This window comes from Cupressus sempervirens, chromosome 3 (genome assembly GCF_028749045.1).
Source record: "Cupressus sempervirens isolate cs-2001-9-10 chromosome 3, ASM2874904v1, whole genome shotgun sequence".
In the NCBI taxonomy this organism is placed as follows: domain Eukaryota; kingdom Viridiplantae; phylum Streptophyta; class Pinopsida; order Cupressales; family Cupressaceae; genus Cupressus; species Cupressus sempervirens.
In genome coordinates, this window is record NC_143120.1 from 924,987,638 (window position 1) to 925,131,816 (window position 144,179).

The 144,179-nt window shown below is 37.2% G+C and overlaps 2 protein-coding genes across 4 annotated transcripts; one reads left to right on the forward strand and one right to left on the reverse strand.

Annotated features, from left to right (window-relative positions):
• Positions 1-25,163: 25,163 nt before the first annotated feature.
• On the forward strand, positions 25,164-96,177 carry LOC149569773 (uncharacterized). 3 transcript variants are annotated; one of them, XM_089822496.1, is made up of 8 exons: positions 25,164-25,388; positions 25,576-25,616; positions 25,918-25,996; positions 53,810-53,853; positions 54,262-54,311; positions 95,143-95,193; positions 95,313-95,425; positions 95,783-96,177. In XM_089822496.1, exons 1-7 carry the CDS (start codon positions 25,292-25,294, stop codon positions 95,407-95,409), a joined length of 459 nt encoding a protein of 152 aa, XP_089678622.1. In that variant the 5' UTR covers positions 25,164-25,291; the 3' UTR covers positions 95,410-95,425; positions 95,783-96,177. The 3 variants fall into 3 exon arrangements, with proteins under 3 accessions (XP_089678622.1, XP_089678623.1, XP_089678621.1); XM_089822497.1 differs by lacking the exon at positions 95,143-95,193 and having other exon boundaries at positions 54,262-54,296; positions 95,410-95,425; XM_089822495.1 differs by lacking the exon at positions 54,262-54,311.
• On the reverse strand, positions 59,248-60,607 carry LOC149569774 (uncharacterized). The gene is made up of 4 exons (XM_089822493.1): positions 60,531-60,607; positions 60,270-60,422; positions 59,784-60,184; positions 59,248-59,679 (listed from the first exon to the last, which is right to left on the reverse strand). The coding sequence occupies exons 1-4, from the start codon at positions 60,592-60,594 to the stop codon at positions 59,263-59,265; spliced, it is 1,035 nt and encodes a 344-aa protein (XP_089678619.1). The 5' UTR covers positions 60,595-60,607; the 3' UTR covers positions 59,248-59,262.
• Positions 96,178-144,179: the final 48,002 nt, after the last annotated feature.

Below are 144,179 nucleotides of genomic sequence, written 5' to 3' on the forward strand. Positions count from 1 at the left end.
TCTTCCCTCCTTCCATCTACCATTCATCATCCTTCTCCATCTTTGATCTTGACTTTCACTTTCCTTTCATTCATCCATATACACTTTCCATGTCCCTTTCCCCTTATCCATACATTATCCTACATATTTCCATCCACTTTCACATCGTTGATCTTGACATGTTCTCCATATCTTGCATCCCATAGTCCCTATCATGTTCGTTTCATCCATTTTCCATCCAGACTCCTACATACTTTCCATCCTTTTTTTCATATGTCCTTGATCTTGGTTATCCCTTCCATTTCATCCCCTTCATATTCCACATTTCATCCATATCCTTCATGTCATTACTTGTTCCTTTTTCATACCCTCCCTCCCATATCCCTTATTCCATCGCTTTCATCCCCATGCTCATGATCCATACTAGAGGCACAATATCAAAAGGTTCATACATGCTTTGGAAGAGCACATGCCTTCTCTTCCTCCATACGCTCGCCTTCATTCCATCTTTCCATTTTCACACATCCTTTCCCACCATATTCCTATCCTTGGTATGGGGCATTTGGACTCCTTCGAAACATGGTCCTTGGCTCCACATTTTCCACTACCATATCATTTGGGCCACTCATATCCTTTCACCATTCCTTGCATCCACCAACATCCCATTGCTTTTCCTCCATTTACCATGCCTTGGTTCTCCCTTGTCATTGGTCCCAATCCATTCTATTCCACATTCATGTAATCAATTCATTTCTATCCATTCTATTCATTCTATATCACATTCAATCTAGTTCTTCCACTCAATTCAATCACATTCATACTTCAATCAAATTTCCATGCTTCTAATCCTTTCACATAAAATCAATTTCAATTCTACTCTCATCATTCTTCATCAAATCAATTTCAATTCTACTCTCATCATTCTTCATCAAATCAATATCTATTCTACTCTCATCATTCTTCATCAAATCAATATCGATTCTACTCTCATCATTCTTCATCCTATCAACATCATTTTTCCACTCTCATCCACGTTCATTCTTCTATCCACCATAAAATCAAAAAATCAAAAAAAAAAATATCACTTGTGCAATCAATACTAATCCAATCAATCTAATCTTGTAATCTTGTACATCAATCCTTAATCAGTTCATCAATTTGACCCAATTAGCTGATAATCCATTTATTATATTCAAACATCATTATCATGGGATGAATCCTTCCCAATCATTGGATGTGCATTACGCTTAGCATTAGCTTTGTCATCCTTAATCAATCATCATCAATAGGTCCATTCATGGGTTTTCAGCTTGACTAGGGGCAAAATGGTGGTTTGCTTTTAGTCTTTTGTGCATGGTTGCTTGATTACTTGTATGCATTAGCATTTTTTGCATGTATCATGGTCTTTGCATCCTATTGTCCCAGGAATCATGGTCTTCCATATCATGGTTTCATAAGACATATGGTTGTATTAGACCCATTTTTTATCACGTACTTGACACATTGTCATCTTGGTTCCTCATACCTTGGTTCTCCATTGCAGCATAACTCCCTTCCATTTCGAGAGAACATCCGTGTTCTCCTAACCTGCATGTCCTCTCGAGGGGGCATACCCTTCCACCCTCCTCATCCTTCCTCATCCTTCCATGACTGGGGCATCATGCTACTAGCCTTATCCTCCTAACCACTATATTTTATTCTTCTTTGATATAACATTACTAATGCTATATCAAAGAGGGGCAAAATGTAGACACCAAAATTTGTCTAAAACCCATTTTCTGACCAATTAGATAAATATTTATTATTTATTTAATTACCTTTTCATTTAATTAAATAAATTTACATTTATTTTATTATATTCACCTTTCCTTTATTTAAATAAACTAAGGTTTATTTAAATTCTAACCAATTCCCCTTGCATCTAACCCCTTTCACTTTAATTAAGTATGTCATTTACTTAATTAATTCCCTCCTAATCCCACTAGGAATTAAATATTGCATTTAATCCTATTTGAGCACATGGCTCCTACATTTAACCCTCACCTAACCTCACTAGCCTACCTAACCCATCTTACTAAACCTACCCACTTCCTAATCATGCTTTCTTTTCCTAATCATCCTAGCTAATCACCTCTTGATCCTAAGTGTGTTCTCACACATGTGTGAGCAATCCTCACACATGTGTGAGAGATGTTCACACTTTCCTCACCCCTCATATCTTGCATGCCTCTTGCACACTTGTCCTCTTGCATGAGAGTCAAGTTGTCTCACACATGTGTGAGAAGCCATGCTTCTCACACCTCATTGATCATGTCACTTTCAAAGGTGTCTCACACATGTGTGAGGAAACATGATCTTACACACCTCTTACACCTGTCATTGACATGTCACCATCAAAGGTTGCTCACACATGTGTGAGCATATTTCCCCCTTTGAATGGTCAAAACCCTAATCCATGTGGAGTCTACTTGTCCTCCACCTCATTGACACCTCATTGATCCTGAGAGATCCTAGCCCTCTATCTTGCATTTGATCTTAGCCGTTCATTCTCCTATAAAAGGAGAGCCCTCTCCTCATTTTCAAAAGAAGCACTATCTACCTTATTGTTATGTTGTTGGACTTGTGAGCAACCACATCCCATGAGTAAAGAAATCATCTACACTTGATGGTTTTATGAGTTTTGCATAGTGCTATTTTGTTGTTCATTTACATGTCTTTCTTTCATATTTTGAGGTTTTGCATGATAATGTAGGAATGTGCATTAGTTGCTTAGTGTTATTCCTTAGTTACATTTTTATGCAACACACAGGGCAACATGTCTACCTGTAGTAGTAGATAGTGGCACAACTTCAACCCATTTGGTGAAATACTCAGTTGTTGTAATGATGAACTTGTGACCACTAGATGAACTTGGGTGAGTTTTACCTACCAAGTCAAAGGAACATTATTGAAATGGCCAATATGTCATAGAAGGAATCAGCTCACATCTAGGAGCATGAATTAAATTACCATGAAGTTGACATTTTTGATAGGACTTGGCATAATGAACAACATCAACTTGCATAGTTGGCTAGTAATAACCCAGCCTAAGTAGCTTTTGAGCAAGTGCAAGGCCATTAGAATGTGCCCCAAAAATGTCATCATGGACTTCAGCGAGTACCTTTTCAAACTCTTCTAGTTCTAAACACCTAAGCAACGTTCCATCTAGACTCTTCCTATGTAGGTCACCAGAGACCAAAGTGTAATGTGAGGCATTGCAGAGGAATTGGCTTTTTTGGTTGTGCGTGAGGTTCTTAGGAACAATTTGATCACACAGGTAAGAGAATATGGCCACATAGCAAGAGGAATTGTGACCTAAAATAGTGTAGATCACTTGGTTATCTAAGGAATTATAAGCAGGATGATGCAGTTCTTCACTAGGAACTCAAATCATGATTCATGTTCTTGTAGTTAGAGAATAGATGCTAGAGTGGCCATAGCATCAGTAGCCATATTTTCTGCTCTAGGAATTTGTTGGAATGTCACAAAAGTGAAGTAGTTCCTTAGAGCATCTATCAACCTTTTGTAAGGTATCAACCAATCACCCTTCATTTGATAGTCATTGTTCACTTGTTTGATAACAAGTTGGGAATCTCCATAGATATGCAATTTAGTTATTCTCCATTCAAGAGCCATTTTGATCCCATTTATTAATGCCTCATATTTTGCAATGTTGTTTGTATAGGGGAATAAGATTTTGAGGGAAATAAACAAGATACCTGCTCCAAATCTATTTTGTGTGTGAGAACCATCAAAGAACATTTTCCAAGTTCTCTAAGTGATGTACATAATTGAGACATCTGGTAATTCAGCTTGTATGGGTGTTGTATCCTCTAGTGGAAAATCAACCAATTGGTCAACTATAGCTTGTCCTTTGATGGCTTTATGTTCAACATACTGAATGTCAAATTTTGAAAGAATCATCATCAATTTAGCTAGATGACTAGTGGGTGTAGCTTTACTCAACAGATATTTTAAATGATCAATTTTAGCAACTAGGTGAACTATATGTCCCAACATGTAAAGTCAGAGTTTTTGAGAAGTGAAGACCACTAAAAGACAAGCTTTCTTGATGTTGGTGTAGTTCATTTCCTAAGAAACCAAAGTTCAACTAATATAATATATGGCCCATTCTTTACCAGTCCCATCACTTTGGGCTAATAGCGCTCCTAGAGAAGAAGTTGTAGCTGAGATATATAAGATCAAAGGTTTGCCTAGAATAGGTGGCATCAAAACTAGAAGTTTTGCCAAGTATCCTTTGATTTGGTCTAGACTTTTTTGACACTCATCATTCTAGATATGAGTAGAGCCTTTATGCAAATTCTTGTTAAAAGGTTGAGCTTTATCAACCAATTGAGAAATAAATCTTCTTATGGATTGTAGACGTCCTTGTAGACTTCAAATTTGGTTGATATTTCTTGGAGTAGGCATCTCCATGATAGCCTAGACCTTTTTAGGATCAACCTCAATACCTTTTGCTAAGATAATGTAGCCTAGAAATTTTCCAAAAGTGACACCAAAGGCACACTTTTTTGGGTTTAGCCTAAGTTGAAATTGTTCCACATGGTCCAATATCAGACTAAGGTCTTCAAGATGTGTATATCATTTTCTAGATTTTGCCAGGGTGTCATCAACATAGTCTTCCATATTTTTATGCATCATATCATAGAATATGGTGGTCATTTCTCTTTGATAGGTAGCACCAGCATTCTTGAGCCCAAAAGGCAAGACATTCCACTAGAAAGTACCCTATGCACATGTAAAGGTTGTCTTCTCTTGATCAGTTGGAGCTATCTTAATTTGATTATACCCAGAAAAACCATCCATAAGGGAGTACATTTCATAACCCGTAGTCATGTCCACTATCATATCAATGTTTGGTATCAAAAAGCATCCTTGTGGCATGCTTTGTTAAGCTCTCTAAAATCAGTACAAACTCATATAGTTTTATCATGTTTGGATACAAGTACAATGCTGGAAATCCATTCTGCATAGTCAATAGCTCTAATAAAATTTGCACTCAACAATTTTTCCAATTCTTATTTTACCAACAAGGCTACATGTGGATGCATCTTTCTCAACTTTTGTTTAATAGGCTTGATATCAGGAGAAATAAAAAAATGATGCATGATAAGATCTATGTCTAGCCCCAACATATTTGAGTATGTCCATAAGGATACAAGTGCAATGTTGGAAATCCATTCTGCATAGTCAATAGCTCTAATAAAATTTGCTCTCAACAGTTTTTCCAATTCTTATTTCACCAACAAGGCTACATGTGGATGCATCTTTCTCAACTTTTGTTTAATAGGCTTGATATCAGGAGAAATAAAAAAATGATGCATGATAAGATCTGTGTCAAGCCCCAACATATCTAAGTATGTCAATGTGAAATTGAGCTTTTTGTCTTGAAAGAATTGGATAAATTGTTCCTTTTCTTCAGCTGACAATGATTGAGCTACATGAATGATTTTAGGAGATTGCTCTATCCCCAAGTTGATAGGTTGTGTAGGCTCAATGAAAATTGATGATCTGTCCTGAAAATAGCTTAGCAAACTACCAAGTACCTCATCTGTAGGTGCCTCAAAGAGGTTTTGACCATTAGATACATCTTTATTTTTACCATTTTTAGGCTCCGATATCGCCACAATGTGGTTTTTGCTATCTGACTATTTATTTTTTCTTTTGATTTTATGACGAAAGTACTTGATATCTAATTCTATCATATGAATCACTAGTTTAGTGGTGGAAGAAGTGACAGGTTCAATGACATTTAGGTAACAGGCGATCTCATAGTCATTTTGGAAAGACTGTATTTCCAATCTTTGATATTGAATGGACCAATCTACGAGATTGGGATGAATCAATGAGAGTGAGGAAGAAGTTTCAAGGTTATTGATGCAAAAAGAGTCATCTCTAGTGAAATGTTAAGTTGAGCCTATAGTGAATGTCACAAAGGAGTCCAAATCAAGAATAGACATAGAGGGACCAATGTGGTCCACTAAATCATTTTGCAAGCCAAACTCTTTTGACCCTATACTAGACTTGTCTACCACATTTGGTTGGGTTTCTTAAGCATCAATGACATCTATCCCAAGTTTACAAGAGGCATCTGATAAATTTTTCCATTCATACTCTTGAGAGTCTATACTCTAATCTCTAACAATTAGATGGGCAATATTTTGTCTAATCTCTCCTCTATTCAAGTCTTCCTAGTCAGATTCATCTTGTCCTACCTATCTATAGGTGGAAGCCTCAACATCATCATTGATGGTAAATGTTTCTTCTCCCCAAAAGAGGGAAGTTATGGGCATAAAGTCCTCATCTTGTGAAGTGGCAGCAACAAAGGGAGGATCATCATCCTTCGATTCACTAGATATAGGCACACTTTGATCAAATGTTGGTATATTATCCTCTAACCCAAATCCTAGGCTAGTAGTATCTTGAGCATCATGACCTTGAATATGACTTAAAGGTTCAACTAGAGCTTTTTTATTACCAGTTAAGGACCCATGGCCCTGATAGCTCATGTTTGCAAGCATGTTATATCCTTTTCCATATTGTTTGGGAGAAATGGGAGTGGTGACTGTGACGTCCTCCTTATCTTCCTCTCCCCTATATATCCAATCTTTAATTTCTTGTTCTTCTTTCTTTGCATCTAGGGGAACTGAGGACTACACAAAAGTACCAAAAAGGGTCATGGCAAAAGTAGTGGGATTCTTTTTAGCAGATGGTTTCCCATAAGACCGAGGAGAAATAGGTAGAGCAATAATGGAGTCTAGAGTGTATTCGCCCATACCAAGTCTCATCATTTTCAAATTTTGTCCACACTCTATAAAGGATGATGTCGGCTCATGAGAGGACTGATTATGTGGAACCAATGTTTCAGCAGTAGATATTGTGTTGATAGAGATGGAGTTGTTGTCAAGGACAACTATCTCAGTGCTATTAAAAGGGAACTTGATGCACTGATGATACGTAGAAGGTATTGCTTTCATGTCCTGAATCCATGGTCATCACAAAAACAAATTGTATGCAAGTGGTATGTCTAAGTCTTGGAAAATGACATCCTTCTCAACTAGACCCACTCTGACTGGAAGTACAATTAGACCTTTGGAAGGTCATTTGACCTCATCATAGGCTTTTATAGTGATCTTGCGCCTAAGGTCAGTGGCAAATTTAGACATGCCTAATTGTTGAAGGGTAAAAGTAAAAAGTTGTGTCACCTTTCAGGCTGACTTATTAGAATGACTGAATTTGAGTATTTCTATCTACAAATCATGTTTGTCCAAATATATGATCTAGATAAATTAATCTAGCTATGTTATATATGGTCTCACACTTTTCCAATTGGAAAAGTCTATTAAATGCATGTTCTATACTAGTTTGTATCCAATTACCAAAGAAATAAAATTATTTCAAAAAAGTGGTGTTTCAATAACTCTTACTATTTTTTATTATTATTTTTAATAAGATATAAACACCATTTTATAGAGCTTAGAGTCAAGAATATTATCATATAGAGTTTATAGTGTTTTAATTAGATATAGTATATTGTAATTAAAAAATTCTATAGTTACATATTTTAACATTCAAAAAGATGTGAATATTGAGAAAGAAAAAAATATTAAATCATATCAAAAAAATTTAAGAATTATATGACATTTTAGAGGAGAGAGTTCTCTTTTAGAATGTATAATTTTTTACATGGCTAGAATGTATTTGTTTTCAAAAATGTGGTGGGAAATGAAAATTATTGATTTTAGGTGAGGTGAAATTTGAATCATTATAAAAGGCAAAATATAGGTCTAAAGTTTATTTTTATTTTTTATTGTTCTATCTATATATGTTATCTATAACATAGTCTGAGATCAAAGGGAAATAATTTTATTTCCATCTATTTTTGTGGTGGGAACTATACCCCTACTTTTTAGCATTTTTCAATAGATAAAAAAAAATCTATAAAAATTAGGAAAATATATCAATTCTTATTCCAAAAAATTATTAAAAATTATAATTCTAAACTTCATCCATTTCTATACATTTCATTAGTTTACTTCATTTTCAAATTCAAAATAATAATATTAATTTCATGTCATTGAAGGTGAACAATTATAATTTTTTTATCCTTTTTCTTTACAAAAGGGTGACACAGGTTTGTGCTTTTACCCTGAATCACATTGAATTAAATTATGTTTAATCCTGCAGCATTTTCTATCAAGACTTGATGAATGCGAGTTTGAAAGATTTGGACTTCGACATGGAGAGCAAGGTTGTGGGGATGACTGAGATCTCAATCATCTTCTTCAGAAAAAGTGAGATAATGGGGTGAAGAGATATGGTTTACCATAGCTTGGAATAATTCCTAATCAATATCTGTGGGAGCGTTGGTAGAATGTAAAGCTTTTTTGAGGATATCCTTATGCAAAGGGGATAGTCCTAACAACTCAAAAATCAAAATTTGAGCCAGGGTACATTGTAGTTGACTGACAAGGTCATAGTTGGAGATCCTAGAAGTAGTTGGTTGTTTAGAAGATGAAGCATTCTTAGGATCATGAGAAACTTTTAGGACAACCTTAGATTGGCCCCTAGTGATGGCATTAAGTGGTTCACTTTGTGATGAGAAAGAGTTGGTCACTCAGAGCACCACCTTAGGTCTAGAGTCCTCATGATGTCGAAGAATATTGCACGTTTTTAAGACAACTTTGGGTTGCCCATCTACATGTTGGTTGTCATCACTAGAACTTTCCATGCATAAATATTCAACGGGCTCAGCCATGCCTATAACATTGTCTATGTTAGCATAAGCATAGCTAATCTTGGCATCATGATTCTTTTTAGCAGCTTTTGAAGTTTCACCTTTCTCATATTCTAGTAAGGGTTATTTAAAATCTTTATGATTAATATTTTTGATGAGGCCATCTATGACAACTTTTCCTTCCTCAATAAGATCTTGAATTATATCTTTGAGCTTGAAATAGTTTTCAGTGTTGTGACCCTTACTTTGATAATAAATGTAGATATGATCCTCTCTCCACCATAAGGGGTTTAACAGGTGGTTCATAGGGTTGAGAATTATTTTGTAATGGTAATCATCTTATTTGCAATTAAATTTTTTAAGACCACTTCATAAGGTTCAACCATTGGTGTATAAACATGTAATTTCTTAGTAAACTTGGAGCTCTTGACAAATGTTTGTGGTTTTACACTTTCTTGTTGCTTTGTAGCATAGATGCCAGTAGAAAGGTTAAACGCAGGTTCCTTGGTCTTAGGAGTGTCCAAAACTCCATCATTGACAACATACTTATTTTTGTTCCAAGGTTTACCTTTGTCCTTACCATTTCCATTGTTTTTTATGTCTTTGTTTATAACAATGTCACCCTTCTTGATAGTAACATCTTCAATGTGATATGCACTCTCAACCATGGCATTGAAGGATGTGAATAAATATTTTCTTAAATCAAAGTATGGCTCTAGTACAAGGGTATTGACAAAAATGCCAATTTTTTCAGCCTTGGGAACTTGCCAAGGATATCGAGAATATAAGGATCTCCATCATTGAAGATATGTCGCAAAGGGTTCTCTCGATTTTTGTTTGATGTTGCATAAATCCAACACTATTGCAGGATGTTGAATGTTGTAGGAGTATTTCTGGATAAAGCATTGTGCGAGTTCGTCAAATGTTTTAAGATGAGGGCTCAATTTTGTGAACCATTCCATAGCTTGCCCTCTTAGACTCCTAGGAAATAAACACATAAGAAAGGTGTCTTCATGCATAAAATCCATGCTAAGAGCGTAAAAATGCCTCACATGATTGTAAGGATCACCATTTCCATCATATTTGTCATACTTAGGAACCTCTATATCCCTAGGAAATGGTAGAATTTAGGGACTCTTATCAAATGGAAGAGCGCATATTGATTCAAAAAAGGAAGTTTTGGGTGCTTCTTTTGAAGTTTGCAGTTGTGCAAATTGTTTCCTCAGTTCTTGTATTTTTTCCCTTAAGATTTCAGCCTCAATGGGTTCTCATTTTTGAATTATGCATTTTACATCAAAATCCTGAGGGAGTTTCCATCCTCTTGCTACCATGTATTGAAAGTATTGGTCTCCATTTTCCTCTAAAGCTCTAAGCATTAGTTTTTGAGAAAAGTTGTCTTGTTGGAATTTTATAACGTCCTTGCTAGTTACTTCTTCATCACTTTCATGATGGGAAGGGCATGTGCCCATGGTGACTCTACGGGTTCTTAGAGGTGTGTTGTTGCCATCATTTCCATCAAAAGGATTTCGAGAGCAAGTCCCCCTATTCCCTTCATGGCGGATATGGTTACCATTTTTAGCTTGTTGATGTTCTTTCTCCCTAGCATACATGGCTTCTAGGATTCATTGATTTTCACGTGCTTGCTCTTCTAAGTGGTGTTGGACTTCATTGGGGTGCACCATGGTGACCACACTATTCTCACCCTTAGGTGTCTCACAAGGTGTGTTGAACGGGTTTTCAAAACTGTAGAGTGCATTATGCCTAATGTTAGTTGTCTATGAGGATGCCTAGGTGGGGTTTCCAATTGTTTGAAGACAAAAGGGTCTTGACTACCACTTCCAACTTGAAATCTAGGTGTAACCAACATGTAAGGACTTGTCTTTTTTTAATAGGACAAGAAAGTAAGTTAGATTTGAAGCTCTTACAATCAAGATTAGTCACTTGTCAAAGTATAATAGATGGCTTGTCAAACAGTGCTCAAGAATTTACAGCACTAGTGACTCAAGCTGAGCGAGCAAACAAGAAGCTCAATAGCAAGCAGCTAATATAGAAGAGTAACTAGATTTTGACAAGTGATTCCTCAATGATGTTTTAGGATTTACATCTAATGAACTAAACCCATCTTTTCAACTTTAGAAAAAACTTAACAGACAGGTGTGCAACCAGAACTAGGAAGGACTGAGATGACAAGACCTTAAATCAGAAAAATCAAAACACAGACCCTATTTTGATAGTAAATAATCCAAGTGATACTTTCTCAGAGACAAGGTGATAGTGAGACAACATAAGATGTCGTACGACATAGTTTAGGACACGTGTGCAACACTTTTCTTTCGGGTGATAGTTCACACAAAGGCGAGATGATAAAACTTAGTATAGCAGGGCAATAGACCTTACAACAAGATGGTGACATAATTTTGCAAAAGTAATGTCATGCAATATTTCTCCAAAGAACAGGCAATAAAGTGTTAGTTTTCTACAAAAAGGACTAGTTTTGACTCCAAAAGTTTGTGTTTCAGTTTGATAATCAAGTAATTTTTGGATCAGATAGTGTAAGATTTTAGTTTGTGTCAATTATCAACAAGGTTTGCAAATAATAGGGGTGTTAACATGTCTCAAACAGTTGAACAAGGGTAAAAACAACCTTGCCAACATGCACTTCTGATATCAGAACAACCTTTCTACCAATATTATTGAGATGTTTGATGTGTTAGAACTTTAACACTAGTTAGTGCATTCGAAAATAGTAGCCAAGCAATCTACCTTAGAGTCATGGTTCATTACTCAACAACTTGGCCCATTCTTGATGCTCTTTCACCTCACACCAAGTGGTTGCCCACAAGAGATATTGGCTTTTTCATGGAAGTGCCATAAGCACAACTAAGGGAGCACATATGGTGAGTGTAAATCTTGGGGTGATCTAAGTAGTCCACTAGAATCGATCCTTGCACCAAGAAGTTGAGTAGAAAAATAAGGTAGATACTAACCTAGGGTGTTTAGAAGGGGATTCCATTTGTAATGTTCCTCTTGCACCCAATTAAGGGACACCCCACCTTGTGGTGGGTAATAGACCTCACGGCCACAAGAGCACCTTAAGCATTCTTGCCTAGTGATTTCTCTATGGTTGAAATCCCATAAGCAATCACACTAAACAAAGACAAACACTACATCTAGCAAGGTTTTGTGACCTTGGTAGCCTTGAGTTTATAGTGGGTTGGAAGAGTTGGATAATTTTCTTGTCCCCACTTGGGTCATTCCTCTCAGGTTGTCCAAGAGTAGGCCCTCTAAAGGATCCTAACTACCACAAAATGGATCACCTCTCAAGGGTCAAGATTTCTAATTCACCTCAAGGGTGAAGAGCATACTCTCCTACCTTGATCGTTTTCCCAAACATGCTAAGAAGATTCAATTATCCGCTTGCATTTGAAATCCAAAGGTGGGTCAAGATTTTTAATTCACTGCAAGGATGAAGAGCATACTCTACTATCACCAAAGAACCTTAATCATAAGTTTAATGTGTCTAAAAAAAAAACAAGTCGTGTTTTTATGCATCAGGTAGCCCTACAAACAGTCGTTAGTAGCCCTTATGCATTTGAAGCTTTCACATGCGCTCTTTTAGGCAATTTAGGCAATGTTTACTGCTTCAAAACAACACCTTGCAACCAAACTGTTAGCACCACAAGTTACCCTTAAAATGAAAACAAATATGTAAATGGACTTCTATAAAAATAGCTAAAAACCTACAAAACTAGTAAACAACAAGCAACAACTGAGAAAACTAACCAAAACACCCCAAACAATCCAACAAATTCAAACCAAGTGATAGTTTATGCTAGAAACCTATCATACGATACTTCTAAGTATACGTGGGTGACATAATATTCTAGTGCAATATTTTGCACTATGCTAGGTGACATAATTAACAATGTTGAGGCAATAGTTTTATATATATTCGTGTGACACAATTTCCAAAATGTATCACATAGTAGTTATAGGAACTGTCCTATGAAATTGGAAAAATGTCACTCGAAAACTATCACTAAAACAAAAAAGGAAACATAGAAAGTAAGCAGAAAAATGCAATGAAAATGGTAAAGCATGGGACAAAACTTGATGTTCGGCCCCATGGTGGGTGCCAAAAATGTACACTCAAAAGTGTCCCTCTCCAAACCCTTCTATCCAAGGGATTCCATTGAATTTGGAATGCTTGGATGCCGACTTGGAGCTTCCTATCCACTGAGTGCAAGAGAGTGTGTTTCAAGTAAAATAGCTCTTAGCTAAGCCTTAGGAATACACTTCTTGCTAGTAAACCATGCAATGGGAGGTTCCAAAGACAAGATGAAAGAATGCAAATGTCCACAAGGAGTTCCTCAATGATGCAATGCAAGATGAAGTTAAGCTCAAACGAGAATGCAAGGTGAAACTATTCTAAACAATATGCAAGGGTTACAAATCCAACTATTTACAATGAGAGCTAAGCTATTGTAAAGAAACTACATTAGCATACAATTATGCTAGAATGCTATATGCTAAAAATGCCATGGATGAGAGAATATAGACAAGAATAGAAGTTCTGCACAAAAAGCTCTCAAGAATTTGTATAGTAAACCTATAGAATAACAATACTCAAGAGTGTGGATCCTTTGAGGGGGAAAGCTTTCACTCTTTTAAAGTCATATGACAATAAAGATCAAGATGAAGATGGTGGATGATCAACAGTGAAATTCGAAAAAGAGGAGTGATCCATGTGCACACACAAGTCAACCAACAGAATATAAGTTGACTTGTCATATAAGAAAAAATTCACAAAGCCTTTTTCTTTTAATTTGAAAATTAGAAAAGGATTTTATGTGGGCACTTTAAGTGGGTTAGAAGAATGGGGTCTTTTATTTAATTAAAAGGGGACACATTCTTTTAATAAAATAATGAACTTAGGATAGCATTGTCAAACTATAGGTTAATCAAATTAATTGATTATTAGCAATTTGGTTTAGGCAAATGATTAATTGAATTTAGCCAAAATGTTGAGAAGGGGGATAATGATCTAAATGACCATTTTTAGGTGATTACAACACCAGAGTAACAAAAAATAATTTCACACAAGTTGGCACGCATGGAGGATTGGAATCTCTACATATCATAAAATGATAAATGCCATCTGGGGAAGGAGTCATGGTGCCTTCCCCCAAAAAATGGCCTTGTCATGTCCCCCTTTCAAATAATTAAAAATAATAATCTTTGCTAAGGCAGGCAAGCCCAAAAAGGTGAAGTTTCAAAAAAATGGGATAATCTTTGGAAGCTAATGGACTAATAAATGAAAATTATTATTAAAATATGTTTTATTAACCCCTCTTGGACATGAGTTAGGGTTATTCCCTCTTTTAAGGGGTTTGGAGGCATTTTGGGCTCATTCCAGAACTTGATTTTTGCTCATTTCTTTGTTATTCTTCAGAGGCTGCCAAACCTGTGGAGAAGGAGACCCAAGAACGGGAATTTGCAGGTTTCCAGGGAGACCCAAGAACGAGAGTTTGTAGGTTTTCAGGAAGGCTAAGGACAGGATTTTGAAGCCATTCCATGTGCATACTCATGTAGAGTTTGCCTTTGTGCTTAACGGTGCAGATTTGTGAGTTTTTGGGTGTGTTTTTTGGAAGAGTTTGGTGTTTTCAGTTGAGTATTTCATATTAGTTTGGGTTGCTGTTGTATATCAGACTTTTAAATGTTAAAATAGAGCTAAATATATTTATTTGGATATGATTAAACTTTTGTGATAGATTATTAAGTTTTTGTGGTGATTTCGAGCTATTTTGTGCTATTTTCGGGAGCCCGATGAGCATTGTTTTTGTCCTCCGTTTGGGAGCTATTGTGTGCATGTTATACAGATCTGGAAATATCATTTTATAGGCTATTATTCTGCTCAAATTTTTGTAAAAATGTCCACTTTCAGATTTATTAATAATAGGTGAAGCTGTGAAGCTTTTGGCACTATTTCTGACATACCCGATTTGGGGTTTATTGAGAAATTGGTGGAACTTTGAAATATTGGTTGCTTGATTTTAAAGATCTGATTTTGGGGCTTGAAATATCATATAAAATTAGAGAAAGGGACATTTCAGTGGTATTAGAGCCATGATCTTGCCAGCCTGAGGGTTTGTAGAAGTTTGCATGTCAGTTTTGACAACTACCCAAATCTTGCATGTCAGTTTTGACAACTACCCAGATCTTGCACGTCAGTTTTGACAACTACCCAGATCTTGCATGTCAGTTTTGACAACTACCCAGATCTTGCATGTCAGTTTTGACAACTACCCAAATCTTGCATGTCAATTTTGACAACTACCCAAATCTTGCATGTCAGTTTTGATAACTACCCAAATCTTGCATGTCATAATTTATGGTTGCATGTTGCTTCTAATCAGTTGCATGTCAAAATCTATGGTTGCATGCTACTTCTAATCATTTGCATGTTAGTTCTTGGTGAATTTGGTGGTTGCATGTTGCTTCTAATCAGCTGCATGTCAAAATCTATGGTTGCATGCTACTTCTAATCAATTGCATGTTAGTTCTTGGTGTTTGAAGAAGTTATAACCTATTGAGGTTACACTCTACTTTATCCAGAATGGACAGGTATAGTACAGAGTCTCAGAGGACACGATCTTGGACAATTGATATCCAGAGTTAGAACGGTAGAAAGGATGCTTATTTAGACATTCGAGATAAACTTAGGAAAATAAGCCATGACATGTCTGAATAGTTGGTTGAGCACCACCGTATAATGAATGACATGTTGTCTGACCCAACTAAGGTGGATAAGTTGACTGGATTTCTATTTGGCAGATTTTCTCATAGGGCAGATGACACAATTACCAAGAACTTGCATGAGGAGTTTGAGAAACTAGCTTATAGCCAGGCTGAGGTCTCAGATTCTACTCCGCCACAGGAGGTAGTGAGAAAGGATATTATGCAGATTGATAGTAATGGTCAACCTGATACTCAAATTGAGACAATTGTATACAGGTTGTCAAAGGGTGATGTCACAGGTATTTAGGATGGTATAGTTACAACAGGTAGTGACTACAACGTAGTGGGTTCAGATGATGATTATGAGGATGTTGTTGTGCATGATGGTGAGATACTTGGTAGAGATGAGCAGACATTGAGCATTCATGACTTTGCTGAGAAAGAGTACCAGGCACAGTTAGATGCTTCGACACATGAGGTTGAGGCTAGTAGTACTTCACATGATTTGTCCAGCCGGCTAAAAGTGGACAAAGATAGTATTGTGACTTCATTATCTCATCATGACAGGTATATGGAGTTAGTTGGTATTGGTCATGTTACTCAGGTGAGGAGTTTTCTTGAGTTACCAGCTGATTCTAGTTTACATATATGGACTCAAGATTGTTATATTGGCATTTGGGATTCAGCTGATTGGAGATCTTTAACACTTTTTGGTAGTAGTGTTTGTTTGGGTGCTATCATGGATTTGATTAGTAGATTGCAGGGTGTTGTCTTTTCTTGTGCCAACAGCTTGTCCGATGCTGGTATTAGTTTTTATACACCGGTGTTGGGTTTTGTTCATATATCCAGTCGACCATACTTGCTAGAATGTGTTGATGATCTATCATATTTGGCAGTGTGTACAAATGAGTCCCAGGATCATATTGGCATTGATGACATCCAGGAGGATGCAGTGGGTAGTTTTGAAGACTTAGTTTCCTTGGCAATTTCTTTTGGTACAGAGGAGTTAGACATCAGTGCTACAGTTTTTGATACTCCATATGTTGATATGAGCTTTGGAGTTGATTCACAGGATATGGATGGTAATACTCTAGAGACTAGTAACTTTGAGGATACTCCTTTAGACAGTGCATCAGAGGAGGTTTGTAGGAGACAGTCTAGCCAGTGCCATCATGTGTCTAATCAATTAAGAGTTAGTGAACAAGACATTGCTATTGCTTGCCAGCATTTTGATGCTCCTCGTCAGTTGTTAGTAGTTTATGGATGGGGTTCTCCTACTAGTGATGAGCAGGGAGGCAATTATCTTTCCTTGACAGAGTTCCACTCTTTATGGGAGGTTATCCAGATTTTGAGACAGGATTATATGCAGTTGGTAGCCGATAGAGATTATCTTATGGAGTGGGGTAGTACAACATACGATGCATTGTTGGCCAAGGAAGATGAGGTGAGTGAGCTTACTCAGCAGCTTGAGGTGACTTCTGAGATTCTTGAGAGTACACAGTTGGCTTTCAAGGAGTCACAGTTTCATTTGGCTAAGGTGACCATGGAGTTAGAGAAACTATAGTCTTTACCAGATTCTATACAGTCACAAGCTATGGTGTCTGGTGATCCGAGGATGTCCATGGTCGAGATTGTCAAAGACAGTGGAAATGGGGATGCATCGATCCTTGATACTAACATTGGCATATCAGGTTTGTCCCCACTAGAGTCAGGTTCAATTGAGTTGGGTGCTGCAACAAATTGTTGTGGTATGCCTGACATGGTGGTGACCTCTAGTACTAATGGCACGAAGACTAGAGATGATGTATCAAAGACCATGTGTGATGTTTGTGAGCTAACAGTTGGCATGGTTCCTGCTAGTAATACTACTCCCTTGGCGATGTCTTCAGAGGTAGTAGTCAGTTCTAACTTGGTTAGTGATCAATTGCAGTTAGTTACATCTGGATTGCATTCTAAGCCACTGACTGAGATTGGCACATTCTATCAACATTACATTGTGAGGTATGCTCATCAATTCACCTTTGATGACCATGTTGATGAGATAATGATACAGAGATGTACTTTGGTTCCTAGTGCTTATCATCAGTTATGGGATAGTTTGATGCCTCGGGATGAGAGTTGTGATGGGCATGAAATGGCGATAGGTCCTGCAGTTGACAGCTTGATAATACATGACTTAGAGCAGGAGTTTTGGAGTGATGCTTCAACGGGTGTTGTTATTGATTCTACTCCTTTAGCTATGACATATCCTGACTTAGCTGGTGATCAGTCATAGTGGGTTGTATCACTTGTTCATCGTGAGCTGTTGACTGAGGTTGGTTTTTTTTATCAACATTATATTGCAGGGTATGTACATCAGTTAGCATTTGATCCTTGTGTTGAGGAGTTGATGGCAGAAAAACTTGGTTTGGGTTCCATTTCTTGCTGTTTATCTTGTGATGGCTTTTCACCATCAGGGGTGCATGGGAGTTATGGTTATGAGACAGTGGCCAGTGATCTGTAGAGTTGCGTTGACTGCAGGAGTTGTATAGTGTGTGGATTCTCCATACTTGGTACAGTTTCATTCAGGAGCATTCACCATTGTTGTAGAGTTGGATTGTACATTTCATATAGGTCCGTGGGATGCGTTGATGGTATTTACTATGTTGGCAATTTGATTTGTCCACTTTACTTGAGTTTTGATGTTCTAAGAGTTTGTGTCTCGTGGGTTTCTGACTGTGGAAGTTGTGACTTTAGAGTTTGGTTGAGCAGTAATTGTCAGTTTGATTATGCATTCCTCTTGGTTATATTGCAGAGGATATTGCAGGAGCCTGTGTTAATTGACAATAGTATAGTTCATGACTACATTTGGGATCTAGGTGGATTGATTGGTCTGTTGTTCAGCCATTTCTTGAGGACAAGAAATATTTGGAAGGGGGGGACTTGTCATGTCCCCTTTTCAAATAATTAAAAATAATTATTTTTGCTAAGGCAGGCAGGCCCAAAAAGGTGAAGTTTTGGAAAAAGGGGATAATCTTTGGAAGCTAATGGACTAATAAATGAAAATTATTATTAAAATATGTTTTATTAACCCCTCTTGGACATGGTTTAGGGTTATGCCCTCTTTTAAGGGGTTTGGAGGCATTTTGGGCTCATTCCAGAACTTGATTTTTGCTCATTTCTTTGTTATTCTTCAGAGGCTGCCAAACCTGTGGAGAAGGAGACCCAAGAACGGGAATTTGCAAGTTTCCAGGGAGACCCAAGAACGGGAGTTTGCAGATTTATAGGAAGGCTAAGGACTGGAGTTTGAAGCCATTCCATGTGCATACTCATGCAGAGTTTGCCTTTGTGCTGAACAGTGCAAATTTGTGAGTTTTTGGGTGTGTTTTTTATAAGAGTTTGGTGTTTTCGGTTGAGTATTTCATATCAGTTTGGGTTGCTGCTGTATATCAGACTTTTAAATGTTAAAATAGAGCTGAATATATGTATTTGTATATGATTATACTTTTGTGATAGATTATTAAGTTTTTGTGGTGATTCCGGGCTATTTTGTGCTATTTTTGGGGGCCCGATGAGCATTGTTTTTGTCCTCCGTTTGGGAGCTATTGTGTGCATGTTATACAGATCTAGAAATATCATTTTATAGGCTATTATGTTGTTCAAATTTTTGTAAAAATGTCCACTTTCAGATTTATTAATAATAGGTGAAGCTATGAAACTTTTCGCACTATTTTTGGCATACCCGATTTGGGGTTTATTGAGAAATTAGTGAAACTTTAAAATATTGGTTGCTTGATTTTAAAGATCTGATTTTGGGGCTTGAAATATCATATAAAATCAGAGAAAGGGACATTTCAGGCATGTTGTAATTACAATAGGAAAGGTAAACTTTTGAGGGGGGTAGGGGAGTGGTGAAGTAGTAGTTTACACTTGGACCCATAAAATTTTCACCACACATCCATCTTATACATTTACTAAGTAAACTGAAATACCATGTAAAGCATGTAAATTTAAAACATATAAGCAAGTAAAAATTCACACATATAACACCGAATATGATAACCATAAACCCTCCAATAAGAAGGTAAAATTGGGGTGGGGATGACAGCCACAAATCTTCACTATTGCAGCAATAAAGTGTATCAAATGAAGGTTACAATGTTTTGACCATGAAACATGATCTACCTTGTGAAAGGTCTACCCTATTAAAGGCTTACAAAGACTATTAGATCTCATCTTGTTAAAGGATTTGAACACCTTGTTAGAAGTGTGCCTTGCTAAAGGACTTCAACTCACAATTAAGTAAGCACCTTGTTATAGGATTTTAACACAACCTGTTAGGACTACTGAAGTTAAGAGATTTGATTGATTCACCTACTAGAATGATTCAACAATGATCCTATAATTAACATTTCCTTGCTTGATAATAGATAATCTCTAAACTATTGTCTTCTTGATCCTTCTTGATTATATGTCTCTTTTTTGTATACTCTTCTCTTTCATATGTTTTGCTAATTTTGCTCTAACTAATTCTGTCATGCAATCTCACTTCTTAACTCCTTAGCCACCACGAATGCTTTATTTTTCTCATGCAAGCTACTTTCTTTGCTCCTTAATACTCTTTATATATGCTAGAGATTTTTGGGTTTGTCCTTCTTAAGAATACTTTGGTGATGTAGGGTTAGATATGAATCAAAGACTGTGATTCATTCATTTTTCTACTTAAACCTTCCCTTTTTCTGACTGGTTGCATGTAATTGCATTGGGAATCCAACATAAGATTTGTCCTTATCTCCAAAATATCATAATTCATACTTAAGTCAGCTTAAAAAATGGTTTACATAGTTGTTTGTGCCATTACAAGCAATTATGTCAATACTGTGTCACTCAACATCTAAAGTCTTTGATGCTCGACACACACTGTTTGCTTGGCTCCTATGTCACTCAGCACACACTGTCTACTCAAAACTTGAGTGACTCAGCAAATGAGTGGCTTTGCACTCACTGTTGACTCAACATGCTCTATAATATATATGTTGTGCTCGACATATACTACTTGTTTATCATGAACTAATCAAACAACTTAAGTGTGTTAACACTCACTTTTCAAAACCAATTTGAGATCAACAAGGCCAAGATGTAAATGTTTTAATTTTTAACTTTGGCCAAGGCAAAAAAAATCTCTCTTTAATCTAATACAAGGTGTCACAGGTCCTCAAAAATTTCATTCTGAGAACTCATTGTTGCATTTGTGCCCATATTAGCCAACATGTCTGCCACCCTATTCGCTTCTCGAAATGTATGGGAAACCTTGAAGTTTTCAAATTCCATTAGTAAACCTTTGATCTACTGAATGATGTACCTATGCGTAACAAGCTTAAACAATGTAAATGGTTAATGAAAGTACATGTCTATCAAAGTATAAGCATATTCAAAACCATCTCATGTCTCCCTAACTATGATGGCTAAATTGCTCTCAAATCAAGCATCTCAGTGACATCTTAGGATGAGATATGTAAATACTAGATGAAGTAATGCAAGCCTATCTAAAATGATGAATGAAACTATGATATTGCACGCAAATATGGTGATAATGATACAATGAAACTTGAACTTATATGTAAATGACTAAATCTAAAGATCCTAAAAATGGCTATAACAACAATATATGAATATTGAATTATCTCTACAAATGCCTATAAAAATGATACATAAAACTTGGATTTTCTTGCTCTTGAAATGTCTTGTATTTATATATATTTCAAGGGGTTGGCATAAGGTTTAGCTTTCTCTTGTAGCACACCTTATATTGGTGAAATGGGCCGCTCCTTCCACACTCGGATCAAAGAGCATGTGGTGGACATTAGGAACGATAGGGTTTACAAATCAGCATTAGCCAAACATTCTTTTTCTACCAAACATCACATATGTTTGGAGAACATGCAAATCATTTCCAAAGAGGACAACTATTTCAAAAGGAAGCTCAAAGAAGCCATTGAAATTAATAACCACCCTGTCAACCTCAATCATGATGATGGTTGGATTCTCAACCCCTCTTGGCATCTTACATTGTCCTCAAGGGAAAAACCCCCTCGTTGTGTTGGTTAATCTCTTTCTCTACCTTTCCTTCCTGCTCGGTTGCTCTCCCCCTCCTTGTTTCTTGTCCTCTCTCTCCTCTTCCTCTCCATAGGTGGTTTGTGCTCCCCTTCCTCTAGGGTGGCAACAATGTTAGTGTCTTTTTGGTTCTTCCTCTCTTCTCTTTGTTCTTGCTTGTCTTGTTTGTGTTTGTCTCATCTTTGGTGGTGTGGTTTCCCCCGTTTTCTCTTTGTATAGGTTCTTGTTAGTGCTCTTGTACTCCTTTGGCTCTTGGGTCCTCTTAGTTAGGTATGTTGCACTTTCCACCTCATTTTTAAATAATTTTTTTAATGAAGCTAGTTGGTCAAAATTTCTAATATTAGATGGAAGTCTTGAAAACCGATCCATGGCTTGCCACCCCCAAAATTTGTGGAAACAAGTGCATTGGGTAAGTAGTCTCATGAACAAATACATACTTAACATATAGAATTTTCTTAAATGATCTTCGGGATCCGATGTATCATGATATTTATCATACTTTGGAATTTGCACATTTTGTGGGAAGAGTACTAATATGACTTTCTCGTCAAAGGGGAGAGGGCATATCTTTTCTAGACTAAATTGTATCAGTTGGGTCTTTTCTTGTTGTAGGGTACAAAATTCCAAATCCATAGCTTGGAGTTGTTGAGTAACAACCTCAAAGGGTGTATCATCATGGTCTTTCTTTATATCAGAAATGTCAAAATCTAAGGGAAATTTAACACCTCGTTTTGCTAGCAACAAGAAGTATTGTTCTTTATTTTGTTCCATCATCTTATCCATTACGTCAAGTAAATCAGGGTTTATTGAAGTTGCATTGTAATACTCATCACTCCCTAGAAAGAATAGGGAAGACATCTTGGTTGATGATTCTTTTTCCTAATCTGATTGTTCAATTGGATTTGATTGTTCAACTTGGTCCAATTTGGGTGTTTGATTGAGGTATATTGGTTCAATGAATATGGAAAAGGAGTCAAGTTCAATCTCTAGACCAAAAGTGTTTGAATATTGTGAGGATTCTATAGTTGCAACTTGTCTAGATATTCTTGTACTCATTCGTATGGGAATTGTTCTTAGTCCTATTCTCGAAGTAGTAGATCTATTTGCTCTTGTTCTTCGGGTACTAGAAAATTTTCTTGGTGACATGAGAAATAGGTATACCCTTATTCAAATGTCTTCATACTACCAAATGAGTAAAATCTTTGGACTAAATATGAGCAAAAAGTTTTAAGCAAAATCGGCAAGTTACTTAGATAGGACAAATCACAATAAGCTCTTTAAAGTTGGGATGAGAGGATGTAAATATCCTGATGTTTAACCATAAAGAAACTCGGAGATGTTGTTTAGTGGGACTTGAATTTGGTTTTTTGCAACCAACAAGATCGTGTGAAATGTTTTTCTTAAATTTGAGGAGATTATGGTTTTTTTGATTCCTTCAAGTTGTAGGATGTAGATCGGGAAAAATAGTATCCAATTGTGCAAGTAGCCTTTGTTTGCATTTTTCCCCTTTCAATTTCAAATATGCTATTTCAAGTGATGGATTGTATTGTTAATGGTTTTAAATGGGCTAGCAACTACAAAGTTTTAATGACAGTGTTTCCAATATCATCCAAATTTTTACCTCTCTTACAAAGAGAGCTTCCCACCAATGCAGAGGATGTTTTGCCCAATCTATTGCGAGACTACTCGAGGAAGGATATAATTAAAACAATATTGCTTACATCCCATTACAAATTTAAGTCATAGGCTTTCCCTTGTTGGAAATATAGGAGTAACTGGGAGGGGGGGGTGAATCAGTTACCACTAAAATAAATCCTAGAACCCTTAGATGTCAACAATAAATTTAGACCGAGAGAACTGATTGCTACTGTTACTCAGTAAACACAAATAAAATGTTATTACTCAATAAATGCAGGGTGTGAATTACTTTTAGTAGATCTTAAAACATTAATAATAATTAACTTGCAAGCATAAGAGAAATACACTAGGATTTAACATAGAAACCCAATTTGGGAAAAACCACCAATGTAACTAGTTACTATTTTTTACTCTTTTGAAGTGAGCCCTCTTAGGAGCCAACCCTATTAAAAAATTACAAAATACATTGTTAGGTGTGACCCTGTTAGGGGATTTAATCACCCTACTAAAAGTGGCCTTGCAAGGGGTCTTTAAATAATTCAATGGAATTGCCACCTTGTTAGAGGATTTACAATTGGTTGTTAAACCAACTCTGTTAAGAGATTTTAGATCACTACTACAATGGTTAGAGAGTAACAATAAAATGACTTGATTGTGATGCAACTGAATTGTTGAATCTAGATCGCCTTTTTGCTTAAACTTGATCCTTTCTGATTGAATATTACTTTTTTGCTCCACAAGGATACCTACTTATCCTTCATGTTCGCTCCCTCTCTTTTCTTTTCAATTCAATCAACACACTTGCACACACATTAGAAATCTCATCTTGACCTTCTATTTATACCTTCCAAATTGTCAAGTTGGCCCAAATTCAAATTACAATAACTAATATTCATCATCATAGTCGACTAGAATCAATACATAAAGTAATTAAACTTCATATGCCAAGATAAGAAAAATCCTTCATAAGTCGACCCTACTTGGTAGAAACTAACTTTGGAACGATTTTCTGTGTTAACCAACAGAGGTTTGGTTAACACTACGAACTTGTAGAAATCCTTTGTCAACCAAGTGAACTCGGTGAATACTAATCCTATCCAACTTTCCCTTTGTTGACCGAGTGAGCGGTTAAGACTCTTTCTTGCCAAAATTCCTTTGATGCCTGAGTGAGCTCGATAGACACTATCATTTGTTTAGAGTAAACTTGTGAACACTTGATAAACAACACACAATTAATCAATTGATATGAAATTTGTGTAACATCAAAGACAACACACAATTAATCAATTATATCCAACAATCTCCCTTTTTGGCATTGATGGCAACACAACATGTCATCAGACAATAAAATTTTGAGAACAAGACTCCCTTTGATAGAAAGGTTCTCCCTTTTTGATTTTGCACAAGAACTTCTTCTTTATGCTGAATTCTTCCTTTGCATAACTTATTTTCAAACTTCTCCTTCTACAAAATTTCAGAAGGATAAAGATATGATAGTAAACTTCTCCCTCTTTGACAACACATGCCAAAGACAACACATGCTAAATTTGTATCAATGTACCTTGAATACTGATTCATATGCAATATTCTCTTGATTATGCTGCATCAACTGATTGATTTTTAACTTGGTTCTTGTTGATGCATCACTAAACATTAAACGAACGAAACTATTTAAGTCTGCTTAAATTGTAGCCTCGCAGACGTTAAATTTTTATCTATCTATCTATCTAAATAGCCTATATTAGCTAATAAATAATTGCTCGCTCAAACACTAAATTAAAAGTTCAAATTTCAATTAGTTAATAAAAAACTGGTCATATTTGCTGTTAGACTTTGCCGATCGTCAAACACTGCACACTAACGGACAGGATAATGTTTTATCCTTATAATCTGGTAATTGTAACTTAACAAACAGCCAGATCGCGTCATAGGTCCGTACGAGGACATTAGGCGAGCTCTTTGCTTGCAAAATGGGTAAGATAATAATATCAGGACAGTTTTTGAGGTGCCGGGTTGTCTTAATTGCTCATAGAAGAACAGTTAAAAATGAAGCTTGTCGATGTATCTGCTTTAATTCTTTCGGTGGCTCTGCCTATTGGTGTGGGATTCCTTGGAACTCTAACAGGGGATGGAGGAAACAGTGGTATTGTATCTTTACCAATTCTTGCATTTGTCTAAATCAACAAAAATTAAGGTGGGTTTGGATCAGTCATATACTGTTGGGGATTAATTCGATCTGGGTTTCTTTAGCTGTTATACTCAATAAATGGGTTCGAGTGGTTTTCATTGTATTCCTGCGGGTTTGATCCCATGGCTTTTGGTTTGTGCAGAATGGTACAAGCAGCTCAAGAAACCACCATGGACTCCACCAGTAAGCAATCTGAATATGCTGAATTACTAATACGTTTTGCAATATTCACAAGATCTTATATGAAATAATAATGATTTGTACTGAGCAGCTTGGATGTTTTGATTTAAGACCTATTTACACGGGTGGTTATATGTTTTCCAATTGAAATAGCTCGATAGTTAAAACAATTTCTCTGAAATTTGAAATTATTGGCATCTTGAATGTGTTGTTGAGTAGAGTGGATTTAGTACCACAAGCAATTAGCTCAAATGACAACCCTTTCAACTGTTATTATGTGCTTTTACTGTGGCATTTTTTCCAGAACTGGGCTTTTCCTGTCGTGTGGACAATATTATATGCTATGATGGGCGTGGCTGCTTGGCGGGTCTGGATTCGTGGAGGTCAGTGCTAGCTCTAGTCTTAATATTTATATTTTAGCCTTGAAAAATGAAGTGTGACCTTGTATTTCAAAGAATAAGGCTGGGTGATATTATGTTGTATGCTACAGTTAGAAATGGTCAAGTCTAAGAGCAGGCATATAACATGGACATGGAAAATCAAAAACCACTAACATGAGTCGTAAACTACAGAGCTTCTTTAATGGGTGAGCAAACCTAAGCCACTATTCTGATTATCATATTGCTTACCAAACAAACGTTCCTTATCCAAGACAAGCCACGTGCCAGACCAGAAGTGAAGTGTCACATTTTCAAAATTTTGAAATCCAGGCAGTCCCACAGAAAACAATAGAATCTAGAGGACCGAGTTCTGAACCTTTAATCCTAGTCCTGATTTTTGTTTATTTTATGGTCAAAGGTGCAATGTCAGTCAAAATGTATTTGAGGTTCATGTTTGAGTTCTGTATCATTTCCGTTTGATAATGCTTATGTAGTTTTTGCAGTTGGATCATAATTGGGGTGGATTCTATTTCACTACTTATATGTCATATCGATGTTATTTACAAGGCATTCATCTAGACAGTCTTCTGTGTTTAGTGTCATCTTTGTTTTTACTATATCAAACTATGCAAATTTGCTGTCATCAAATTAGATCACCAGATCGCAACTGTGCTAAACTAGCTGTTACTGGTCCCGTGGTTTAAGAAAATTCTGTAGTCTTTTATTTTAAATTTTTTTTGACTTCAAGATGAAACTGAGATATCGACAATCACTGATGGCAGGAGGTTTACACTGAAGAATAAAACCCACAAACATTCTTTTAACTTGATTTATGGAGGGATACGACACAAACAACATAAACCAAAATGCATTGTCAAGATTAAGGCTGGTAATGATCTTTGTTGTAAACAGATGATCCAAATGTGGTGTACCCATCGTACCCATCAACAAAATACTTAAATTTGGGAAATGCATTAGCAAGGAAAGCAAGCATGCATGGTGAAACGTTGGGTCTTCCAAAGGTTGAGTGTCCAAAATTTCTCTTGGTCAAAATCTCAAAGGATGGGTATAAAATTAAAATTTGATCTCTGGAAGAATTGGAATGCTGTGCTAATGCTGAGAAATACAACATATTTCGCAGTCCTCGTCTTGGCTTTCAATTATGAATTAAATTATTGATCAGCAAAATCGGACAGTGTGCTTGGAACCTGTGGAAGTATAATTCCATCCTGTCATTTTCACTTGAATCGTTTAATTGCCATTAGCCGAGTTTAGATGCCTTGGTGTTAGATTATCAGAAACTAGTTTGCATGTAATTTTTTAATAACAAAAATTAATATTTCTGAAATAATAGAGCCCTAGCAGAGTTGCCATTTTACAGATCTCCAGAGACGTATGAGATCAGCTTAGGGTACACCACATCCTGCACCATAGAAGAGGAGCTTGGATGACATCTGATCAATAAAAGTCATCAAGGTAATATATAGGATGGATGACTCTTAAGAGATGGTATGTTGTGGAAGATGATAAATGCAAGCTAGAATATCAAAAGTTGACATAACAGGTCTGCTAGAAAACACAATTAACAACAGAAAGAGCACCAAAAACATGAGCGTCGACTTACAACATGTAAGATTTTAGGATGCTTTCCTTTCCTTTGCAAATAATATGTTAATATTACAACATCCAAAGGTGGGTGCAAAGTTTGCAGAGGTAGTTTTAATGAAGAGAAAATTCTTTTCATTGCTCCCTTTGATATAGTTTAACAACTTGCACAATAGAAGAATATAACAGGAAATATGCAGCACATATTTTATAATAATATACTACTTTGAGGGGGCAACCTCCTAATCCACTTTAAGAGGAATATCTCTAATAGTCTTCAATAACACAATATTCAACATAATGATAATAACTAACCAACAACTCCTATATAACTAATTATGCCTTGGTTGCCATCTAGATTGATTTAGATACTCAACTATAACCTGTAGGATAACCTAAACATTTATAGATGATTATGTAACTTATTTAAGAGTAAGGTAGCCACAAGGCAGTAGTCATAATCCAATACACTATAGGTTTAGGGCATAGCATTTTCTTCCTCTTTACAAAAGCATTGTTTTCCATGCTGATTAATTGTGGATGCTTCTGCAAGGAGTCCTTGTCTTCTTTCACTTCTTCAGTTTCTTATATTTCTTCTTCATCTGTTTATTTTTCCTTTCGCTTCTACTGCTGCCTGTTCTTTTTTTTTTTTGGGCCGCTTGTTTTTTCCTTCTTGCTCTTCTTCTCATTCTTTTTCTACTTTTCCTCTTTCTTTTTCTTCTTTTTCTATTTCTTTTTCTGTTACTAGTCATGATCACAAAAGAAATAATCTAAGAATTGATAATTGAATTGATTTTGTGATAGTTCACACAAAATGTATCCAGTCAACCTGAGATTTTTAATTTATCTTAATAGAACCCAGGTAGAACTTATTATGAAAAATCTCAAACATGTTCATTAAATTCTATAGATAATTTGGTGAGAATACTAATTATTCAGTAACTTCAGTAACTTCCTTATAGCCGCTCTAAAATCTTTCAAATCATGACTGCAGGTGTACAAATTATCTCTTTGTCAACCCTCTGATAATCATACTAATTATTCAGTAACTTCAGTAACTTCCTTATAGCCGCTCTAAAATCTTTCAAATCATGACTGCAGGTGTACAAATGATCTCTTTGTAAACCCTCTGATAATCTAGAAAGTGTTTTTTGAATTGTAGCCTTGGGAGCAAAATATGTGGAAACCCCTAATGTCACCTTAATTGCTCAATAAAACCTTGAATCCTGCTCCAATTTCTGTCAAATTTATGCACTAGTAGACTCAGTATTACCTTGAAAGACCCTTGAAAAACCAATTTTTTTAATACTAAATTCAGAGAAATATTCACTTCCCAAAATGACCCCCAAAGTTCGAAAAAATCACTTTAACTTCATAATGGCAACATCATGATCTAATGCCACTTATAATGAAATAACTTGCATGGTAGTGTTGACGGGTGTTTTGTGACTACACCGACACAAAATAAAATACCAAGGTTGTAATGTCCCCTTTCTAGCATTCATAGCATGATGTTGTCGTTAGCCTATTTCCCCATAGTCCCGTAGGCTAACTAGGACATTAAAGGGGCTTAGAGGCCATTTGGCCTAGACAGTTTCAGTTGCAGGTCTTTCTGAGGGGTTCTGAGGCAACTTTGGGCATACTTACTATTTATAGTAAGTCATCTTGGACATGGCTGGACATTCAATCACAGTGGTATGTCGATGGTAATTGTTTAAAATTGACAGGAAGACTTATTTATCATTGATAAGATTTGTTATGCATTGATAAAGCCATTTTATAAAGTTAAATTTAAATATTTAACTTTATTAATGCATAGACTATAGTTTGTGGGAAATATTTAAATTAAAAGAGTTCCCTTTATTTTTATAACACATTGGAGACATAAGGTACATAAAGGGAGTTACGTTTTATCCCACATTGAGAAAACGAAGGATTGAGCTCTTGTGAGAACACTATAAAAGAAATGGAAGAGCTTTTTTTTGTATGCTTGGATGAAGATTAATGTTATGTTGCTGGATATCTGATTATCGGGCTTGGAGGACGGAATCCCTCTTTGCTAGCATTCTCTTCGCTGTTGGAAGACACAGTCAGGAGGATCAAGGGTGTTTTCACTTCAGGAAACAGACTGGGTTTCATTTGGGGCGTTTGCATAAAGAAATTTACAAGGGTTTGAGGTGCAGATCTGAAGTTAGTTATTGCTATAGTGCCGCATGAACAGTATTTTGCTACAGTACGGCGTGAACAGTGTTGGTATCAAGTTTACTTGTTTTTCCGGCTGATTAGAAGTTTGGAGGGCTGGCCGATTACATCTGCAAAATACTACGGCAACTAATTCCAGGTTTCTTCTGTCAAATTTTGATATTTTGCATAATAATTGTTGAATACAAGTCTGAATAGTTGTTGCAGCCTTTAAGGCAGATGTAAGTGCACATCTGCATTTAAAAATCACCCTTTATTAGCAGATTGAAAGAGTTTCCAGATTTTTCATATACTATTGAATGTGTGCCAAGTGTTTGTGAAAATGTTATGATGTGTATTATGCATTTTAATGTCACTTCATAGTTGTTCGTAAATCTACTCATTGGAAAGCAATTTATTGAGGAAATCAGCTTTATGAGTTTGCATACAAAGTGTTTGACAATATTCCTTAAGTTAAATTTCTGCAAGTCAAAGTTCAAATCAGGGGAGGATGTTACAGTGGTATTAGAGCTATAAGTCCTGCCATCCTGTGGAGGTCTTATAGGAAATTTGGAACTGGCGGATAGAGGGGAAAGTGTTTGATGAAATGTCAAAACACTAAAATCAGAGAATTTATGTTTGAGCATGCGACAGGGGTCTTATAATTTCCACAATACCAGAGCAAGACAAAGTAGGAGTTCAGACCTGCAAAGCAAACAGTCTAGTTCATCCGTACTGGGGGGTATAGAATCCAGTCATACAGACACAGCGGAGGTATTCTTTGATCAAGACAGCAATATGGGTGACCGAGATGACAGGAATACAAGATTAGGTGGAGGCGGGAATGCCGGTCCAGAGCCTGGAGAGGAAAGATTCTTACAATTATTAGAGACCTTGGTACAGGGTCCGCGAGTAGTAGAACAAAGGGCGCAGGAACAGAATCAGAGATTGGATCTTATGATGCAGATGATGGCTCGTCAAATGGGGTTGAATGCTAACATGGGTGGAGGAAATAATCAGAATGGTAACAATTAGAATGGAAATGATTAGGATGGGACACATAATGGAGATGAACAAGTTGGGAACAATTTTGGTCATGCACCCCAGCGAGCTAGGACAGTGAGTTCAAGGCCCATGATTCCTACATTTCCTCCTAGAGCTCCAGAGCAGCTCATACCAGAGCCCCAGATTACTGATATACAGGACCAGTTGAGGAGAGATTGGGAAGCCGGAGGGCCAGATTTTACTGCTGCAATTACCTTTAGGGAGTATATGGATGTGCGGATGAAACATATGCCACGTGGACATGACAGGAACCAGAGCTATGAGCTACGGAAGAAAGTAGGGAGACTTGAGTTACCATATTATGATGGCTCAGGAAAGTCTACAGCAAGAGCTTGGGTTCAAAAGCTTGACACATACTTTCAATTGAACCCTATGCCCGAGGAAGAAGCTATTAAGTATGTAGCAATTCATCTGGATGGGTTAGCACACGAGTGGTGGCATCATGGTATGGTCACTATGGGACATGCACACATTACCTCATATGTGGAGTTTATAGAGAGGTTGATTGAACGTTTTGATAGGAAGGATCCAGAACTCCATTTCAAGGAGTTAGCTCAGCTTAAACAGTGGGGATCATTGGAAACATACATTTCAGAGTTTCAGAAACTTGTAGTGTTAGTAACAGATGTATTTGAACGGAGGATACTAGTTCTATTTATGGATGGGTTAGCTGATCCGTTGAAAGGGTGGATTAAAGCTCTCAACCCTCCCACTTTGCAGGAAGCCATTAAGAAAGCTCGTGACATGGATTCCTCTTCATCATCAAAAAATAAATTCCAGGCAAAGAGTTTCCCTTCAAGGAAAGATAAGGACAGGAAACCTTTTCATAAAGAGGTTCAGCCAACTAAGGAGGAAAGTAAGAGGTTGGACAATGAGACACTTAATGATCTCAGGAAGAAGAAGCTTTGTTTTCATTGCAGGGAGCCTTGGGATTTGTCACATAAGTGTCCATTGAAAGCAAAAGCTAAGCAGATGGAGTACTTTTCAACCGAAGAGTCAGTAGATGGAGATTCAGAGCAGTCATCCGAATCAGATGGAGATGATGATAGTTCTTCACAGGAGGAAGCACGCGGTGATAGCACGATAGCTTAGTTGTCAAGTATACAGGAGGCCGTCACTTTCAGAGTTAGGGGAACCTTGGATGGACAGAGAGTTGTGGCACTCATTGATACAGGGGCGACACATAACTTCATTGATGAGAAGTTTGTGACACGCAGAGGGCTACATACAGAGGAGCATAGGGGATTTAAGGTGATGGTTGCCGATGGCTTCAAAATTGAATGTACCAAGAAAATCTCCAACTTGCAGCTTCGTTTGGGAGATTATGACATGACAGGAGATTTCTTTGTGGTCAACATTGGTGATCAGGATATGGTGCTTGGGATGAACTGGATGAAGTCTCTGGTAGAGTTTACATTTAACCTTGAGAAAATGGAAATGAGGTTTGAGGCAAACGGTAAGAAGATAGTGCTCAGAGGTTTGTCAGATGGGAGACTTCGAGTGGTGTCACTCAAGCGGATGCAGAGTTTCTTTAGACATGATCAGGTGCAATGGGCAGCAGAGTTTAGAGTAATGCCTGAGATGACAGAGCAGCATAAACAAGAGTATCCACCTGATGTACAAAAAATAATAACCAAACATACTAAGGTGTTTGGTGAGATACCTCCAGGGAGACCCTCGGATAGGGGAATCAAGCATGTTATTGAATTAGAGGAAGGGGCTAAGCCAATTATCATCACACCTTACCGCCATCCGAAGAGATATAAGGATTTAATAGAAAAGGCAATTAAGGAGTTGATTGACATGGGGCACATACGGCCAAGCAAAAGTCCTTTCACTTCTTCAGTAGTATTGGTGAAGAAGAAGGATGGTACAATGAGGATGTGCATTGATTATAGGGAGCTAAACAAGAAGACAATCAAGAACCGATACCCTATCTCGTGCATCGATGAGCTTATTGATGAATTGCATGGTGCATGCTACTTCTCCAAGATTGATTTGAGATCCAGCTACCATCAGATACGGGTTAGAGAGGTGGATGTGGAGAAGACAACTTTTAGATGCCACTATGGACATTTTGAGTTCTTAGTCATGCCCTTTGGGTTGACAAATGCCCCTGCCACTTTCCAGTCCTGTATGAATAGCGTGTTCAGAGATCAGTTGAGGAAGTTTGTGTTGATATTTTTTGATGATATACTGGTATACAACCGTACTTGGGAGGAACATTTGAAGCATATTGATACAGTGCTCAATATTCTAGAGAGGGAGTCATTATATGCCAAGATGAGTAAATGTGAGTTTGGGATGACAGAGTTGCTCTATCTAGGGCATATTATTAGTGCAGGAAGTGTTCGGGTTGACCTAGAAAAGATCAGGGCCATTCTGGATTGGCCACCACCGAGGAACACTTCACAACTCAAGGGATTTCTCGGGCTTTGTGGGTTCTACGGCAGATTTGTGAAGGGATTTTCACAGATAGCAGCACCACTTACAGATTTGACACGGAAAGATAGTTTCAAGTGGTCAGAGAGGGCTCAGGATTGTTTTGACAGGTTTAAGGAGCTGATGAGTACATGTCCTGTTTTAGCCATTCCAGATTTCACCAGGCCTTTTGAGCTGCAGTGTGATGCCTCGGGAGAGGGCATAGGAGCTGTTCTCATGCAAGACAAACATCCCATCGCATATGAGAGTAGAAAATTACAAGGTGTGGAGAGAATCTACAGCATCTACGACAAAGAGATGCTAGCAATCATGCACGCGCTAGCTAAGTTCAGGCAGTACTTAGTGGGAAGCCGATTCATAGTAAAAACAGATCATAATAGCTTGAAACATTTCCTTGGACAGAAGGACCTTAATGACAGGCAACAGAAATGGGTGAGTAAATTACAGGCCTATGATTTCGACATAGCCTATGTCAAAGGGAAGAAAAATATTGTTGCAGATGCTTTATCTAGAAGGCCTCATTTGCTTGCTGTTGGGATAGTCATGGATGATTGGAGAGGGATGATCTTGGCAGAATATGCTAAGGATAGTTGGGCATCTAGCATTATTGAGGGAGCTATTCAAGATAGTCGATACACTGTCGTAAATGATCTGATCATCTACAAGGAAAGGATTTATTTAGTACCCGGGTCTGCTATGAAGCAGAAGATTTTGAGGGCATTTCATGATTCACCAATGGCAGGACATCCCGGATTCTTTAAGACATATCGGCAGGTGAGAGAGCGCTTCACTTGGAAAGGACTCATTTCAGAGGTGCTTCAGTTTGTTAGGGAATGCCCTGTGTGTCAGCAGAACAAACAGGAACATTCTTTTCCGGGTGGTTTACTATAGCCCCTACCCATACCAGAGAAGAAGTGGGATAGCATTTCCATGGATTTTATCATAGGCCTCCCCAAGGCACAGGGTCGGGATTGTATCTTTGTTGTGGTAGACAGATTGACGAAATTTGCACATTTCTTTGCAATTTCGTCTACATATTCAGCAGCACAAACAGCAGAACTATTTTTTCGAGAGGTATTCAGACTACATGGGATACCACGGAGCATAGTCAGTGACAGAGACAGCAGATTTATGAGCCACTTTTGGCAGGAGTTGTTCAGGTTATGTGGAACAGAGCTCACTCCGAGTACCAGCTACCACCCCCAAACTGATGGGCAGACAGAGATAGTGAACAAATGGGTTGAGGGGTACTTTCGAGACTACATTGCAGGAGAGTAGAAGGCTTGGGTGAAGTGGCTACATCTAGGGGAGTACTGCTATAATACCTCTTTCCATATGTCTATTCAAATGTCCCCTTTTATGGCACTGTACGGGTATGATGCTCCTAATTTTTTGGATTTGTTATTTGGGGATAGCAGGGTGCCTAAGGCCAAGGATACTTTGCAGGAGTGTCAGGACATTATGCGATCCTTGAAGGAAAATTTGCAAAAGGCACAAAATCAGCAGAAGCAATATGCTGATCAGCACAGGGTTGAGAGGTCTTTTGAGGTGGGAGATATGGTGTACCTCATGTTACAGCCGTATAGACAGTCCTCTCTCAAGAAGAGTGGAGCAGAGAAATTGAAACCACGCTACTATGGACCGTTCAAAGTAATCAGGAGAGTGGGCGAAGTAGCTTATGAGTTGGAGTTGCCTGCAGACAGTAAAGTGCATAATGTGTTCCATGTGTCACGCCTTAAGAAGGCATTGGGTCACAATGTGGTGCCTTCAGTAGTATTGCCACCTCTTGATGATGAGGGGAAGCTTATCTTGGTTCCCGAGGCCATACTTGACTCTCGGGAGAGGGTGCTTCGCAGGAGGACTATTAGGGAGTATCTAGTGAAGTGGAGGAACCTACCTGTCGAGGATGCTACTTGGGAAAATGAGCAGATATTGCAGCATCCAGAGCTGAAATTGCTTGAGGACAAGCAATTTTGGGAAGGGCGGACTATAATGTCCCCTTTCTAGCATTCATAGCATGATGTTGTCGTTAGCCTATTTCCCCACAGTCCCGTAGGCTAACTAGGACATTAAAGGGGCTTAGAGGCCATTTGGCCTAGACAGTTTCAGTTGCAGGTCTTTCTGAGGGGTTCTGAGGCAACTTTGGGCATACTTACTATTTATAGTAAGTCATCTTGGACATGGCCGGACATTTAGTCACAGTGGTATGTCGATGGTAATTGTTTAAAATCGACAAGAAGACTTATTTATCATTGATAAGATTTGTTATGCATTGATAAAGCCATTTTATAAAGTTAAATTTAAATATTTAACTTTATTAATGCATAGACTATAGTTTGTGGGAAATATTTAAATTAGAAGAGTTCCCTTTATTTTTATAACACATTGGAGACATAAGGTACATAAAGGGAGTTATGTTTTATCCCACATTGAGAAAACGAAGGATTGAGCTCTTGTGAGAACACTATAAAAGAAATGGAAGAGCTTTTTTTTTGTATGCTTGGATGAAGATTAATGTTATGTTGCTGGATATCTGATTATCGGGCTTGGAGGATGGAATCCCTCTTTGCTAGCATTCTCTTCGCTGTTGGAAGACACAGTCAGGAGGATCAAGGGTGATTTCACTTCAGGAAACACACTGGGTTTCATTTGGGGCGTTTGCAGAAAGAAATTTACAAGGGTTTGAAGTGCATATCTGAAGTTAGTTATTGCTATAGTGCCGCATGAACAGTATTTTGCTACAGTACGGCATGAACAGTGTTGGTATCAAGTTTACTTGTTTTTCCGGCTGATTAGAAGTTTGGAGGGCTGGCCGACTACATCTGCAAAATACTACGGCAACTAATTCCAGGTTTCTTCTGTCAAATTTTGATATTTTGCATAATAATTGTTGAATACAAGTCTGAATAGTTGTTGCAGCCTTTAAGGCAGCTGTATGTGCACATCTGCATTTAAAAATCACCCTTTATTAGCAGATTGAAAGAGTTTCCAGATTTTTCATATACTATTGAATGTGTGCCAAGTGTTTGTGAAAATGTTATGATGTGTATTATGCATTTTAATGTCACTTCATAGTTGTTCGTAAATCTACTCATTGGAAAGCAATTTATTGAGGAAATCAGCTTTATGAGTTTGCATACAAAGTGTTTGACAATATTCCTTAAGTTAAATTTCTGCAAGTCAAAGTTCAAATCAGGGGAGGATATTACAAAGGTCTTATCCTCTCTTGAGCAAAATCCTTTGTATGTTAAGATTGCAAAAGATCATTCAGGTTACTCCAAGGTTCTTTTATGTTAGGTTTTGACATGTGGGTAAGCTGAATGGTTGTGATATGCTGATAATGCAAATGAACTTAGGTAATTTTCTTCAAGATGACTTAACAATGCTGGTTTTGGGAGTTGTTCAAATTATTTAGAAGTGGGGAGCACTTCAGAGTGTTTCCAGGAGCTAAGCAAAAAGTGAAATATATAGGGTTGAGAGATCCTATTCTAATCCTAACAACTTGAAAGAGAACAATTGCTTTGGAAAGATATACCACATTTTGCCTCACCAAACCAACTACATAAAGGAGCAATCTTCAAAAATTTTGCAAGAAATTTTCATATCCCAAATGAACACCATCATGGAGCACTGCACATCAAATGGTAGAAGTTAAACAACCACATAAATGATCATGACCAACCTTACATTGTGCACAAAAATCATCTAATTGCACTTTAAACGATAGAAGCCAAACATCCAAGTTTACTATGTTTCAAACAAGGGGTGAGCCCCTTATATAGGCCCTGAGACTTCAATGGGCAGACAAGATCAAATTAAATGAATGGACGAGATTTTGCCACATAAGCCTTGATTAGTGTTAGGTCAAGTAGAGAGTCTATCATAAATCAGTGGGTCCACATGGACCAATAAGAAGAGGGTTGCCCCCTTAGTGTGGGAGTGGTCAAAGTGACCATTAATGAAATGGGTTTCCCACTATGCATTAAATTCTTGTTTGCCCAAAATAGCTCAAATTTGATTCTTTTCCTTAAATGGTGAGAATCTAGACATGACTATTTCCAGCTCATCCACGCAGACACAACTCAATCTCCTTTTTAAACTCCATAATGGCTATATCCATTTCACACTTGTTGAAGTTCCTCTCCCAATCCAGTGTTGTTTCCTGAATCCTGTATACGATGTTCGAGAATATGGAAATACTCTCCAAGTCTTCTGCCAAGAAAGATTCTGCACTGAAGAATTCTTCTACTCCACTGTTTAATCTTTCTACTGTCATCTCCTCATTAGCTAACCTCTTTCCAAACATTGCATCATCAGCATTGAGGACTCCTTCCTGAATATTTTCAATTATAGTTTAGTAGACTCTTCATTGGATGTCTCTTACAACTCCTTCCCTATGATTGCCAAAGCATACCATCGAGCAAAGTCATAGGCTTCACGTTCTCTTATCACTCTTGTAACAAACAAATTTTCATAAAAAATTTTAAACTCCTAATAATCTGATTTAGTAACTGATTCCATTTCACATGACAATGACTTCTACCAACTGATTATAACTGAAAAGAAACTCTTTCCAATCTAACTGTCTTTCATGTTCAGCTGATTTAATGAGAAACAAAAAGAAATATATATATATTGCTAACAATTTATCTATTTCTAACTAATAACATATTCAACTGAAAATAAAGTATCGACCAACTTTCCTTAACTAAATTATATCAACTGAAATGCCTATTCAACATAAAAGTAAATGTTTACTCTATCTAGAAATTAAAATGTCTAATTATTCTTCTAAGGGTTAAAAGTATAAGTGTAAAAGAAACATACAATAATAATGAAAGAATCCCTTTATCTTGTTGTCCAAGCCTCGGCATTGGTGAGAGGAGAAGCATTGACATAGGCTTAACCTCCCAATCGCGGACCATTACTTATCCCCACACATCCTAACTTAATAGAACAGCCCTCCCTACCTCGGGATCGGGCTTGGGATGTTCATAAGCCCAGCCATCTGAGTAATTAGGTGGTTTGAGTGTCCCAACAGTTATTCTCCAAAATAACTGAAGCGTCTGGACAAACAAAAAAGATCACATGTTTGGCACATCTGCCCATTTCTACCCTAGCCAAGGATTTCAAAGTTGGGTTTGCAAACCCGATCTCCACCACTCAACTTGACAACATAATTCATTTTAGAAGCATGCATGAGCTATTAAACAATTTGTCTATTATTTAGTTAATCTGATTTCACTCTTGTTTGTGCAGGCTATCTACAACTCCTCACCATTTCAGGCTGCCATGCTGGTGGTTCCTAGGTGATAGCGAGTTTTATATCTACTATATTTGCTTTACACCTCTTCACCTTTAATGGCATCATTGCTGGTGAATTCCTTGGTGTTTGGACTTCATGATATTACTCTCATCTCTGTATGGTGAAATAAAAGAAGGAAGTAAATTTGGGCAGGATCATTTATTCGTAATTAACATTATAGTTTCATTTCCCATTCCATGGTTGACACAAATTCATGGTTAAAGAACAACAGTATTTATCAAAAGAAAATACCATTTATGTACTCTTCAAGGATTGAGCTCTTGTAAAGTAAATAACACAGCTCCAACATAAAAGAACTTCACGATTTCTAGCAGAATATCTGAATGGGCATGAAATTGCGGGAAGAATTTATTGAAAGGTATAGACTAGTATTGGCAGGGATATCGATATTAAGAAGAAGGGATTCAGGTGTTGTGGTAGAAGGCGGAAGTGATCATAGAAAAATCGTAGCATGAACAAGGTAGTATGTACCTTGCTGGCCGCTATGTTTCAGCCTCCCATAAACGTTATTCAGGTGCCAATATCCCAAGTATATTTGAATCACGTAATCTGAAATCAAGTTAATAAATAAAACTTGATTGCTATGGTGGCAGTGATTTTCCAATTGAAGTTGCAGGTTATCGACTTAAGCAAGAAAGTTGGAAACAAAAGGGAGAGAGAGTCAGAATTGAGAAGAAGGTAGTCGGGTACCATGAAAATATAAATTGGGTATGAGAGTTATTGCCTCCTTGTCTCCACCCATCTTAAGATATCAAAAGGTCTAAGGAGACTCTTTGGCTTCCGAAACATAAAGAATATCTTGGCAATTAAAAATGCCAAGTGTTTAATCGGTTACAAACAAGGAAAAGAATAAAAGAATGGAAATAGAGTTGGAAGGTTATAATTCAAATATTATTATAATTTGAATGTTATTATATTTTGAATATTATTATAATTTTATATTTATATAAGTACATGTAAATATATTAATGGGGTGACATCACTTTATTAAATTATTATAATATAACGGTGCCATTTCATTTTTATATCTATATGTACGTATATAGATATATCTATTATAATAATAAGGTGAGAGATTCTTTGAGGTACATTTTATAATTCAATTAAATTATTTGACATTTTAAATTATTTATTTAATAGCTCATACGGTTTCATCGATTGTATCCTGATGTTCAAGTCAGTAGGTCCTCAACCCATTTGCCCAGTGATGGTGATGCTCCTGTGCCTAATTTTTTTCTAACAATGCTTCCATCCATTCAACGTGCTTCCTACAAGGAAATTCTCTGCAGTTAAATCATATTATTATAACAAGTTATTTAATCATAAATAATCATAACGGCTAATCGCCTATTCAATTTCATGAATTTCTGATAAATAATTATAACAACTAACCATCTTACCATTTCGCAGGATTATAACAAATTTAGCTGTTAACTGACTTCATGTGAACCACAACGGCTAAATTTTAAATCAGGTCAAAAATTTAGATCTATCAATATATCTGAGTTAGATCTTCAATATATCTATATGCTGTATCTTGGACACCCTTTACCTATTTTTCAAAATGTTGGACGACTTTTGTAACAAACGAATTTTCATAAACAAATTAAAACACCTATTTAACTGATTTAATAAGTAACTGATTCCATTTCACATGACAATGACTTCCATTAACTAAATTTAACTAGGATAAAGAAACTGATTTCTATTCTAGCTGTAATTCATATTCAGCTGATATAACGGAATAAATAAATGAATACATTGCTAACATTTTAACCATTGCTAACTGAAAACATGTTTAGCTGAAAATAAAGCAATGACTATTTCTATTTCAACTAATATATGCATTTAATTTATGCTACTAGAAAACTAAATTATCTATTTATTCTTCTATGGATTTAAAGGGTAAAAGTGCAAAAAGAAACATAGAGATATAATGGAGGAATTCTTTTATCATGTTGTTGAAGCCTTGACATTGATGAGAGAAGAAGCATTGACATAGGCTTAACCTACCAACCTCGAACCATACTTATCCCCACACATCCTATCTTAATAGAATGACCCTCCCTACCTCGAGATCAAGCTTGGGATATTCTAAAGTCCAACCATCCAAGCTACCTAGTGGTTTGAATGTCCCATCAGTTATACCTATATAACTGAAGCTTATGGACAAACACAAAGATCTCATGATTGGCACATATGCCTATAACTACCTTGGCCAAAGATTTCAATTTGGGTTTGTAAACTCAATCTCCACCACTCAACTTGACAACAGATCTCATTATTAGGACATGCATGAGCTATTATGTGTTTTCATTACATAGTTATCTAATTTCATTCTTGGTTCTTGCAGGTTATCTTCACCTCTTCATCATTCATGGCTTTTTTGCCGGTGAATCCTAAGTGCTTGAGAGATTATATCCATTCTATTTTATTTACACCTCTTCACATTTCATGGCTTCTTTGCTGGTGAATTCCTCGATGTTTGAGCATTATGATATTATTTACACCTCTACAAATTGTTTGGAAAAATGGTGATAACACAGGCATGAATATTGATTCATGAAATTTTATTAAAATTTTCCATCTTTCGAATCCATAACTGAGAACAATCTCAAGTTTACTTGATAGAAAAATCAGAAGGCACGATATCAATCCCTATGAAATTCCGACTAAGGGTGGAAGTTACATTTTTATATTACACATTCTACTCAGACCAGTGTTTAAATCATTCAGCAGCAACAATATCAAATAATGGTAGACATACCAAACAAAGCATTGTCTTCTTGGTATAATATTCAGAAAAGAAAGAAAAGATATCCGACTAAAATTGGACTGGACTTAGCTAGAATCACACGACCTGCAACAAGATGATTTCTTTCTCCTGCGGCTGGAACTTAATGATCACCCACGGTATATCCTTTGCTTTGTACTCCTTTCGTTGATGGATTAAAGGGAAGAAAGGAATAAATCAGAATTAGAACTTCTAAATCAATATCACTCTGAGAAAGTTATCACCCGACTTGTTAAGATGTTGTAGCAGATGGAAGAAGAGGTAGAGGCAATGCAGAAATAAAGTTAAGGAGAATGCCGAAGGGAAAGAAGGAAGTTGTTTCCAAATCGAATCAAGATGTTCTTTTTAATGGTTAGTCGTGACCTTTTGGCTATCATCGGTTATCAAGAAGACTATTTGGATACTTCATAAATTTGAATTAAAAAATGAGAGAAACAAAGAGGGAAAAGAATTAAAAAGTTGAAGAGTTTAAATTTTATTTTATCATTATTACATGCTTTTATATACATTCATATATGTATATTGATGAGGTGACATCGTTAGATTATATAATTATATTTATTGGTGCCACTTCATTTTTTCTTTTTGTTTTCGTATTTAAGGGTTTATTATAATGATAAAATAAGGAGATTTAATATTAATTCCAAGGTATGAATTATATTTTAATTTAGATTACTTTATGTTTTTATTATGTTGTTTTCCCTAATAGCTCATGCGTGTCCATAATGTAACTTGCGGTCAAGTCTTCGTATCCTTTCCATGGAAGTCTTAGGTCATACCTGCCAATCCTAATGACTGAATCAAATGACCATCCCATTTCGATGATCCTGTTTAGCAATGCTTCCCCCCTCTTCAGTCTTCTCCTGCAATCACCCAATCAAAACATTCTTGTCCACACATTAATTCAAAATATATTGATCGCTAATTCAAATCAAACGATTGTTAATCATCTAATGGCAGTTATAGAGTACTGGTTATTTCATCAACATTTATAATAACTAACTCATTTCACATGATCATTAAAGAAATAATTTGTTATCAGTTGGTACAATGTTTATAATTAACTAACTCATTTCATATGATCAAGAAAAGAAATAATTTGTTAACAGTTGATTCAATGTAAATAATTAACTAACTCGTTTCACATGATCAAGAAAAATAATTTGTTAAACCAACAGTCATGATCAATTTAAAAATTAGGGCAAAATTTGAGATGTAACATACCCACCCCCGTAGATTTTTCATCGTCCTCAATGAACATAATAACAAACTTAAGTAATACTTAATTAGTTTATATAGGAAGAAAATAAATATTCAATTTTCAGTTTTAGAGAAAAGATGGGGGTATCTTTGAACAATGTCACGATAATCCTCCCAAGTGGCATTATCCTCAACATACTGGTCCCCCCTGGACCTTGCACTGAGTCACTTCTCAATTTTGTAAGCATAGCTTACGCACCTCGAGTATTTCTGAGTGGTCTTACCTCTACCACCCTTGGTTCTCACACCTGCTATAATTTCCAATCAATCATATGTTCATGGTGGGTAATATACTTTTTAGGATATGACACACGAAAGACGTCATGCATCCTGGCAAGGGTTGGTGGTAAAGCAATCCTATAAGCTACTGGGTTCACAACTTCCAGGACTTCAAAGGGTCCCTTATATCTCGGGGCTAATATAGCATTTTTGCCAAACTTGATAGTACTCTTCTAAGTTTTAACCCTTAGTAATACCTTGTCCCCTACTGAGAATTCTCTAGGTGTTCTTTTGGTATCAGCATAACTTTTCTGTCTGTCATTAGCTTTCTTTAACCTTTGTCAAATTTGGATTACCTGCTCTTTCATCTCTTGAAGCATTTCAGGTCCAACAATGATTCTATCCTCCAACCGATTCCAACTTACCAAAGTTCTACATTTACGACCATATAAGGCCTCAAAGGGAGCCATTTTAATGGTGGACTGATAGAAGTTGTTATATGCAAATTCTACCAAGGGTAAGTATGTTTCCCATTGGTACTGTCGGTCCATACAGTATACTCTTAGGAGATCTTCTAATACCTAATTTACCCGTTTTATTTGACCATTTGTCTTAGGATGATAAACTAAACTGATGTTTAATTTAGTACCCAAGGCTTTAAATAATGTTTGCCAGAATCTGAAAGTTATCTTAGCATCCCTATCTGAAATAATTTTCTCTGGAATTCCATGTAATCTGAAAATCTCTTTCATGAATTTATGGGCAATTCCTGGTGCCCCATCAGTTAAATTCCCTGGTATAAAATGAGGAACCTTTGCCAATCTATCAACAATGACCAAAATGGTATTATGTCGATTCAGTGTCATAGGTAATCCTTGTACGAAATCCATAGATATTACTTGCCATTTCCACTCGGGTACTTCATTAGGGTGTAACAGACCTGCTGGGTACCAATTTTCTGCTTTTACTCTCTGGCATTCTAAACAACCTGCGACAAACTCGGTTATCTCCCTTTCAATCCCTTTCTAGAACTAGAGAGGTTTTATATCAGATAGCATTTTTGTCACTCTCGAATGTCCTGAATATGGGGCTGAATGAAATTCACCTAAAATTAGTCTTCGAAGTTTAGGGTTGTTGGGTACATAGATTCTATGGGTACATAGATTGAATACTTGGGATCTTGTGGGTCCTTGATAAGAGCTAGGCTAACTTCTGCATAAAGCTCATCACGCTATAAGTGTTGTAAAATCTGATCCCTTAACCTGAAGTTTATAGTAGTTATCACCGAGATGTGTCTTCTCGGCTTAGGGCATCTGCCACCTTGTTTTCTTTGCCTTTAATATAACTTATATCGAACTCATAATCTGCAAAAAATTCCAGCCACCTCCTCTGTCTAGCATTAAGATTCGGTTGGGTGAAAATATACTTCAAATCATGATGATTGGATCTAAGTTCAAAAGGTTTTCTAATTAGGTAATGTCTCTACATTTGCAAGGCATGCACAATAGCTGCTAATTCAAGATCATGGGGTGTGTAATTCTGTTCATAGTTTTCCAGTTTCCTAGATTCATAAGCAATAATTTGTTGATCCTACATTAGCACACCTCCTAATCTTTCTCCGGATGTGTCTATTATAACTATGAACTGTTTTTGTGGGTCAAGTACCCTTAGTATAGGTGTTGTAGTCAATTTTTCTTTCAAAAACTTGAGGCTGATTGACACTTCTCTATCCAGATAAATTTCTTCCCTTTCCTCTGAAGTGAGGTGATCGAGTAGGCTATCCTTGAGAAATTTCTAACAAACTTTCTATAGAATCCTGCTAATCCCATAAAGCTCCTAACTTCGGATACATTCTAGGTATAGGCCATTCCTTAATTGCTTTTATCTTTGATGGATCTACTGCTATACCTTGAGCTGAAATAATGTGCCCTAGATACTAGATTTCCTTTTGATAGAAAGCACACTTAGATAATTTCCCATATAGTTTATTAACCTTTGCAGAACTATTTCTAAGTGCCTTTGATGTTCTTCCTCGTTCTTAGAATATATTAAGATGTCATCTATAAAGACCAATACAAACTTGTCTAGGCAGTCTTGAAATATGCTGTTCATTAAGTTAATAAAAGCTGTTGGGGCATTGGCTAACCCAAATGGCAATACTGTAAACTCGTAATGTCCACACCTGGTTCTGAATGCGGTTTTATGTATTTCTTTTTCCTTTATTTGAAGTTGGTGGTACCTTGACCTTAAGTCAATTTTTGAAAGCACTGTCGCACCCTTCATTTGATCAAAGAGATCATCTATCCTTGGTAATGGGTATTGGTTTTTGATGGTGACTTTATTTAGCATTTTGTAATCTATGCATAAGCTCATGGTTCCATCCTTCCTCACAAACAACATTGGGGCACCCCATGGTGAGACACTGGGCCGGATTAATTTCTTATCTAGCATATCTTGAAGTTGAATTTGTAATTCCATTAATTCTGTAGTTGTTATCCTATATGGTGCCTGAGATGTGGGTTTTGCTCCTGGTATCAAATCTATGGTGAAATCAAATGCTCGGGAAAGGGGCAGTGCAGGAAGTTCTTTAGGGAATACGTCTTGATAATTCTTTAAATAGGGATATTTTTCCTCGAAGGATTCTTTGAACTTTTCTTTGATTTCCCCATCTCCATAAATGTAGTCATCTTCGTAAGTGGTGGTTTTAGGTTCCCTTGTGTCCTCAATCCTAATTGCAAAAATCTCACAACTCTTTCTTCCATACCTTTTAAGTTGCATTGCAGAAATCTGTTTTGATTTAATTTCATGTTTAATCCCTGTAATGCTTGTGAGTCTACCCTAATCATCCATGTAGCTTACCGTTTTAGCAAGGCAATCTACTTTGGCCTTATGTTTACTGAGCCAATTGATTCCTATAATAATGTTGTATGACCCAAGAGGTGCTACATATAAGTTTAATTCTATTGAAAAATTCGGGAAGTGAACTTGAGTTTCAAACAGGCACTACTCTACCTTAGCCCTCGATTGGTTTGAATACTCGACTGTCCATGGTTTTGCCATAAAGCTAGATCTTTTCGGAAACCTACTTAATAGTCTAGGTGATATAAAACATTCATAAGCTCCAGTATGAATTAAAATGGACATAGGATTTCCATAGATCCTACCCAAAGTTTCAATGGGGCCTATTTGCTGCTTTGCCTGCCTATTAGTGAGGGCCGCATGAATCCTCTCCTGAAAGACTTGCTGTTGTTGTGGTAGAGGTGGTCGTTGTGGCTGGTTGGTGTTGGGTTTAGTGGGGCACCTATTAGCATAATGATCTCTTTCACAATTAAAGCATCCTCCTAATAGTCCCTTCTTTTCATTATTCTTGTTATTCTTGTTCATATTGAAATTTCTTTTAACATCCTTAACTCCATTGCCCTTTAACTCTAGTTTGCTATATTTGTAGTCCTTAAATTGCTTTTTCTGGGGCCCAGAATGAGCACCCTTTGAATTCTAGGTTGTCTTTCTCTTGTTGTCTCAGATGGAATCGTCCTCCCTCATCCTGTGTTCTTTCCGAATAGCCTTCTCTAGAGCTTCTTCCATAGTTTGGGGAGCGAGAACATCAATAGCTCATCCTGTCCTATTGTTCAAACATATGATGAATTTCCTCACCTTCAAATTGGTGTCCTGCTGATATGGTGGCACGTATTTTAACGATTGAGTGAACCTCTTCCAGTACTTATGTACTGACATGTCTCCTTGTTTTAAGTTTTGGAAGTCTAAAAGTTTATGATCATAAAAGGTTTGAGGCAGCCAACGGTTCTGGAAAATGTTCACAAATTTCTCCCAAGTGATGTCAATGGTTTTTATATTTTGCTCAACTTTGGTGTTTCCCCAGTAGATTGTAGCTTCTTTGGTAAAATGATATATTCCCCAAACTGCCTTTGAGGTTTCAGAGAAATTTCTCATTTTGAAGTACTGTTCCATCTCAGTTAACCAAGCTTCTGCTTGCTCCCTAGATTTAGAACCAGAGAACTTAGGTGGTTTTATTTTCTTAATGTCCCCGAACAAATTAGCCACGATCTCCTTCTTTTGTTTTTTTGATTGCTTGGGAGAGTAGGTTTTGTTATGCTTAGAGACTTCTGTCTCCGCTCTAGGAGGTGGTGAGGTTTGAGTTTCCTCGCGGTTCTACCCTATTTGGGCCACCATTTCACTCATTCTTCTTTCCATGTTTTCTAACTTTAGTTGTGTTTCTTGCAAGATCTGAAGTAACAAATCATTAGAAGATTGGGTGTTATCACAAATTATGTTTCGATCTACATTGTTCTCATTGTTGTTCATTTTATGTTTATGGTTTTCACCTGTTATTTTACAAATTGTGTCAATTAAGTGAAGAAAAGATTTTTTTACAAAAAGAACAAGTTTTGCAAACACATGAATTTCAAATAACTTAATTTAACTTAATACTTCGTTGCTTCACTTAGAGCAACCTTATTTATTAAATTTCCTCTATTGAGGATGTTTACATCAAAATAACATTTAGTCTTGCTTGGCAGCACTAAATTTTGGCCCAGATTGGTACATATCCCACACCATCTAGGATCTATGAAATTGTAAAAGGGGATTGCTCTGCTGAGTGTTCCAGTTTTGGATCAGCTTGTTTCTATATGTTGCTTTGATAGCAGGAGTCTACTTGACTCTTTCTTTCTTCATCCGTTGAATTTCTTGGTTCAGAGTTTCATTATCTCGGGGTATGGAACAACAGGTGTAGTCATATTTTGTCATATTTTTAATGAGATAGGGAAAGATGGGGTGTCGAGTCTTCTTGCGGGGTGTTTTACGTACTTGCATCCTGTATAGTCAGTCCAGAATCTTTCAAGTTCTCAAAGAAGGTAGGGTGCCCTAGGTTCAATGTTGAACCCAACACTCTGATACCATATTTAACAAACGAATTTTCATAACCAAATTAAAACACTTATTTAACTGATTTAATAAGTAACTGATTCCATTTCACATGACAATGACTTCCATTAACTAAATTTAGCTAGGATAAAGAAACTGATTTTTGTTCTAACTGTAATTCATATTCAATTGATATAACGGAATAAATAAATGAATACATTGCTAACATTTTAACCATTGCTAACTGAAAACATGTTTAGTTGAAAATAAAGCAATGACTATTTCTATTTTAACCAATATATGCATTTAATTTATGCTACTAGAAAACTAAATTATCTATTTATTCTTCTATAGATTTAAAGGGTAAAAGGGCAAAAGAAAACATAGAGATATAATGGAGGAATTCCTTTATCATGTTGTTCAAGTCTCGACATTGGTGAGAGGAGAAGCATTGACATAGGCTTAACCTCCCAACCTTGAACCATACTTATTCGCACACATCCTAACTTAATATAACGACCCTCTCTACCTCGGGATCGGGCTTGTGATGTTCTTAAGTCCAACCATCCAAGCTACCCAGTGGTTTGAGTTTCCATCAGTTATACCTATATAACTGAAGCTTATGGACAAACAAAAAGATCTCATGATTGGCACATATGCCTATAACTACTTTGGCCAAGGATTTCAATTTGGGTTTGTAAATCCGATCTCCACCACTTGACTTGACAACAAATCTCATTATCAGGACATGCATGAGCTATTATGTGTTTTCGTTACATAGTTATCTAATTTCATTCTTGGTTCTTGCCGGTTATCTTCACCTCTTCACTATTCATGGCTTCTTTGTCGATGAATCCTAGGTGCTTGAGAGATTATATCCATTCTATTTTATTTACACCTCTTCACCTTTCATGGCTTCTTTGCCGGTGAGTTCCTTGGTGTTCGAGCATTATGATATTATTTACACCTCTGCAAATTGTTTGGAAAAATGGTGATAACATAGGCATGAATATTGATTCATGAAATTCATTAAATTTTTCCATCTTTCAAATCCATAACTGAGAACAATCTCAAGTTTACTTGATAGAAAAATCAGAAGGCAAGATATCAATCCCTATGAAGTTCTGACTAAGGGTGGAAGTTACATTTTTTATATTACACATTATACTCAGACTAGTCTTTAAATCATTCAGCAACAACAATATCAAATAATGGTAGACGTACCAAACAAAGCATTGTCTTCGTGGTATAATATTCAGAAAAGAAAAAAAGATATTTGACTAAAATCGGATTGGACTTAGCTAGAATCACATGACCTACAACAAGATGATTTCTTCCTCGCACGGCTGGAATTTAATGATCACTTGCGGTATATCCTTTGCTCTGTACTCCTTTCATTGATGGATTAAAGGGAGAAAGGAATAAATTGGAATTAGAATTTCTAAATCAATATCGTTCTGAGAATGTTATCACCTGGCTTGTTAAGATGTTGTAGCAAATGGAAGAAGAGGTAGAGGCAATGCGGAAAGAAAGGAAAGTTAAGGAGAATCCCGAAGGGAAAAAAAGGAAGTTGTTTCCAAATCGAATCAAGATGTTCTTTTTAATGGTCAGTTGTGACCTTTTGGCTACCATCGGTTATCAAGAAGATCATTTGGATAGTTAATAAATTTGAATCTAAAAATGAGAGAAACAAAGAGGGAAAAGAATTAAAAAGTTGAAGAGTTTAAATTTTATTTTATTATTATATGCTCTTATGTACGTTCATATATGTATATTGATGAGGTGACATCATTAAATTATATAATTATAATTTATTGGTGCCACTTCATTTTTATATATGTGTTCGTATCTAAGGGTTTATTATAATGATAAAATAAGGAGATTTAATATTAATTCCAAGGTATGAATTATATTTTAATTTAGATTACTTTATGTTTTTATTATGTTGTTTTTCCTAATAGCTCATGTGTGTCCATAGTGTAACTTGTGGTCAAGTCTTCGTATCCTTTCCAAGAAAGTCTTAGGTCATACCTACTGATCTTGATGACTAAACCAAACGACCATCCCATTCCGATGATCCTATTTAACAATGCTTTCCCCCCTCTTTAGTCTTCTCCTGCAATCACCCAATCAAAACATTCTCACCCACACATTAATTCAAAATATATTGATTGCTAATTCAAATCAAACGATTGTTAATCATCTAATGGCAGCTATAGAGTACTGGTTATTTCATCAATGTCTATAATAACTAACTCATTTCACATGATCATGAAAGAAATAATTTGTTATCAGTTGGTACAACGTTTATAATTAACTAACTCATTTCATATGATCAAGAAAAGAAATAATCTGTTAACAGTTGATACGACATATATAATAAAATAGCTCGTTTCACATGATCAGGAAAAATGATTCATTAAACCAACAGTCATGATCAATTTGAAAATTAGGGCAAAATTTGGGATGTAACAACTCTCCACATTATTTCAATGTCATCCACTGGCTCTTTTGGAAGAGCTCTAGGGGGAACAAATGCTTGATTTTCTTGCCTTACTAGATCTGCCAGAAAGCTTTGTTTCTTCCTAATTTCTTCTTCTTCTCCTCCATCTTCTTCATCCTTTCTTTGAGGGTTTGGGTGGAATCATCAAATTCCTCCATCACTTATGCCTTAGTGGCACACCCTATGTCAATTGTTGTGACATCATACTCCTTGAGGGTGATTTCATCCTTTGCCTTATCAACTTTTGGCACATTTACATGCAAGGGTCTCAATCCTGATTCCTCCCTAGTGACCCTGGAAACTTATTTGCCCTGCCTTTCTTTGCTGGTTTGTTGATTTTGCTAAAGAATTCCTGCAACTCTAGTGAAAGATCAATCTCTTCCTTTGGATCTTCCTGCATCCTCTCTTCCAACCATCCTAGAGCGACTGAATGTTGTTGCTCATATACCTGTATTTTCTTTTACTCTGGTATTATTTACCACGATTTTGTTAATTCAAAAAATAAAAATATGAACCAATGAAGATAACTTTGCCAATTTTTGGATGAATAATAAAAAATTATCTTCAATTCAGAGAGACCTTGAATTTGCTATAATATAAAAAAACATATATAGAAATCTATTAATCGTCAATATCCATAAAAGCTGTGAGATTTTAAGATTGAGACAATGCTTTATTTTGAATCATTTTGAGTTTTTAAAGATTGACCAAGGATTTGTGAAAATAGTTGCCAAAGAAAATCTGATCTCCTCTAAAAAACAGTATATCTGGATCAATATTTATAGTAGATAAAAATTAACAATATTTAATCAAAATTTTAAAGGTTTTAAATATTCACAAACATTTCAAAATCTTTTCTTGAACACCCTAAAAATACAATATAAAAATGCTGAAGCCCCTAAATAATGGCATTTTGGTTTGCCAGAATGCAATTGTAAGCTAATTTGTGGTTTTCTAGTTGTGAAATATGGTACAGCACAACTAAAATTTGCAGAGGCTAGCTGTGTAAGTTATTAGCATCATCATCTTCTTCCTCCATCTCTGCTCTAACCAAACTTGCTCTGATACCAATTGTAAGTTATTAAACGAGCAAATTAAATCAATCAACGAAGAAGACAAAATATAATGACTCAACTATTTATTGTGGTTTGACAAAACTTTGCCTAGGCCGACACTCAAAGCAGGGAACAATTATATAATGAAATATCTGATGCCATACAATACATGACTGCACAAGTCATTTATAGAAAGCTCATCGAATACGAAGAGACACGAGGGAGAAGGAACAGTCATGACCGTTGGGCTTCATATCCCAACAAGCTGACCATTTTCAACAATGACAAGATAAAAACTTGCATCCCAAGACTGCTTTGTTAGTGGGCATTGCAAGCTTCCCTTTGTTTAAGGCAATTACCGGAGCATGCTTCTTTAATGCTGGCCAATATTGTTGCCACCTTCGTTGAATGCCGATCGAGATGCTTGCAATGTCATTGCCAAATTATGTAGTCATTATTCTTCTAATGGTCATTCACCATGTACATAAGTCTGGTTTCACAAGAGGTTGATGGCTTCCAAAGGGGAATGTTATTGCCATAACTATAACTATATATATAACTATATATATATAAACCTTTTGGTCCTGTAGTCCTTTATTTAGATGTAGGTGGTCTATTTAAAGTCTATATTTAATCGAGTACATAAACCTTTGGTCCTGTAGTTCTTGAGCTATGTATAATCTAGTCCGGTAGTTCTTGATCTATGTATGATCTAGTCCACAACCTTTTTGATCATGTGGTTCTTGATCTATATATTATTGAGTCCATAATCTTTTGTTCCAATAGTTCATACTCAAGTCAGCTACTAACAAAGTGCTTTTGCTTTATGTCATATATGTCCACATGAATTCCTTACAATTTGGACCATATTTTCATTTGGTTGAGCTCATTAATCTTCTCTTTGTAGTACAGTCTTAGAATGTTTGCACTCTTCTTCCAAGCACTTATTATATTCTATACCTTATTATGACATTACTATACCATTATGGCTGTGCTACAGAACAAATCTTCCCATTAATCATGCAATCAAAGATATGCTCATTTTATGTTGGATATCCATCCCTTCTTCTTGATGCAATGCTTTACATACAGAATGATGATTGTGATATTGGCAATGCTTTCTATGCCTCAAGGAACTTCTTTTGAATCTGTACCTTGGATAAAATATTATACCCTTCTAAAATTGAATGTGTCCAAATATATTTCTTGTTATGCTTTCCTCTGTTATAACTTGGAACCTGTACTGTTTCTACACAGTTTGACAGTCTTCATCAAGTGAATGAAGTTTGACTCACTCCCATTTCTAGACTTCAGCTACAATTTTCATGGGATGGAGTCCCTTGCGCCATTTTTTGTCCCTTTGCACCTGAGGTCTAATGTTGTTCCAGGACAGTTCAGTGTTGTTGCTTAGTCATCTAGAATCACAAATTCCTACATAAGGCTTCCTCAGAAAAAAAATGAATTCAAGTATGTGCAACATGGCACTGTTGCCCGTGATTTTCCCAGAGTCCTGGGTATTTGGAATTTTTTTTGAGTGTTTTTTAAGACATGCAATACGACACTTTGATGCTTGGTATCCTCCTAATTCTGAAGTAATGCATCTGTAATTCAGTTTTCTGGATAAACTTTTGACTGTAAAAATTTTTTTGGAACTTGTTTGAGGAAACTCGGTACTGCACATTTTGTCTGTTGGCTTTTTTTAACCATGACTTTCCAGGCATGATTTCTTACTTAGGGTGCTGCACTTATGTCGGTTGGTTTCTTCGAGAGGAGGAAACCGAGGTAAAGGAACGTAGATAGATAAGCAAAGGAAATGGGTGGGGAGAGAGAGAGAGAGCCCAAAAAGTTAAATAAATAAACAACTTTATAATCAATCTTAATCTCCCATTAGTCGTCCCTGCAACTAGCTCATTCTCCATAAATGTGGGTATGAAATTTGCCAATAAGTACCTCTACAAATTCTCTTAACGCAAAAAAATCACTTTGGTGCATATTGGTAGATGACAAACCTTGATTATATAGGTCTTATGCTACTTAAACTATATACCAATCCATGCTGGCGGTACGATCTGTCTGGCTCTCTTTTACCCAAGAAAGTCTGAACACCATTATTTTAATAGAATATGTATGGTTTATATGGTTCAAGTTTTTCTCAATGATATGCTTACATGCTAGTTTAGTTGAATGAATTGAAGCAAGGCAGAAAAAACCACGAATGCTTATGGTTCACCTGCAATTATGATCTTAATTTTCTTATTGGATAGCTCAGATGCTTTTACCCCTTTTCCTACACTCATGGGCCTTTTATACCAGCACACTTATATGTGAAACTGTTTGACATGGCATCATCTTATTATTGTCAAACCCGTCCTATTTTCAGTTTTATAATGAAAACAACAAGCACAATGTCTTACAGGCAGAGATTATTCTGCCCTTATTTGAGAAATAATTTTAAAGCATGACATGTTATTTGTTGATGCAGGCTTTGAAAGTCAAGGCATTGCCTTAGGAGTCTATCTTTTCCAGGTGATCTTTGTATGGTTTTAGGAGATAATATTAAAGTTGATATATAGAATTTAAAACTCATGTAAATTCAGTATATTACTGAAATGTTGGAACATCATGCTGAATATCTTATTTGCAGACACACTGGCAACTTTTTACTTCCACGGGAGTTTGATGGTATCTAAAATTGATGATTTTTATAATCACTCAGATTTATTTTGCTAAACTTAAACTTTATTGATTGTACATTTTACACATCATAATCAATTATCAACTTGCACTCTATTGTCCTCATTCACAATAATCTCCTGTCTATATTTATAAGGTTGGAAATTTAACTTGGAATAACCTTTGAACTCTGCGTATTTATGATATGAAGTAGCCAGCCTTATCTCTTCTTCTTTGTTGTTTTTCTTATCACATCAATAGAATAGGCATTCTATGGTGGCGGCAGTGTATAGGAGGTCAGCACAATCCATGTAAGTAAAACAAAAAGCAGACCCAATGTATAAAGCAGATCCACTATATAAAACATTAATTAGATTTGATATATTTAAAAAAAAAGAATTTGGATTTTATTTGTTTTAATTGCCTTAACAATGGTGTTTATTGGTGCTTTTACATAAAGTTTTCTCAATATAAGTATTCTAGTTTAATTAATTTTTATATTATCTAAGCTACATTGTATTTTAAGAATTGTTAACTCAGCTATTAACTTCTCATTTCTTGCAGAAGATTATACTTCTATTATTGCCTCGCTTATCATTCTTTGCCTATTGCAATCTTCTTCCTTAGAATCTAATATTATTTCTCTATCATTTTATTGCCGTATTATTTACTTTATAAGCCTATTCATATATTATTGCCTTGTGTTGTGACTGTTCGTTTATCACATACATTAATATTCCTTTCTCATTTTTATTTCCTTCTACTTTTTTTAAATCTACAAACTTCCCTTTTCTAATTTAATTCCTTTATTAATATTTAATGCATATATATATTTTTTTACCTCACTGCTTGGATTCCATGTAATATCCTCCCCTGATTTGAACTTTGACTTGCAGAAATTTAACTTCAGGAATATTGTCAAACACTTTGTATGCAAACTCATAAAGCTGATTTCCTCAATAAATTGCTTTCCAATGAGTAGATTTACGAACAACTATGAAGTGACATTAAAATGCATAATACACATTAGAACATTTTCACAAACACTTGGCACACATTCAATAGTATATGAAAAATCTGGAAACTCTTTCAATTTGCTAATAAAGGGTGATTTTTAAATGTAGATGTGCACTTACAGCTGCCTTAAAGGCTGCAACAACTCTTCAGACTTGTATTCAACAATTATTATGCAAAATATCAAAATTTGACAGAAGAAACCTGGAATTAGTTGCCGTAGTATTTTGCAGATGTAGTCGGCCAGCCCTCCAAACTTCTAATCAGCCGAAAAACAAGTAAACTTGATACCAACACTGTTCACGCCGTACTATAGCAAAATACTGTTCATGCGGCACTATAGCAATAACTAACTTCAGATCTGCACCTCAAACCCTTGTAAATTTCTTTATGCAAACGCCACAAATGAAACCTAGTGTGTTTCCTGAAGTGAAAACACCCTTGATCCTCCTGACTGTGTCTTCCAACAGCGAAGAGAATGCTAGCAAAGAGGGATTCCGTCCTCCAAGCCTGATAATCAGATATCCAGCAACATAACATTAATCTTCATCTAAGCACACAAAAAAAAGCTCTTCCATTTCTTTTATAGTGTTCTCACAAGAGCTCAATCCTTCGTTTTCTCAATGTGGGATAAAACATAACTCCCTTTATGTACCTTATGTCTCCAATGTGTTATAAAAATAAAGGGAACTCTTTTAATTTAAATATTTCCCACAAACTATAGTCTATGCATTAATAAAGTTAAATATTTAAATTTAACTTTATAAAATGGCTTTATCAATGCATAACAAATCTTATAAATGATAAATAAGTCTTCCTATCGATTTTAAACAATTACCATCGACATACCACTGTGACTGAATGTCCGGCCATGTCTAAGATGACTTACTATAAATAGTAAGTATACCCAAAGTTGCCTCAGAACCCCTCAGAAAGACCTGCAACTGAAACTGTCTAGGCCAAATGGCCTCTAAGCCCCTTTAATGTCCTAGTTAGCCTACGAGACTGTGGGGAAATAGGCTAACGACAACATCATGCTATGAATGCTAGAAAGGGGACATTACAGTCCGCCCTTCCCAAAATTGCTTGTCCTCAAGCAATTTCAGCTCTGGATGCTGCAATATTTGCTCATTTTCCCAAGTAGCATCCTCGACAGGTAGGTTCCTCCACTTCACTAGATACTCCCTGATAGTCCTCCTACGAAGCACCCTCTCCCGGGAGTCAAGTATGGCCTCGGGAACCAAGATAAGCTTCCCTTCATCATCAAGAGGTGGCAATACTACTGAAGGCACCACATTGTGACCCAATGCCTTCTTAAGGTGTGACACATGGAACACATTATGCACTTTACTGTCTGCAGGCAACTCCAACTCATAAGCTACTTCGCCCACTCTCCTGATTACTTTGAACGGTCCATAGTAGCGTGGTTTCAATTTCTCTGCTCCACTCTTCTTGAGAGAGGACTGTCTATACAGCTGTAACATGAGGTACACCATATCTCCCACCTCAAAAGACCTCTCAACCCTGTGCTGATCAGCATATTGCTTCTGCTGATTTTGTGCCTTTTGCAAATTTTCCTTCAAGGATCGCATAATGTCCTGACACTCCTGCAAAGTATCCTTGGCCTTAGGCACCTTGCTGTCCCCAAATAACAAATCCAAAAAATTAGGAGCATCATACCCGTACAGTGCCATAAAAGGGGACATTTGAATAGACATATGGAAAGAGGTATTATAGCAGTACTCCCCTAGATGTAGCCACTTCACCCAAGCCTTCTGCTCTCCTGCAATGTAGTTTCGAAGGTACCCCTCAACCCATTTGTTCACTATCTCTGTCTGCCCATCAGTTTGGGGGTGGTAGCTGGTACTCGGAGTGAGCTCTGTTCCACATAACCTGAACAACTCCTGCCAAAAGTGGCTCATAAATCTGATGTCTCTGTCACTGACTATGCTCCGTGGTATCCCATGTAGTCTGAATACCTCTCGAAAAAATAGTTCTGCTGTTTGTGCTGCTGAATATGTAGACGAAATTGCAAAGAAATGTGCAAATTTCGTCAATCTGTCTACCACAACAAAGATACAATCCCGACCCTGTGCCTTGGGGAGGCCTGTGATAAAATCCATGGAAATGCTATCCCACTTCTTCTCTGGTATGGGTAGGGGAGGTAGTAAACCCCCCGGAAAAGAATGTTCCTGTTTGTTCTGCTGACACACAAGGCATTCCCTAACAAACTGAAGCACCTCTGATTTGAGTCCTTTCCAAGTGAAGCGCTCTCTCACCTGCCGATATGTCTTAAAGAATCCGGGATGTCCTGCCATTGGTGAATCATGAAATGCCCTCAAAATCTTTTGCTTCATAGCAGACCCGGGTACTAAATAAATCCTTTCCTTGTAGATGATCAAATCATTTACGACAGTGTATCGACTATCTTGAATAGCTCCCTCAATAATGCTAGATGCCCAACTATCCTTAGCATATTCTGCCAAGATCATCTCTCTCCAATCATCCATGACTATCCCAACAGCAAGCAAATGAGGCCTTCTAGATAAAACATCTGCAACAATATTTTTTTTCCCTTTGACATAGGCTATGTCGAAATCATAGGCCTGTAATTTACTCACCCATTTCTGTTGCCTGTCATTAAGGTCCTTCTGTCCAAGGAAATGTTTCAAGCTATTATGATCTGTTTTTACTGTGAATCGGCTTCCCACTAAGTACTGCCTGAACTTAGCTAGCGCGTGCATGATTGCTAGCATCTCTTTGTCGTAGATGCTGTAGGTTCTCTCCACACCTCGTAATTTTCTACTCTCATATGCGATGGGATGTTTGTCTTGCATGAGAACAACTCCTATGCCCTCTCTCGAGGCATCACACTGCAACTCAAAAGGCCTGGTGAAATCTGGAATGGCTAAAACAGGACATGTACTCATCAGCTCCTTAAACCTGTCAAAACAATCCTGAGCCCTCTCTGACCACTTGAAACTATCTTTCCGTGTCAAATCTGTAAGTGGTGCTGCTATCTGTGAAAATCCCTTCACAAATCTACAGTAGAACCATAGTAACGTGAATCGGAATCGTATCGGAATCGGCACGGCCGAATCGAATCGTGAATCGGGGGTGAATCGCCGGTGAATCGGCGATGAATCGGCAAATTTGAAAAAACCCTTTAAATGTAAAGATTTTAACAATTTAAGACTTATTTCATGCACCCTTTATTGAATATAACTTAAAAACACTATAACATCATCAAATAGAATCTAACATACGTAAACATGAAACATAAAATCCATCACATACGTAACTATGTTATCATTATGTACTAAAATGTAAATTGTATGCTAGCTGAAGTAAATAAAAATCAAATGATCATAATGATTCAAATCATAGAATCAGTAAGATGAAATCATGAAGATCTATAAGACATCAAATCATAAATGTATGTATAAATCTAAGATGAAGATCCATGAAAGTTTGAAACATATGTCTATCAGTGATTCAGTATCACTATCAATATCTATACAGTGTAAACAAAATATAAAAACAAGGCTCCAGCTCAAGCCTCATCATCCTCTAGCTCTGCTACAGCCTCAACCTCAGCCTCTGAGTATCCAGTTTGCCTATGAGAAAGGCGTGTAAGGTAGGTCCTAGAGGACCGCCGAGCCATGTCCCCTGCATGGGCAATGGGCTCATGAATAATGTCGCTAGGGCCTGCGTCTGTGCGTGCGCGTGTGCGTCTACCAATGCCTGAACGTGCTCTAGCTGCCTCCTCTGCCCTAGCCACAGCCTCAGCCTCTACATCCACCTGGTCAACCCACGCGCGGTCTTCCTCAGTGAAGACTGGGTCCACGGTCTCTGTGATCCACTCTGATTCTGGATCAATCTCCTCTAGAATGATCGGAGAGGAGTCAGCGCCCAAAATCTGTCTAATCCTAAGACGAAGGTTGTAATGAACAAAGACAAGATCATTCAACCTCTGCACTGTCAACCTGTTTCTCCTCTTCGAGTGGATGTGCTCGAACATGGACCAACTGCGCTCACATTCAGAAGCGCTGCTCGGTTGACTCAGAATGCGGATGGCAATTTTTTGAAGGTTTGGGGTTGTGGCCCCAAACATTTGCCACCATCTATTTGAAATAAGGAAAAAATAAAAACAATTAGTCTCATTTACAAATTACAACTCTAAAATTAATGCATTATATAATCAACTTTAAGTTTAGAATCTAGATTCATGAACATTGAATATATTATTTAATTTTTACCTGGCTGTAGTGTTGTCTGAGCATTTATGGCCATCCTGCCAGAGAAAAGTGGCCCCTCCTTATTGTTGAACTGGTCTAGCTCAACAATCGCAGTAGCGCTATTTTCATCGCTACTCAATCTCTGAATCATTGTGTATAAGCCAGTGAGAACCTCCGCATCCGCCTTGAACTCAGGACGGAAACGAAATGCCGGATTCAGATAGTAAGCTGTTGCGTGGATGGGTCGATGGAGCTGATTCTGCCATCTCCTATCGATGATGTCCCAAATAGGGACATACCTCTCCTGCACTCCTGCATATTGGGCTCTGATGGTCTCCTTGGCCCTATCCATGCCCTCATAAATGTAGCCCATAGAGGGCTTCTCCCCATCAACAGTTCGTAGCAAAGCTACAAGGGGCTCAGTGACCTACATATAAAGTAAAACAAAAAATTTGAGTCAAAACTTAAATATAAAATAATATTACTTAAAGTAAAAGCAAAATACTAAATGTTAAATTGCAATAAATTTACCTTAAGGATTTCTCTAGCGGGTTTCCAAAAACCATCCTCATCAAATATGCAATCCGCCACATCTAACCCTACAGTGGTCGTAGCATAAGAAGAGCAAATCCACTCCTGCCCAACAAACATGCTCCTCAATCCATCCCTTGATGTCAACAAGGACTGCAAGGTGATGAAATTCGAGGCAAACCTCGTGATACCTGGGCGAGCTAACTCCTTGCCTTTTGTGTACTTCCTCATTGTGCTAAGGACAAATGCATGATTATAAATGAATTTGCATATATTTTTTGCCCTTTCCACACATGACTTGACAAACTCAAGTTTGCCAATTTCCTCCAACATGAGGTCAATGCAGTGTGCCGCACAAGGGGACCAAAATATGGTGGGGTGCCTCTCCATCAAAAGTTTACCTACAACAATTTTAAGTCAATTAGAAACTCAAATTTCAAAATTCAAATAAATTTATTTTCAAAACTTGCAAAGTTAAAAGTTTACCTGCTGCAACATAATTTGCTGCATTATCCGTCACCACCTGGATCACATTTTGTTTTCCCACCTCTGCTATAACTTCCTCAATAGCCTCACATAAATATGTGGCATTTTTCACATGTGCGGAAGCATCAATGGATTTTATGAACATGGTATATCCTACAAGTAACAAAACAACGAATTATAATATTAAATGGATCATTAACGAATTAGCATTCAACAAATCAAAATTTACAATGTATGTAGGAAAGTAGAATGATCAATCACCTCCACAGGATACAAGAAAATTGAGGAGTGTTCTATTCCTCCTATCGGTCCAACCATCAGTCATGATGGTGCAACCCTTTGCAATCTATTCCTTTCGGTTCTCCTCGAGGTCAACCCTCATGTCCTCTACCATCTCATCCAGGAGGTATCCGCTCAACTCAGCCTCAGTTGGGGCTTTAAACTCCGGACCACAAATAGCAACCGCATCTATCATATTCTGCCAATAAGGAGCCCTGTCACAAATAAAAGTTTAGATGTCAAAGACTCAAATTATAAAACAAGTAGATATAATTAAAGTTTTACTTTTACTTTTAATTTTAGCTTTAAAGAAAACAAAGAAAAAAGAATCAATTACCTGGCTGCAATAAATGGAATGTTGCAAAAGTTCCAAAATTTGCATATCTCCTTTCTAGCAGCATCGTGAATCTCCTTGTTCAAACCCATGCCCTCAAGCGTGGGTTGGGAACCAAGAGCAGTGCGGGGCACAAAGTAACTATCCATTCTATTTTTCCGCACTCTAGGCTGCAATAGGTTGGTGTGGGACTCCGTCTCAGTATGTGACCGACTAGCACTAGCACTAGCACGAGCAGAAGAACTAGGATAAAAAGGAGGCCTAGAAGAACCCTCTCCAACACAACCTACGGATGCGGAAGCTGATGCAGATGCAGATGTGGATGCGGCTGCGGATGCGGGAACATGGGAGCCAATACCTCTTAACCCTTCAACTTGCATTTTCCTATTTGCTTTTTCTTTTTCAAATTTTTCTAATGCCATTAAGCAATTGCGTTTTGCCTCAGGAGTTTGGTGAGTGCAAACTGTAACATCATGTCCGGGTATAGCAGCAATGTGGAATTTCAATCTATAAATACCCCCGGAAGTTATTTTTTCTTTACAAAACATGCATTTTGTTTGATATTTGGTTCTTCCAGGAAACTCTTCATTATATTTCCAACATTCATCTTTTTTACCCATTGGAATTTGCGAAAAATGAGAGCAAAGGCTGCTGCAATAAATTTTTTTATGTAAAATATCAAAGTTTGAAGCTAATAAAAATTAGAAAACAACAAACCCTAGCTTGCAACTTAGTAAAAATAAAGAGCATTCAAGATTTACACTAAAATTCTTGAAAACTATAGAAATTTAACAAAAAACGCATAATACACTAAAAATTTAACAAAAAATGCATAATACACTAACATGCAAGAAAAAAAATAAGCACTTACCTCTTGCAAATGAGTTGAGGAGTGTTGATATTGGCTCCTTAATGCTCCCAAAGCAATTGATGGGCTCCCCAAATGGCCTGCTGATCTCTTTGGTGCTCCTCCTTCTTGCCGGTTGGAAACCTATGGCTTTTCTTTTCTCTTCTTCTCTCTCACTTTTCCTCTCTTCTACTCATGCTTCACAAATAGAAGGCCCTTTAGGGTTATAACAAAGAGAATAGGTCAAAAACAAAGTGAAAAAAACAAGTGATTTTTTTTAAAATTTCAACTTCCCTTTTTACATGCCGCGGGCGATTCACAGCCGATTTTTTAAGGCAATTTTGGCGATTTTTACATGAATCGCCTGAATCAGCGATTCAGGCGATTCATGGCCCAGAAATCGGCGATACCAATTCACGATTCAAAAAAAATCGCCCAGGATGAATCGGGTCGCGGAATCGCCGATTCAGGCGATTTTTGGGCGATTCTCGTTACTATGGGTAGAACCCACAAAGCCCGAGAAATCCCTTGAGTTGTGAAGTGTTCCTCGGTGGTGGCCAATCCAGAATGGCCCTGATCTTGTCTGGGTCAACCCGAACACTTCCTACACTAATAATATGCCCTAGATAGAGCAACTCTGTCATCCCAAACTCACATTTACTCATCTTGGCATAAAATGACTCCCTCTCTAGAATACTGAGCATTGTATCAATATGCTTCAAATGTTCCTCCCAAGTACGGCTGTATATCAATATATCATCAAAAAATATCAACACAAACTTCCTCAACTGATTTCTGAACACTCTATTCATACAGGACTGGAAAGTGGCAGGGGCATTTGTCAACCCAAAGGGCATGACTAAGAACTCAAAATGTCCATAGTGGCATCTAAAAGTTGTCTTCTCCACATCCACCTCTCTAACCTGTATCTGATGGTAGCCGGATCTCAAATCAATCTTGGAGAAGTAGCATGCACCATGCAATTCATCAATAAGCTCATCGATGCGCGGGATAGGGTATCGGTTCTTGATTGTCTTCTTGTTTAGCTCCCTATAATCAATGCACATCCTCATTGTACCATCCTTCTTCTTCATCAATACTACTGACGAAGCGAAAGGACTTTTGCTTGGCCGTATGTGCCCCATGTCAATCAACTCCTTAATTGCCTTTTCTATTTCATCCTTATATCTCTTCGAATGGCGGTAAGGTGTGATGATAACGGGCTTAGCCCCTTCCTCTAATTCAATAACATGCTCGATTCCCCTATCCGGGGGTCTCCCTGGAGGTATCTCACCAAACACCTTAGTATGTTTGGTTATTATTTTTTGTACATCAGGTGGATACTCTAGTTTATGCTGCTCTGTCATCTCAGGCATTACTCTAAACTCTGCTGCCCACTGTACCTGATCATGTCTAAAGAAACTCTGCATCCGCTTGAGTGACACCACTCGAAGTCTCCCATCTGACAAACCTCTGAGCACTATCTTCTTACCATTTGCCTCAAACCTCATTTCCATTTTCTCAAGGTTAAATGTAAACTCTACCAGAGACTTCATCCAGTTCATCCCAAGCACCATAACATGATCACCAATGTTGACCACAAAGAAATCTCCTGTCATGTCATAATCTCCCAAACGAAGCTGCAAGTTGGAGATTTTCTTGGTACATTCAATTTTGAAGCCATCGGCAACCATCACCTTAAATCCCCTATGCTCCTCTGTATGTAGCCCTCTGCGTGTCACAAACTTCTCATCAATGAAGTTATGTGTCGCCCTTGTATCAATGAGTGCCACAACTCTCTGTCCATCCAAGGTTCCCCTAACTCTGAAAGTGACGGCCTCCTGTATACTTGACAACTGAGCTATCGTGCTATCACCGCGTGCTTCCTCTTGTGAAGAACTATCATCATCTCCATCTGATTCGGATGACTGCTTTGAATCTCCATCTACTGACTCTTCGGCTGAAAAGTACTCCATCTTCTTAGCTTTTGCTTTCAATGGACACTGATGTGATAAATCCCAAGGCTCCCTGCAATGAAAACAAAGCTTCTTCTTCCCGAGATCATTAAGTGTCTCATTGTCCAACCTCTTACTTTCCTCCTTAGTTGGCTGAACCTCTTTATGAAAAGGTTTCCTGTCCTTATCTTTCCTTGAAGGGAAACTCTTTGCCTGGAATTTATTTTTTGAAGATGAAGAGGAATCCATGTCACGAGCTTTCTTAATGGCTTCCTGCAAAGTGGGAGGGTTGAGAGCTTTAATCCACCCTCTCAACGGATCAGCTAACCCATCCATAAATAGAACTAGTATCCTCCGTTCAGATACATTTGTTACTAACACTACAAGTTTCTGAAACTCTGAAATGTATGTTTCCAATGATCCCCACTGTTTAAGCTAAGCTAACTCCTTGAAATGGAGTTCTGGATCCTTCCTATCAAAACGTTCAATCAGCCTCTCTGTAAACTCCACATATGAGGTAATGTGTGCATGTCCCATAGTGACCATACCATGATGCCACCACTCGTGTGCTAACCCATCGAGATGAATTGCTGCATACTTAATAGCTTCTTCCTCGGGCATAGGGTTCAATTGAAAGTATGTGTCAAGCTTTTGAACCCAAGCTCTTGCTGTAGACTTTCCTGAGCCATCATAATATGGTAACTCAAGTCTCCCTACTTTCTTCCGTAGCTCATAGCTCTGGTTCCTGTCATGTCCACGTGGCATATGTTTCATCCACACATCCATATACTCCCTAAGGTAATTGCAGCAGTAAAATCTGGCCCTCCGGCTTCCCAATCTCTCCTCAACTGGTCCTGTATATCAGTAATCTGGGGCTCTGGTACGAGCTGCTCTGGAGCTCTAGGAGGAAATGTAGGAATCATGGGCCTTGAACTCACTGTCCTAGCTCGCTGGGGTGCATGACCGAAATTGTTCCCAACTTGTTCATCTCCATTATGTGTCCCATCCTGATCATTTCCATTCTGATTGTTACCATTCTGATTATTTCCTCCACCCATGTTAGCATTCAACCCCATTTGACGAGCCATCATCTGCATCATAAGATCCAATCTCTGATTCTGTTCCTGTGCCCTTTGTTCTGCTACTCGCTGACCCTGTACCAAGGTCTCTAATAACTGTAAGAATCTTTCCTCTCCAGGCTTTGGACCGGCATTCCCGCCTCCACCTAATCTTGTATTCCTGTCATCTCGGTCACCCATATTGTTGTCTTGATCAAAGAATACCTCCGCTGTGTTTGTATGACTGGATTCTATACCCCCCTGTACGGATGAACTAGACTGTTTGCTTTGCAGGTTTGAACTCCTACTTTGTCTTGCTCTGGTATTGCGGAAGTTATAAGGCCCCTGTCGCATGCTCAAACATAAATGCTCTGATTTTAGTGTTTTGACATTTCATTAAACACTTTCCCCTCTATCCGCCAGTTCCAAATTTCCTATAAGACCTCCACAGGATGGCAGGACTTATAGCTTTGATACCACTGTAATATCCTCCCCTGATTTGAACTTTGACTTGCAGAAATTTAACTTAAGGAATATTGTCAAACACTTTGTATGCAAACTCATAAAGCTGATTTCCTCAATAAATTGCTTTCCAATGAGTAGATTTACGAACAATTATGAAGTGACATTAAAATGCATAATACACATCATAACATTTTCACAAACACTTGGCACACATTCAATAGTATATGAAAAATCTGGAAACTCTTTCAATCTGCTAATAAAGGGTGATTTTTAAATGTAGATGTGCACTTACAGCTGCCTTAACGGCTGCAACAACTCTTCAGACTTGTATTCAACAATTATTATGCAAAATATCAAAATTTGACAGAAGAAACCTGGAATTAGTTGCCGTAGTATTTTGCAGATGTAGTCAGCCAGCCCTCCAAACTTCTAATTAGCCGAAAAAACAAGTAAACTTGATACCAACACTGTTCACGCCGTACTGTAGCAAAATGCTGTTCATGCCGACTGTAGCAAAATACTGTTCATGCGGCACTATAGCAATAACTAACTTCAGATCTGCACCTCAAACCCTTGTAAATTTCTTTATGCAAACGCCCCAAATGAAACCCAGTGTGTTTCCTGAAGTGAAAACACCCTTGATCCTCCTGACTGTGTCTTCCAACAGCAAAGAGAATGCTAGCAAAGAGGGATTCCGTCCTCCAAGCCCGATAATCAGATATCCAGCAACATAACATTAATCTTCATCCAAGCATACAAAAAAAAGCTCTTCCATTTCTTTTATAGTGTTCTCACAAGAGCTCAAGCTTTCGTTTTCTCAATGTGGGATAAAACATAACTCTCTTTATGTACCTTATGTCTCCAATGCGTTATAAAAATAAAGGGAACTCTTTTAATTTAAATATTTTTCACAAACTATAGTCTATGCATTAATAAAGTTAAATATTTAAAATTAACTTTATAAAATGGCTTTATCAATGCATAACAAATCTTATCAATGATAAATAAGTCTTCCTATCGATTTTAAACAATTACCATCGACATACCACTGTGACTGAATGTCCGGCCATGTCCAAGATGACTTACTATAAATAGTAAGTATACCCAAAGTTGCCTCAGAACCCCTCAGAAAGACCTGCAACTGAAACTGTCTAGGCCAAATGGCCTCTAAGCCCTTTTAATGTCCTAGTTAGCCTACGGGACTGTGGGAAAATAGGCTAACGACAACATCATGCTATGAATGCTAGAAAGGGGACATTACATTCCATCATCCTTCTCTTTCGTTTATTGGAATTTAACATTGTTATCTATTTATTATCATCATATAGGAAAGATTCCTTTTGTTATAGAATATTATCATATTTTTATATTTTAATTCATTGAGCCTTGGTCCTTTTATATTGTTATAGTGTTGATAATGTGTATTTGCTTTATTTATCCCTATCCTAATGCATATTTGTTGGAATATCACATCACCCCCATATGTTAATTATTGGTTATGATTTGTTAGTTTTGTATGGACTATATATATAGTTTTTGATCTTTAGCAAGTGGCAAGTTGTTATAGATAGTTTCCTATAAAATAGGAAATAGAAATTCTATAAATAAGTAAACGTGTTAAATTAAAAGCAAGAAGAATAGAAATAAAATATTAGTGTGCATATCAAATCTCTCTTCTTCTATATTATCTGCTCAAAATCTATGACATCTTATTAGAGTGGGTTGGAGAGAGGGGCTGATGAGAATTTCTTCCCACCCCATTATCTCAAAATTACGAGTTTGTGGTAGCTGTTCTTTAAGATTGACAGATATGCATCCACTGAGCTCTTTGTCAACAAGTGGAGATATTCTTATGGAAGTCTGAATTGATGCTTTTATAATGCTCCTGACATTGAAGTAAGAATTCTTTCAATTCATAGTCCATGGCTTTTGTGTCGATACAAAATTCTTATGCAACAATAAAAGACATTTTTATTAATGAATTCAAGATCATGAGGTGTCAGCCACTAATTGCATCACCATAGCCACATAAGTTTAGCTGCAATCTGGAATTTTATGTTTGAATGACTTAAGGTGCTACAACCATCAACGGAGAGTGTTTTGATCTGCAAACTGCCCACAGATTGTAGCATTGGGTGTGAAGCCTGACTCTTCATTTACTTGACCCTTCTGTTCACTCGATCGTTTATTTCATTTTTCCCTTGTTTGTCCCTTTGTCTTCTTTTGAAGGCTCTTCTATATATATGAGGGAAACACCTTGTTCAATTATGCTGCAATTAATAATAAAGTTTGATGCCTTTCTTTTTGGTGATGTAGCAAGATTGGAGAACCATGTTAAATGCCTTGCTTGTATATATTTGTGGTTCTCTATTCATTTGTTTACTTAACAATTGGTGTTAGAGCTAGTGAGTTCTATGAAGAGGTCACACATACCTTTTCTTTTGAAAGGTGCACAAAAATAACTCCCGCAGAGTCATTGTGCAAAGAAAATCTTACATGGTGTATTAGTTGAGAAGGAAGAGTGTTATGCAGAAATGGTGGAGTTCACAGAGAAGGTGGCAAAGACTGTGGATGTCGAGGAGCATAGTTTTTATTTTATTGGCGTAAACAAACATGATTGGAGCCTAGAGGGCTTCTTGGACAATAATTTCTTCAATCAAATAGAAGGAATAAAGTTGTGGTCACATGTTCAGTTGTGGTCACGATGAACATGTGACACTGATTAGAGATAATAGCCTCCACTTCAATAGCGTGGAGCTACTTTGCAATTTCATAAAAATAGAGCTGATATTTGGATGTGCTTGAATGGATAAGATGACATATATGGAGGTGGTGATGGAGGAAGTGAGGTAGGTTCTTTCTCAATTGGAAGTTCTCTTGGGTGTGTGATTGTTAAAAAGGGTGAAGTGATTGCATGAGGGAGAATTGCCACCAATCTCACTAGAAATGCAATGAGACTTGCTGAAATGGAAACCATTGATAATCTACATCTCTGTAGAACTGCCAATCTCACGCAATGGCAAGTCGCTCAATGTCATGTCCCCTTTTCAAATAATTAAAAAAATAATAATCTTTGCTAAGGCAAGCAGGCCCAAGAAAGTGAAGTTTCAGAAAAAGGGGGTTAATCTTTGGAAACCGTTGGACTAATAATTGAAAATTATTATTAAAATATGTTTCATTAACCTCTCTTGGACGTGAGTTACAGTTATGCCCTCTTTTAAGGGGTTTGGAGGCATTTTGGGTTCATTCGAGACTTGATTTTCGCTCATCCTTTGTTATTCTTCAGAGGCTGCCAAACCTGTGGAGAAGGAGACCCAAGAACAGGAGTTTGCAGGTTTCCAGGGAGACCCAAGAATGGGAGTTTGCAGGTTTCCAAGAAGGCTAAGGACGGGAGTTTGAAGCCATTCCATGTGCATGCTCATACAGAGTTTGCCTTTGTGCTGAACAGTGTAGATTTGTGGGTTTTTGGGTGTGTTTTTTGCATGAGTTTGGTGTTTTCAGTTGAACATTTCATATCAGTTTTGGTTGCTGCTGTATTTCAGACTTTAAGCTGTTAAAATAGAGCTGAATATATGTATTGGGACGTGATTAAACTTCTGAGATAGTTCATTAGTGTTTTTGTGGTGTTTCCGGGCATTTTTGTGTTAATTTCGGGAGCCCGATGAGCATAGTTTTTGTCCTACATTTGTGAGCTGTTTTGTAAAGGCTATATAGATCTGGAAATGTCATTTTGTAGGCTATTATGCTGCTGAAATTTCTGTAAAAATGTCCATTTTCAGATTTATTAATAATAGGTGAAGCTGTGAAGCTTTTGGCACCATTTCTGGCATACCCGATTTGGGGTTTCTTGAGAAATTTGGAGGATCTTTGTGATATCAGTTGTTTGATTTTGAAAATCTGATCAGAGGTGTGAAATACCATATCAAATCAGAAAAGGGGACATTACACTCAACACTTCACGACATGCAAGGTCTATGTGACCTGGCTGTGTCTGGTTTGACAAATGGAATTAGAAGGGATTTTTTCAAGAAGAACAAAGTCACCAATGTTAAAGGTGATAGAAAGATTGTTTCTGTTGGTAAGACAGAGTGTCAAATCTATTGGAGAGACATTTTACTAACAGTGTAGATTGCCATATCATTTGATTGATGAAGAGGATTTGAAAAGAAGAGATCATGAGATGACCTAGTGAAAGGTTGAGTTGAGATGTGTTAAGTTTCATGGAAATACAGTGGGCACTTGATAAGTTAGTTCTTGACATGATAATGTGTTGTTCAATCAATACATGAAGTGTAGAAGATAATTGAATGAAGCTAAGAGTTGAAACAAGTCAAAAGGCTAAGCTTGACCGAGTATCAGTGTTGCACGGTCAATGAAGGAGTTGAAGCAGAAGATTAAGGAACTTAAGTGGAAGCCGAGTGAAACAGTTCAAGTCGAGCGCTAGTTATTGCGAGTTGCGATCGAGCATAGTAATGGCCGAGCGAGCATGTTGATGTTGAGTGAGAAAGTATAGTGTGTGTCGAGTCACACAATAATGACCAAGTTGAAGAACATAGCGATTGCCGAGTGACAAAAAAAGTTATAGTTTGAGGAAGATTTGATTTCGAGGTCAACACAGTTGAATTTTGAATTAGTCAAAGCGCGTGAAAGATAAGGATTGATGAGTTAGTATATTTAATGCACAAGGAGAGTTTGTTATGCAATAAAAGGCAAGGATTTGATCAGAAGTTTCTAGATGAAAAAAGGAGAACAAGAAGATGGAAAGATTCGGTGAATCTGACCTAACCCTAAGATCAATGGTGATGTTTAAGCGACAAAAGATCAAAATTGCCTATTTAAGGAGGCATAAGGAATGAGTTGTAAGGTTGGTTTGTGGTTGATTGGCGATCTTAAGGAGAAGCTATGAAGAGTTAAACAATAGAGGTGAAGTGTGAAGAGTTTGCGAAGCGTGATTGCTTGAAGAGACGCCAAGTAGATCAGTGATGAAGATGTTACTGAAGGCCAATCAATGAACCAACAAATGAGCGAATGAAATTCTGAATTTGCAAAGTGAGTTGTACTTTACATATTAAATCTACTGTTATGTTTTAACCATTGTATCAGTTCAAAATCCTTTAATTAAAATTGAATTAACAACCATTTTGTAAATCCTTTAATCAAGGTGGCATTCTAATGGAATGTTCTAAAGTCCTCTGATGAGGCCACTCCTAACATGGTGATTAAATCCCTTTAACAGGGTCACATTTAATAGTGTGTTGTATAACCTTTAACAGTGTTGGCTATTACCCTAGCTCACTTCAGAAGAGTGAAAAATTGGTAGCATGTTACTTGGTTGTTTTTCCCAAATTGGGTTTCCACGTTAAATCTTGGTGTCAAAGTGTTATTATCATGTGTGGATGTTATTGTTTTGCAAACTATATTTTACAGTAGTTTATTTACTGGTAGTCGGCACATATAGAGACAAAGAGTTATGATTGTTACTAAATTTTCACACATGTCAAAGTTCAGTTCTAGACAATGTACAAGTGAAGATAAGGTACACATTTTTTTCTTTCAGCTCATATCTATTGCCAAAACATTTTCATTCAGAATAAAAGAATAGCATAAATGTCCTTTGTATTATACATCATGATGTATAGCTGATATGTACAAAGCTGAAATGAAATGAATGCTGAAAGTAAAATGTCTCCACAGGATTGGCCGTGAATGTAGCCCCTAAATGCTGATATCTATCTCTTTTCTACAAAATTAAATAACATGCAATGAAAACAACATAGAATAAGAGAGGGTCATTGGACACTAGTCATTGCCTGCAATGACTGGTTGTATTCTGCTGCTCTAGTCCCACTAGTCCAAGGCCCCGAAATGCATCTCCTCGAAGTCTCTGAGTCCTGTATGCATGGAAAAGATGTGTTAGATCCAATGGATCTAAGCAATGAGGGAAATCTTTACCTCATAAATATTCTATGCTATCATCATGACATGTCTTGCATAAAACAAAAACATATAGCAGCAATCAAGGCAATCATAATCGCGTCAAATGTTTTATTGCTAACATGTTTGCTTCCTATGCAATGTCCTATCTCTTATAGGTACGTGGATATAACCATAGGCTCCCACAAGGGTTATTGAGCCCGGAATGGCTATAGAGATAGGGTTACCTATGTAGCTGATCAAAATAGTACAATAAAGTATTAAAGGGACATCATATTCTTTACATGAAACCTTCTACTTTCAATGTTGCCAAGGAACAAATGCTACAGCAGTCTCAGTACCAAAGAAGTAAAACATCAAAGGGACAAGTCATTTTTAAGCTTAAAACCTTTTTTTCCAGATAAAATAACAGAGAAAATCTGCAACTCAGTTACAAAGATGATGGCATGGCAATTGTAAGAATAAAAGAAGCAAGTGTTACATTTATTTCAGTAATGACCAGATTTAGTTTTCAGTCATAATAAGAAGGTCAAGGACATGTGCTGCACAAGGAGACAAAAAAGTGTGCTATACTCATCTTGAAGGATCCTATCCATTGTCACATATGATGTTGCTTTGTCAGTTATGATTTGGACCACATTATTAACCCCTTGTTCCATTGTAGCTTTCTCTAGCATTAGAGCCAAAGTTTCGGTTGTCTTTTACCTTGTCTAAGTTATCTTAACCTTGTCTTAGGTATTCAAGGATTTCAAAAAGACCACTTGATCCTTGCAAGAAATGAAAAAATTGATGATGGTACGGTTTCTTCCACCTGTCCATCCATTTAAGAGTATGGTGCAACAAAATTGTTTCCATTGTGATCATTGGTTTTCTACCTTATCTTTGTCCCTAGAAACAACATCTTTGAGAATTCTACAAGCGTGAAGTAAAATTAACATTAAGTATACAATTTTGATTAAAAGAAACTTACATTAAACAAAAATAAGTAAATTGTAAAACATTTAAAAAATGAAACAAGTGAACACACCACCCACTCAAGTTTGTTGAAGTAGGTGCCTTGTAGCCCTTTCCTGCCACATTAATTCCTATCACAAAATTCAGCCAACAAGGACTTGCTGGAACACTGAGCGGGATTTGGTAAAAAAGCCATAAATCACCACATTGAATGTCAACTTGCCGATGCACACCATTATCAGTGATGGTTGTACTCTAGGTATAGAAGATGTGTGTGGTGGTGGTCTACTAGTACCAATGAAAGTGGAAGCCGAGGGGAAGGTAGATTTGTGGATATGTCGCCACGAAGAGAGTGCACTATGCCCTCAAGTGTGTTGTGAGGTTTTCACACATCGCCCCAAAATCTTGGGGACCCCCTTTTTAATCGCCTTTAGGGCCAGTGGAGAAGGTTAGATGTATTTTTCACCCGGTTTCAACTTGATTTTCCAGAGCTATCAGTTCTATCCTTAGGCCGAATAAGTTCAAAATTGATTTCAACTTGGCAAGATAAGATTGTGAATTTTGTACTTAGACGATTTCTTTTGAAAATTTGGATTTAATTGTAAATTTGAATGATTTTCAAATAAGGAAATTTTTCGTTAGACTTAGGTTCTTGGAAAATCTTATTTTTTTTTGGTGAAATAGAATTTAATTTTGTAAGATGAAGTTAAATTGCAAAATCGATTTTTACTCTAGAGGCAATTTTATTTTTTGTCATAAAATTTTAATTATTTAGCAAAATCGATTTAGAGGAAAATTGCAAAAATTGGCTTTAATAGATTAAATTTGCCTTGAAAGCTTTTGGTATTTAATGAAATTGGTAAATTAATATTAAGAAATGGCTTTTGGTTAGCCAAAATTCAACTTCAAGGATGTATTAATTAGCAAACCCTCATTAAATAGAAATTTTTAGCATCCCCAAGGCACCATTCAATTTCGTTTTGCAATTTGTGGTTAATTAGTAAATAAAAAGTGCAGTTTTCATTTTAGAAAATTAAATTTTTGGCAAAGTATTTAAAGTGGGCCACTAACTTAGCTTTAATTTTGGTTTTTTTTTCCTCTATAGGACCAAGTCGGCCAGCCTGGGAGGAAGGTGAAAGCTGCTATAAAGGGAGTCCCCTCCCATGTCATTTTCATCAATTCATTTGCTCCTCATGCTTGGGCGAATTTGAAGCAAGGGCAGATTTCCAGACTTGGGCGAAATTGGTGGAAGGTAGTTTTTTGGCGATTTTTGGGCAATTTCTCCATTGCCATTGTTGGGCGATTTGTCTAAGGGCCAGATTTTTTGCGTTTTTGGGGATTTTTGCTCCACTTTGTGGGCTGCGATTTGTGCCCTAGGTGGCAGATTTTACAGATTTTGCTCCTTCTTTGCTTGGGCGAATTTTGTGGAAGGGCAGATTTTTTTTCATGCTTAGCCGAATTTTGTGAGAGCCGAATTTTGTGGGGGCCGAAATTTGTGGAAGACAAAATTCTGATTTTCTAGAGGGGCTGCAATTTTTATATCAGATTTGGGCAATTTTGTTGGGAGAAGAGATACATATGAAAGTTTGATTTTTGCATAGAAGGCAAGTGTTGGATAAGCTTAGAGGCTTTGTTTTCTAATTTGCAAAGGGATTTATAATTCTTTGATGTCATATCCCGGGTTCCGAAAAGTTTCTGTAAGATTATTAGTTAAGGTGAAAGTCATCATCTAGAGTTGCAAGGAGTGCTTAAGGTGACATCTATTCTTTCGCTCTTTTCTAAGAATTGCACTACTTGGTTCTTCTTGCCTTTTGGTCCACCACTCTACCATCCCGTAATAGGGCGACGAGCATGGAGGATGATAGTGCAAGTAAGAATCCCAAGCGGGCAAACGCTAAGAAAGACAAAGAGGATATGACGCCCAAAACTTCCTTCTTCTCGAAAATGAAGAAAATAACCGATACTAATATCGCTACAGTGGACATGATACGGATGAGGGACAGACTAAAGGAAGGACAATCCCCCTTGGCAAAGAGGATATACAAGAGCGGAATTGTACATGCAGCAGCTTTTCCTCCTACTTTGCCTTGTCCGGAATTGATTATGGAGTGTGCATCCAGATTTGATCTAGACAGTAAATCCATCATTTTTGGCGAAGGGAAGAGAGTGTTGGCCAACATTGGCGAACAAGCAATTGAAGAGACATTTAATATTCCCCGGAGCAAGGGCATGACAGTTGTAATGGTGGATCAGGTGGCCAAATCATTTCAAGGTAACCAAGAGGCCTACTTCTCACATCTAAAGCGGAATTGGATACACGAAGGGAGGAAAGGAGTTAACAAATCAACAAGGCTTACAGTGGCAGATTTCAAGCCGGAATATGGCGATCTCATTGTTCTTCTCAGCCGGATCATGGGCCTAGCTCAAGCTATGCAATTCGAAAACTGGATGTACTTCTTCATTGATGAAATTGAAAAGGGAAAAGGAAAATTTGATTGGGCTAGGATCATAAGTGAAAATTTAGAGTTGCAACTTAGAACAGTTCAAAACCAAAGGCAATTCTACATGGGATCCTATCTGTTTTACTTAATTGCTAGATTGTATGAGAGTCCGGGACTTAGGGCCTTAGGAGAGATTGGTAATGGGCCGGGGCAATATTTGGTGCATGAATGCTATCCGCAGCTTCATTTGCACAATAACAAGGATTACAAGATGTTTTGCGATGCATTCGCCATGAAGACAGTAAGGGTATTACAAGGGGCGCCTGCTAAGAGACTTTCATCGGAAGCAGAAGCAAGGATTAAGAAGTTTGGGAGTTGGTTCATCCAATTCCCGCAATTCACATACATTAGAGTGGCAGGAAGTACAGTTTGTCCCAAGAGGCTTCCAAGATACCCGCCCGACAAGGTAGTTTTGATGGAATTGGCTAGGCAGCTTGAGCACTATGATAGAGTAATGAGGAATGAGGGGAAAACAGGCGTTTCCTTCTCAATTATAATTGGCAATGATAGTTGCCCAAATCGGGCCACCTTTGAGGCTGCGGAAAAGGAATTGGAGTGGTATCATCTAGGATGGTACAGAGCAAGGCAAGGATTCGACCCTGTTGGTCTTATCAAGGCATCTCATGGAAGCGAATTTAAGCATGTTCCCACTATAGAGGACTTTTGGGCCAATGCAAAGGATGATTTTCACGTGAGAAAGCTAGCTTTCTCGAGATTGTCGGTGAATATGATGAGAGATATCAGATGGAGAGGCCTTGATATTCCCGATCAATTGGAGGATGATCGTAGTGTGTTGAGAGAAGACTATGAGACAGTAGTTGGAACAGAGTTGAATCCAGTGGATTGGGACGATCATCAGGATCCTTCCTTGGAGGCAGTCACAAGGACAGTAGATTTGCATACCGAGTCGTGGTATAATGCCAAGTTGAGAAAGCTACAAAGACAAAAGGTTCTCCTTACTTATGAGATGATGAAACCGAAGGAAGGTCTAGTAGAATCAATCGGACAGAAGGGTGAAGGAAGTGGCCAGCAATCGGAGACAGTTAGAAATAGCAAGAAGAGGGCTTTGGAGGTAGAGAAAAGCCAAGAACGTTCGGAACCTCCAGCCAAGAGACAACGGGCAGCGCCGTCAAGGGAGAGTATAACTAAGGCTAGAAGCCAAGAGGTCAATTCGAGTGATAAAGGGGCCGCAGTGGAGGTGAGCTTTGATTCGGAATCAAGTGGCTACAGTGAAAGTACGGAGTACTCCCCTCTCTCGGAGAACCAGCAAGGAAATATGGTAGAAACTAGTAGAGAAGAAGATGGGCCGATTGATATTGAAGAGATAAGTCAGGCGTCTAAGGCCGTTGGTGATGCTTTGTTGGTCGAACCGAATCCGGATTTGGGGAGATGCACTGCACCACTATGGTTAAGGCAAATGCTTATGCCGAGAGGCGAGGTGGTAATGGCTCACGCAGTTGATGATATCCAAGGACTAATAGAAAAGGATGATAGCAAGAACCAAAAACAGATGGCAAATACGGTGGCAAAGGTAATCAGAAGCGATAGTGATGGTCACCGGAGGGTTCAGATTGCTATACCAACAGTCAATAAGGCAGCGGATGAGATTGCAGCCCAGGAGTACGAAATAGTAGAACATAATTTGGGAAGAAATACAGATGATATGGAATGTGAGGAGCTTTAGGAAGGCATAGCATCAATCAGAGAAAGATTGAGGAAGGCAAACGAAAAGATAGTAAAGTTGGAGGCCGAAAACAAATATTGGAGAGATTGCCAGCCAATCCAATAGCTGCATCAGGCAGCCCTTCCTCAAGACAGCGGGAGCAATTCAGAAGAGGTATCAGCTCAGTTACATGAAGTAAGGGGTTGGATCTATGATACAATCCAAGATGGGCGAAATTTCTTGCCCTCCTTCATCTCAACATTCCAGTCATTGGTGAATGTTAGAAACAAATTCAGATTATTTGAAGAGGAATGGAAGAATTTTCTTCCCATCAAGGATTTGGTTATTCCTAGGCTGCAAGCGTTCATTAGGCTACCGGAGGCATATTTGGAAAGAGCCCGGTTGGTTGATGAGAGAGTATTGAGCATAGTTGAATCTTGGTATGTCACATTGACTACCAGATTCAGAACACTTGAAGAAATTCATGATGAGATTGCACAACACGGCCCAAGCGTCGACACTTCCATTTCGACCATGATGAGCGATGTTGGGGTGGCGCTTGATTTTGAGGGTATTAGAGAGGAGGATGTCAGTGAGACAGGATTTGGATCGAGATTGGATGAGTTAGGAAAGGCTGCCGTCAAAAGGAAACATCTGAACACCCTTTCCTCACTCAATGCTTTTATTGGGTTTGCAAAGGAATATGAGAAGGATCACGAAAGGATACTACAAGCAGCAAACAGCGTGGCAAAGTCAGCAGAACTCCGAGCGAAGCACACACCTTGTCCTCCTATGGAAGAAGTTAACGAAAGGCTAGCTAAGTTCATTGCCTTAGCTAAAAGAACAAAAGAAAAAGGAAGAATTATATTAGAAGATCATCTTATGTAAGCCCAAGTAGCAACTTTCTCTTTCTTCTAGAATAGGACAAGTGTTTGTTTCTGATTGGCCACCATTTTGGTGCCTTCTCATTTGTTGCCACTTTTGCACTTTTTTCATTGGTCCATTGATGAGGTGGCATCTTCTCATTGGCCGATGGGGTGGCAACCCTAATTAGGGTTTTTGGATCCAATCTGGATCGTCGATCTTGTTTTGATCTCTACCGTCCATTGTATTTTGGACCTCTATATAAGGCCATTGGCTCTCATTTGTAAAGGAGGGGTTGGAGAAATTGTTGCGAAAATAATACCAAAGTGCTCTCTTTTTCATTGCATGTTGACTAAGAACATTGGGTGTTATTGCATGTTTTCTACTTCCACATAGTTAAATTTTCTTTTCAAGTTGAAGCAATTTCATTTCAAGTTGTTAGAGTAAGAGTAAAATAAAATGGATAGTTGCATGGTAGCTTTGGTAGATGTTTGATAGGGGTCAACACTAGGCCACTAGCATCCTAGCGGCTGGTTGGGAGGCTTTGTGTGGTGATCTAGTTTACTTTCCTTTGAAGCGTTGCATCTATGGGGGTAGGGCCGCTGGTTAGCCTTCATTAGATTCGATCCTCGTCCATCTGCTAACCTTCCATTCTTAGGAGTAGGAGTAGTTGAGTAGCCAAATTTCATGCTTAGAAGAGGTTAGTTAGAGAAGTAAACCAAAACATCGGCATTCTCACCTTCCATCGCCATTCACCCTACATTGCCATCGTCGCGCCATCAACATCATCTAGCATTCACACCGAACCACCATCTCCATTTTCTCACCAAGATCCAAATTTTTCTCAAACAAGAAAACGTAAGGCCGCCTACGTGATTACCAGCAAATCACATTGATAAAACTGAGCGAGTATCCAACGGTGTAAGGAACATTGGAGTTATACTCATGTCCCATGAGAGATAACTTTTCAAGAGAGGAATTGTGTATTTGATATTCTGTATCAAGCATCCAATTACTAATATGTTATGTAGTGACACAAAACTCGCATCAACAAAGTGCTTCGTCGTCTTCTTCTTCTTCTTCTTCGAGGGTGGCTGGGATACCCAATCACAACCCAAATTATTTCATTATGATCATTGTTTTATCAAAATCTAAAGTAATGGTGATTAGAAAATAATAAATGATATTTAAATAGGAGACAATTTGAGATACCTTTTGATTCAAACATAGCTTCCCTCATGGCCAATTTTTCCCTTTCCCCTTGAAACTTTTTCTCTTCTTGGGCAGTGAGAAAGGCATTCATCTCTCTTTATTTCATCCATTGTCTTCTCACAAACACTTGTGTTATGCTTTGTGATCCCTCCAAGGTGGTATTTCGAACGTGATATGCCTCCGTTAATTAGTTTTTACACTTTATGCATATCACAATATTATATTAGGGTTCTTCAAATGCATATGCCCTTGCCTTGTCTCTGGCTCCTTTAGGGCATGTTTCTACAAATCCGAATGAACTTGCATCCACTGGGGCATTGACAAACCTTACAACTGACCTAGCTGTAGAGGTATCCCTATTTGCCATTTTGATGCAGAATCAACCTACATATACAAATTGAGGCACAATTTTAGAAATTTATTAGACAAATTTAGAAACAAAGTTTAAGCCATTAAATAAGTTTAAACATAGGTGAAACTTGAAAGGAAAAAACAAAGTGTTAGGTTATGAAATTTTTAAGAAACTATGAAACTATTGAGAAAACTATGAAAAATTTGTAAAAACTGCTAAAAATGGTGTTGGATCTTGTTCATTGCACTCTACAATGAGTTAGAGCACATTGGAAATGGTATTAAAGAGTTCTAATGAAATTGGATGCAACGAAGACAAGACAAAATGGTTTTAAAACAAAAGAAAAAGACTTTTGTAAACTTAATTGTGAATCCAAATTTGCTTGAAAATTCTCTTTGAATCCGCTTCAAATCCACAAGAAATCAATCTACACACTACAAATGATGACCTTTCTCTTCCAAAACCTTTCTAACCTCTCCAAATCTGCTCTTCTAAACAAAAAATGAGTTTTCCCCTTTTGCTGGGCCATTATAGTTTAATAGCTGGCCGCAGGTGATAATTTTTTAACTTTTCATGATAACTTAATGATTTATTGCCAATAAATTCCTTACTTCTCTGTGATATTTATCTACGAGAACTTGATAGGATTTATCGATGTTGAAAACTTCTCTCAACATTTTAACTTATCACTGATTTCTCTATGATATTTTAATTAATACTTTTGAGTATCTCAAAGACAAATCGTGGGTGACCACCCCTCCTCATCAGAGCTAAATGCATATGGATGTTTATTAGTCAAGTAAGCATCATGCCTTTTTTTTGTTTGGACTAATAATCTTGGCTCCTCTTGGAGGGAGTTGTGTACTTTTATGAGCTGATTTGTGCATCTTAGGGGAGTTGAGTAGAATGAGTGACCTATTTGCGTCTATGGCCTTTTCCATTGATTTCAAAGGGGAGAGTTGTTGGAGAGTTGGTAGTGTGATCAAAAGTATCTATCTAGACGTTGTCGGTGGTGTGTGTTGCCATCAATGGCAAAGGGTGAGATTGCTACAAAATTGAGCTGAATTAGTTGGATGAGTAATTGATGCATTGGTTGATTGTCATTGATGTCAACTTGCTAGTGTTTTCATTAGTGACTACTTTCTGTGAAACTTGTGTTGAGTTTATTGTGTTGCATATCATATATGTTATGAATCTTTTGCTGAGCTTTTGTTATACTATAAAGGACTATTTGCAGATGTTAATTTCAAGGTTTTATGGTTCGAAACAAAGTACAGAGGATTTGACATTTGTGTATAGTTGTGACTGATTGTGGTCTTTGTATGAAGTGCATGCTTCACATTTCTCCATATGATAGTTTTTGATTGCGCTCCTCTAGAAATGAGTCATTAATGTCCTTGGTTTCATTCATTTCAGATGGCACGATATTTGTGGCTTCAGAGACTTCGTTTCAAAGCTTGATGGTGTTCTTTCTCTAGGTCTGGTTGACTTCTTGCTCTAGGTTTGGTTGACCTCAGAGTGTTTATACTTTTTTCTTTTGTCTTGGCAAATGCAAATGGATTGTAACATGTATGATAATATTTCTGGTCCAAGCTATGATTTGGTGTGTCTTCTTGTTATTCTTCTCCATTGAGGGAATGTTTAGTTCCGACCTAATTCAATTATTTGCATGGCCAATAGTGGGACTTCACAAGCTATGAATTAGTATAAATAAAAGTTAAAACATAATGGGAAGTGTGGCATGTGTTTATACTTGTGCAAATTTTGTACGAGTGTGTACTTATGCAAAGAGGGTGTATGAAAGAGGATATGTCTCCCTGGATGCTTGAGTTGTTGTGAAGAGTGTTATAGGACAGCGCAGATATTCACGTGTTAGCTACTAGGAGAAGTAATCTGGAAGTATTTACATATCAGTAGGTTGTGTTGTTGTTCATCAGTGGTGTATCTATTCTTTTTCATGCTTTTTCTAAGCAGTGAGCCCTTCAACAATGAGCCCTCTTCTTTGGGAAGTAAGTCTTTGACAGTAAGCCTTTCTCTATAAAAATCACCTTAATCAGTGTCACCCTAAAAGGTGCTTATATATTTTTGAATAATATTCTCTATGGTTTTCCTTGTAAATCTAGTGTATCATGTGTTTGGTGACTATTGCGCTTTCATGTTTATATCTCTCTATTACTAAGGATTAAAGTAAGTTTGGTGGAACTGATTAAAGTCATAAAAAGTTTTCAAAAGTTTGTGGGTAGTTGATTCACCCCCTGCTCTTAGTTGTCTTGCATATTCAACACCTAGAGGGGATTCTTTTTGGAGAGGATCGCTATGACTTGGTGTATCCTGGAGGAGCATTTTGACTCCCCTCTCTTGGTCTACTTGGTGGATTTATCCTCTAGTAGGAAATGTTGAATATTTTGAGTTTGATTTACCTTGGTTAGAGAGGCTTACATCCAAGTTGGTTGGGTGTTGTTCATTTTGGAAGTTAAAGGAGATCATACTGGGCACAACTTAGCTCTTGGTTATGTTGAAGGATGAGTTATGGTTTGCATGAGTCTCTTGGCTTATTCACTGGTTTGTCCTCATTTATTGTTATTGTACTTTATTATTTTCGATCTACTAATGAGGATTTGGAAGAAGTGAAGTTAGATCCAAGCTAATAGAATTGCACCAGTTTGGTTGTAGTTGCAGATCACTCTGATTTGATTATTGCCACATGTTTTATGTAAGTGCTGATTGGTAGACTTGAGTTATTTCTGTTAACATTTCTTATGCAATGTGTAGGATTTTTCACTAGACTGCAAGTGTATCCATATTTGTTTTCACATCTATGATTTTTTGCTGTGCTTTGTCATCCTAGAAGATGGTATTTCTGAGCTGGACAATGGATTAGCATAGTTGGTATAAAAGTTGTATGGGCTAGATAAGTTGGCATGAATTTACTAATAGTTAGTTGGATGTGATTAGCAACTAGCTTATTTTAACTTATGATGATTGATTTGTCGCCTATTTTTTACCATGGGATTTAGTGATTGTGTTTGAGTCAAAGGCCATGGAAAACAGACTTTAAATGCAGGGTTGTTCAGATGTGAGGTTGCAGCATGAATCAAACTTCAAGAGGAAGATTGTTGGATGTGAAATCGGACTCTTCATTTACTCAACTCTTCTGTTTACTCGACTGTTCATTTCATCTTTTCTTCTTCTTCCTTTATCTTCTTTTTCAGGCTCTTGTATATATATGAGGGAAAAGTCTTTTGTAGCTATGCTACATGAATAAAAAAGTTTGATGCCTTGCTTTCTAGTGGGTGTTACCAAATTGGTGAGCCATGTTAATTCTTGTGTTGTGTTTATATTTTGGGTTTCTCATTTTGTCTATTTATTTAAGAAGGGGCAGAGTATTGCTGCATATGGTATTTTGTCTTGAAATGAATATACTAGTGTCTTTGATAATTGGGATGTAAGTGATTCTAAGAGAGAAGCAGCAATTTCTTGATATTATATTTCTGTTGGTGCTTGAAAGAGTTTGAAGCCAATCATTGTATCAAGAGCTTTGTCTGAGAAAACAGATCCTTGTTGTTTGACGAACAGGTTAGTTAGATGGTTATGGGTACGGGCACAACTGTGTTGCTTCATTGGCACCATGTCGGATGTTATAAATATGGCATACACTTATGTAATTGCATCATGTTGGTATTGAATATTATTACTTTGTACGAAAGCATTTGATGAATGAATAATACTTTACTTTGTTAAGTTATATGTTTATTTCTTGTTCACCTATGGGCTGAACATTTGGCACCGTTGCTAATACAAGTCCGAAGTGGCAACAAATGGAAAGCCAAAGATAAATGAGAATACTTGTACTAGACAACCGAAAAACTAATAATGAGGATGAGACATAACTCCTGGAAGGTGAGCACGAGGTGACCTAGAACTTCCACATCCTGTATTGCATAAGGCTCAGAACCTTCATATGGAGAGAAGCTGCAGAAAATGAGGTTACATAGGATACTGTGTGGGATGCCATGCATGTAAGCCCAACAATGAACAGATTCCTAGACCAACTCCTTCGTTTAATTGCACAAGCATACTTGTCGCAGAAGAGACAGGGAAGAAGTGGAACAAGAGGAACATTGTCAACAAACCTTCAAGAATTTCTATGAGGAGAGAGACACACGATTTCGCAAAACTGAACCATGAGCTTTTGAGCCATGGTACCAAGAGCACTCAAGAGTCTGTAATTGTCGCATGAGTCAACCACATGATGTATACAGATTGAGTAAATAAAACAGTGTTCTGTTTTAGTTTTTTAATATAATGGTTATGACAAATGCCCAACCTTTTATACAAGAATAGGAACTTGAGGGAGGATATTGATGAATTACAATCTGTGTGTGGAGATTTAATCCAAGCCGAACAAAGGCAATGACTAAGACAACTTGTTGAAGAACGGATTGTAGGGCAGTTGGAAGAATCACCAAGTGTGGTAGAAGGCAACCGCATGGGTGGTGTAGGAACCACTGAAGGGTGCCATAGTTCGCTTGACGGGTATGGAGCAACGAGTTGCTTGAGAAAATACTACACAAATTAATTGTGCTTGAGGAGACAAGGGAAGAGTTTCTACATTTATGTACACCATTGTGAGAGGGAACCGGTGAAGAAGTAGGAAAGGAGGCAAGGCCAACAAAGGACATCGGGGCACAAGGAAGTTTCAGAGGGACACTGCACGATGGTCAGAGTAACCCACCAGGACCAATTCCTAATAGTTCCGGGACACAATCGAGTGGTATGCACACAACTGGTCATTAGAAGACAAGAAACACAATGTCTTAGAAACAAAAACTCCCGAAGTTCATAAGCCACGAGAAGGAAGACCCCATATGGCATTGCAGTACGTGTGAAACCATATGGACTGCCAACTCGGTCACATATGTAGACGAGTGGTTGCAACAACTTCTAGCCACCGTATGGGGAGTGGTAGTGGATTGGTTTTCTGATATGGACAAGGTGAAGATCAACACACGGGACAATCTCAAAAAATAATTTCAAGCAGAATTTTGATTGCGTGGAATGACAACGAGGTTGTCACCGAGATCTACAATTGCAAACAAGGGAAAAAGGAAACCATACGAGCCTACATTCGAAGGCTCAAGGATCTTCTCAGCAGAATGGGTACTCAACCCGTTAATGAATTAAAGAAACGGTGGTTCGTAGGACTCTACGGGGGATTGAGAAGGGAGATGAAGATAGCCCCACCCACATCGTACACAGACACCTATGACCGTGCCATGAACTTGGAAAGTGAGGGCAAGACATCACAGAAAAAGAAAAAGAAAAGAAAATCCTCATCCTCCTCTGAGAATGATGAGTCCTCTGAAGAGGAAAGCAGTGCCTACAACGATGAAGAACCCAACAAGAAGGTACAGGTCCTCCAAAAGGACATGGAGCGGATGATGGAATTCAAGTCCATGAAGGGAACCACTAGCCATATAGAGGAGGGAGAAAAATGGTTTATCGATTGTAAAGAGAAAGGACACACAAGGGGAGCATGTCCTAAGAAGGCGATGTGCGATATCTGTCAGGTTTTGGGTTATTCTATGAAGGAGTGCCCCTATAACATGAAGACACGAAGCCAACAAATACTCTTCATCGGGAACAACCATCCACCACTGGCACTAATAATGAGACATAGGGAAACAACAACAATGCCACATCCAGCGGCTACAGAAACAATCATTGAGGGTGACAGTGTGGAAATGACAACAAGAATCAAATATAGTATAACTCCAAGGGAAGGCCCATAATCCAATGCTATGCATGTAGCCAATAGGGCCACTTTGCTAGAGATTGCCCAAAGGGTGACACTTAGAAATTGTGTCGATGGTGTGGTTCAGGGGACCATGAAGATGCCAAGTGCCCTAAATAAGTGAACCTCCTTAACATTGAGGAGAAGGTCCTCGTCCTCACCCACAACCAGGCCAAGCAGGTAATGTATTTAGATCCCTGCACTGAGAAGTAAAGACTATAGGAGGCATGAGAAGAAATAGAAATGGCAATGAAGGGTAGAAAAGATAACAATGGAACCACTTTTAGATGAACAGAGGTGGAGAACCACTTATTGAACTAGATGTTGCAAATGGAGGTGCCCATCAAACTTCAAGACCTCTTACAAACAATACCACAATTAAGGATGACATTATTAAACACTTACACAAACCCGCCAATGGTCCCGGAGAAGAATGAACAACCAACTTTATCAGGAGGGTTAGCCACAAACCCCATGTTGCTGACAGTGAGCAATGACCGTTAGCTGGCGGTGGTTGAGATGGGAATCCTCAGAACCATCATGATGGACACCATTGTGGATGGTGGGTCTAGAGTGAACATCCTTCCCGAGGAGACATGGAAGAAACTCGGCAAGCCTACCCTATGCCAACCACATTCAACTTGCTTGGCACCGATCAATAGGGGATACGGCCACTGGGGACCCTGGTGGCTCAATAGGTAACCATAGGGACAACCATTTGTGCTCGATTTCATTGTGATTCCCTTGAAGAAAAAGGGATACGATGCCATTCTTGGAAGAGGATGGCTAGTAGCAGCTAAGGTGAATCACTATTGGAAAAGGAGCATTTTGTCTATGGAAAGCGGAGGGCGGAAGTTCGCCATTGATCTCCAAATACAGATAGTAAGTGAAGAAATGGCATTGTGATTAGAGTCTAAGTTAGACGGGGAACATCAGATGGATGAGGGAAGACCCGCATGGATCAGAACGACGAATGCATTTTGGAATTGGAGGAATGTTCAGGAGCTAGTTCAATGAATGGACTTTTCCATTGACAGATGGAAGACTATGAGCTCTTCCATTCTTACATGCTTGGCATCGAGGACCCTAAAGGTGAGGAGGTATTCGCACCAAAATTTGTGGAATACAAAGAAGGTAACATAGAGATCAACGAGAGTCTCGCCCATCGCTTAGAAGGGAAAGCCATTAGATACAAAGAGCCTTTAGTGGAGGCCATCAATTTTGGTGATATGGAAAACTTGAGGAACATACTTGTTGGAGACGATTGGAATTCCGTACTGAAGGTTGCAACATTTAAAATCTTCATGGAGTATAAGGATGTAGTTACTTGAACTTATAAGGATTTAAAAGGGGTCCCGCTGGAGATGTGCATTCACTGCATATCTTTGGTGCTCAAAGCCATACCTGTGTTGAAGTGATTGCACAAAATGAATAAGAACTACATGGCACATGTAGGTGAGGAAATACAATGAATGTTGGAAGTTGACATAATATTCAAAGTCCAACCAAGTGAGTGGGTGTCACCAATCGTAATATCCATGAAGGACGGGAACCAAATTTGGATTTGTGTGGGCTTCTGGTGCCTAAATGCTGTCACGATAAAAGATCCCTTCCCCATTCTGTTCGTGGACACAATTCTCGATGAAGTGGCAGGACATGAGATGTACTCTTTCATGGATGGATTCTCTGGCTATAACCAGATCTCCATTGTTGAAGAAGATAAATTGAAAATTACCTTCGTGGTAGAGGATGGAGTATACGCTTACAACCGGATGCCCTTCGGATTGTGTAACGCACCTGCCACATTTCAGAGAATCATTTTACACATATTTGACAAAATGTCATTGGGAAACTTCCGAGCATTTCTGGATGATTGGTCCATCTTCAGTGAATAGGACAACCACTTGGCAACACTCCAGGAATGTATGGAAAGGTGTCGGCAGGTGGGACTGGCACTAAACCCTAAGAAGTGTCTGTTCATGGTTCCTCAAGGCAAATTACTTACGGATTGAAGATTGACCCGGACAAAGTGCGGGTGATTGTGGAAATGGAAGCCTCGATAGAGGTAACTGGAGTGAAATCCTTTCTCGAGCACATTGGATACTACAGATGGTTCATAAAAAACTACGCCCAAATTGCTCTTCCGCTCGACAAGTTGACAGGGAAGGGAGAACCGTACGTCTAGAGCTCTGAGCAGGAGACTTCCTTCAAAGAGTTGAAGAATAGATTGTTGGGGGTGCCTATCTTGGCATATCCAGACTGGGACAAGGAGTTCCAGGTCCACGTGGATGCTTCTAACTTCGCCATAGGTGCAATGTTGGCGCAAATTGGTAACCATGGCCTTGATCACCTAGTATATTTCTCAAGTTGGCTACTTTCAAAAGCTGAGAAGAATTACAACACCACCAAAAGGGAGGCCCTTGGGATGGTGTACGTTGTACAAAAGTTTTGGCATTACCTCTTGGCTACACCATTCACCTTTTATGTGGACCACCAGGCACTGATGTACTTGGTGAACAAACCGATCATCCAAGGATGGATTAGTATATGGTTGTTACTCTTGTAGGAGTTCACCTTCACCATTATTATGCGAGCGGGGAGAAGTCACATCATTGCCGACCAACTCTCCTGAATTAAGTCAGGAGAGCCATTGGAAGGGGTCAATGATGATTTTTTGGATGCACACTTGTTTAGGATCGCCTATCCATCTAGGATGGTATAAGTTTGTTGGGGAATATCTATCCACGTCCCAATTTCCGAGGGAGATGTCGCTAGGCGAATGGCAGAAGCTAGTGTTAAGAAGTCAAACCTTCCAACTAATAAATGGCCTTCTATATAAGATGGGCCCAGAGCAAGTACCAAGGCGATGCGTAATGGAAGAGGAAGTACAGAGTGTTTTGAGGGAGGCACATGAAGGTCCGGCCACATGACCCAACACAACTGCACGGAAGGCCCTGCTGGCCGGATTATGGTGGCTCACACTTTATAATGAGATATGAGAATAGGTGTTAAGTTGTGATACATGCCAGAGAGCCGACAAACCACTTAAGAGGGACTTCATGCCGTTAAACCCTTCCCACGCTAGAGAATTGTTTGAACGTTGGGGACTGGACTTCGTGGGTTTGCAGAAGGCGAGTAGGGCCCGATGTTACTGATACGTGGTAGTGGCCACTGAATATTTAACAAAGTGGGTAGAGGCACAGGCACTACCAGACAACTCTGCAATAAGCACTGCAAATTTTTTATATCAGTAGATCATCATGCGATACGACATAGCCATCCAGTTGACAAGTGACAAAGGAGGTCACTTTGTCAATCACGTGATCAAATTACTGACAATTGAATTCAAGATTTTTCATTTGTTGTCAAGTCCATATTACCCAAGAGCCAATGGCCAGGTAGAAGTGACAAACAAAATCCTCGTGGCTATCATATATAAATCATGCGGAGTAGAACAGGCAGATTGGGAGGAAAGTTGCCTTTGGTGCTATGGGCCTACCACACAACGTTCAAAGTCACAACTAGACAAATGCTATTCCAGTTGATGTTTGGGCAAGAGGCCGTCGTACCAACTGAATTCATGGTCTCGAGTCTTCGGATTGCAATTGAAAATAGACTCGAAGATATGGAAAGCCTACGAGAGCGCCTATTGACTGAACAAATTGGATGAATGAAGATTAATGGCCCAATGGGCGATGGAGGTGGCACAAACTTGTCACAGGCATGGCATGATAAACATTTGAAAAGGACGAGGTTCTAGCTAGGCCAATTGGTGCTTCAGTACAATGGCCACAATGAGATAAAATCAGGGAAATTCAAGGTCAAATGGCTTGGACCGTATAAAATCAGAGAAGTTGGTGATAATGGTTCTATAAAATTATGGACCTTGGATGGGCAAGAAATTCCTGACGCCATTAATGGATTGAAGCCGAAGATCTATCATGAATAACAAGAAGGCAAGGGGTAATACTTGCTGAAAACTAGACGAATGTTATAAAAAAAAACTCCAAGGATGCAACAACCTCCTCCCTAGTCTATGTTTGTTTCTATATTTGTATGTTGTCTCCTAATTTTGTCAGTTTTGAGTTGCCAGGAGTCAACTTCTCTTTCTTGGGGGGGGATGATGTTGTCCAGTGCACTGGGTAGTTTGACAATTATGGGTATGGGCATGACTGTGTCGCTTTATTGGCATCGTGTTAGATGTCATAAATATGGCACACACTTATGTAATTGCATCATGTTGGTATTGAACATTATAACTTTGTATGGAAGCATTTGATGAATGAATAATACTTATATGTTTATATCTTGTTCACCTACGGGCTGAACATTAGGTGCTGATGTCAGGGAAAGAGGACATTGCCGTGGGGAAGGGGAAGAAGGAAACACTCCTTGGGTATTGATTACAATGCAAGGTGCCGTAGGAGCTGGAAAAGACAGATGTATCAAAGGGGCTGAAGCAAGACCTAGTTGAAGCAAGATGTGGTTGAAGACCTAACCATTTTTGTTGCAACAAAGACAAAATAAGAGACCATTAATTAGTTGGAGTATGTAGTCTACAGGGAAAAGGAGATAGTGGAAGGATCAGTTGAAGGAGAATAGTGCCAAGATGGACAAGAATGTGAGAGTATTGGCCTTAGGAGTCTGTGTTGCAAGTCCAAGAGCATCAAGTAGCAAGAAGCAGAAGGTGCTTCCTGAAGTGCGGCCATCCGCACAGAAGGCCGATATTTGTCATCTCACAGTACAGTTTGAAGGGCTAAATGGTAGTGAGTGTCATAGACGGTGGTAGGAAACGATGGACACAGACCTCATCAAACAAATATTGGTTCGTGTGCAAGTACATTGGGCAATTCAACTTCCAGTGTTTTCCATACAGCTGTTTGAGCCAATATTAAGAACTATGATCGAAGCATACAACAGGCACAACATAACAAGTACATCTGTATACAAAAAACATCGACTTTGTCTCCTTCAAAGCCCACGACTTCACTAGGGTTCTTGACATTCTTGGCTAAGGAGGCTGCAAAGTGGTAACTACGAACTACAAACTTCCAAAAGAATGAAAGGAGTACTGGCTGAAGTTGGTAGGATGTGACATCATGCCAAAAGAATTTGAGTCCGTCATAAAGGGTACTAAGAGCTGAGGATTGCGGTGGGACTTCATTCGGGAAGGCCATTGGTGGTGTATCGTGGATGTGATAAAGAGCAGGTTAACTGGGGCAAGTAGGGCTTCCAATATCACCCTACCACATATTACCTTCATGAATGACATTATGAATGGTATGTTATGATAGGGCGACCGTCCTCTTTGATATAATGGAGGAATTCATGACATTACAACATTGCACATTCTATATGCTGTACCATGCTATTGGGTTGTTTCTTGAAGCAACACTCCATCAAATTCTAGCAGATGAGTTTGAAGTTGCACCGAGAGGAAGATTGACGACAAGAGAACCCCCAATATTCTACTGGAGGCATTTGGACAAGGGTGACACGATGATCGGCTAGAAGAGGGTAATGCAGGGCTTAGACACCTATAGTGAAACTGATAGCAGATTGGAGGATACCACAGAAAGTAGTGGGACTGCTTCAGAGGAAGAGAGTACCTCAACAGAGGTTGGGAACGATGTTGCGGGGTCCCCACCTAAGACACTTTTCACTCCTCAGTTGCTGACTTCGACACACTTGATAGCCACCACCCCCATGCTGATTATTCCTCCATTTGGCTAGAGGCATGCAATCGTTGTTATGACTCCACCCACGACCATGAAAGATAACACAGATGTGTCGCCTCAGATGGAGGTTAAGGAGCCATCCCAACTAGCCACCTTTGAGGGAACTCCAATCGTGGACATTCTAGTGGATTCAGTTGCCCTAGATCTAGTAGCCATAGTTCCAACAACAGGGCTCATGGAGATGCACCGAGCACCAGAGCCTAAGCCTCAAGTTTGACTAGACGTGATTGGCATAGAGGCGGTTGTAACTATAGCTTCATCCCTGTTGGTTGAACTCGTGAGTGTGGCCCAGCCAGCACAGCCAAAGGACAAGGGCGTTGAAGTGATGGATCGAGCCAATGTCTTCTTAAGACAACAGTTCTGACCCACCCTTGCAGATGTTAGCTCCTCTATCTAGTCCCTGAGGTGAAGGGAGGGTTTGACAAGAGTATTGACCATTCCAACACCCCCAGGGGGGAGGGCTCCACAATTTGAGGATGTGCCCAATAGGGAGGAGACTGCACCAGAGGTGGCAGTTGCTGCCATAGAGGGAATGGAGATGGATATTGATCCACAGGCCGAGCAGGATGCCAAGGTTGAGGTTTAAGAGGGACTAGACTAGGGGTCGGATGAGGAGAGGACCATAACTTACATTAGGGCCATGGAGGTTGTGTTGGAGAGAGGTCAAATTATTGGACAACATACTTTGACCCGTAGAAGGGAGCTGCAGTTGATTCGAGCCTATATCCTGAGGGGTTGTCTGGAGCGTTTCTACTCTTGCTTTAAGGCCAGAGGGTGGTCAACTATGGAAACGTTAGAGGTGCTGGCTGATTGGACTACAAAACTTGAGTTTGGATTGTGCAACATTGCTATGGAAAAGCTGGCACATGAAATAATAGGGGAATATAAAGATGTCTACTATGCTCATCGACGTGCAGAGTTAGATAGAGAAGCAGAGAGGGTTGTAGCTGCGAGGTGCAGGGCAGTCGAGGCAAAGGCTCGAGAGGAGCCAGTTGCTGAATTGGCTAGTCAGTAGGCAGCATGGGCGATAGAGCGAGCAGCGCTCTTGCAAGACAAGGAAAAGAGTAAAAAAGGATTGTAGTTGGCTCAAACTTAGGCTATGGAGGTAGCACTTCTACTGAAGGAGGTAGTAGAGGTCAACACACAAACACAGAAGGACTTACATATACACACTGATCAGGTTTACGAGTTGTGCCAGCTGCTAAACACTTCAGGGACGCAACCTCCTCCCTAGTCTATGTTTGTTTCTATATTTGTATGTTGTCTCCTAACTTTGTCAGTTTTGAGTACTTTTTTGGGGGGGATGATGTTGTTCAGGGAATTGTGTAGTTAGACGGTTATGGGTACGGGCACGGCTGTGTGGCTTCATTGGCACCGTGTCGGATGTTATAAATATGGCATACACTTATGTAATTGCATCATGTTGGTATTGAATATTATTACTTTGTATGGAAGCATTTGATGAATGAATAATACTTTACTTTGTTAAGCTCTATGTTTATTTCCTTTTCACCTATGGGCTGAACAATCCTTCACTCTGACTTTCAACCATTTCAACATTGAACCCCAATTGTATCATCTTATCTATTGGATCCTGCTCAACATGGAGCACTAGTCATGGAAAAATCCCTTTTTTTCTACTTTGACATTAAGATCAGCGAGTCTTGTTCAGGGTGAGGCTGTTGTTTTCGAGAGAAAAATAGTATCACCTGTTAACGAGGAACATAAGGATAATCCTGCAATCTTACGGTTGCTTGTTTTAAACCAATGGTGTGCGTGCAAAGGGTATTGATAAGACATACCATATCATTCATAACAATAGGTGTCAAGTTAGTGATATAGTTTCTAATAATAGCCTATAATCATATTAAAATCAAATATATGTCAATTATATTCAATTCGAGCTGTTCATTTAGAGTAGTGTTCAGAAACTTCAGAGTCTATAAAGTGTTGCTATTATGAAGTGAATTTTTATAATGGTAGATTGTTTTTTTCATATAGCGTCTTCAAATGATTTATTAGCTCTTATAAGCACAGACACATGCAGAGATAGACATACACACACACACACAACTTTGTGTGTCTTTCTGATTTCTTTGTTGTGAATTTCAAGTTGCATTTTGTTAAAATGGCCATGCTATCCTCTTTGTTATTCAATCTACTGGTTTGTGATTCAAGCTTTTCAAACTCATCACTTAGCTTCTAAACTCCTAGTTGGCAGTGACGTAAATTGCTCTGATTCCTGTGTACAGAAATTGATTACTTTAAGACAAAAATAGAAGATAGGGAAAGGTTTAAAACCTTAATATATGCAAGATCTGGAAAATTAATGCAATCTTATCCACCATTGTTGCAGATTGAGAAAAGGGATGTTTCAGTCCTACCTCGTATAGAATGGAATGATTTACTTGAGTTTCATTGATGATGTCTATTGGGATCTCAAGGATCTCTAATAAGGTACATGTTTTCCACAGTGTTACCCATGGTGCGTCTCTGGTATATTTTCAGCCGTCCCCGTACTGGAAACATTTCAGAGACTTGGGGACACCTAGGGGACTTTGACATTGACTTCTAGAACAAACTAGACTTTCACTCTCAAAGTAACATGAATTTGGCACATGAATTCTGCTCATTCTTATATTTTAAGGTTCTATTATGTATAAGTGCATGCTTTATCCATGTTTTCATATAAATATTTAAAATTTCTCTATATATTTTAATTTACCTATTGTTATATAGCCATCCCCATTTGCCGTCCCCCCGCGTTCCCAAAATTGGCAAATTTTTTGCCGTCCTGGAAACCCGTCCCACTGTCCTCTGCCATCCCCATCCCAGAAACTCGGGAGAACATAGGTTTTCCATGAACGCGCTTTCATTTGCTAGGCATTATCTGTTAGGATACTAGCGCGAAAACAGTACAACGTATCCACAGAAATAAAGCAATACCGTACTGCAGATTCATTAAATGAAATAGGGATGCACATTATTTCAGGGTCAGAGCCCAAAATTCTTTAATATCAAATTAGAAAGCAGTGCTAGTTTGAGAGGGGGACCATCCAAATGCTAAAGATACAGTCACAGACACAAACAATGATTTCCAAACGAATGTCTAACCCCTTCTCATAGGTCTGTCAGGTTGGCGTGGTCACATTTTCTCTAATAAGTCTGACAACAAGAATGTAGAAACTTCTATTTGACTGAGAGAATGGGCTATACATCTCACGCAGGATAATCCCTATACCATTAAAAAATATAATGTGTACAAGTACACGACTTCCCCACTTTGGATTCCTTTTACCATCATAGTGACTCCCACAAGTTGTTCAAGGAAAACTTTTAAGTTTTGACTGGATGTGAGGTACCTGTTTGCTTGGTAGTCAAGTCAAAAAGCTTGGAGTCTCCTATAATTTAAAATTCCTATGTTCATTCTCATAGCTTGACCAAATTCTACTTCATAGGTGTTTTGGTGATATCTTATGTGTCAACACCTATTCCAGTGCAAAAGATAACACTTGTTTGTTCCCTAGATCTAAAATGAGCCCCTGCTAACAACTCTCTTTCTAATTTTTCCATTCCCTAGAATTTCTTTATCATTTACTTCTTGATAAGATCCCTTTAATTATATAGGTTTGTTATTGCACCTGAGTTCAACACTTCTATTTCAGTGCCCAGGTAATGGAAATTTTGTAATTACATATAGCACATAAGTTTTCTTTTTGGAATTGGTCCTTCACATTGAACTAAATAGCTGCAGTTTACCAGAAAAAAACCCTTGGTTTTGCTTACTGTTTCTGATTGATTTCTGTTAAGAAGAGGTTGAACTTGACTTTAGTAAGATAAAATTGTACACAAGGGGCAATTTCTCACTTTTGCTGAAGGTACTCAGGTCATTCCAGGGGTTCTGTAGCCTTTCAAAAGATTGATTCCTGAAAGTTCAACCTCGGGCTATTTTTCCTCATTATTTGGAGCACTTTGTTTTTGCAAATGCACCAGTCCTTGAGCCAAGTTGTTTGTGGGATGCCATGTGCATGGCATAGGCTAGCAAGGAGTGACCCTGACTTTCTTCAAGTGGCCCCACCATCTTTCAATTTAATCATTCCATCCATATGACTACCCATTTTTTTCCTCAAGAGCAGAGGCACAAGACACAATCTATGTTGAAATTAATAGCTGGAATAAATCATACAATTTAGTCATCCAAACTCTTGTTGACTGGTTTGACATAAATGTGCCATGGCCGCTTTCTATTACTTGCAAGTGAAATAGACTGAATTTGCAGAAAATGGATATAGTCCAAGCATTTTGGAATGAACAGGTTATTTGTCTAATTTAAATTGTTCATACACCTTTTCATACTTTCATATATCTAATCATGCAGGGAAGTTATATTACAATTCTTCCAGTTTCAATCTTTATTCATCCCTCTATATATCATCTCTTTTTATGAAACAGTAGAAATACTCTAGTTTCTAGTTTTGAACAGCTTACATTTTATGTCTTTCTGACACGAGTTTTCTTTGTTGCAGTACCATTTTTTAAACAAAATTTATTAGTTTCTAGAATATTCCTTGGTTGCTGTGCAACTTTGGGGTGAAAATGTTTGTTGTAGCATATTCCATCTCATTTTGCTTGATTGACCTTCTGTCAAGATGTTTTCTTATTTTATTGAGAATACAGATTTTTTTTTATCCACAGATTGAAGTTACTTTAATAATTTGAAATGTAAAAGTAAAATAGGATACCATGGCAAATTTAGGATTTCAGCAAAATAATGTGCCCAACCAAAAAATTAGTATAAAATAAATGTATAAGTTAAAGTATCAGAAACCTGAATAACGCCATCTGAATGATAAATGCAATAATAATTATTAGTAGGTTCAACCTGCCCTAATTGAATGGTTTCTATGACATGTGGCTATGCAGTTGCTTCTTAATTTTCTTTGGACGCCTTTGTTTTTTGGCCTGCACAGTCCGGTATGGAACCAGCCACTCTCATTCTTATTGATGAGCTACTTGAGATTTCCTGCACAATATAACAATAATACATCATATAAATGTCTTATTCAGTTTGTATCCTGTTTATATATTGACAGAGTGCCGCATTTGCTGATATTGTGCTTCTGTGGTTTGCTATTGCTGCAACGATGTATCTTTTCTGGCATGTTGATGTGGTGGCTGCATATTTGCTAGTGCCATACATCATCTGGTAAGAAGTAAGAAATTAAGATCTTTTATAACAAATTATCAAACTTAGGACAGGCTGCTGTTGATATGCTTTGTGAAGTGTACCAGATGGCCAAATTCAAAAATTGGTTCCAACGGGGTGAATGTACCAGATGAGAACACTAGTCTGAATGCCTCACATAGATGCACTTTGTAATGATAAATTTTGTTCTTATTGCATGCAGAAAATAGATTTTATGGGTTTTTAAACCTTTTTGCCTTGAGCAGAACATATGAACTTGGGGCCATTCCACAATTATCTTGTATCATTAACTCAGAATCATTTTCCTCATTGGCTTTCTAGTACCGTCTTCTAACATGTTGTCTGTATCCGTCACAGGGTGAGTCTTGCTTCATCATTAAATTTATACATATGGATTCACTACAATGCCAGCAGTGCTCTCTATTATGTTGGGAATCTGCAGGATCAGCATTCAAAGAGCTCTTAGTATGGATTCATTTCAATCTTGATGGTAGAATGTAAACTTTATTCCTCAAGTCTCCTTGTTACGCTAATTCCTCGGGTAGATCTGAATTTTGAGAATCTATTTTGGAGATAAGGTGTATTCAACCAAATAGGTTTTTGGTTGCTTTCTTAAAGAAAATTGATAATTTGCTCTTTCCTTTTTCTTTCTAGGAGGGATCAACATATTTTGAGTTTGTATTTTGAAAAAAGATCGGATAAAGAATATTCAGCTATCCCAATCTTGTGGAAACATATTTCACATTAGACCATTTTTCTAGCTTTTGATTGACACTATTCTGCTACCTCTTTTCCTTTGCAAATTCCTTTTGAGAATTCATAATATTGGTGTTTGTCTTTGCTATCATCTTCTCATAGATGATTGTGCTGATTTGATTGATAAATAGCATAAACTATTCTCTATTTGAATGCATCAACACAAGCCTTATGTGAAAAAACTTATCCGATTCTACTTCCCTTGGTAATTGCTTAAGAGAAAAGTTAATTATGCTATTAATGACTAGCTTATGTGCTAAAAACTATTATCATAGTTATCAAGGGAATGGTTTTGCTACTGGTACGAGAGGATGGTACCGATATTGGTATGATTATTTAGGAGATTGGGGTACATGGAGACATGATTTATTCATAATATAATATAATAAATCCAGTTGATCTGCACTGAAAGACTTCTCATGCCTATAAAAGGAGACAACATTATGGAAAGGAAAATAAAATACCACAGAAGAAAAAGTTGTCTTCTTCTTTTTCTAGTGGGATACATCTCATTTTCCATGGGAGATGGGAGGAGATGTCAGATTATTTTTCCGAGTTTCTTTCATTTGGGTGTATCTCTAGGAATGGCTCTAGTATTGGAGATGCATCCTAGGGGTCAGAGGTCTCTCATGGTAACTGTGACTATTGTAGATACTTGCATGAATGAAAAGACACAAGTAAATAACTATAACATATATAGAACCAGAACTCAACACAATAATTATACTTGCTGGAAATTTCTAGAAGAGTAAGGCCTTGCAATCTCTAAGGACTGCCTCCATGCAACATTGCAAGTCATTGTGTGCTTTGCAATTTGCTGCAACATGCAGTATCCTTAACTTCACTTGCTATTACTCCACAAAAAGTTAACCAAGAAGAATTATATGACCCCTGAATGGATATACATTGAAAACTTAGCAAATGGATTGATGAAGAAACCTGTTATGCAAATTAACACTTTTTCCCATTGCTAAACTCATAGGCATGAGAAATTGATGTAGTTTATTAGTTAGAGGTCAGTTGATCCACCTTATTCAAGATCAATGATAAATCGAGGGGACATCCTTTCTTTGGTCAAATTTGCCATTCAAGTTATACAAAGCTTGAACTTCCTTATAAAAATGATCTTTAAAAGGACATGTAGGGTTGCTTGTAAAAGGATTCTAAAATGAATCTTATAAAATCTCTCTTAACACTTACCAAAGATGATAATCATTGGGAAAAAAATGTTTCCAATGCTCTATGACATAATTAGAATATTAAGAATAAAATAACAATCATAATTATTAGGGGAAATTATCATAGAACAATTTGTGCCAGGAGCATAAATAAAGTAAATATTTGAGATAATAAATGTTTTGGATTGTCTCATAGCTCTATCTATCTAAAACATCTCATTTAACGAAAATAAAATTTCTCTTGTTACAAATATTCTATTTTGCTCATGGTTTTTGACTTTCATTGACCTTGGATGGTTGTGCTTGTGTCCATTTTTTTATGAGATTCAAAATCATGTTTTTTTGCCTAATAGTCATCCGCATTGCTAACACTAACCCTACCTATATTTTCTCATGGTCAATTGGGACCCAAGCATGGAATTACACCATACCAAAATGGAAGGGATCCTCTAGTTGGTCATCTCTCTCCATCTAGCATTTACACTCATATGTTCTGTATATCTCAAGCTTTCACTTTTGCTACACACACAACCTCCATTATTGCAATTTGATACACTAACATCAAATGATCACATATTACAATTCTTCTATTGCTTTATGTTGGAACATTGTATTAGGGGTTTGATTAATGCAAGTTCATAAACAGTCCTTAAGCATACTACATTTTACTTCTCAAATTGGATAGGTTCTACTAGACTAGAAACAAGTGTTCTAATGATGGAGGAATTGTTTGTAGATTAAAGACTTTTTATGCTGAGTGAACATGAAATATGTGCTTATGCACAAGACGACTCCTTAGATTGGATAACAATGCCCTAGGGTGAATCACAATGCTATAGAGTGAAATACAACACCTTATAGCAAATGAACATGCTCTTGAATGGGCATTAGCTATGGTCCTTGAGGCATTGACATTATGGCTAGAAACACGAATTTTTATAATGCATTTCACAATTCAAGTCCTCTTATGATTAACTATCAATTGTGCTAGAGGCTTTTGTAATCTTTTAACCAAACATGCTCTCGCTAACCTTTCACTTCATTTCCTAGTTCTAGTGCAATGTTTAGATGTGTACTTACTTGGATGAATTTGGAAGCAATTTATTATGCTTGTATTGGGATCAATTTGACAGTGCCAAATTTTGCTTGATTCCTAACTGCTCTCTGAATATAGGCCTTGATTTGAGAATTTTTTTATGGGTCAAATTTCTCAATTTTAAGAAAGTGTAAAATCTCCTTCATCCCCTAAGTGTCTCATGTGTTTGAAGTTGCAAAGGCTCCAAAGTGTAGAGGTTTACTATTTTAATTCTAAAGGTTGTGTTTAGTGTTGGAGTAATTGAGTTTCCCATTTTGACTACCCTCTCCTTTGACACTTGTTTCCTTTGTTTGTTGAAGTTTCAAGATCTCTTTCTAACACATTTCCTTGGATCTTTGCACTTTGGTGTTTCACATGAAGTTACTTTTGTAGTTTCATTCTTTTATTCCAATCCTTTATAGAATAGAGTTTTGTAGTAGACTCAAACCTCAAATTTTAACATTTTAGTCCTCGATCTTTCCATTTTGATGAATCACACAACATTAGTTTTGTAGTTTCAATCATTCCTTTATTCAAATCCTTTATGGAATAGAGTTTTGTGGTATGCCTAACCCTCAAATTTTAACATTTCCTTTTATATAGTTTAACTATATTGAAGACTCAAGAATACCACAATGTTATTTTTGTAGTTTCAATCATTCCTTTATTCAAATTCTTTATGGAATAGAGTTTTGTAGTATGCTTAACCCTCAAATTTTAACATTTCCTTTTATTAGTTTAACTCTATTGAAGACTCAAGAATACCTTTAACATGAACCTATCATGTCTAAGTTATGAGGTATCTATAGCCCTCTATCCTCAACATCCCATACTACCTTATTTTAATGTGCTATTGAGTTTTTACCTATCCTTTCTTTGATTGCTAATAAGATGGATTTCTCTATTTTTTTCAATCCTTGTTTTCGAACTTTTCCTTTTGTGTATCCTTTTGGGGTTGATGATATGGATATGACTTTATTAGCTTACTTTGAACATGAGGTATGATAAAATATTGATCCTCAAGAATGGGTATGGTCCATGAGGTATTCTCAACTTTGAAACTTTGTAACCCTTGCATTTTGCATTGTTTACTCTCATCTACTTTCTTGCACAACCCTGAGTAACATTTTTTATTAGATTTGATGTCAAGCATTTCAAGATGGTTTTTTTTGTCACTTGGAAACAACTATTTATCTTAAAGGTGTGCGTTCATACATAATTCCAATAATGAGACATGAGAATCCTATGGCACTATTAATGTATTGGTTGTGTTTTTTAGGTGAATGATTTTTGTACAAGCTTTGGGTTGTCATTTTTGTAGATTTGATGGTGCTCAACTTGTTTTGTATGTAACATTAATATCATCCATCTCTAGGTTGTTTTTTGGGAGGATTAATATCATACTTGAATTCCTTAAATGCAAAATATAGAAATCTGGCCTTGAAAGCAAGATCTTGAATTCTTGAATGAATGAGATGCTTGAGATTAGATGAGATATGAAATGTGTTTACCGTATGGGGTAAATAGTTTAATGCATATAGAGAATAGACAAGAAAATGTAACACAATAATACTCCTTTTATTATTCACATATATGCCTAAGAAATTACATAGTGCTTCCAATGATGATTACAACCTCCATCCAAAGTCCATTCCGAACTATGTACATATACCATCCCGAAGGGGTGACTCAACCGTTGCCCCCATTCGAATATAATTAATTTTACTCGTCAGCTATTTTATACTTTACCGACAACATACTAATCTACCTGTCAGTTATTTTATAACTTTATTAACAACATCACCCCCCCCCCCCCCCAAAAAAAAAAAAAAGAAAAGAAAAGAAAAAAAAGAAAAAGAAAAAAAAAGTCGTCTCCAGATGACAATTACAAAATATTCATCCATGTCGCTTTCTTTGCTTTCAACTCTTGGGTACATTGAGCCAAGTGTCGCTGAACTGCCTTCAACTAGAGGATCAGCTCCTCCTGAGCTCTTTATGCATCCACCAAGACAGCTTCACATCCAACACCTACTCCAAGTGCCTCAAAGCGTATCACCCCTCTTGAAAGGCTTGCTCTAGTGCTCTCTCTACCTCTGGTACACAAACACTCCATGCCTATAGCAACTCCAAGTCTCATCAACTGGTCATACTTCCCACGATTGATAACTGAAGTGATTGGGGGTCTAGGGGGCAATGCTCCTAGTGGGGTTGAGGGGTAGTGCCCCCATAGGGTCTTGGGGTAGCGCCCCAAGCGTGCTCCCTGTCACGATACAGGGCAGGGTTGAGGGGTAGCGCTTCTGTCGCCAAGACCACATTAGTGCTCTCAAACCCACACAAAACTCCATGGAACACACCTTTTTTGTGATTTTCTTTCGATCCCACACTCTTTCTAGCAACTGCTTATGTTTTACTACCCGCTTATGTCTTTCCCTTCCCTTAGGCATCATGCGTTATTCATTGTGAACATTTTTGGTTTGTTGTCATTTTTTTTTTAGCTCCTTCCTCCATTTCTTTCTGCTGTACGACTAAAATTTTCTCCTTTTCTCTTTTTGTCTTCTATGGCAAAGGTTCTTCAATGACAATGATTCCCACTTTGCTGTTCTAAACTTCCTTGGAAATATCTTGTTTGCGGCATGACCGTACACTATGTTCAACCTACTTCACGTTCGTACAGACTAATTTGTATCCAACTCTTCACCTCACAACCCTTGGCTGTACATACGGTGATGTATGTTGGCTTACTTTATTTCTAGCCATACGATTTGTTCCTTTTCTACAAACGTAGAACGTACGACCTTTCTTCTCCCCTTAGACCGTACGATTCTTTTACTTCTCTATCCTTGAATGCACTGACTTCACCGTACGGATGCAGCTAACTCCTCCACCATACACTGTACGGCCGTATGGCCTTTCCTTTGCTTGCTAATATTGTTGTCTACCATACAGCTTGTGTGCTCTCACTATGTGGAGTTTATACTTAAACTTTTTCCCATCGTACGTAGTATGGTCATCGTTTTACTTATTATTATTATTATTTTTTGTTTTTTTTCCAAGTTGTCGTACTGTGTTGTGTTTTTGGATCTCGTAACATGTATGGTCTTTACATTGCACAAAACAAAATGCACTTTGTTTCTTCCATTGTACACCATATGGTCTACCTTCACATGTTGCCTTGCCACCGTACATCGTATAGCCTTTATTCCCCTTCTTCACTCCTTGGCTCCGTACATCGTATAGTTCTCTCTTTCCATACTCTTCTTTCTTTATGTCGTATGTTGTACGACCTTTCCCTTGAAATACCCATGTCTTACCACTGTACACTGTACACTTTTTAAAAACTTTTTCATGTCTGTTTCCTACCTTTGTACGTTGTACGGCCATAGACTTTAGCTGTTGTTTCTTCTTTTTCCTTGGTCATATGTTTTTTTTTAAAACTCTTTTATTTATTTTAAAATCAATTGTTTGTCAACAGGGGAGTATTCCTTTCATGATAGATTCTTAACTTTGACCCATTCACTACATTCGATACTTCCTTCTTGTCGAGCGTCCATAACTTAATTGACCCGTTATCACCAACTTCCTGTATTTTGTATGGTCGCACCCATTTGACTCTGAACTTTCCAGGTTTGATTTTATTTCACCAATTATACTTTAACACTGACTGACCCGATTGAAACTTATTTAATTTTAGGTGTTTATCATGCTATGCTTTGCACCTATTCTGTGTCACCTCTGTGGCCCATTGTGCGTGCAATCATTGCTCATCAAGTTTATTTAAGATACATGATCTCTCCCTCAGGTTTTCCATATCGCGTAGTTTGTTCTCGACACTCGGTACCATGAATTCCATTGGCTGCCACTCCTTGCTGTCAATAACTATATTCTTGATTTTAGAACCTTCACTTCGTACTGCTAAAGTTTTTACTAAACCCTTCCTCTTTGTTTCTTCTGCAAATTGTACAATGTGTTTTCCTTGTTGCCAACACCTTTCTACTATATCCATGGTTCAATATAACATTTTCTTTCTACGCAGTTTGTTTATTATGTATTGTACGGTGGAATCTTTCCTTTTTCTGGGTTCATATTGTATGTTCTTCTCTTCAGCTTTTGTTGTAATCGCCTTTCCTTCTTCCACTTCCCTATATTCCTTCAGACATTCATTTCCCTCTTCTTTCTCACCTTTGTCGACCCTTAACATATTACAACTCAGAAAGAGCTTGTAATCCTCCATCTGCCAGTGGAAAAGGCCGTTCACCGAATCCAAATCATCGTCTGTGGATCCACCTTCCAATTGTAGGACTCCTCCCTCATTGGGTTCCAATCGTTGCTTTCCTTCATCCTCTTCTTCGAAATTAGATGATACGGTTTCTTCGCCCACCATTTGTGTGTGTAAATCAATAATGAATCGTCATCCCCTACTTTCCATTGATAGTGTATTATTCTTCCAGTCACACTTAACCCTTGCTTTTACAAGCCATACCTGGCCCAAAATGGCATCATATCCTCTCCTCTTGAGCGGGATGATGATGAGGTTGAGTAGGAATGACCGTGTTCCAATAGTCACTAGTTGTGCCATCAGGACCTCGAGAGGTTTAATGCCATGTTGGTCAGCCATTAATAATTGGAATGTAGGTGGCCACAACGTCGACTTTCCCAACTTTTTCCAGGTATCTTCTAATAGGACGTTTACCCCTAAACATTTGTCCATAATTGTGACTGAAAGGACCGTTCCTAATATACCCATCTCTATGACTACTGGATGTCGTCTAGATGTGAGGGCTAGTAGCATTGGGTCTGCTGCACTTGCTCTGCTTTCTTTTTCCCTTCCATGTTCTCCTGGTAGTTTAGTAGTCAGAGGTATGTTCGTGAGTGCTGTCCGTAGTTGAGGCATTGTGAGGATCAAATCATTTAATTTGACTGGTATTTCAGTTTGTAGTATTTGCCTTAGGATGTTTTGGTCTATGCAGTTCCTCGTTGAGGTACCGGTAGTGTCCTTCAATTGTGATTTCTTTGCCTGTGTTGCTTTGTCAATTTTTGCCCACACTTCTTTCAATCTCTTCTTTTCTTCCATTGGGTCAAGGTACTGTTTTGCTTATTTACGGATGATTGCTAAGACTTCTTCGTCCGTGTCGATGTTGATCAAATTCACTCCTGATTTTGGGCACTTGGCATCTTCATGATCTCCACGACCGCACCATCTACATAACAACTTTGGTGTGTTTGTTGATGTACAGTTTCATGCAAAGTGGCCCAACAAATTGCATGTTCGACATTGAACTATTGGGCAGCCATTCGCATCGTACTAAATTTGGCTGCAACCCCCATTATTATTGTTGGTATTGTTGTTTTGCTCTTTTCATTTCTATACCCACTTGAAGTGACACCATCATTGCTTGTGTTTCTGCTCCCTCCTAACACATAAGCCTCTTGTGTTAGGAGCACTTGTTGATGCCCTCTTGTTTTCATATTGAAGGGGTATTCTTTTGTGGAATGTCCCATAATTTGACAGATATCACAGAATTGGCTTTTCAGATAGGACCCCTTTGTGTGACCTTCTATCTTGCATTCTATGCACCATAGCTCGTTTCCCTTCATCTCTTTCTGCATATTCTTAAATTCTTTCATAATTCTGATCATATCCTTCTAGAGAGCTCGAACCTTCTTACTATCCTTTTCGTCACCACTACTATCTTCTTCCGAAGACGAGTCATCCGAGTCAAATGAGCTACTTTTCTTCTTCTTTTTCATTTTCTGTTCACTCTCTATGTCCATCGCTCGATTGTATGCTTCGGTGTATGATGATGGTAGCACAATCTTCATTTTCTTCCTTAACTCTGGCCGTAGTCTTTTAATGAACCATCTCTTTTTCAGCCCATTTGCTGGCTTACTTTTCATTTTATTTATTAATCTTTTAGTTTTCTAGCATATACACAAGGTATTTTATTTTTCCCTTGCTTTGTGGAGTAGATTTCTACTACGATCTCATTGTCGTCTCGCAGCAATTGAAACTCGGTGATAAACTCCTTTTTAATTGCTGCCCAAGAAGTTAATTTTTGGGGATCGACATCGACAAACCAATCAATTGCTACACCCCTTAGGTTTGTTGAAAATTGTTGGACCCATTCATCTATATTGGTTACGCCATTTGTCATCCAAATTGTTTCACATGTCTTATAATGTTTGATTGGATTGGTCGTTCCATCACCATCAAACTTTGACAATTTTTCTTTTGGTCTAGCCATTACTATTTGAGTTGGAGGTACTTGTTGTGTGCTCACACTATTCTGTTCTGCACACCCACGCTATTCTGCTCACTTGCGTTGTTTTAGATAGTTGTCTTATTGCCAATAGTTGCGTTACTTGGTGAAAAGGGGTCTTTGTTAAGTGAAGTTGTTCATTCCAGAAGTGTGTCGCGGACAAAGAGTTCACTCCACACTCATGCTCCCTTGGCATTTCAAGTCGTGCGAGTTAATTCCCTTCCGACTGGATTCTCTTCCCTTGGCATATATAGGTTAAGAAATTCCTCCCTTATTTCTTCCACCAAATCCAACCACTGTCGAGTCTCTTCCAACAATTCTTCGGTGCTTCGATGTTCATTGACAATTTGCTAAAACCTCCGTCTGCGTTCGGCCTGTCGTGCCAAAATTAAATTCCCTTCTGTGGTGCATATTTTATCTTTTTCCTTTAGCTTATTCTTATTTTTGTTAAGTTGGTTCGACATTAGTCTTCATTCCTCTACCTTCGTTCCAGGTCCATGGGTCAACGATGCTAAATGTTTACCATATGAGGTAAATAGTTTAATGCATACAGACAATAGACAAGAAAATGTAACACAACAATACTCCTTTTATTATTCGCATATATGTCGAAGAGATTACATAGTGCTTCCAATGATGATTACAACCTCCATCCAAAGTCCATTCCAGACGGTGTACATATACCATCCCGAAGGGGTGACTCAACCGTCGCGCCCATTCGAATATAATTAATTCTACTTGTCGGCTATTTTATACTTTACAGACAACATGCTAATCTACCTGTCAGCTATTTTATAACTTTACCAACAACAAAATAAAGCCTTTAAGTCTCCTTATATGATTTTTCGGGTCGAAAAACAATACAACAGATTGGATAATGGTAAAAACTAATTAAACCCCCTAGGCCTTTTGGGCCCCAAGCTTCGAAACTCTTAGGGACTAGGTTGACTTGGGTCAATCTGGTCTAGGACTAGGTCAACCTGGGTCGACCTAGTCCAAACTAGGTTGACCTAGGTCAGCCTAGTCCAGACTAGAACTTAACCTAGTTTTGGAGGTCAAGTCTTGGGTGCCACAAAAAGAAGGGGAAGGTGCTAGAAAGATAAGGGTGGAAAGAGGAAGAAGATAGGAGAAAAATGAGATCAAACACATGTATATCCATGGTCCATAGAGGGAATTACAAAGAGGGAGCTAAAAGGTCTTAAAAAGAAAGTGCGTCCATTTCAAGATAGTACATTTAGCCCCCACTTTATCAGGCATATGAGTTTCCTCAAACTCACGGTAAAGTGGATCAAAAGAAAAAGAACAAATCTTATGATGATTTAGGAGGAAAAGAACACATCAAGCCTCAAAGAAACTTGAGTCTTTATCACATCTAGAATCATAATAAGAGAGATAAGCACTACAAAGGGGTGTAGTTGCCCAATAAGGTTTGTATGCCTTATTATGAACCACACAAGAAAAAGAAAGAGAAAGGGGGAAAGGTCTCCATAAAAGGGGAGGATATTGAATAGCCTATCAAGTGTGTGTGACATGCTAGTCAACCTATCGAAGATGAACCGAATGGTCTAGCAAGTGTGTGGCATACTAGTTAGTCCATTGAGAGATTCAACTTCAACGGGACTCCATGCCCCAAAAAGAAGAATCAGAAAGCAACCCAAGCATAAGGATGTGGTGTCCTTAAGGGATCACAATAAGACCTAGCTTCCCAAAATGCTAGTAGTCAAAAGAAGGTTCAAAATAAGGACCGCACCTCCCAAACTGTTAATAGTTTAAAGAGAGATTCAAAAAGAAAAGAGACCAAGTCCCTAGGAACAATTCTTGGAAACCAGAAGGAAAAAGAGAAAGAGGGGATAAACATGAAAAACAAAACATAGATTTGGGTATACCTTAGAAATCATACCAAGCACTAAATGCTTAAGTACTCCAAGTTATACAGAAAACCTGTATTCATATTCCATTGACAAAGGATGAGCAGAGTGTATGCCCCCATGTTAAAGCAATTATAAACACCTTAACATGAGCAATAGCTTTAACGAAAGCATACATGCATCCACTAAATAAAGTTTCCACTATGACATGCCCCTAAGAAGAGAAACATATCAAGGGAAATAATCACATAACAAAAAGAAAGAACACAAAAGGGATCTAGTAACATTGGGTAGCTTCGGGGTCAGTAAGATCATATGATAACATGTAATATTATATCAAGTATGTAAATATCATCATTCCCTAAAGGAGGTAGAACTATGACACAATGGAGGAAATGACATAGACGAGCTATGAAGAAGAGTTTTTTGGGCTCAATAACATGGAGACCAAAAAGCATTGGTGCTACCATATTATAAGCAACCAAGAAGACTACACAAGATCACTAGTACGAACAATAGCACAAACATGGCATAACATGTAAATACAAAGAGAATACAAATAGAAGAATGTGTACGACATGATGATTACTTTATCATCTTGAGCTCAACAAAGCTACAAGGATCATCTAAATCAATCAAAAGAAAAAACATAAAACAAAAACACAACATGAGGGAAAGCACAACACAAGAACACAAAAAATACTATAATGAATAAATTCCACATCAAGCGTTCCACATGCGCTCCCCCCTCCCCCCCCCCCCCCCCATCTTGGTCCAAAATGCAAGGGTAAGGATGATGATTCACGAGAGGAACAATAACCATTATAGTAGGAATCACAAGTTGTAAGAAAGGACTTTGAGAGTCATTATGCTCATTACTAGGAGTGATTGTAAGTTGCATAGAAAACATGTTAGGCAAATCACTTTCCATATCAATTAATTATTCACCACCACTATTTAAAGTATCTTCCATATCTAGATGAACATAATCTAAAATACGAACATAGACATCATGTTTATCCATATGCAAAATGCTACCTTGTTTAACTTCCTCTAAAGGCTCATGCATAGTTTGATCAAAGGAAGGTAAAGGTTGAGAAAACGATGAAGGCTGAGAAGCAAGAGAACACATTGCAGCTTTGGCTTTATCTTGATGGTTCTTATGACGTTGATGATCATGTTGATTATGAAGTCTTATGAGACATAGTAGAATGATTAGGATCAACTACCATAGGTTCCAAAGAAGGAACAACAACGAGTTCAATAGATGTAAATGGAAGAACAGGTTCAAAAATAGTAGTAGGAAAAATAGGTGTAGAAGAAAAACCCTTAAGAAGATTAAGTTCCATGGTCTTAGCTACTTTATGTCTTTGATAATTTCTATAGAGATGATTGGGACGAGCAGGTGGCTTTTTAGGATGAGATCATGCATAAAAATCAATCTCTACACAATCTCTAGGACGCGATGGTTTATAAATAGAATGATTAATAGTAATATTCTTACCATCATGGGGAAATTTAAGGCATCTGTGAATAGGAGAAGCTATGGCTTGCATGGAAGAAAGCCATGGAATACCAAGCTTAACTTGAAATTGAACAAAACTAGGAATGACAAAAAATTTAATAAAATAGATTTCCCTGATAAGGTAACAATCAAAGTGATAGAACCTTGAGGACGATAAAGAAAACCATTACAAGTTTGAATCCATATAGGAGTAGTATCATAAGTATCTCCATGAAATTATTTGTTAAAAATGTGTTTTTTGGTGATAACATTCACAGTAGAGGAAGGATCAACCAAAGTACCACGAGAAGGAATATGAACAACTCTAGCAATGATGTAAAGAGGACTATTAGGTACCTTAAACATACTAGATTGACTAAAGGTAATAGTAGGTTTCTATTCAGGTTCAAGTGGAGAAGAAATCGAAGATTAAGGTGCTACTAGATGATTCACTTCTTGTATCTTTTCATCATAATTAATATGGCGATCAAAAGAAGAAGGTTGATTAATAACATTCGTTGAGTGAAAAGGTAAAGGATTAGTGTAAATCTACAAATTTTGATTACGCGTCACTACCGATCTATTCATGTTATTAACTTGATTAGGTGGTGCAAAATCACTACATATTGTCTAGAAAGTTTTAACATGAATTACGAGATCTCCCTTACCGTTACAAGTATTAAGATGAGGTACCTAAATATATTGTGGAATAACAACATGAAGGATATCTAAGGAAATGTGATAGCAACATCACATGTAGGAATATTCTACTCAAATTGAATTGATTGAGCAAGTTGTTGTTGTAAAGCGGTGACAGTTTGAATCAATGTACTAATGGTAGGATCAAAAGAAATGCTAGTAGGAATAGGTATGCTAGATGGATCAAGAAAGTTATAAGAAGTAGAAGGAATATGTAAAGATGTTAGTAGATGAGAAGGAATGGGTGGGTTCAAATAAGTAAAAGGAACTGCATTATATGAAGGAATTGAAGAAGGAATGGAAGTAGGAGCACTCATGGGAAGTGAAAGGCTAGGAATACCAACACTTAATGGAGTGGACACTTGCGTATACGTAGTCATAAGAGGCAGAGCATATATAGGTATGCTGAAAAAGAGTGGTAGGAATCATGATGGAAGGTTCAATAGTTGTGGAAGGAGGAGGATGTCCCATCTCTTGAGAACATTCTGTCAAAGACTTAGCATGAGTATTAATAAGGTGAGATATACCACACAAGATAGAAATATTGTTGTCGTCATAATTAATAAGCTTCTTAAGAGCTTCAACAAGAACAACACTATCACAATTCTTATTCTCTTGAACAAGCCAAGTTTCCAATTTATCAAATCCATGAGAAAGCTTATCAACTTGTGAAGGAGGAACTCTTAAAGCATCAACTTCATCATGGGATGAGTGAGAAAAGTTGTTCCATCATAGGATTAAGATCATGAGTAAATATGTGAGTGTCATCATGAGTCTTAGGAAGAAAAGAGGAATCATGATCAAAGGAGCCCATGAGTCTATGGCTTCACCTACCAGGAATGCTATAGGTTGGACTTCGTGTAATTAAGATCATAAAAGAGGAGATCAAGAAAGGAAACCCTTGTGAGACCTAACCATGCAAATGTAATAAAGAGCATAAAAAAGAGATTTAACCACACAAGATATCCAAATCTAACTCTATGAAAGAGAAGAGAGATAAAGAGATCTAACTCCAAAATCAAAAAGAGGGGACTCGTTAGGTTCAGCAAAATTTTGAATGGTAAAATGGAAGCACTTTAATAAGATGTAAACTTCCACTTTATGGGTCATTAAGCCATTCAAATATGTGTGTGAGGGAAAGAGGGGAATTTCCCAGTATAATTCCACTTATGATCCAAATTAGATTAGCTAGGACTCAAAGGAATAAGGGAGATAATACTAAATTTGAATTATAAAGAGGAATGCAATACAAGAAAATGTACTCTCTTTGGCCTTTTATAGGATAATGTGAATGCGGAATTGAACTAATTGCTTAAATAATGCAAATCTGGATGCTATGTAAAGAGAATTAGCCCAATTAAGATGCAAATCTAGGGAAAGATATGAAAGAAAATAAAATATAAATGACTCACCTTGAAATTGTAGAGGAAGATGTGAAAGGAAATAAAATATAAATGATTCAACTTGACTCACGCTTGCTCCAATGCGACCGATTTACTCCTCTCCTCACAACTTCATTTCCATCACGTCCGTCATGATATCTATTAGATATGAAATGTTAAATACTAGTGAAATATTTAGTTCAATAGGAAACTCTACTTTATAGGCATTTCCAGAATTATGCCTTTTCACTGTCTTGCATAGTCCAAATTTCTTTATTTTCAACTTATTATATGTACTCACTAGAAAATGCTCCTTTCTCAAATGAACCATGACCTCATCTCCAACCTAAAATTCTTTAGATATCCTTTTCACACCTGCCTTAGCCTTGTACTATGTATTTATTTTAATAATGTGCTCCCTCACTTCCTCATGGATGTTCTTCAAATATTCAACAAAATCTTATGCTTCAATACTACTTATTTCTCCTTTATCCAATTGTCTCAATTTAGAAGCATTTATGTGAATACTCCCATATTTAATCTTGAATGGTGATTTACTAGTACACCTATTGAAAGAATTATTATATGCAAATTCTGCCTATGGTAAAATTAGATCCCATCCTTTTGGATTTTCTCCAACCAAAAATCTCAATAAATTCCCCAAACTTTGGTTCAAAACTTCTGTTTGTCCATCAATTTGTGAATGATGTGATGAACTAAACTTCAAACCTGTCTTCAACTTCTTCCACAATGTACATTGGAAATATCCAACAAACTTGGTATTTTGATCAGAAACTATGCTCTTTGGAAGACTATGTAGTCTCATCACTTCTCTAAAAAAAGAACTCCGCCGCATAAATAACATCACTAGTTTTCTTGTAGGGAATGAAATGTTGGACTAACCACCAACGTTCCCCTTTAGGATTTGTGACATGGCTTAACCTCCTCTTGTGTTGTATAAGTCTAGTGGTTGTATCAGACATTAACAAGTCAATCTTTTGGTGCAACAACAACTCTAGCTTGTAACAAGTGGTATCAAAGCGCGATCATAGGTTTGAATCTCCTCGAGTAACACTGAGAGGGGGGGGGGGGGGGGGAGGATTTTTGGATTAATTGCCAATGTTTCCTTTCAAGATTTGTGACATGGCTTAACTACCTCCTATGTTGTATAAGTCTAGTGGTTGTATTGGGCATTAACAGGTCAATCTTTTGGTGCAACTACAACTCTAGCTTGTAACATGAAATTTGTCATCTTTGAAAATTTGTTAACCACCAAAAATATCAAATCATGCACCCACTATGTCCTTGGTAAGACAATAACAAAATCTATGCTAACATCCTCCCATGACTTCTTTGGTATAGGTAATGGCTTATACAACCCAGTATTTTGCTTCACTCATTTTTCCATCTAACGTACTCTGCAATTTTGTACAAACTTCTTCACATCTTGCTGCAACTTTGATTAGTAATAATTCTCAGAAACCAAGGAAATGGTTTTATCTATACCAAAGTGTCCAACCAATCCTCCACAATGCTTCTCCTTAATCAAATATTCTCTCATAGAACTTCTAGGAATTCATAATTGACTTCCCTTGTATAGATGCTTAAAATCGTCCATAAAGACTATTAATTTATTAATATTGCCTGTGACATTGTAATTAATTATTAATTAATTAATTATATTGCTCACATTCTTCTACTTATTTAATTAAATTATTTTAATTAAATGAGTTCATTATCCTAAGTATTTAAATTTAATTTAAATACTCCTAGTCTTAATGTGTTAAATTAATTTAACACATGATCCTCCATTATCCCCTTTTTTAAATAAATTTTGTTTATTTAATCCTCACGTCCTATTAATTCCTCTAAACCCATGATTAAATTAAATTTCATTTAATTTAATCTTAAGCCTAACCTAGAGCCTAGCCTATAACCATCATTTTCATCCTCTTAAGTTTACTTCTTCTCTAATCCCACTTAATCATCCTAATCTCTTTCCTAATACCCCTCATTAGCCTAAGAGTGTGCTCACACATGTGTGAGATGGCATGCCTACACACTCCCCTTTGCACTCTTGTCTCACACTCTTCCTCTCAAGTTTGCTCACACGTGTGAGAAAACTTTGAATATTTGACCACTTGCATGGCTTGCATGTCACCTTATGTGGCATCTACATGGATGTCACCTCACCAAGCCCTCTCTCAAGCTTATAAATAGAGGCCTTGTCTCAAGCATTCATCATCTCCCATTATTGCATTGTTACCATGCCATTTTGAGTCTTGAGTTTTCATGCTAGGGTTTTCATTGTAGTTTGAGTTTTCATAGAGATTTCTAGGTGAATACTAACCATTTGGTAGTTGGTTTAGCTTTGCATTTGTATGGTTTAGCTAGTTTGCCTTTGCATTTACATGTCCTTGGCATTTACTTGTTATTTTAGCTTGCATATCTTATTAATTTCTTTGTTGCATTTCATATTTTCACCATTGAATGCTTTCAAGTATGGCTTTCTCCATAGCCATTTCTTGAAGTATTCTTCATTTCATTGTAGCTTAGGTTCATTGAATCTTTGATGCATATTTGAAGTTCTTTAACTAATGTTTATTTGTTGATTCGTGCTCCCAATAGGTCACATTTTCTAGCACACATTTTGGCATGCCCGGTGGGACCCACATCCTTGTTTTTCATCCAAAAATTTATCAAAAAATCTATAATCTATCCTAAAAATCTTTCTTTGTCGTCTGTGTCGAATGTAGTGTCATCTACGTTCTGTCGTCTCTGTAGATTAGTGTCTGCACAGATTGGTGTCTCTACCTTTCTATTATTTTTTATTTTAAAAAATTATTTTGTCGTCTCCGCAGATTGGCATCTTCGCCATTTTTTGTAATTCTGTCGTCTGCGCCTATATATTGTCGTTTGTGCTTCTATTTTGCCGTCTGCACTTTTTTGATGACCTTTTATTTTGTTGTCTTTGCTTTTTTGGCCTCTATTCTGTCATCTACAATTTTTCAATGACCTTCTATTCTGGCATTTGCACTTTTCCATTACCTTCTGTTTTGTCGTCTATGCATTCTGTCATCTGTACATTTTGACTTTTGGTGGTTTCGTAGCAATTGGGTCATTCTAAGCTTATTTATGTATAGAAAAAATAACAAAAAAAGTTAAAATAATTTTTTTCATAGTAAGGCCTTCATTTTGGTGTTTTTCTTGTGAGGCTAATCAAGTTTAATTTTTCTTGCAAATTGGAGCATTTTAAACACCTAACCATATTTTCTTGCAGGTTTTTCTTAATGTTTTATTGTTCTTGAGAATTAACTTTGAAAGACATAAAACAAACCAATAGTGATTTTTATCATTAAGAGAATTTGTAGTGATTTTTATCAATTTAGACTCAAAAGTTAATGAACTTGTATGACTTAATCACTTTCATTTGAATGAACATGAATGTTTAGGCTAAAAAACATTTGGACTTGGTGCATAAAATTGACATGAATGTTTAGGTTAGCCAACATTTGGACTTGGTGCATAAAATTGACATGAATGTTTAGGTTAGCCAACATTTGGACTTGGTGCATAAAATTGACATGAATGCTTAGGGTAGAAGCAACATTTGGAATTGGTGCATAAAATGAAGTCACACACTCTTGAATGCCCTAAAAGAAATTGATTTCATTTTTAACATTTCATTTACGCACGCTCGCTTTACTTTCTTGTTGACGAATTCACTTTTTTCATTTACATTGGCACCATTTCAAGTTGGAAAGAACATTGTATGCTTTAATCATGCGTGTCTTCAAAGTAGATTAAAAAACTTAATGTTTCATTGGGAAAGAATGTCTGTCTTTTAAACCCCAAGGCCACTTATGTATTCTCTCCCCTCGCGCCTTCAGGTGATCTTGAGTGCACAAGAAATAAGTGGTCTTGTTTTTATTTTCTTTAAGAAGCTTGCTTGGGGATTTCATCACCCCTTGGGACGACCTCAACTCCAGTGTTCTGGCGGAGTATAAATATCAAGAGGTGAATTGAAAGACACCTCTTTTGGAAGTAAAATATTGTCACTCTTGGCTAAGCCCCAAAGAACTTTATACCTTTGGGAAGTGAAGGAGAAGATTTGGGTTACTGTCTCCTCCCAGCTGTGTGGCAGTATTTTCTTTCATCTACAGATTTGGGCCTCATGTACTTTGCGTATAACGAGGACACCCTCTAGTTCATCCTTGTACATCCTAGTTGAAACCTCATAGGATTGTGGGTGTATTTGATGTGCTTGAGTGTTTGAAACCCTCCCCCATTGAAGGGGACACACCAGCTACAACTTGCCTCGTATATATTTTCTTGTTTGATTTTGCATCTCAATTTTGAAAAATCTAAAAACATCATAAAACATAAAAATCCAAAAAAATCATAAAACATAAAAAATCCAATTTTTTTTGTAAAACTTCAAAAATCCAAAAAAAATCAAAAAAATCAAAAACAACAAAAAAAAGTCTCGGTTTAGGTCCCCTTAGTCAAGTTGTCCACATCAATTCCACATCGCATATTCTTTCCATCCAAGTCATCACCCTCATACATCTCGTCTTCATCATTCAAATCATCCCTTGACATCTTAATCATCTCCATTTGTCCAAATCATTTCCTCGTCATTCAATCTCATCCATAATCTTCATCCTCATCATGGTCCATAATCCACATCAAGATCTAATTCCCTCATTCAATGATTCATCCTCATGATTCTTAATCCACTCCCTTGTCAAATTCATTCTTTTCTAATCAATTTCTAAGCCAATCCCTTTACATCTTCATCCAAAATCAATCAATCTTTCTTCATCTATCCAAATCTTCTTCTAATTCAATTTTTCACTTTGGACATAGGAACATTTTCATAAACATTGGATTTTAATTCAAATATCACATTCACTTGTTTGCAATACCATAGGGTTTTTATCAAATCAAATCAAACCCTTATCAAAATCAATATCAAATCAAATCAAACCCTCATCATATCAACATCAAATCAAATCAAAATCAAGTCCAATCCAATTCAAATCAAGTCAACACAAAGTCCAAAATTACTCCTAGTCCCAAGTTCATATTCCATCCATCCTCAAATCTTTCGTCACTCTTCCTCTAACATCTATGGATTCGAGTTGGCTTAATCAAATGGTTGACGATCTTCAAAGACAATATGGAGTTATACCTCCTGTTCAACTTGCATATCAAATTCATCCTCAAAATTTCACATCCAACTCTAATCCATCTCATGTTCATTATTCTTCTACCTTTGACAAGGGAAATCCACCTCATTATCCTTCAACTCCATACAATTCCATTCCTAGCCCACACACTTCTTCAAACACAAATGACCTTGCCATGGAAATGGAACAATTAAAGACCATATTCCTCATGTCCCATCCAACCCCAACCCTCCATGCAATTCCCTTCACAATCCTAATCCTCCAAAAACATCATCCCCACCTCATAAGGGATTTTTCACATCACTCTTGGCTATGTGTAAAGAACAAGATGAAAGGAGCCGATCACCTCACATCATACCCCCAATTCCATCTCACAACCTTCCTCCAAAGCATGACATTATAGATTCCTCTTCTCCTCTTGATCTGAGCATTTCTCCATCCCATCATTCCCTTATCTCTCAAGATCCATTTATCCCTCCTAGTCCATCTCATGATCCCCTTCCTAACCAAGATCAAAACATTCCATGTATGGCACACCTTACTGATTCCATTCCATCTCAAGAGTTAGCATCCATAGACCCTCCATTTCATGAAGAACTTCCTTCCATGCCATCGATTAATACCCCTCCATGTCAAGATAAAATCACCCTATCTCATGGTTCCATTGCCTCCACTCCATTCAATGATCCTATTCCATCTCATGATTCATGCATTCCACTCCATGATCCTCTTCTAAGTCAAGATCAAAGTACCCCCTCATTTTCCTTTCATGATCCCACTCCATCCCAAGATCCTATTATCCATCATAACCCCCCTTGCGATCCTAATCCTCCATATGATCCTATCCCACCTATCTAATCCACTCATGTATCCCATCTACCTGGACTCGCATCTTGTATTGAAAATAATAAGTATCCCATTGAAGAAATAATGTCTCAAGATGTTGGTATGCCTTCCACTCCTTCCAAATCCAAAATTATTCCTTCCTTACTGCCATCCATTTTAGGACCCTATATCCATATTCCCATTCCTTCGTCCCTTCCATCCATTCTAGGTCCTTATGTTCCACATCCAAACTCTTCATCCCTTCCTTCCATTTTGGGTCCTTACGTACATCCATCCACCCTATCCATGTTTTCGACGCCATCCCCTCATGGTCCTAGGAAAGATCAATGAAGGCACACATCCTTGAATTCCTTCCAATGTTCACCATCCATACACTCTCCACCATGTTTACCTTCATGCACCCATACCATGGCCAATGGAAGAGAATTGGATGCTAAAGCAAAAGAGCATAAAGCCAAAAATCCACAAAAATCCAAGGATCAACATGTCACCTCTAAAAGACATGTCCAAGAAAAGAAAAATATGATCCAAAACAAAATAAAAAAGCCACAAAGGTTCAAAAAAAAAAATGAAATTTTTGTGTGGATCCCAAAGCTACTTAATGTAGCAATGAATCTCAAAGAAAGATTCCAAATGACATCCAATGCTGCTAATCCAAAGGCTTCCCGCATTCATAATCCATCCAAGCTTCCATTTGCCAAATCCATTTTGGGTCCTTATATACCCAAATCCACCATCCTAAATCCATCATCTCCTTCCTCCATTTTGGGTCCCTATATCCCAAAATTCAAACTTTCTCCTACATATCCTCCACGATTTCCTCCTTTCCATCACCCTTCAAGGTGTGTGCCAATGACGATCTTTTCGCCTCTTTCATCCACCCATTCACAATTCTTCCAACCTAGCATCCATCAACCATGTCTTCCTCCGACCCACTCCACCCCCTTATTCCAAAAATTTTCATAGGTCTTTGTCCTCCATTTCCCAATCCACTTCATCCTTCTTTTCACTATCCTACCAACATCTATGAGAAAATAGTAAAATTCCTTGAAAATAAAAAAGAAAAAGAAAAATAAAAAAATCAAGGGATACCATCCATGAAAAATAGATGCTTGAGTCCTCCCTTCATTCTCCTATCATGTATCCATTGTCTTCCAATTGCACTTATCCCTCCATTCACTTTTCCTCTTCCACTTGCACTCTACATTGGGGGCAAGCTCCAACCATACTACACTTACATACATATCTTCCATGCTTCCATCCACCGTTCATTATCCTTTCCCATCTTTGATCTTGAATTTCACTTTCCTTTCATCCATCCACATGCTCACTTTCCATATCCCTTGCGCATTATCCATACATTATCCTATATACATCCATAATTCTTCCATATAGTTGATCTTGACATGTTCTTCATATCTTGCATTCCATAGTCCTTCTCATGTTCATCCATCTTACATCCATACTCCTACATACTTCCATCCTTCTTTCATGTGTTTTTGATCTTGGTCCATTTCCTCCACTTCATATCCCACATTTCATATCATTCTCCCTTTTTCACAACCTCCCTCCCATATCCCTTCTTCCTTCCACTTTCATGCCCATGCTCGTGATCCATACTAGAGGCACATTAACATAAGGTTTATACATGCTTTGGAAGAGCACATGCCTTCTTTTCCTCCATACACTAGCCTTCGTTCCATCTTTCCATTTCCACACATCCTTTCCCACCATATTTCCTTTCATTTTCCTATCCTTGGTATGGGGCATTTGGAATCCTTCGAAACATGGTCCTTCACTCCACATTTTTCCAACACCATATCCTTTGGCCCCTCATATCCTTTCACCATTCCGTTCATCCACTCACTCACGTTGCTTTTCCTCCATTTACCATGCCTGGGCTCTCTCTTGTCATTGGTCCCACTCCATTCTATTCAACTCACATTCAATCTAATTCTTCTATCACATCAATCACTTCATTTCTCCTCCAATCTCATCATATTCTCTTCTTCTAATCATTTCATTCAAATAATTTCCATAATCAATTTCTTCATTTTTCCATCTATTTGCATATACCTTGATCAAATTTCTAGTCTTCCATTCAACACACTTTCCTCTAGAGAACTTTATCATTTTCTCTCTTGCATCCCCCTTCCATCCCGATTCAATTCATCCATTATCTTATCATATCTTATCCAAATTCTTCTATTCATCATCCAATCTCATGACACTGAGCTTCAACCCATCAAACTAAGCTTATCAAAATAGTGATTGCAAACAAACTTACACAAATTCACACTGAGACTAAATGATTTAAGAACATTGTTCCTTTCACAGTATTGCCAGTGAACAATGATAAACATTTCAATACAATTCAATCCAACAATCAATTTTTGCCTTACAGGATGAATCCTTCCTACACAGGCTTAACAAATTTCACTATCAAAATCACATTCATGGCAAGAACTGTGGATTGAATGACTACTTGGTCAGAAATTCTGATTGATGATTTTATCTTTGTGTGTTAGCGATGGCCTCTCCATGTGTGCCTCGATCTTCAATATCTTGGTATCATTTGAATGGCTTAACCTGATTACACGTGTCATTTTGCAATATGATCTATTTTCATGATTCTTTAACACATCTCTGTCAGTTTTTGAGTTATGATTATGCATTGCTCACTAGGGGCAACAGGTTAGCACACTTTCCACCAAGATCCCTAACAAGAATTTGGGTGTGCCCAAACCTCTCTAGTGTGTATATGTCATTTGTTCCATCATGATTCTGACACCTACATCTATTGTGTTGAGATTCTAGTCCATGCAAAAGAATATTGTCATCTATGCTACTATAGCATTTGATGCATAACTCTTCTTGCAATATCAAAATAAGGTGTGCTCTCCCATATGAACACAACTGAATCTCATGCGTTCATGTAGTTAATTTGCATTTAGATTAATCATTATCCAATTCATCGTACTTCATTTTGATCTTACCAAGTCATGTAAGGCCTTCTTGTAAGCCTTTTTCCTTTCCTTTTCCTTCCCGTGTCTATTTTCGAGAAAATGGGGCAAAATATATTCCTTTTTCACCCCATTTCCTTGAGGGGGCACCCTTCTCCCCTGTCGTTGCTTTGACACAACTCCTAGGACTCCTATCCTTCTTTGGGGCAACCTATATTTTCTTTTCTTTGATATGATGTCATCCTAACATCACATCACAGAGGGACAAAATGTAGACGCTTAAAATTGTCTATAAAGACTATATTAATTTATTAATATTGCCCGTGACATTGTAATTAATTATATTGCTCACATTCTTCTACTTATTTAATTAAATTATTTTAATTAAATGAGTTCATTCTCCTAAGTATTTAAATTTAATTTAAATACTCCTAGCTTTAATGTGTTAAATTAATTTAACACATGATCCTCCATTGTCCCCTTTTTAAAATAAATTTTGTTTATTTAATCCTCACGTCCTATTAATTCCTCTAAACCCATGATTAAATTAAATTTCATTTAATTTAATCTTAAGCCTAACCTAGAGCCTAGCCTATAACCATCATTTTCATCCTCTTAAGCTTACTTCTTCTCTAATCCCACTTAATCATCCTAATCTCTTTCCTAATCCCCCTCATTAACCTAAGAGTGTGCTCACACATGTGTGAGATGGCATGCCTACACACTCCCCTTTGCACTCTTGTCTCGCACTCTTCCTCTCAAGTTTGCTCACACATGTGTGAGCAAACTTTGAATATTTGACCACTTGCATGGCTTGCATGTCACCTTATGTGGCATCTACATGGATGCCACCTCACCAAGCCCTCTCTCAAGCCTATAAATAGAGGCCTTGTCTCAAGCATTCATCATCTCCCATTATTGCATTGTTACCATGCCATTTTGAGTCTTGAGTTTTCATGCTAGGGTTTTCATTGTAGTTTGAGTTTTCATAGAGATTTCTAGGTGAATACTAACCATTTGATAGCTGGTTTAGCTTTGCATTTGCATGGTTTAGCTAGTTTGCCTTTGCATTTACATGTCCTTGGCATTTACTTGTTAATTTCTTTGTTGCATTTCATATTTTCACCATTGAATGCTTTCAAGTATAGCTTTCTCCATAGCCATTTCTTGAAGTATTCTTCATTTCATTGTAGCTTAAGTTCATATTTCATCATTACTCACATTTGCACATCCACTCAAGAGATTCAATACTTTGTTGTGTTTGGGAGAGCACACCAAACATACCCCCCATCTTAACACACCAACAAGGCCTCTCATGGGTGCCTTTGTTGAGCTGTAGAGGTGGCTAGAGGATTTGGTTTGTTGGCTACTTAGAGTTGCAAAACTCAAGCAAGCATTAGTTAGTTAATGTTCCTTCATTTTTGTTGAATCTTTGATGTGTATTTGAGGTTCTTTAACTAATGTTTTTTTGTTGATTCGTGCTCTCAATAGGTCACATTTTCTAGCACACACCTTGAACAACATGCCATCTTGGATTATGAAATCCAACCACTTTGTCCTATCAAGTGTAGCAGGTTATGTACAAGCTTTTCAAGCTTCACCAAAATTAGGATCCTATGTATATAAACTATTGAGTTCTTTGAAACCAACCACCTCAATCTACATTTTTCTCAGAAAAATATTTCTTCTACTAAGAACATTTGCAACTCTTGTTAGACTTCCCACTCTTGTGCTTCAAAATAAATGTATAACTATGCAAAAATTCAAACCATTTCAAATGCCCCTGGTTTAGTTTTCTTGTAATATTCAAATATTGTAAAGCTTAATGATGAATATACAAAACATTATCTTTATGAAGAAGATGGTGTCTCCACTTCTTAAATGCCTAAACTATATCAAAAAATTCTTGATCATAAACATATTACTTTTGTTTGGGATCATTCAAGTTCTCACTGAAATAGGTAAGAAGTCTACCTTCTTGACGGGAAACAACTTCTATTGCAATACCATCAGCATCATAGTATACTTGAAACACCTTTTTAAAATCTGGAAGTGCGAACTTTTTGCTTCAATAGATTAAATCTCTTATTTTCTCCTATAGTCCACTTAAATGATTTCCTATCTCCTCTCATTGTTTTAGTGAAAGGTCTGTAACTATAGATAAAACCTATGATAAACTTTCTATAAAAACTAGCTAGTCCATGAAAAGATCTTAACTCATTCACACTCCTTGGCATAGGCCATTCAAGGATAACCTTCACTTTCTCAGGGTCCATTTTAAGACCTTCCACTGAAACTACAAATCCTAGGTACACCATCTCCTTTTTCACAAAACTACACTTCTTCAAATTTATTAGCAATTTTTTTTCCCTCAACTTATCAAACACCTTATGAATGTGCATCGAATGGTACTCCATTGTTTTACTAAAGATCAAAATATCATATAGGTAAACAATGACAAACTCACCTAGAAACTCCTTCAGTACCTCATTCATGACTCACATGAAAGTGATCAGTGCATTGGTTAGCCTAAAAGACATGACTAACCATTCATACAATCATTCACTTGTCTTGAAGGCCACTCACCTCTTGCTTTGATGCAAATATGATTGTACCTACTCTTTAGATCTATCTTTGTTAAATACACAACTCCACTCAAACAATCTATAATATCATCCATCGGCGACAATGTAAATATATAATTGATTGTGATCTTATTGATAGCTTGAGAATCTGTACACATCCTCCAATCTTTGTTATTCTTTGGTGTCAATACCACAAGTAGAACACATGGAGTCGAATCAACCCCTTCCACAACAACTCATGCACTTGTTTGTTTAACTCCTCACTTTCTGTTGGTGTCATTTTGTGTGTTGCCTTATTTGGAAAATTGGCTCCTAGAATCAAGTCAATCTAGTGACTAATCTTTCACACTGGTGGTAATTCATCAAGTACATTATCTGACACAATATTTGGAAACTCTTCCAACAAATCTATAACTTCTGTAGGCACTTCTTCTACTTATTCCTTACCATATTTTTGAATTAGAGCAAAATACATATGCTCACACCTCATACCCTCAAGAAAATTCTTTCCATCAACAACACATATCCTAGCAACACTACATATCTTTTCATCTGTATCCTTCAATGACTTTAGCTTATGTTTCATCCCATCCTTTTTCAGTGCATAGGTATTTGTACACCAGTCATGTACAACATACCTGCCATACTACCAAGGTCTACCCAACAACATATGACATATGTCCATAGGTATGATATCATAAAACACCTCATCCCAATAGCTTCCAATCTTAAACTTCACTAGGCATTACTCATTGACCATGACCTTGTTGTCATCTTGCACCTAGGCAGTATGGTATAGACACAAGTGTTTTTTCCTATTCATTTTTAACTTTGTTAGCATCTTTTCTGACACTAGATTATTAATACTTCCACCATCAATGATCACATCACAACACTTATCTTCACATTTGTAACTTGTGAAAAACAAGCTCCTCCTTTGATCAGGTTCATTCTCACCACTTAGCACGATTCTTCTATTGACTAGGATTTCTCCTCTCTCAAAATCTTTAAAATGTGATGATTTGGTATCTTCACCTACATGTGTAGCTCTGGCTTGACCATCCATTCTTTGATCTCTCCTTCCTTGGAGATGTGAACATTCAAATGTTCTATGCCCTTCTTATCCACAATGAAAGAATTTTCCATAGAAACCTCCTCTTCTAGATCCTTTCCCTCTACCTCTTCCTCTTTGATCTCTATTGTTCTGGTTGTGGAAACAATTGGAATTGTTTTCCCTCTAGTTCTGACTACTACTACTAGCCTCATCCTTGTTCAGCTGATCATCATTTTCACTTCCATAAGACCATTTTCTAGATCTTCCACTACGACCTCTTCCACTATTCTTGTTATCAAACTTCTTGATCAACTTTTCTTCAACTCTTAGGGAAAAATGGTATGCCTCTTCAATATTGTTCATTCATACTAGACTCATCTCCTCCCAAATCTTTGGCCTTAACCCATTAATATAATGGACAATTTTCTCTATCAGCTTTTGCATAATAGGTTTTGATGAGAACTCAGTAGAACTCCTCGATACTCTTGAATAGATCTTCTTGCTTGCTTCAACCCTTGGGGATTTTCTTTTGTAGAACAAACTCATAATCCATGGGAATGAATTATTGCTTCAATTTAGCTATCATTTGATCTCATTTGGTGATTTTATTTTTTCCTCTTCAATTTTGCTCCAATTGAATTTGGTGCCACTAGATCTTTGTTTGACTCTTTAGTTTGGCTTTCACAAATTTGAACCTAATAGGATCCTCAATATCTTCATACTCAAAGTATTCCTCCATTTTGATGATCCAATCGATCAACTCCTCTTGGTTAAGATTTTTCAAAAATGTGGGAACCTCAAACTTAGGTCTTTTACTAATATTAGAGATGACCCTAAAAAGCCTCTCTTCTTATGGGTTCAGAATTGTCTCTTCTTCAACATTTTCTTCTTCTTCTTCTTCTTCTCCTTTATCCTCACTTTCATCTTTTACAACAAGATTTATTCCTTTGCATAATTGTTCTTCCAATGCTTGCATTTTTCATTGGAGGGCTAAAAAACCCTTAGATGTAACATGTATGACTCTTCCACCACAGTCTCTTCATGGAGGCATTTTCACACTCCTGTTGAAACCCTAGTGCAAACTTCCTCACAACTAGTGATTTTTCTATCATGGTGCAACTGCCTCATAGTTGGCAATCTATTTACACACCCAAGAACTCCTACTTTGATATGACTTCATGAAGGGTGCCCACCTTAATATCATAAACACATAACAAAATCAAAGAAATACCAACAATTTTTAGGAACACAATATGGGCTTCTTATTATCACCACAAATGAAGAATTACATAATTTTTAAATACAATATGCAAACCCACATGAGAAACTTCCTCACAATAATTTGCAACACAGAGGTGTGAACTATCACCTAGTGCTATCCTAGAAAATTGATGAAGGAGCATCCACAGGTATAAGGGCAATCCTGTGTCACCTAAAAAAATGTACTTAGACTTAGTTTCTGTTTCATGCGTTTTCATTTTTGGACACCCATTTGGGTCAAATAAAGGTTCCAACTCTCACAGTTCCACTATTAGTGTGTTAGAAAATCCCAAAAAAATAGGAGCATGTAATTGGTCCATCATTTTGGTAAACTAGAAGGGTGTGAATTGGCCAGATGAATGTAATTGTGATTTAGAGCATTTTAGAAAAAGAATTAGGTCAAAAGGCCCCACGGTTTGAAAGTTATTGCAGTTTTTCGAGTTTTGGAGACCTCCTTAGAATGCTTCAAAGTCAAGTTAGGGGCATTAAATGACCTTGAAAAGGGCCACAAAATGGAGGACGAGTGCAGCTTGTCCATAGGGCTATAGAGCACTTTGAGAGCTTTCTGAAAATGTAAGCGGTTCGTCAATCGAAGCTACGATTCAAAAGTTATGCCTCCCAGAAGTTCGGTTACCATTTCTGGATTCTTCTAGATTTGCGCCAACTTCTAACACAGCTTCTGGAGCCTTCTATTTGGTCGGTGGATGCCTACTAGCACTTTCTAGAAGGTATTCCTAGTCCTTAACCCTTTGAGGTTTATTTAAGGAGATTCCTGGCATTGTAAAAGGCAGTTCGGAGTGGAGTTTGAGAGGAGGTACTGAAAAGAGAAATTATCTCCACATTTATGCTATTGTAAGCCCTTAGGGCATGTTTTGAAGTTATTTTTCTCTGTACTAAATGTACTAGCTTATTTTTCAGTTAATACAATTTCCCTTTTTTGTTGTGTCCATTCTATTATTGGGTTGTGTCCCCATCAAGTGGTATTAGAGCTGGTTTTCCTGAGTGTGTAGATAGAGCACCGACTGTGAGGTAGTTTGCACTAGGATTGTGTGGTTGTGGGTTCGAGTTAGAAGATGCCTCCATGAAGAGAGCTTGGCGAAAGGGCTAGAGCTATTAATCCTGAGGAGGTTAGAGCCCTCCAAAGGCAGGTACAGGCATTGCAAGAGGAGCTCCGTAGAGGAGCAAATGTTGCCGTAGGTGACGACAGTGAGGATGACAATGAAGAAGAAGAAATGGGACCAGAAGGGGAATTTGATGGGGAAGTTTTGAATCATGCAAAGGAAAGGCTTTTTAGGGCCATTACTAAGTTTGGGAAAAGACCCACAATTGAAGTGGGTGTATTTTCAGAAAATCTGAAACCAGATGAGTTGATCGATTGGATCAATGAACTGGAAGAATACTTTGAGTATGAGGATATCAAGGACCCAGATAGGGTTAAGTTTGCAAAGGCCAAACTGAAAGGCCATGCCAAAATATGGTGGAAAGAGGTTCAATTGGAAAGAAATAGAAGAGGAAAGGAGAAGATCACAAGATGGGATCGCATGGTGGACAAATTGAAGAAGCAGTTCATTCCTGTGGACTACGAGCTTGATTTGTTTAAAAAGATGCATGGGTTAAAGAAAGCAAGAAGATCAGTCCAAGAATATACAGAGGAATTTTACTGACTCTTGATTAGAGTGGAGCATGCAGAAGAAAATAAGGAGAAGGTTGCTCGTTATATCAGTGGGTTGCGACCTAGCATCCAGGAGGAATTAAGTCTGGTAAGAATGACCAGCATTGAAGAGGCATACCAGTTTGCCCTAGGAGTTGAAGAGAAGCTGAATAAAAGGTTTGAAGGAAGACAAAGAGGGTGCGGTCAAGGAGGAAGGGGAAGCGGTAGATCATCTAGAGGCTGCAATGAAACCCAAAAGAAAAATGAAGATGTGGGTACTAGCAGGAACCAGAGGAATGAGGGTTTCAACTGCTCCCATGATCAAGACTTTGGAAATCAGAGAGGAAGAGGTAGAGGACATGGAAAAGGAAGAGGAGGCTTCCGTGATACCTATTTCCATTGCAATGAAGAAGGTCATTGTGCCTTTGAATGCCCTCAACGAGAAGGAAGGACAAATAGGAGAGCTGAGGGCCAAGCTAGGGTTGCTCATGTGGATGAAGATGCACAATCATCACATTTAGAGGATGCAGAAAGAGGAGAGACCTTGGTAAATGAAAGAGTCCTACTAAGTGGTGAGATTGAATTAGGACAACGGAGGAGTTTGTTCCATACTAGATGCAAGTGTGAGGATAAATGTTGTGACATAATCATTGATGGTGGTAGCACTGATAACTTGGTATCAGAAGAGATGGTCTCTAAGCTGAAGCTCAAGAGGAAGAAACATCCCCAACCTTATCGAATTACTTGGGTAAAAGATGATCATAAGGTCCTAGTAAGTGAACAATGTTTAGTGAAATTCAAAATTGGGAGTTACCATGATGAAGTTCTCTGTGATGTTATTTCGATGGATGTTTGCCATCTATTGTTGGGTAGACCATGGCAATTTGATAGACATGTAGTACATGATGGGCATGCAAACACATACTCTCTGAAAAAGGATGGAGTTTGCCACAAATTGAAGCCCATGAAAAAGGAAGGTGAAAAGGTATGTAGCAGTGCTAGGATTTGTTAGATGGCATGAAACATCAGCATATGTGCTATGCTTTGATTCCTAGGAAAGATAAAGAAGGTAGTAGTGAAATACCACTTGAAGTTTCAGATTTACTAGGGGAGTTTGGAGATATTATCTCTGATAATGTTCCAGATGGATTGCCACCAATAAGGCAAATCAGTCATCAGATAGATCTGATTCTAGGAGCTAGTTTTCCTAACAAGGCTACTCACAGGATGACTCCTACTAAAAAAAAGGAGTTAAATAGACAGGTTCAGGAGCTGTTGAGGAAGGGCTTGATTCGAGAGAGCCTGAGTCCATGTGCAGTACTTGCAGTACTCTGACCAAAGAAGGATGGAGAGTGGAGGATGTGTACAAATTCTCGAGCTATAAATAGGATAACCATAAAGTACTAATTTCTTTTGCCAAGGATGGATGATCTTATGGACTGCTTGAGTGGAGCTCAATACTTCACAAAGATAGATCTCAAGAGTGGCTATCATCAAATACGGATTTGAGAAGGAGATGAGTGGAAAATAGCCTTCAAGACCAAGGAGGGTCTTTATGAGTGGTTAGTCATGCCCTTTGGATTGATGAACGCCCAAAGCACCTTCATGCGGCTCATGAATGAGGTACTTAAGAAGTTCTTGGGAAAATTTGTTATTGTCTATTTGGATGATATTTTAATTTTCAACAAGACTTTGGAAGAACATTTACTACATATTCATAGTGTCCTTGAAAGGATAAGGGAAGAGAAACTGTTAATTAATTTGAAGAAGTGTATCTTTGTAAAAAGGGAGTTAGTCTATTTAGGGTGTGTTATATCACCTGAAGGTCTCAAAATGGATCCGGAGAAGGTAAAAGCCATCTTGGAATGGCCTACTCCAAGGTCTGCTACTGAGGTAAGATCATTTCATGGTCTGGTTAGTTTTTACAGGAAGTTTATTAAGAATTTCAGTGGCATATGTACACCCTTAACTGATACAATAAGAGGGGATAGAAAAGAGTTCAAATAGACTACAACAGCTGTGAGAAGTTTTGAATTGTTGAAGAAGAAGGTAACATAACAACCTATGTTGGCACTTCCAAATTTTAGAAAGGTTTTCCAGGTGGATTGTGATGCCAGTGGCAGTGCTATTGTTGCTGTATTAAGCCAAGAAGGTAAGCCTATTGCATATTTTAGTGAAAAATTGAATGATGCAAAGAAGAAGTATTCTATTTATGATAAAGAGTTCTATGCAATAGTTCAGGCCTTAAAGAAATGGAGGCATTATTTATTGCCAAAGGAATTTTTTTTGTATACTGATCATCAGGCATTACAATACCTAAATAGCCAAGGTAAATTGAATCAGAGGCATATGAAGTGGGTAGAATTCTTGCAGAGTTATACATTTGTGTTGAAGCATAGAAGTGGAAAATCTAATAGGGTTGCAGATGCACTAAGTAGGAGACAGTTGTTGCTTACAATAATGCAGGTTGAAGTAGTTGGGTTTGATGAACTCAAGAATTTGTACCCCGAGGATCCTGATTTTTCTGAAGCATGGAAAGCTTGTAAAGAACCTATTGCTGTAGATAGAAACAAGTGGTTAGACTATTTGATTCAGGATGGCATGTTGTTCAATGGTAGTCAATTATGCATTCCAAGGAGTTCCATGAGGGAAAAATCTGATTAAGGAGAAACACAGTGGAGGGATGGCAGGACATTTTGGTCAAGATAAGACCATTGCCATTCTTAGAGAACATTATTTTTGGCCTCAAATTTCACAGGATGTGAAGAAATTTGTACAGAGTTGCCAGGTTTGTCAAGTTGCCAAGGGGTTTAGTCACAATACTGGCCTATATCAGCCATTTCCTGTTCCATCAAGGCCATGGGAGGACATAAGTATGGATTTTGTTCTTGGATTACCAAGGACACAAAGGGGTAATGACTCAATATTTGTAGTGGTTGATAGGTTCTCCAAAATGGCACATTTCATTCCATGCCACAAAACTCATGTTGCTGTCCATATTGCAGACTTGTTTTTCAAAGAGGTGGTAAGACTACATGGTCTTCCAAGGAGTATAGTTTCTGAAAAAGATACTAAATTTGTGGGGTATTTCTGGAGGACATTGTGGAAAAAGTTGAGAAAAGACTTGAAATTTAGTTCCATGCATCACCCATAGACTGACGGCCAAACAGAAGTGGTAAACAGAAGTCTGGGCAATTTGCTGAGATGTTTAGTTGGGGATAAGCCCAAGGGATGGGATTTGATTCTACCACAAGAAGAGTTTGCTTACAATAACTCTATAAATAGGAGTACTGGAAAATCACCATTCCAAATTGTATATGGGAATAGCCCAAGGACTGCACCAGAATTGAGGAAGATAGAGCAAGGGGAGAGGACAAGTACTGAAGCGAAAGAATTTGCTGAACATATCAAGCGTCTACATGAGGAAGTTCAGGCACACATTACCAAGATGAATCAAGAGTATAAAGCTAGGGCTGATCAAAAGAAAAGACATAAGGAATTCCAAGTAGGGGATCTAGTCATGGTGTACTTATGAAAATAAAGATTTCCAGCCGGTACTTACAACAAGCTGAAAATGAAGAAATTTGGCCCCTGCAAAATTTTGAAGAAACATGACTCAGGAAATGCATATGAGGTGGAGCTACCAGATGGTATTCACATTTCTCCCATTTTCAACATTGTAGATTTAACAGAGTATAATGATGATGATGCAGATGAGGAGCTAGTGTTAGAGCCATGTCCGATTCCTACTTCTAAGAAGGAGGAGATAGAAGACATTCTAGATCATCGTGTGGGTAGGAGTACCAGAAATAGGCAGTATGAAGAGTATTTGGTCAAATGGAAAGGACGACCGGTCGAGGACTCAACTTGGATTTCAGTAGCTAAGGTTTCCCATTTGGGATTTCCTCTACCATTCATAAAGTGATAGGGTCACTTTTCAATCTACCTTGGGTGTCTGATGCAGGAGCATCCAGAGGTATAAGGGCAATCCTGTGTCACCCAAAAAAATGTACTTAGACTTAGTTTTGGTTTCATGTGTTTTCATTTTTGGACACCCATTTGGGTCAAATAAAGGTTCCAACTCTCACAGTTCCACTTTTAGTGTGCTAGAAAATCTCGAAAAAATAGGAGCATGTAATTGCGCCATCATTTTGGTAAACTAGAAGGTGTGAATTGGCCAAATAAATTTAATTGTGATTTAGAGCATTCCAGAAAAAGAATCAGGTCAAAAGGCCCCACGGTTTGAAAGTTATTGCAATTTTTCAGGTTTTGGAGACCTCCTAAGAATGCTTCAAAGTCAAGTTAGGGGCATTAAATGACCTCAAAAAGGGCTGAAAAATGGGGGACAAGCATTGCTAGTCTATAGGGCTATAGAGCACTTCGAGAGCTTTCCAAAAATGTAAACGGTTCGTCAATCGGAGCTATGGTTCAAAAGTTATGCCTCCCAAAAGTTTGCTTACCATTTCTGGATTCTTCTAGATTTGCGCCGACTTCTAACGCAGCTTCTGTCTACTAGCACTTTCTAGAAGGTATTCCTAGTCCTTAACCCTTCGAGGTCTCTTTAAGGAGATTCCTGGCATTGTAAATGGCAGTTCGGAGTAGAGTTTGAGAGGAGGTACTGAAAGGAGAAATTATCTCCACATTTATGCTATTGTAAGCCCTTAGGGCATGTTTTGAAGTTATTTTTCTCTGTACTAAATGTACTAGCTTATTTTTCAGTTAATACAATTTCCCTTTTCTGTTGTGTCCATTTTGTTATTGGGTTGTGTCCCCATCTAAAATGTATATGCATTCCTTAAATAGACATTTTTTAACCACTTAGGAAGTTTCTACGCATCAATCCCTAACTCTTGAGACTAATTAACCCAAAAATTACATATAGAGTTAGCCTAATACACCTTTGACACTTATTTTGGAAATTCAGATTGGCCCAACATTGGAAGATCATAACTTTCAAACCATTGATTTGATTGTCTATTATAACCCCTTTTCAGAATCCTCAACTTTTAGTCTATAGGGCCTAATGAGTGTAATCTTTAGTTGGTCCCATTTCGGAGCCCACTCAAGGCCTCTAAGGTCTTCAAAACTAAGCTTGAAGTTTTTGTACCAAAATTGTACACCAAAATTTTGCAATAGCTTCACGAATACTCATGATATGGTATTGAGCCTCAACTAGTAGGCTAATATATCCAAGATGAACATCCACCTCTGAAATTAGGACATTTTGAGCTTGTATGATTGACTTAGTAAGTAACAAGCCTTCATAGACAACAACTCTACACTGAGACAACCCTTATTCAAGAAACAAAATGAAATATTTTTGGGTGATTTAGGATTGCTCTTACACCCAAGATGCTCCTGCATCACTTTCGTGTATGAACTTTGATTTTTGATTCTTTTGTTGGTATAGATTCATATTTTTATTGTGGACAAAAAATGACCTATCATTTTTATTCTTTTGTCAATTTCTCTAGGGGAACCCATATATCCTACCATAATTAGGGCATATTTGTATGTAATAAGTCATCAATTTTATTTGATAGAATGCTCATAATCACAATATCAAAGAGCGACAAAATATGGACACTTAAAAATGGATTAATCCTACACATGCATCATTAACAAACACTAACATTTCCTCATTCCTTATCTCCTAACTTTGATAATTTTGGCCAAGTTAATCATCATTCAAACCCATTTTAGGGTATTTGAATATCTTTTGAGACTTATATAATCACTATTTAATGCTTTCAAAATAATGCAAAATATCATCAAAATCATTTATACTCAACCCTAATTCAATTTAAAACATTTAAAAATCATTTTAATCCTTTCAAATTAGTCTGAAAACATGTCAAGACCAACTTTGATCACTTTTAAACAAATCTTGGGCATTCACATCCCTCAATTCCTAATCAAACCTTGTCAACTAAATTCATCATCGATCATCATCACTAATTATTGATATTGTTAGTCTCCTTATAATTTAATCAAGTCAATCCAACCTTATCCAAAATAATTTAATACTATTGACAACGTCCATTGATGCTCTCCCAAACTAATTTTATCAATCAATTTTGATCACTTTTATGGCATTAAAAAATTCTTTAATGTCATACATTATCAAGCTTTGTCCAATCAACTTGAAATATCCTTGATCCTTATCAATTAATTTTACATCATTATCCAATAAATTTATCATGCTTTGATCCTTAAAAAAAAAAATCAAAATCAATCCAAATCTTCATTGTGACCATCAAATTAGATTATCTTTGAATTAGATTCATCAATTTGGTCAATAATCAACTAATTTTTCTTACAAAAATATACAACCCATATTTTATTCCTATCCTCTAATCATTTAATCATACTAATCCACCTCTTTTTTAACTCCTCCAATTAATTAATTCTAAGTTATTTAACTGACCATTTCTTGAATTATGGGATTTTTTACATTCTCGAATTATAATTTTTATTTTGGAGTTACGAGTTTTAAATTATTTTAAAATCTCAACTAATTACACATTACTTCTAATTGTGCTAAAACTCTCCTAGTTTATAGCTTCACCACTTATACCTTCCCTTCACCTTCTTGCATGTTTCCCTTCACCTTCTTCTTGTTAATTTGCTTCCAACTTTCTATGTCAATTTGTCCTTAATTTGTGCATTCCATATTAATTTCTTACATCTTATCATAATGTATCATAGTATGACTCATTTCTAATTTGATCTATCAATTATGATTTTTTAAAACTTGTGCATTTAATTTTTCATAATTATGATAGTTGCACATTTTCCTTCCAAATAAGCATATTGGCTCTAAATCCTATAAATTGAGCCTCTTGTGCCTTTTTTTGGCTAGCCAGCTACATTCTAAGTGTTCTCGTGATCATCACCATCAATTTGTTTTCACTTTTACTGCATTTTGTCAAGTCAAGAGAAAAAATTTCAATAGAGAAGAAATGAAGTCTACATTGGAGATACATTTGAAGTGGGTGTTTATGTTATTCGTGCTTGTTTTATGCCTATTTTTACTCAATGACTTGACAATGGACTAGGGATTAGTTTGCATGATATTTAGGGTATTTTGGTGACTCTTTCTTGTACAATATGTTGATTTCTCATTTTTATCCCTACAATTACAGGAGGTGCTATTTATAGAATATATGATTAGGTTACAAGATTAAAATTTGTGATTGTTTTTTATCACTGAAGTCATAGTAGGCCTCAAGTGTCACCTTTCAATCTATACACAAAAGGAGCTATATTATTTGTTGGTGTCTTCTGGGAAAATGATGGATGAAAATGAATTAAATTAATCTTTTGGAAGATCAAATGTCTTTTTTATTTGCATTCAATTAACCATTTTTTAAATGTAAATATATGGATGAGATTGCATGATAATATTTTTTGGGATATGGGAAGCATAGACCATGTATATGCATGACATGTGCAATTTTGAAATGGCTTAAACATGCTTAGGGGTGTATACATAGATTTATTATTTAATTAGTTTTAAATAACTAATGGTTAAGGATGAAAAATTAATTAAAATAAATAGTTACTATTTAAATTTTTCACATGATTAGGATTTAGAAGCAAATGAGATAAGTTAAAAAAATATGTAACCCCCCGCCAAGGGATCGAAAAGAATTAACCTAAAGTTTTACTAAGTTTTTCAATCATTTTTCTTTTGAAGTAAGAAAGTATAACATGCACATCAAACACATAGTAGCAGAAGCAATAACATACAATCAACTAAAGCATACATAACAGGTCACATTCCTTAAGGATCCCATAACATTGAATTACATATAAATTTAATCTAATACTAAGTCTAACAACTACCACATCCACATGAAAGAATAATCAGAAAGTCCAAAGTCCATAATATACATTTGTTCCAAATGCTTCTTGGAAAATTAATTCGTAATGCTCAATCATCCACTATACATGTCACAGGGTATGAAAGGCTAAAAGAATATACATATAAACATACATCATCCCATTTGAATCTATGATACAAAGTACAATAGAATAAATAAAAACATCTACCATACATGATACATCCATCCATCATAAAAGATATAACATCCAACATGAAATACAACTAACTAAGTGCGCGATTCCTCCCAACTATCAATAGCATCATAAGACCATCATGGGCCCTAGCCATTCGCCATGCCTAACATCCCAAGCCACTGAATAGATCATTGGTACTATCATAATAGGGGTGTCACTCCTAAAACATGCTAGAATAAAGTATAAGATAATCGTACAAAGTAGATAACATCATCAATCACATGCTAGTCATCAATATAAGGAAATGCATCAGTAAATAACATCATCTAAACATGATAAACAAGCATCCCAAGAAGCTCCAGCCACGGTGACTACAAACAGATCTCAATGGTAAGAGTAAAAAGCACTACCATCCAACCATGTGGAACCTAAATGGCCCACTCCCACCATGCTAAGGAGATAGACTCAAGTCCCAAACATGATATCAAATCACATAACACAAATACTCTCAAAGTCCAAGAGGACCTAAAAGTATATTAACTCAAAGGTTTCTACATAGACTGACATCTAGACCCAGAGGCACACAGACACGTAGGAATCTACTATGTAAGCGAGAAAGTGTCGTCACACGAATCATGTAGGAGTTACCCTAGCAATTAGCTTAGGACTCTAGGGTCCTTAGTGACCCCTATGCAGCCACTAGTATCCTCTCGCACTGACGAGGTATACTATGGAATGCAAGGTCGTAACAAGCACACTCTCTACTCCCATCCTAGGTTGTACTAGCACTCGAGCCATGGGCGAGAACATTCAATTATCTAATTAGGTTCATTTTACTCTCATTTAGAGTAATGTTTTCACTTATTAAAATAACTTACAATGAGTTCTCCTAGTAGCCACTTAGGGCCCCATCCCCCATTGCAAGCCACTTCCTGACATTGCATATAGATTACCCACCCTAGGCTCATGAAATCACAAATCAAAGAATCATAGTAAAATCACCTCAGCCCTATACAAGCGACTGAAAAGCATCAAAAGATAATCCACACTATTCACATCAATTCTCCATGAGCAACTGAAAAGCATCAAATGATAATCATAATAATTATAATAGTTCTCAATGAGCAACTGAAAGACATCAAATGATAAATCACAATATCCATTGGTTCTCAACAAGAAATTGGAAAGTATCCCAAAATAAATCACAATATCCATCGATTCTCAATGAGCAACTAGAAAGTATCCCAAAACAATACTGATCGAAGACTCCAAAATGGTCAAGTCAAATATGTCACAACATGACATCATCAAGAAAATAGCAAACACGTCAGTCCTCTCACAGTGACTGGAAAGAAAATCAAATATAACTGATCGATGACTCAAAAATGGTTAAGTCAGGTATCTCATATACATACACCTCAACTTCACACAAGAAGACTAGAAAGAAATAACAATCAATAATCCACACACATTATAGAGCATGCCATCACATTACCATGGTTGGGTTTTAAAAAGATCGAAATCAAAACAACATAGCATCACACTCACACAACCCCCAAGCCTCTGGTAACAACCTAAGACTGGTCAATACTAGACAACTCGAAACCCCAAAACATAGACATTATTCAAACAACAATGTAAGTTTCATGTTTTGGTTTAGCCTTGAATACACATTGTTAGTTTACAACAAAGTTCCAATTTCTATTTCAGTGTGAGTTTTCAAATTTAAAATACATTTCAAGTAAAAGAGATTCTCGATTTACTCTACAAGTTAACCCATTCATTTATTTGAACCAAAAAATAGAACTACCCCTGTTATACGTTAGACCAATTTCTCACAAAAATATACCAAAGGTAAATTATATTTATTTAAATTATTATAATAATGCTTGTTGATTTTCAAAGCAATTAATCTATGAATTTATCAAATCAATATTATAATAATTTAATAATTTTAAAACTTAAACTATCAACCTCCCTTATTAATTAATCTTAATTAATTATGTTTAATTAAATTAATCAATAAAATACATAACTCATAGTCTACGATCCCAAATCATTTTAATAATAATTTAATTAAAACCTAATTAATTATTATTAAAAATATAAGTCAATTAAATTATTAAATATAATTATTTATATATAAAAATAACTATTTTAAAATTAATTATTAATAATTAATTTGTAAAAACTATTTATAAATAAATTTTATTTTATTTCAACCATCACATATTACAAAATTTTAATAAAATTATTTTTTTAAAAACAAATTAAATTTTAAACCAAAATCGCATATACATATGGGCGTAGGCTTTTAAAGCCGCTGCCTCAAATAAAACGAACTGTGTTGACGAGTACTATTGCAATTGGCCCTACGACCATACATATGGGTGCAAGTTTTTAAAGTTGCTGCCTCAAATAAAATGGGTCGTGCTGACGGCTGTTGTTATAGTCAACCTTGCGACTGCAATTGTAGGTATGATTGTGTCAGCAATCCGCCGCCAAGGAGAGATGAGAAGGGGTGGGGTTAAAACCCCCACCCTCCCATTATATTTTTAAAATTTGTTTTTTTAATATAATATATAAAACATATAAAACCTCCTCCACCATTACTTTAGAAAATGAATTTTTTAATTAAAACAAATACCCCCTTTTAGCAATATTAAAATTCTAATATATATATTTTACAAATATAATCTGATAGAAGAATTTCTATCAACCATTTAAAAAAGAAAATTAGAATGTCCAATTTCTATTTCAAATCTTTCCCAAATCATTTGATAAAAAGGTTCGTTTAACACTCGAATTTTTAAATTAATTTTTCTTTTAAATCTCAAACCCTCCTTGTTTTAAAACTAATTTCTTTCAATCTAGCGTACAGATGAGATCAATATAAATATCATAAGATTTAGACAAGAGAACAAAAGAATCATACCACGAAATCCAGATAATTTGATCTCAACAATCATAGGCAGAAAGAAGACAAGAAAGGAAAATTGTGTAATTAATCAATGATCAAAACACAAGACTGTAAGGAAACTTGGCAACAAAGAATATAACCGTTTCCACATAACCCATAATAAATCTGAAATAAACACGAAATTGAAATCCACATGCAAGAGAATAGACAACATACCCACAAAATTGTGACACAAGATATACCCTGGGAAACCCTCATTGTGGGAAAAACCCAGCCTCCAAAAGCATCCATCATCATGTATTATTCAGCAAAAATACCATTGCCATACAACCATGGAAGCCTTCATGGCCATAGCCACAACCGAGAAAACTATGTGAACAAGCATGAATCCACACATCCCATGCCATGCTTTCAACCTTCACAAATGCTCCCTTGGCTAACCTGTCAAGCCTTGTCCCGCTCGACTCTTGCCTTTTGTCTTCTCCTTGTCACTCTCTTTTTCTCTACAACAACTACCCTTGTGGCTGCTTATATAGTAGCAAGTCCCACAAAACCACTAAGTGGTATTACATAAACCATGTGCTAAAACCATGTGCTACCTAACCCAATGACCCCACATTTAATATTGGGCATTTAATTCTTTTCCCCAATATTAAATAATTACATGAAATATTTTCACAATGTTACAATACAACTCATCAAGAATATTCCATGGAAATCTTTACATGTTGTGCATCCATCTAGGTACAACATTACATAATAAAATAACAATATTATGCAATGTGTGCAACACTCATTATCTCAACAATCTCCCACTTGTTGTATACATTGCATAGGGTCAATCCGTAGCCACATAAATGAACAAGGGAACAATCCCTCCCAGCACGTCCACCATCATGGATGAAAATACACCAAGTACTCCATCCTAGTACCCGCAACAAAATCAAAGTCTCCAGCATCTCAAACATGAATGATCTCACCTCCTATTATGCCACTGCTACTGGACATACATAGAAGCCATCCAAAGAGAAAACCACCCAACCTGTCACATTAGAAGATCATAAAATCTTGTACCAACTGAAAAATGCCAAGCACAAATAACCTGATCCAAAGGTAATCACATGTATCTGTAGTTGTCAAAATATCCATAGCTGAAATAGCACCCACAGCAAAGTGCCAAACCCATCCAACTATCCATACCTCAAAGGTATAACAAGTGAATCTCATATCACCGACATATCCAATCTGTAACCTGCAATCACAAGCCTCAAGAGTAATACCTGCCACATATATACCAAGAATCTTCCACTACAAAAGATAATGTCAAATCTATAACCAATCCACTCAACACATCTCAAAGAAGTGAATCCATGTAGTATCAAGGACATCCACAATATATAAACCAATATCCTACAAGAAAAACTCTCATAACAAGTCTCCAAATAGTCTCCCAAATTCTCCACAACCAACAGAGAAAAGAGAAAGAAATAACCATGTCATCTCTCACATGACATACATGAGCACAAACCAGTGATCACAATCTCCAACCAATCTCAAATCCAATGTAGTCAAAACTGAACATCTAGGAAGATAACCAAGACTAGAGAAACCATGCAAATCATAACCTGTATCATGTCCTTCTACACACACCTCTAGATGTAAACTGTGCAAGTATGATCTCCTCCATAAAACCCCAACAAGAAGCCTCAACAACACCCAAACCATACCATATAGCTAATCATGGATGTAAGCCTCTCACAAGAAGATCAAACTCAATAAAACCATTCCTAAACCAAGGAATAACCATTCCTAATCCAAAGAAAATGCCCAATATAAAACCATCTCCCAAACTCAACCAGCATAACAACATATGCAAATGGAGATAACCAATGCTAAACCATCTCTCAAATGAACCCTCCAGAACTAACTCATGTACCATAGCTCAAGATCCATATCCATGAAAGATAAGCATAAATATAATGCAACTAAGAGAAAAAAAATGGGCTATACCTCTCAAGTAGCAAACCGCCGAGTAGACCAAGAGTGGGGAATGAGAATGCTCATCAAGATACCCAAGTCTCCAACCAAGACTCATCTAAGAACAATCTCCTCTCAAGTCCATATCAGGTGACTGCCCCTCGAACTTTCTACTGAAACTATTAACCGTCCCAACAAATACTTCTCTAATCTAAGAGAAATTAGCGTCACCACCGTCTCTAAGTATCCATGAGCACCTGTAACCAATCAATCCATGCCAACTCCAAATGCAACATAGCAATATCATGAAGTATCCAGCTTATGATCAATGTACTCAATACCAAGAAACTAAACCAAGATCAATGTCAAAGTTCCAACCATGGCCTCAGGAACATAAACATGACAACGTGATCTTACCATCTCAACCAAAGAGATAACATGATCCATATGAACACACTATAACATGTCACAAATCTAAACGCGTATCAAGAGTATACCATGACATAATAATGAAACCATCCTCATACCAAGGATAACATGCCAAATAAAAGCATAAACCACACCTTTGCCAAGAACCTTGTGAGTCCTCAAGATGCAACCATCTCCACACACCATGAAGAAAACCATCTCCTCATACTAGGAAGAACCATCTCCACATACCATGAAGATAACCAAGAACTCCATGAGTCTTCAAGATCTAACCATCTTCATACACCATGAAGATAACAAGTGCACCATGCAAATGTCAAAGACGCTTCTGTAGCAACAGGATCTAAGACAAACCTCCAACATCTGCAAACACTCAATAAATATATCAATGCCAATAATTCCCACTCAACTGTGGTACCAAGTCACCTATGGCATCATAAAATCCATCCTCTCCAAACCAAGAAGATATAAACCAAACCAGGAACTAATCCTGCACTGTCACCCCATCACTGTCACAAGCTCCCACTAAATCGTGTATCCAAGCTATCCATGACATAATGATGAAAAACCATCCTCTAACCATGAGAACCAACCAAGGCATCAAACTATCAAAGAACTCAAAGTGCATATCATGAGCTCCTCAAAAGAAACCAAATAACCATGATCCTCAACCAAGAAGATATACCACCATAACTGAATTAGAAATCTAAGCTAATGAACATCAAGGATGTACCTGTATAACCAATCATGTCATGCCAAAATCTATGACACCATGATCACATCCATGAACTGAGCATCTGGCTCTCAAAGTGTCGAACCTATCAGCATAGTCAACTGCAATCCTCTACCATGATTGTACCTGGTAACAACATCTCATCCCTTCTACATGAAGAATAAAATCAGCAAATCATGTGACTCAGGGCATAGACAACCCAAATCCAAGCCACCAATTTGAATATGCATCAATAATGAAAGATCAATGGGCAAAGACAACCCATAACCAAGCTATAAATGCAACCTGTAAGTATAGACTGCTTACAACACTGCACAACTTGTAGACCCAACAAGTCATCATGCATATCCAAACCAAACATTGATAACCATATCATCATGAGACCAATTTGAAATATGAACTGAGTATACAATGACATCAAATCTTAAATTTTCAATGCCATAAACTCACAATGTTACCATAGTCAAAATATATCTATAAGCTGTTTAGATAAATATATCACCAAATAAATCATGCCAAACCTGCACCAAATTTGAACCATTGTGTAGAGCTCTCCAAGAGCTTTCCGTTGACTACTCGAAGTCCAAAATCCGACTCCGTATGCCCAAGTTATGCTCTAATCCATGCTCAAAATAAATAAGATCTGACTTTAGGGCTCTTAAAACCTAACAAAATTTTAAAATCATAGAACCAAACCTACATCATCTTGTAGTGCTCTGAATTAGCTTTCCAACGCCTGTAAGAACTCTGAAATCCAATATTCTGAGAGAAAGTTATGGCCATTTTACTAAGACAGTCTTTTTACCATTTTTAGTACGATTTTTCATTTTAAATTTTTTCAGTGATGAAAGTTTCGACGGGATTAAATTTGACGGCCATCATGGGCTGAAACCAAAAAACTCTTTCATTTCCTCTGAACATGGCCAAACTAGGGCATATTATATATCAAAATTTATGGAAATGTTGACCCGGATCCAATGGTGAGGTTCGTTTTTACCCAAGAGGTCATTTTTGCAAGCTACCCCCCAAAACCCTCATTTTAAATGAAACATCCAAAAAAATCTTTTTGTCCAACAATTTCACATGCCCAAATCTTTTAACATCCTATCATAACAGCAAACCCAAAACTCTCAGATCTGCAATAAATCATTCATATATCTTGCCCTTTTCTTTTATCCTCTCATGCATTCCCATGGATTCAATCTAGGGTTAATAATAAAACCATAGCTCTGATACCACTTGTAAGAAAACTTGGCAACAAAGAATATAACCGTTTCCACATAACCCATAATAAATCTGAAATAAACACGAAATTGAAATCCACATGCAAGAGAATAGACAACATACCCACAAAATTGTGACACAAGATATACCCTGGGAAACCCTCATTGAGGGAAAAACCCAGCCTCCAAAAGCATCCATCATCATGTATTATTTAGCAAAAATACCATTGTCATACAACCATGGAAGCCTTCATGGCCATAGCCACAACCGAGCAAACTATGTGAACAAGCATGAATCCACACATCCCATGCCATGCTTTCAACCTTCACAAATGCTCCCTTGGCTAACCTGTCAAGCCTTGTCCCGCTCGACTCTTGCTTTTTGTCTTCTCCTTGTCACTCTATTTTTCTCTACAACAACTACCCTTGTGGCTGCTTATATAGTAGCAAGTCCCACAAAACCACTAAGTGGTATTACATAAACCATGTGCTAAAACCATGTGCTACCTAACCCAATGACCCCACATTTAATATTGGGCATTTAATTCTTTTCTCCAATATTAAATAATTACATGAAATATTTTCACAATGTTACAATACAACTCATCAAGAATATTCCATGGAAATCTTTACATGTTGTGCATCCATCTAGGTACAACATTACATAATAAAATAACAATATTATGCAATGTGTGCAACACTCATTATCTCAACAAAGACCCTACCTGAACCTGATGCTAATATGAAACCACTCGAAGATTGTGAGGGAATTCACTTCTATCCAAAACTTATTTATGAAACTTTCCCAAAATTCGCTTCCAAAATTCGCGTCTAGAGTCCTCTCCAAAATTTGTCTCCCCCTCAAAAATAAACCCTCTAATTGTGATAAAGAGTTCTCTCCTTAAATCGGGGCACTAATTGTGTGTTCACCCGGGAGAACTCCTTGCTCACAACTCTTAACTCAATATTAACTTTTATTAATCTTTCTTTTATCTTGCATTAATCTTTTTCATGCACATTAAAAGAATTATTAGACAACTTTATTAAATTTTCACTTGACTTCGCTTTTAATTACTTTATTAATTTTTAAAGTCATGCACACACCTTGCAATTAAAATATCTTTATTAATTTCACTTATTGTATCTTTTAATTAATTTCTTATATTTTAATCTCATGCATAAATCATGCGAACTTAAAAAATTTTCAATAATCAATATCTTTTCACTTTTAATTTATTTTCGAACGTTTAATTTGATAAAATATTTATTAACTTAAATAACAATAATATTTAGCATTTATTTAAAAATGAACTCTGAATATATTATTATTAAATTAAATAAATATTATCACGTTCTAAATTTAAAATTATAACTTTTATCTTCAAATTCAATTCTTTTTATTTAATTATTTTTTCAATTAATTAAATATAATTAAATATTAAAATATCATAATAATTTTCTATTAAATTAAATCATTAATTTAATCTTTTAATTAGACTTAATTAATAGAAAATTCACTAAAGACTCATAAAGTAAAATACAAAAACCCGTCATAAAAAAATACATACAAAATCAAACTAAATGGTTATAATCAAGAATTAACGTCATCAACGCATTTGGAGGGTACTCGACTCAGATACTTGTCCTAATTTTCAATTAGGTCAAATGGCTTAAAGGTTTAGGATTTGGACTCAAGAATTTATCTCCCCTCTCTTACCATTGAGATAATGTGATAGGGTACCATCATCTTGACAATTCAAGGAAGTCGATACTCAATACCTGCAACCTGCATAAAATCCATGCATATACAAACACGATATTCTAAGCTAAAAAGGCAATGGTAGGAAGTGGTGCATCATGTAGATCCCAACTAGCGGGTGACTACAACTCCCTTCCTTAACCACATCAGAAATGCCATACATAAAGAAAACAAAAATGCACACCATACACATGCAAGTATGGGGTAAGTATCCATAAGAAAACACATATAATAAACCATCTAACTAATCATCATCAATAACTGAAGAAACGGAATAATCATCATGCATTCATGAAATATAGAGTACCAAGTAATCTCATCATAAATCAACTGAATCTAAAACATTAACTAATAATCTCAAAACAATAGTACTAATCGTCAAACATAAAACTGGCCTAAAAGAGTTTAGCAGTGATAAAATAAATGCAAACTAGGGGCAGGCACTAAAAAATAAAAAATAAAGATTAAACTCATTTAATTAGTCATGTGATGGTTATTGGAAATGATTCATCAAATGGATCATTTTTATTAATTAATAATGGAGGGGTATATATAGATTAACGAGGCATGGTTGAGACATGGATAGTTTAAACTGTATGCTAGTATTACTCTCTCAAATATTTGTATTCAATTTATGTAGTTAGATACTTTCATGACCTTGCTATGTGCATCTTAAACTATTTACTATATTTTTTTCTACCTTATAATGATTTGATGCTACTTTATGATGAATACACTGGAATTGATAGGACCATTTCTTATGTTATCTCATGCTTACGTTTTAAATGATGTTTATATTTGTGTTTATAGCATATGATGATTATATAGTTGATTATGATTCAATAAGGTACTAACCCATATATCTTCACATGATTTGATTATAGTTGTGCTCATGTTATTGTTTGATGTGTTCTTATGAATATGGTTAAATTCATGTTACTCACTTGTGAGGTACACAAGATGTCTTGATATCCTTCATTTTCTATTATTATGATATGCATATATATTCACATGCTCATCTTTGTGATGCAGGGTTTCATGTTCTAGACATCAATTTCACCTAAATCAGTAGGTCTAAGCATACTTATATTTATATTTTGATGTGGAAGACGTGAGGTAACACTAAGACACAAACGTAAACTACACCTAATCCATTATTTTATTTAAAGACTATTATCTCATTTTATCCTACTCTATTGGATTTGTTAGTACACAATGTATCCAATTGCCTTGTTTTCTGCATTAGATTATTAGCTTTATTATTTTGTAGGTTTGTGATGGCATATTGGATATACTATAATGCGTATTAAAGTTTTATGATGATAATTATATTGTGGTAATAAATATATATTGCTAAAATCAATTATATGTGACTTTTAGTACTCATAAGGTCGTTATTAAATAAGGCTATGTTGTCATTT

Bases quoted from the DNA above. Each gene is read 5' to 3' on its own strand.
- LOC149569774 (XM_089822493.1), bottom strand. From the start codon at position 60,594: ATGACTGATGGTTGGACCGATAGGAGGAATAGAACACTCCTCAATTTT. The intron at 60,423-60,530 runs GTGATTGATCAT...TGTTACTTGTAG, and splicing joins TTTTCTTGTATCCTGTGGAG to GATATACCATGTTCATAAAA. The intron at 59,680-59,783 runs GTAAATTTATTG...CTTTATATGTAG, and splicing joins CCGCTAGAGAAATCCTTAAG to GTCACTGAGCCCCTTGTAGC.
- LOC149569773 (XM_089822495.1), top strand. From the start codon at position 25,292: ATGAAGCTTGTCGATGTATCTGCTTTAATTCTTTCGGTGGCTCTGCCT. The intron at 25,389-25,575 runs GTATTGTATCTT...TGGTTTGTGCAG, and splicing joins AGGGGATGGAGGAAACAGTG to AATGGTACAAGCAGCTCAAG. The intron at 25,617-25,917 runs GTAAGCAATCTG...CATTTTTTCCAG, and splicing joins AACCACCATGGACTCCACCA to AACTGGGCTTTTCCTGTCGT.